General features: G+C 49.2%; 1 protein-coding gene and 1 non-coding gene across 2 annotated transcripts; both read left to right on the top strand.

The window, feature by feature from the left end:
- The first annotated feature begins 22909 nt into the window (after nt 1-22909).
- Nucleotides 22910-120621, top strand: LOC142566043 (max dimerization protein 1-like). Its single transcript, XM_075676753.1, has 6 exons — nt 22910-23186; nt 23376-23463; nt 24260-24289; nt 92126-92240; nt 103589-103772; nt 115852-120621. Exons 1-6 carry the CDS (start codon nt 23132-23134, stop codon nt 115986-115988), a joined length of 609 nt encoding a protein of 202 aa, XP_075532868.1. The 5' UTR covers nt 22910-23131; the 3' UTR covers nt 115989-120621.
- On the top strand, nt 114515-114587 carry TRNAT-CGU (transfer RNA threonine (anticodon CGU)). The gene has a single exon. It is a non-coding gene; the product is annotated as a tRNA-Thr (tRNA).
- Nucleotides 120622-121896: the final 1275 nt, after the last annotated feature.

Below are 121896 nucleotides of genomic sequence, written 5' to 3' on the forward strand. Positions count from 1 at the left end.
CGAGCATGATCGTTGGGCCCACCTGTTATTAGCACTGGCGTGTTCATAGAGCTTGATCCATTCGTCAACGTCCTCTCCCTCCAGGCCACAGTACACACCAGGGTCGCGATGTTGGGCAACCGTGATGATTGGAGCAGTCGGACAAGCCGAAGCCGTTGCAGGGGCGGTCTCGTCACCGGGAGGCATGGTGACAAGCTCGATGTACCGACCAGTCCGGAGTTCCGTGGTGAGGACGGGGATCGCTGACCTCCACTAGAATGTTGCGTGTGGAAAGACACAGATGAAAGAGGCTATTTACGGGCTATTTACACTGGAGCCAGACCGCCAGGCCGACACTCGCTCGCGCCAAGGGCACAGACCCACTTCGTCGGCCGCGTGAAATGGTTGGATTCAGGCCAGGGCTCAGTACACAAGATGTCATGCTCAGACTTAAGCATGATATCCTAGACCGATATGACTCAACTGACACCAGGGCGATCCTAGGTCTCGACCTCACCAAGGCATTTGACAACGTTAGCCATAAGGCTATCTTGGTAGGCCTCGAAGAGGTAGGTGTGGGACACAGGGTATATGCATACGTCAAAGACTTTCTGTCACAGAGGGAGGCGAATATAAAATTTCTGGATGTAAAATCCCCTCCAATCACACTTGGGAGCAAGTGAACCCCGCAAGGGTTGGTGCTCTCACCCTTCCTATTCAACATAGCGATGAGGGGTCTCCCGGCGGAACTCAATAAGATTAAATCGATTAAATTTAGCATGTACGCGGATGATATCAACATCTGGGTTAACAGTGGGAGTGACGCAGCCATCGAACTTAAACTACATATAGCGGCGAATATGGTGGAAGAGTATGCGGCCAGCAGAGGCTTGGCGTGCTCGCCACAGAAATCGGAGCTGTTAATCACTGAGCCAAAGCATCAAAGAAGACGCGCTGGAAGCAGCAGACCCATCACTGTTTTCGTAAACGGAAATGAGGTTCCCAAGGCGGAGGAAATAAGAATTCTGGGCATGCATATCCAGAGAAATGGAAGCAACCTCAGGACAATCGAAAAGCTCGAAGGATACGCGGCGCAGGTCACGGGGATCTTTAGGAGAATTTCACTCAAAGGCGGGGGCCTCAAAGAGAACCGCCTCCTCAGACTCATGCAAGCCTTCATTAACAGCCGTATAGCGTATGCCACACCGTATCTTGTGTTTAAACGAGAAGAAAAGGATAAAATAGATGCGATCATTAGGAAGAGCGTTAAGAGAGCCCTAGGGCTCCCAGACTCGACCTCGACAGACCTCCTCCTCAAAATGGGGATTCACAACACTCTAGTTGAACTCAGTGAGGCAGTATGAGTGTCTCAGTTGGAAAGATTAGGCCAGTCTAAAACAGGGAGAAAAATCATGGAATGGGTAGGAATTCAATGCGATAGGGGTGCCCCGACTGACAAGAAAGACATTCCGTTGGACGTGCGTAAACGCTTCCGAATCGCCCCCCTACCTAAAAATATGCATCCCATCTACAACAAAGAGAGGAGAGCTCACAGGTCTAAGGCTCTAGTAAATAAACTTAAAAACACACCGGCGCATAACGTAGCGTACGTGGACACCGCATGCGGCAGAGACGGGGCTGTGGTATCGACGGTGGTTGATGGCGACGGGTGCGTTAAGATAGCGTGCTCCACGTGCACGAGGGACACCTGTACAGCCGAGGAAGTTGCAGTAGCGCTCGCTTGTGCGGGTACAAAAGCGGGAGTAATATTATGTGATAACAAATTAGCTATCCGAAATTTTAACAAAGGGAGTATCTCGGAAGAAGCCCTCCACATTCTACTCAAAAACCCTTCCAGGAGGGATATAACTTTTATTTGGGTACCGGCCCACGAAGAAGTCTCAGGCAACGAAGCCGCTCACGAGCTCGCCCGAGCACTCTACCACCGGGCAACTCTAGAGCAGCCAGTTCCAGGGATAAAAGATAGCATGATCACGTACAGGGAAATTGTCGATCACTACAAAGCCGAAAGAAGAATCTTTCCGACTCCGCATCGGCCTCTCTCTCTGGAGGACGCTCGCATTTGGCGACGCCTCCAGGAAAACAATTATACTTCACCACATTGGATCTACTTAACACAGACGAGGGACTATAACGACGCCCTCTGCAAAATTTGTAAGTAAAAAGGTACGCTAGACCATATAATATGGGAGTGTGCTGGCTCCCCAGGGGCCAAGGAAAACATTGACAGTAGAGAAGCCTGGGAGGCCTTGCTCCATAGCCAGGCTGAAGACGACCAGCGTCGAGCAATCCGCCTGACCGTTGAGGCCGTGAAGACTCACCGTCCTCAACGTGCGGGGACTGCTTCGTACTCCCCCCCCTACCTACGTGTAGGTTAAGAGGCGGGCACCCCAGCTCGGTGGAACACTAAAGTTTTCAATCAATCGATCAATGCACCGTCAGCAAACGAAATCGGCACAATATTGAATGCAACCTGACTTCTTGATGTAATACGTTATTAGCAACAAATTTCTGTAATCAGCAGCACAACTGCAGGGCTTCCCGCTCAAGCAGAACAAGGGGACGCGATTTAGAAGCTGGCGCACCAGAAAATAGTATACATCCAAATTCCTGAATGGGTCGCATATATATTTATATATCATTAGTAGTAGGTCTCTCCGCATCCCCTACCGACTGTTGCATAGCTTACGTAGCATGCCAACTGATGTCACTCCTTTTTTAACTAAATGGTCAATATGGCCTAGCCAACTGAGGGCACCGTCATAGACTACACCTAAGCACTTCACCGACTCCACTTGAGGTATAGTTTCGAGACAGTAGGATAGCGATATGTTAACGGGATTATTGAGAGGAAAAACCAATATCGAGCACTTTCTAAAGTTAAGTGAAAGCCGAATCTTGTTTAACCAGGTTTCTATCGCGTACAGGTAGTTCTGTAGTCGATAATATATGGAGTGAATATCACTGTCTGATGCAAAGAAAGCAATATCGTCTGTGCATACATATGTTTGTACATCTTGATGCCGCGGACTGGAACTCATCAGAATGTTAAATAATAATGGCGAAGTGACAGCATAGGTCGGCAGTGTGGGAGAATACTCTCTCACACTCACCATAATTTTTCCAGGCCCCGCACTCATTCGCGTTCACGCTCAGCTCCACTCACACTCACAAGCGCCCACTCACGCTCACACTCACCTCCACTCGCACTCACATCCATTCACACTCACTCGCACTCACGCCTTTTAAATGAGTGCGAGTGAATGTGAGTGAGTGCATTCATGAATGAGTGTGTTACCCTCTGCCGCTCACAATTCGTGCATATTCAAGCCGAAGCTTCCGGTTTAGCACCTACTACATCTGGAGTGCGAGAAGGCAGTGTTTTGGACCCAGTTTTATTTTTAATATACATAAACGATTTGTCTTCCCGATTATACGTGATAAATTCCTTCTATTCGCTGACGATTGTTTTTCGTACCACGAAATTAATTGCAGTGATGATTACCATATACAAAATTCTACCTTTCCTTAGTGTCAGGAGTGGCAGATGACTCTAAATGCCCAAACATAAGTAATGCTAACAGTAAGTAGAAAGAAACAGATTTCTTATTTTACCTACATTATCGATGACGCACCTCTCACTTGTGTATTTCAGGGTAAATATTTAGGTGTCACTTTAACACGCGGTCTCCGATTGGAAATCCATGTTCACAACATAACCTCAAATGGAAATCAATGTATGTGCTAAGCATCAAAGCGACTCATCTTTCTGAGAAAACGCCTTCGTCTTGCGTGAGCAGATACAAATCTCCTGGCCTACAAAATACTTGTTCGCACTGCGGCCGCATTTCGATGGAGGCGAAATGCGAAAACACCGGTGTACTTTGATTTAGGTGCACGTTAAAGAACCCCAGGTGGTCGAAACTTCCGCAGTCCTCCACTACGGCGTGCCTCATAATCAGAAAGTGGTTTTGGCACGTAAAACCCCATAATTTTAAAATGCTTGTTCGACCAGTGCTGGAGTACACACCTATTGTTTGATTTACGTGCACAATAGAACTCATAAGAGGGGGTGCCGAGGATGGCTGTAAGGTTCATTTATAATAAATGCAAGTTAACGGATTCATCGACTGAATTATTAAAAAGAGCCGGTTTATTAACGCTGCAAAGTTGGGCGAAACTAGCTCGAGCAAAGGTTTTCTTTCAATTTATTCGTACTGTCAAGAAGATTGACACATCCGTACAAAATTTTTGAATTGTTCTAGGTCGACAGGCCACAAGCACTCTAGAACATCTAATGAATTCACCTTTAACTGAAATTCCTTTAAATATTCATATTTCCTTAGAACAGTTAGGGAACGGAATGAACTTAGTCCCGTTCCATTACTAACGCTCTATATTTAAATAACTTCATGACTTCGAGCGGCCGTTAACTTCAACAGCGTTCTCTCGGAGCTTGCCCCTCGTTGATCATCGAGGAGGGAACGGCACGTAGACGAGACGACGCAAAAAAACTGGTTTTATACATCACTACGGGCGAGCGAACATCAAGCAGCAGAGCACCTTAGTGTATACCAGCCATAGGTCGGCAGTGTGGGAGAATACTCACTCACACTCACTCACCTTAATTTTTCCAGGCCCCGCACTCAGTCACGCTCATGCTCACCTCCACTCCCACACACAAGCGCCCACTCATGCTCGCACTCACCTCCACTCACACTCACTCGCACTCACGCCTTTGAAATGAGTGCGAGTGAGTGGGAGTGAGTGCACTCATGAGTGACAGCTCCTTGAGGAACATTTCGTGATTGCTGATGTATGCTCGAAGATAAGCCGCTTAGAGCAGTAGAATTTCCTCCCATTTAAAAATTCACGCACCCAGTTCACAAGATAATTTGAAAACTCTAGATTTCGTAATATATCCAATAAAATTACGTATTCTACACTATAGTAGGCTTTGGAGATGTCTAGTGTCACAATAGCACATATCTGTCTTTGACTCCGGCTAATTTTATTCTACTTTGTAGAAGGGTTTGGGTGCGAGCTAGTTGGTGCCGGTCATTCATCTTAAACAGCGCCAAAAAAAAAAAGCATGGACAAGGAAGAGCACAGGACAGCGCTGGTCCTGTGCTCTTCCTTGTCCGTGATTTTTTTTTTTTTTGGCGCTGTTTAAAATGAATCTACTCTCTAAGTCCACGTGAGCATGCCAGATTGAAAATGATGATCGGAATACAATTTTGCAGAGACTAAGCATGTCTTTGTTCTTTGCAAATTTAAGCATACGGGCATATAGGATTCTTTCAATTAATTTCACAAAATGCGAGATTAGTGCGATTGATCTAATGTTAGCTATTGTACATCCTTCCCCATGATTTTTAAGAATTTGAATTATTTTAGAAATTTTCGATGCAGACGGAATCCATGAAAATCTAATTGAGTGGTTTATAATAGCTGAAAGGTCGTCAGCAGCTTCCTTAAATAAATGTTAATCATGGAAGAGGTAACCCCATCTGTGCCAGGAGCTTAATCAGGCTGTCGCTCCACGATTTCAGCAAATTCGAACATAGTAATTTCTTCAAAATCATCTGATGCACTTCGTAAGTTAGAACCCAATTCCGTAAAACTGAAGAAAATATAATTTCTAATTTCTATAGAGTCAATATTAGTTGGACGCGGAAGAACTTTCCTAATGCAGAGAAAACTGACCAACGCACGTTTATTTTTATTGTTAGATAGGAAATCAATATGCTTGCAGTCGTATTCGGCTTTGGCTTTTATAACTGTACGTTTAAAGAGGGCTCGAAAAATGTATAATCGCTCCTATTTTTGGGACTCTGATTGTGTAACAATTTATTCCAAGCGGCTTGTCTCTTTTTGTAATCACGAGCGCATTCTTCATTTCACCAAGGGCTGTATGAATTTCTGTTCAATTCAAGTTTATTTGCATCTGTACTGTACCGATGACAGGAGTACAGACAAAAAGCCAAATGAATTCGACTTGAGGGGTTCTGCACCCCCTACAGAAATGACACTGTGCACAATAAAGAGAACACAAACATACAATAATGTATAAACGAGAAAAAAAGTGAACATTAGTGAACATTGTATAACAGAAATGCATACGGGTAAAAAATCAACAATAGAATACTGCAAGAAATTATATTACAGAAAGCGAATAGTATAAAATGATACAAATAATACAGCCTTGAAATTCACATCTATAAATAATAAGTTATTTACAAGCAGAGAAAATTGGTTAAGCATTCATGGCGTCAGTGTATACCAGAGCAAAAAAAAAAAGGAATTCACGATGAGTCCATTAAATGGAGAGATAGGTGTCTATTGAGTTTCTAATGAGTTTAACAAAGATGGCAGTGCGTGGCGCATCATTTGTTGACCGTAGTTAGTGCGCGCTTTAGGAACGTATCATGTTTCTCGGTGACGTGTGTTGTAAATGTTAGAATTCATTGTCAATAGAGATAAATGCTCGAAAATTTTCGTGTTCTATTTTTTCGCAGTAGTGAAACGCTTGAGTAAAATACTACGATATATGGAGGTGACCGGTTGTAAATTAAGGGCGCTGAAAAGAGGCTGCGTATGAGCGTCATATGAAGAATTGGCAATAGCGCGCACTGCTTTCTTCTGCAATAGAAGAAGTTTTGTGATGTTAGACATCGTGGTGTTTCCCCAAAATAAATGACAGCAATTCAGATGGGACAGGAAGAGAGAGTTATAAAGCAGTTTTTTGAGGCTCAAGGGAAGAAAAAATCGAAGTTTTGTTAGTATTCCCACAACACGAGCGATTTTGTTATCAACTGAGTCTGTATAAAGATTCCAAAGTAAGTTTTCTTGAAATACGACCCCGAGGCATTTAATGGATGGCACAAAGTTGATAATCGAGGAAACCATTTGCAAATGGCCGTCAATGTGGACATTTTTGTTTTTAGGTTGAAAAAGTACCACCTTTGTCTTGTTTTTATTTATAGACAGTGAATTCAATGAACTCCATCGATTAAGTTCACTTAAAGCAGTGTTCGCAAGAGCCACAAGGGCCCTCCCTTACAAAAATTTTTATAGAAAGTCCATAGACAGTCTATAGACATTTGTCTATGAAGTCTACAGACTGTCTATAGAGATTTCTTTAGACTAGTCTATAGACAGTCTATAGACTTATGGCCATACACTTTTTATAGACTAGTCTATAAAAAGTCTGAGTCTATAGACTGTCTATAGACATTTCTTTAGACTAGTCTATAGACAGTCTATAGACTTATGGCCATACACTTTTTATAGACTAGTCTATAAAAAGTCTGAGTCTATAGACTGTCTATACACAGTCTATAGACAGTCTATAGACTTATGGCCATACTTTTTATAGACTAGTCTATAAAAAGTCTGAGTCTATAGATTGTCTATAGACTGTCTATGGACAAGTGTATAGGCTTACACTTCTACTTTTGTAGACTGAAGTCTATAGAATGTCTACAGGTGAGATTTGTCCATAGACATTTTATACACTTCAGTCTACAAAAGTAGAACTATATATACAGTTCTACTTTTGTAGACTGAAGTCTATGGAATGTCTATATACAAATGTATATAGATAGTCTATAGACATTCTATAAACTTCAGTCTACAAAAACAGAACTTTATAGTCCGATACACTTTTTTTCTATGACATTCTGCAGACATTTGTTAACAAATATGAATTTTTTTTAATCTATAGGCACTCTATATACACAGACATCTTATAGACAAGTCTACAAAGAGTGTATAAGGCCATAACTCCATAGCGGCTATCTACAAGTTAGTTTACATTTTTGTTTACATGCGGTAGCAAAAAGTTTTGAATGTATTTATGCATGTGCACCTGTTCCTTTTCATCTGCACTTATGCATTACCGTTAGTAGATTAATAATGCTTCTGAACCAGCTGTACTTTCATATATGTTGCATAAACAGAAAGAATTTATATAGTGCTGAATCATGCAGTGCGAAAAATAAAACAAATGCACCAGCAACGCATTCACCGTTTTTATTGCTGGATATAATAGATGAATTCCTTAAATTCATGTCGTATGCTATTATGGAAACAGATTAAATATTTACACTACTCCTTGGCAAGCATGGTCGCCAGGCTGGCCTTGACCTTTGTGTCATTAGTCCCAAAGGTGCTGCAGGTGTATGCTGCAAATAAGTAGATGCAGCAATATGAGGCAAAAATAACAAGTGTATATTCTTTGTGTGTTCATTAAGCAGCTTAATATATTTGCTCAAACCATCTAAGTCAATACTTAATGCGGTTTAACTATGACTAATGGCTGCTTGACAATACAAATCAGCACCTTTATACAATGTTTTATTGCATGGTATGGTGAACAATTAAACAGTCACAACTGCTGCTCGTGCCAGCAACAGTATGTTCCCTTTTATGACAAGTTCATATATGATGCATTATTGTACTTATCCCAAAATGGTCTCTATATTTATTGCTGAAACGTTACCCAGTTGGGCTGTCTGTACATTTTTTTTGGCTGGTAGTTAAGTATGCCCGTGCAGAGGGATATTTTCAGAAGACGTGACTGGAATATTCACAGTATCATGCCTAAGATTGTAATTTATTTTGCTTAATACACATTTAAATGTCTTTCTCATACTTTTAAATGAATGGGTGATTGGCCATAACTTCAACGGAAGGCAGATGGGCTGATTGTATCGATATGGTCACTTAATTTGTTACAGGTAATGAGGCCTCTTGGGCGTGCTAACAGGTTTCCAAGTTAGGTATACCACATGAGCACCCGAAATACCACACGAGCACTTTGTGTCATGGCACGACAGATATGCACCTCCTAGGAAACAGAACTGATAGTATAAGTTCGAATGAATTCTATTACAGTAAAATATTTAAGGTGCTTTGAAAGATGAAACTTTTTCTAGGCTATCGAGGTTCAGGACGTTTAGTTAACGCAAAAAAAAACACATATTGAGTAAGAAAAGCCTTGTCAGTAAGCTTGACTTTCTTTTATTTTTCTATAAATGGAACCAATTTCCTTCAATTTTTATCAGGTGAAACGTTTTAAAAATATATTTAACTCAGAGATTCTCTGGAAACTTTGTATGACATATAACAAGACAGCATACCTATGTGGCCATTTTAAAATTTCCCGATCTTTTTCCAAGCCTTCCCTGGCTGTTTTCATGAAAATTTTCTGGCAATCTATGACGCCTGCAGCTTAAGTGTAATAAAAAAATATTGTGGTTTAATGCTTGCCAAGTACTGCCAGTCCATAATATTTAGATAAAACGAACAACACGTCAGTCACTTGACATGCAGTATTAGATTCAACTGACTTGAATCCCTTGATTAAGAAAGCTGACAAGGGCTTCGGCAAGTTCGTAATTGATGGCCACACGAGTACAGCACGGAAGACACAGAGACACACGTAAAGCAAATGCAACAATGTGAGGAAAAACTATACAATGAGTTATACAATTAGTTATTTTTACGGTTCAATAGTAGTTTTCAATATAACTTGCTCTCATCACTTATGCCTCTAGTTAACTTTGTTTACCTCTGACTAAAGACTACATGGCAATATTAATCAGTACCATTATGATGTTTCGTTATACTACAGTATGATAAGCAGTTAGACAACCGTAATGGTCGCCGGTGCCAGCAACAGTACGTTAAGACAGGTTCATGTGACACACAGTGTACTTATAAAAATAAAAGAAATGCGAGAATCCCAAACGATTCTTATAATAATACTTGTTGAAACAAAGATACCCGGCTGGACTGTGCACATTTTTCAGGTGTTAATGCAATATGCCTGTGCCGAACGAACATGCTCAGCATACTGACTGCAGTTTTGAACAATCACGTTAAGATTTGCAATTTATTTCCGCTTAGAACAGTCTGCAATGTCTCTTTTCTCATACTTCGAGATGAATACATTTGCCACACTTTCAGTAGAATGCACATGAATGGGGGCGTACTGATCAGGTTACTTATCAACTAAAACATGTTACGATCTCTTAGGTGTGTTGATAAGGGTAGAACAAATGCAATGCCCACTGAATTATTTGAATAATCTGTGCGTTATCTACTTAGAAAAGACCACCATATTGATAATCTGGCTCTTTTTTCTTTTGTACAGCGCATATTGTATGCAGTCTGTCCAAGACGACGGCACTACAAGCAACAGTAATGAAAACCGGAACACTTATTACGCACGACAATGGCTTCATACCATGCACGATTAGCACAATGCGAGTCTGCGCCAGCAGCTGCCTTGTGATTAAGAGCACGTAAACTGCAGAACGCCGAAGCATCGGAAGCCGCTTAACGCTTTTCATATAGCTCGAAAGATAACTTCTGCTGCTAAATTGTTTAAAAAAGAGACAAAAAAGAAATCTTCCAACTACCGTCAAACGCAACGCCTTCAGTTTGAAACGTGTAAAGGTGTTCCCGGAGTGACTAATTTATTGTTCTCTAATTTTTTCGGCTAAGTTGCGAAGCTGCAAGTGACTAAGCTTATCGCAGGTTTCATGCTCCAAAAGCGTTTGTGGTTGCATATAAATAGATTGGGTGAATCAAGAGATTTCTACTAGATATTTCTTCAAGTCTCGTGTTTTGCTTGCTGTAACTTCCCAAAATTATTTAGATTGGTTGCCAGGAACCTTAAAAATACTGCTACTTTTAAACTATGCGAAAACGGCAGCGCACACACTGCTGATGCATGCCCCGCAAACACGGCCTTTCATCCGAGTACGCTAGCAGTTGAATCTATGCCTGTCTGTTTGAAAATTCTTGATGCTAACACAATTTCGAGATATATACGTAAAACGTGTCACGAGAATTTCACTACACATACGGTGCAGCATTCATCGCGGCCGGATCAAGCGCCACTAAATGAGATCTACCACACTGGCTGCCCAACACACACAATCCGCTTAGTGGTAGCTCAGTATCAAGTTAAAACATGGTGTACTTCCTTTTTTACGCACCTAAGCTATAATGATAAAATCAACAAGCACGAGCGATCGCTCGCCGTAAAACATTCCGTATAGTAGAAGCGAGAACAAGAGCGCGTTATCAAACCATGTCAACGACAAACCGACACTATACCCGAGTCGCCTGCGCTACATGCAGCCGGTTCGCGCTACGAAATGCGCTCACATAATCATGAGGTATTGACGCAAAACGTCTTTGATAAAGCTTACCATTCAGTGTAGTTGACGTGTGATGCCACAAAGAAGACACGCATACACATACACCAACGTTCAGGGAGACACCGCACACCGGCACAACCGTTTACGTGCCTGGCGCACTCGTTGAGACGGCGCACCGCCGCGCATGCGCAAGAGCTCCGAGCATGCGCAGGAGCTCCGCGCGGGAGGGCGTGCGCGCTCGGAGGAGTGTGAGCGCCTTTTACTCCTTCATTTTTTTCTTTGTCTCTTTCTCTCTCTCTGCGCGCCATGCGCGCCGGAACGGGTGGCTTTTCTTTTCCGTTATGCATTTTTTTCGTGGACGAAGGATATGCGCTGGCAGGTTGTATGACAAACGCTGTGGGCTATCGTATGAGACTGGAACGCTAACATGAATGCGCTGTTTGTAAAAGCCGTTACGGGGCCCTTCAGACGTTTTAGACGCATTATTGCCAGCGTCGATGAGTAATACAGCGTATTTGTAGCATATCTTCCAGCGTACCGCCAAATGTGATGCCCGCACGTATGTTAATGCTAATTTTCTGTTCCGATGATAGGTCAAAGCAATCAGTACAGCATTGAGGTACTCATATGCGTGGCTGCGCAGGCATACCGCCGGCGAAATACTGGGTGGGCTCAGAGAATTTGGCACCTATTTTAAGTGAATGAGAAACTTTGATGAGTTTATAGTGCAGGATATTAGGCAACAAAAGTCGCCCGATTTTAGTGACGCAGCCGAGATATGAAGACAATGTGAAAAGTATCCGAGAATCGGACGACACACAACGCGAACACCACATGCGCGACGTCGGTTCATGGCACATTCACAAAGTCCGCGTTGTCAGCTACAAACATTACGAGTGTCTTTGCTGTTAGCTTGATGCCTGTTTCGAATCCACTTGTATCTGAAGCTGGCGTTCATAACATATATTTTAACAATTGGATCGGCGTTTTGCTTCCGTTATTCTACTGCCGCAAAAGTGATGCGACAACTGTGAAGACTGTCTTGGGATTGCCGAGAGCGACTACGTAGATCATATGTGGTCAACAAATGCGGAGGTATACACTATGTGTATACTAAAGTCTACAAATAGGCTCTACAGCAATCTCAGCAGTATACAACTTTAGTGGCTTATATCAAATGCAGCTATGTATTATCCACCGGTACCTGCGCTTGGTTACAGCGTACACGGGTTGGGCCCAGATTAACGATGTTTGTCTATTGTTAATCTATGGACATGCAAGACCACGACAATTCAGAGGTGGTGAATTCACCACCTGGTCTGCGGGCTTTCGCCACTTATTCACCCCCTTTGCCACATCTTCACCATCTGACCTTCACCACCTGGTCTTCGCGAAGTGTACGTCCGGGAAGCAGCCAGGTTTAGGGCCTTCGGGTGCCTGGAAGACCTTGGTGACTCGGACGGTGCCTGCTCCGCCGCGATCCTCGTTCGGTGCAGCTGCACCGAACGCAGACTAGCCGTCTGCACGGTTTGCCCGCCGCGCCGGGGTTGCGGTGCCGTCGTGCATGAACCAGTGCCATATCATCGCGTTCGCAGAGGGCGGGGGGTATGGGAAATCGGAATTACTTATTATCGACTTTCTTCTATAGACATTCAATAGACCGGGAGTAGAGAAAAAGAAACACAAACCTTGTCGACTATTGTCCATAATATAGAGAGTCAACAGACAAAGTATGGACAAAAATAAATAGAAACTGTATCGGCTTTCGTCTACAGGTAGTCCATATAGAGGGGAAGTAGACAAAGAAGAAACAAACTCCTTATCGAATTTTTTCTATAGACCGTCTATAGACTGCGAGTAGACAAAAAGAAATAGCAATCTTATCGACTTTCGTCTACAGAAAGTCTATATACAAAGTATATGGACAAAAATAAATAGACACTGTATCGACGTTCGTCTAAAAGTAGTCCATAGAGGGGAAATAGACAAAAAGAAACAAACACCTTATCGACTTTTTCTATAGACCGTCTATAGACAGCGAGTAGACAAAAAGAAATAGAAAACTTATCGACTTTCGTCTATAGAAAGTCTATAGACAAAGTATGGACAAAAATAGATAGAGACTGTATCCACTTTCGTCTATAGGTAGTCCATAGAGGGGAAGTAGGCAAAAAAGACACAAACACCTTATCGACTTTTTTCTATAGACCGTCTATAGACTGCGAGTAGACAAAAAGAAATAGAAACCCTATCGACTTTCGTCTATAGAAAGTCTATAGACAAAGTATGGACAAAAATAGATAGAGACTGTATCCACTTTCGTCTGTAGGTTTTCTATAGAGGGGAAGCAGATAAAAAGGAAACAAACACCTTATCGACTTTTTTCTATAGACCGTCTATAGACTGCGAATAGACAAAAATAAATAGAAACCCTATCGACTTTCGTCTATAGAAAGTCTATAGACAAAGTATGGACAAAAATAGATAGAGACTGTGTCGACTTTCGTCTGTAGGTATTCTATAGAGGGGAAGCAGACAAAAAAGAAACAAACACCTTATCGACTTTTTTCTATAGACCGTCTATAGACTGCGAGTAGACAAAAAGAAATAGAAACCCTATCGACTTTCGTCTATAGAAAGTCTATAGACAAAGTATGGACCAAAATAGATAGAGACTGTATCCACTTTCGTCTGTAGGTATTCTATAGAGGGGAAGCAGATAAAAAGGAAACAAACACCTTATCGACTTTTTTCTATAGACCGTCTATAGACTGCGAATAGACAAAAAGAAATAGAAACCCTATCGACTTTCGTCTATAGAAAGTCTAAAGACAAAGTATAGACAAAAATAGATAGAGACTGTATCCACTTTTGTCTGTAGGTATTCTATAGAGGGGAAGCAGATAAAAAGGAAACAAACACCTTATCGACTTTTTTCTATAGACCGTCTATAGACTGCGAATGGACAAAAAGAAATAGAAACCCTATCGACTTTCGTCTATAGAAAGTCTAAAGACAAAGTATGGACAAAAATAGATAGAGGCTGTGTCGAGTTTCGTCTTTAGGTGTTCTATAGAGGGGAAGCAGACAAAAAGGAAACAAACACCTTATCGACTTTTTTCTATAGACCGTCTATAGACTGCGAATAGACAAAAAGAAATAGAAACTTTATCAACTTTCGTCTATAGACAGTCTATAGACTTTATATCAACAAAAGTCCAAATCTATAGAAAGGAAAGGTCGTCTATGAAAAGTCTATAGACTTTCTATAGACAGTCTAAAGTCATTTTTGTAAGGGCTTGCACAACCAGATGTACAGAACAGACTAGTGTCATCAGCGTATATGATCAATCGGGCATTGGTGTCAATATTCATTATGTCGTTTACGTAAAAATTAAATAACAGAGCTCCAAGAATGCTTCCTTGAGGTACACCAGAATGAATGGGTTAGTTATCGGAAATACAGTTATTTATTGAAATCCTCTGACACCTGAACTGCAGATAGCTTATGATTAAGCCAAGAAATGGGCCCCTGAAACCGTAAATTTCAAGTTTTGTTAGCAGAGTGGTGTGGTTAAATGTGTCAAAGGCCTTTGAAAAATCGATGAAAACGCCTAGTGTCACTAACTTTTGCTCAAATGCTTGTAGTATTAGTTCCTTTTGCGTTAGTAGAGCTAACTCCGTCGAGCGACCCTTTCGGAAACCGAACTGACAGTCAGTAATAATATTGTGTTTTTCGCAGAAAGCGGTCATTCTCACTGTTATTAATTTTTCTAGGCATTTTGAAAATACAGGTCAAATGGATATTGGTCTGTAGTTAGACAGGTTGTTTTTATCACCGGCTTTGAAGAGCACTGTAACCTTTCCGAGCTGCATGCGCTTGGGAATTATTCAGACGAATCTCAAATTCAGATATTTTGAGAGAACTTTCCAAAGCGGAACAGATAATCGTAGCTTTTTGCTCAGTGAACGCAACAGACAGAGATGAAAGAACATTTCGTAAGCATTCTTTAAAAATATTGTAATTAATGAAAGTTCGCACCTGATCACTCTTAATTGTTACAGGGTGTGCTACTTCAAAAATTACTGGAATATGATCACTGCTTGTCGCATACTCAACAGTCGACCAAGAAGATACGGAGAGATTCGGGCCACAGAATTTAAGATCTATTGCAGAGTAAGGTCGACCCCGCACAAACGTAGTAGATCCCGACTTCACACACGTTTGCGCATAGTCCAATGACCAGTTGCACAATCTGGTGCCGCATAAATCGGTTCTTGATCCCCGTGATATATGGTGAGAATTGAAGCCACTTGACAGTAGGATGTCCCGTCCACAAGAATTAAGAACCCTACGCAGAGTGCGTGTGTCCTGTACGCCAAAAGAAAAATATGCATTTACAATGGTAAAGGGGCAACATCCAGGGAGATTCAGATGTATCGTTAGGATCGTGTTCGTGTTCTTCCTCACATGTGCAACAACGCTGATTTGACTTGCACCCTGCACTACTATGGCCGTATCGTCATCAATTACGACATTGTAGCGGACGCAATGCCCGAGGTTCAACTCTGAACACAAGGGGCCACACTTTTAGTTCTGATGGATAGGAAGTTCCTGCGAATGTTGCAATCACCGATTCTGTTGGGACCCTCTTATTGTCTACCACTCGATTGCATCGATAAACAGCTATTACTCCAGTCCCAGACAATCTCTCTAATGTTTCTGGTGGAGGTAGATCAGCATCGACACCTCTGACCAGGGGCGTAGCCAGGAGAGGGGGGGGGCTTATGGGGCTTCAGCCCCCCCCCCCCCCGAATTGTTTTCCTGCTGTCATGCGCCGCCGACCAAACAACCCCCGCCGGCGGAAATCATGCTGGATTTTGTCTAGAATGTCCTATTCTAGCTCTAAAAGACATTTATGCGCGAACATTGCGCAATCAGGATGGATTTCGGAGCAATGCCCATGCGTCAGGAGTCACATATCGTAATGCAAGGAGCCTTATCCGAGCACAGTTTCAAGGGCGTTTGAATGGCGAGCGGGCTCATCGCAACATCTCGCATAGGGCGCGGAATCTGTGGAGCGCGTGGTTGTCAATTCCAAAACTTTATGGGTATATAGTTCTCATAAACTTTTGGTGCCAAAGGTGCATTGACATTTCCAAAGTCGTGCTTTAGATTTTCAATTCGGGAACTTAGTGGGTTTAATGTTGTTATAAACATTTGACGCCAAAGGTGCATTGACTTTTCTAAAGTAGTAGATCGGAGCATAGAATCAAAAATAGAATCAAAAATTTATTATTAGAAGTTGAGTCACAATTACAAGTACTTAGTATGCAGAAGGAAGTCCCATAGTCAAAGACTGTATCGGGACCTCCTGTACAAGAACAGTAACTGTAGTTAACATCTAAAAGCAACAACAGCATATAATAAGGAAGTATACAAGCAACAAGAAAAGAATGGTTACAGAACAAAATACATGATTGATTACAAAAAATAACAAGGTTTAGCATATCTCTGGTAGCAGCAAAATCGTGCGCGAACAAAATACCAGCAGTTTATTTACAACAACAAAAGAAAAAAAGAGGAAAAAGAAAAAGAGAAGAAAAAAGCGAACATTGACCGACTAAAGTAATCCTTGTCGTTAATCTGTCAATAAAAAATGCATTTTTAGTTCTCTTTTAAAATGTGATAAAGATCTTGTGTTTTTTATTGTGAAAGGAAGCGTGTTCCATATTGATATGGAAGAGAATTCTACAGTCTGTTTACAATAGTTAGTACGGATTCTTGGTAAAAGAAAATTGTTATTCAACGCAAATCTGGTGGTACTATGAATCATCAGGTTAGAAGGCGAAAATGGGATCGATGGTAGCTCATTATTCACAAATCTGTAGAAAAAAATACCTAGGTTGTATTTAGTGGGTCCAGATATGGTAAGAATGTTATTCTCGTGTAGTAGGGAAGTGGCATTAGAAAAACGTGGGCTGTAAGTAATTATTCTTATGGCTCGGTTCTGAACTGTCTGGAGAGTTGCAGTATGAGTATTATAGGTGTTACCCCAACATATTATGCCATAAGTAATGTGAGAGTGGTCAAAACAGTGGTAAAGTGAGAGCAATGTGGCACGTGAGAAGTAAGGGCGTGTTTTAATTAAGATGCGTATACCATAAGCTATTTTCTTTTTTATGTGAGCAATATGATTGTGATATTTCAAATTGCAATGAAGTAGAATACCAAGAAAAGATGAACATGAACTTGGAGGAAGGCGGTGAGAACCGAAAGTGATAGGTGGAATGGATGGTATGTTTCGCTTATGAGAAGAGAATACAACAAATTTAGTCTTAGTTGCATACAACCAGACAAGCCAAATCAATGCACTATCAGACAAGTTGATAAAGCACGCAGCGAGGTCCGATGAGACGGAGCGTTGTGGTAGCTCATTTGTGCCGTCATGTCACAGAAAAGAGTATTAACATTTTTTTTTCTCCTGCGCCAAAGCATCCATGTCAAGGCAGTAAAGCCAGCAAAGGTAACTAGTTCTTATTTATTTTTCCACTTTGACTTTTACTCGCGAGGATCCATTGAGCCTCTTCATTTTTTTTTTTGTTCTCGCGACCCGCGGGCTGCCGTAATCAGCCAGAGCGCATGCGTTTTTCTCGTGTTGCCCTGACCACCGCGCGGCGATCTTCGATGCGCGTTCGTTTTTCCCTGACCAAGTGTATTTTCGCCTGCCAGAGTTTTGGACGCTTTCTGGCTAGCAGACGAGAAAAAGAAACACTGCATTGACGCTTGCCGCTATCACTGCGGGTACTCGACGGATTGCAACGCGTTCGCTTGAGCACAACCTCTCCGGAAAATTTTGTCTCGCCGGTGTAGGATACCGGGCAGTATGCGTCTGTGGACCAAGCATCTCACGTTTTCTTCGATATTCCTTCGGTAGCTACATTAGGTACCCAAAGTAGGCATTCCATTGTGGCCAACATGCTTTCCTTGCGTTTTTTTTTTTTTTCATTTCCGTGCCCCCGCCCCATAAAAGAAAAAAAGACATTGTTGCGGCGCAGCAAATTGTCGCATGGTGAAAGTACGATTTTGTTCTTCTTTTGCGGAAAGTAATGGGCCATGGGATGCTTCAGTTGCCGGATACTCTTATTATATTATTGCGATAGCAATTATATGGACACTCCAGGCGCATTCCTGCCGACGCCGTCGCCCTCGCGTTCCGTATAAAGTCCAAGGGCGATAATATCGTGACCGCGCGCCACATGCTGTATGTGCGAGTGAAATCTTGGGGGAGGGGAATGGCATTGGTGAGCCGTCGATGATGGATGGCCCAGTCTTGTGTGCGCAAGGGAGAAAAGTGGGGAGGAAGCGCGCCGCCTTCCGTAGCGCGCTATACATCAAGGTGTGTGGAGGAAGGAGGGAGGGGGGCTAAGGATTCTGTTATCTGTGATTGCGCAACATGTTCATTTGCCTTGTTTGACGCATTATTTACACTGACTTTTTCTTAGATACGTAGATTTATTGGCGGCTTATACGTATATTTAAATATCTCGTCGGGAGGTTTTGTGTATACGTGCAGTGAACTTTGTTTCCAGCGTCCCTTTTTTGCCTTTTATCAAGAATATCTTCGCATTTGTATATTGCATTGCATCTTCGCCTTTGTAATGTTCGAGGGCGAGTCAAATGAAAGTGAACCAGCCAACCCCGCGCAATAATGGTTCGGTTCATTATCTGCAAGGCATGCGCGTAGCACACAGGCATCTCTCATTTACAAAAGTGACACGCAGGTGTGAGGATAAATGTTCTTTAATGCGCTCATACACTGGGGGGAACATGGTTACGTGACATAATGGATGCTTCAAAAGGTGTACAGCGTGGTGTCGTGAGGTTTTTGACAGATGAAGGTGTTTCCCAAAAAGAAATTAGTCGCCGTGTGGCTGCCGGGTACGTTGAACATTGCATTTCATTGGCCACTGGGAAGCGTTGGCGGGAGCGTTCAATGAAGGACGTGAAAGTTGCAAAGATAATCCAAGGCTGCGCCGAAGCCACCGTGCAATCACCCCGAACGCAATTGCAAAGGTTGATGAGCTGATTAGACAAGAATGGAGGATAAGCATCGATGAACTGGTAGAGCGTGTAAACATCAGACAGGGTTCGGTTCACACCATAATTCATTAACATCTCGGCTATCGGCTCTTGTGTGCGCAATGGATGCCCAATATTTTGAGCCACCACCAGAAAATGGAGAAGTTCGGCGCTGCCTTGACTCATCTGATCCTTCATCACAATGAGGGTACGACTTCTTGTCTGCAATTGTGACCGGGAATGAGTCATGGTGCCACTACTACGAGCCCGAAACACGACGGCAATGCCTACAGTGGAAACATTCGAATTGAGCACCACCAAAGAAAGCGAAGGCTGTCATTTACGCCGGAAAGGTGTTGTTGACTTTCTTTTTCGATCGTCAGGGGCCATTACTGATAGAATTTGCTAAACCTAGAAAGACTACCAATAGGTTCCGATATTGTGAAACGCCGGATCAGCTGTGTGTCGCAATCATGAACAAACGATGTGGAAAATTGATGAATGGGGTCTTCTTGCTCCACGAAAATGCCCGTCCCCGTATCGCTGATGTGGTTTATACAAAACTGGCAAAGTTCAAGTGGGAAAAGCAGCAACATCCGCCATATAGCCCAGACCTGTCGCCTTGCGACTTTCACACTTTGGAGCATTTGAAAAAAAAAAAAAAAAGCAGCTCAAGGGAACCAGATTCATGTCGGATGATGATATTAAAGAGTCAGTTGCAGACTTTTCGAAGCAGCAACCCAAGTAGTTCTATAAGACGGGAATCACTTGACTCGTTAGTGGGACAAATGTCTAAATGCTCATGGAGACTGGTTTTAAATAAAGTACCCCGTTTGTCATATATTCGCATTGGCTCACTTTCATTTCACTCGCCCTCGTATATTTTTCAGAACTCCTGCTCTCTGTATGTGCTCTCTCTTGCGACTATAACTTCGATGCAATTACTCACAATACACGACCGGGGACAGCTGTTGCTGCGCAATACATTGTAACAAAAGACAGCGTTATTGAGATTTTCCCCTGGTTGTTGCATATGCACAAAAATGTAAACAAGATACTTAAAGGACAGAGAGAGAGAGAGAGAGAGAGAGAGAGAGAGAGAGATGCAAATGAGGTAAAGGCCGGGAGGTTAACAGCTTCATTAAAATATTTGTCCTCAACTTGTTCATTTCATGGCCTTTAGAGTTTCCATATCAGCGGCATGCACTGCTTTCCTGGTTTCAAACTGATATAGTTCTAAAGTTCGTGTGATACTTTCTTTACTTATTAAATAGACAGAAAACATGGAAACATTGATATCAGTTATTTCGGGCACAATTTTTGAGACATACTAGTATATTATTTTATGAAAAAATACATATTTTACGTGTCTTGACAGTGCGTAGCATTCAAGAATTCGTTTGCAGCATCTTTGGCAATGGCAATGCAGTTATTATTAATGCGTGTGGTCTCTCGACAAATTCTATAAGGAGGAGGCCGAGCTGCAACGTCCTCCCTTCGTCAGTTTTCTTCCCTTCGTCCTTCCCTTTGTGACAGCTCGGGGAATAATAGGGGTGATGCTGTTTCGGAGAAGAGGGCAATTATGTCGACATGGGGACGCCCGCTTGAACGCTTCTCATACTTGACAGGTTGATGTCCAGGCTTATCGTAACAGCCTTTTCTTGGACAAGGCAAATGGTCTTGTCATGGGAACGTACGCCTGAATGTTTCTCACACTTGTCAGGTTGATCATAACAATATTCTCCAGTGCACTTTCATAGGTGTACGAGATTAGCACTGCGAGTGTTCGCTAACGTCGATCGTGGCGCTTAAAAGTAGTATTTTAAAAACATAGATGCCAATATAACGCACGCCTAACTGAGCTTTATATTTGTATACAGTACAATTAATGAAACATGCAAATTACTGAAAAGAAAATCAAACAGGAAGAAGCAGCGAGCGACCAAATGGTTGGAAAGGATGTAGTCGTTCAGCATCCTCTTAAATTCAAATGGCTTACCTGACTTGATATTAGATGGTAATGTGTTCCATAGCGGCAACGGATGAAATATTGACGCCCTGCTTACCATAATTAATTCATACCTTAGGCAAAATGAAATTATTGTTTAATACGAACTTAGTTACAGGGCTAGAAAAGACTGAAGTATCAGGCTGTTGCATTGAGAGTTATTTGTTGGTACAAGAAGGCACCAAGGTTGCAGTTAGTACACTTGTGCGGTGAGACCTGGAAAAGATGGTCAGGCGTGGTGGCGTTCCTAAACTGCTTCGAAGAGCCCGCGCGCGCGGCTCGTCACGTCTGCGTAGGAGCTCAAACCCTGGCGGCGAGGGACGGCGGCGGGGCCTGTGGTCCTCACATAAGCATTCACGCCGGCTATTTCGGGCGCGCGCCCGGAGGGACATTTGAAAAGCAACCTTTCCAAGGTCGGCGGCCAGGCCGCATAGAGCGCGAACCTCGACCGAGAAACAGAGCAGCGCGCGACCGGCGTAACGAGGAGCGGGCCGACTACGCGCGTAGATCGACGAGCTTCTCCCGTACAGCAGCGTCGTCCCTGTATCCAGGGCCCGAGCGCGCGGTACGTGGCGCGGGCATGACGACAAAGGCGCGCGCCTATTTGCGGAACCGCCGCCACCGATTCAGACTGCTTGGCGTCGACAGAGCGCCGCTGCCGCTCTTCCAAGGTCGCCGCCGCTGATGACGTCGGGCGCGGCCGCAGCTGTAGCGCGATAACAACATGCAACCAAGACGACAAAGCTGAGGCTGAGGCAGCGCGCGTCGGCTCGACCGAAGGCGCGGCCACGCCGCCGCCGATGAGCCGGCCGCACTGGGGTGCCCGCGATTCGGGAGGAGGCCGCCGTGTCCCTTGACGGAATGTCGTCGTGACGTTGGCCGCGGCGGTGCGTTCAACCTGGCGACTTGAACGCCTGCGTAGCAGAAGGCGCAGCCTCCATGCCACGGGCCGACAGAGACGATAATTAGCACTCGCTGTGAACGCGAGACTTTCCACTCGGGCGCATGTATAATGCACACGTCTTCTGAAGCGCCACGAGGAGTAACGAAATCAGGCGCACAGTATTTGCCTTTGTCCGAAAAGACACTGCTCCGCATCGCTATCGTTCCGCTGTCCCGTACACTTGCGTTACGGTCTCAGCGCCTGGATTATTGTCAAGGCTAATTTTGCATCATTAAAGACAGAAAAATAACTAACATGAACCAAATTTTCGAAGGCTATATCAGTGGCGTCTGGGCGAACGAGAGAGGAACTCGCAGGAGCGGAGAGCAACGTTAAAAAAACGGCGGTATAAAAAGTTTAATCACGTATGCGTTTTAAAACACGCGTTGCAATGTACCGACGATCAGCGGCGTCTGGTAGACCCCTAGACCCGCGACAGTTAAGGGCGAAGCAACGCATGGCATCGATCGAGTGGATCACACGGTTGGGAAGCCGAGGGGGATGAGCGACGCCAGAGAATTGCAGCAAGCGCCGGCACGCGGCAGCCATGGACAAGCGCAGGAGCAGCTCCTATGCGAGACAGCTGTACTTCAGCTGAGGGCGTGGAAACCACGTGGCCATGCGAGCGTGGCGCTGCCTTATAAACACAGTCGCCCATTGGCCGCTGCGCTTCGGAAATGGCTCGGCGCGTGTGCGAGCGACAAGAGCGCGTTCGGGAAAGCTCGGCAAGGTTCGGGCCCGGTCGGAGCGAATGGGTGAGCGCGTGACGTCTCGCGACGTCAGTTTGTTTGCGGGTGCGCTCGCGAGAGGGCTTCGTTCTCGCGCGTTCCAAACCGTCACGATCGCTGCGTCGGCCACGGAGGCTGCCTTCTTTTTTCGCCCATATTTCTTCGCGAGTGTGATCGCTTTGGTTTGGATTAACTATGAGCATCCACACGTTGCTGCAAGCTGCTGAATACATCGAACGGCGAGAGCGGGGTAAGTGCGTCTTGTGGAACCTAACCGATCTACTTTCTGCTCTGCTGCCGATCTCCGGAGGGCACACGTTCGCTTCCAACATGGACGCCAACCGTTTTTTGATCAGCTGATTTTGACACGGGGCGTGTGTGCCTACGAATTTGGCCTCCTGATGGTCAGAATTTTTCTTCTCTCGTTTTTTTCTTGCAGAAGCCGAGCATGGCTATGCGTCCACTATGCCGATTCCTGTCGATCTCCCGAAGAAGAAGGTGAAGGCGAAGAAGACTCAAGGGAACAGGTCAGCAGCGCTCGGCGATGTTTACCTGCTCGCCCATCTTAGAGATCGCGTGACGGAACGCGTGGCCATTGCTCCTAGCCCCCTTCGTTGCATTTGCTTGACGAGAGCGCGGTGGCATCCGCGTCCACAAGGTAGCGAATCAATAGCAGCGAGCCCGGCGCGACTGCGCTTCCGATGCTATCGGCACCTAAAATGACGCTCGCGCCCGTAGCAACACGGCCTGCGCTTATTTGCAGCGGCCGCCAGCCGGCTGCGAGTAGTTGTCGCCTGTGCTTAGGCGCCGAAAAATTGAGCGTTCGTCCCTGCTATTCGCACGGTCCTCTAACGCTATCGTAAGCCTAAATGTCATTAGACCCCGATTTCGCTAGGGTTAGCGGCTCGGCCCAAATCGCTGACGTTGAGGCCGGACCTCCAAAATGAGCGCGCGTCGTTGCGGCGAGTGGGGCGGGCGTCGAGCCCTGTTCCAGCCGCGATGCGCAGATGTGTGCTTTGAGCGCCGACGGCGCTGGTTGCTTACCGCTGGATCACATGCCGTCGTGCCAGCTGATCAGCCATTACAGCATGAGCTTGGAACGCAGTGACGTGAGTGCAGTTTGCGCTTTTAGAACGAACGGGGTTGGCGGCGGTCGTGAGGGAAACATTACGCTATTTGTTAGGCAGCACTCAATCGGCTTTGCACACTCTCCGCGTTGTGTTTTGGGAATGCAAAAGTAAAGCGTGCATGAATGGACTCTGATGTTAGCGTTTAGTTCAGAGAGCCGTACTTGTAACTCTCTTTTACATTCCTCTTTCGCAGAACCACTCATAACGAGCTGGAGAAAAACAGGTGAGACCAACTTTGTGCTCCGTGTTTGTCCTTTAGCAACCGTTATGCCCCTCACTCAAGAATTCAGTGCTACAAGTTAGCTTCAATATATGTGATTGTGATTGTATTTGCCAGAAAAGTGTTTTGTGCAATGTACTATATTTGCCGACACGAGGTTCAGTGACCTTCAATTGGCAGCTTCTCGCGTCTTTCTGACTCCTTCAAGCTTTTGGTTAAGGGTCAACTACTGCGTGTCAGTCGTGGAAAGCGCTGCCGGTTTGACATCGATTAGAGTGCACTGACGGCCGCATGTTGTTTTTATCGACTTGGAGGCTTGTTTTTATTGGCGCGCGCGTATTACGGATTCCGCTGTCGTTCCAGAGCCGCGTGTGCTCCTTCCCGTTGAATGGCCAAGTCGTGGAGGAGGGAGGGCCTCGCCGGCGGCGTCGTGCGCTTGGTTTGGCGCCAAATTTCGTGCCTCCGTGCGCGCTCGAAAGCGCCCAGCATACTAACCGATTCGGGTAGGCAGTGACCGCTCGCCACCGTAGTCGACCTTCAGGGCGAGCCTTTTGCGTCGGCGCACCGAGGCGCTTGGGGGTGGGGAAGCGCGAATGACGGTTATGTCGTGTACGGCGCGAGCCGGGAATGTTGCTCTATTTTTAAGCCCTTGCCCGCGGCGTTCGTGGGCAGTCATACGTCAGTCGAGCGTGCAGGTGTCCCGGCCTAGTGCCAGGAGCGAGCGGCCCGCGGTCGGGCGACGGCCACGCGCGTCTGACCTGGCCACTGTCGCCAAACCGTGAGGCTCTCGAGGTGCGCGTCAAGCCAGCTGTGCGCGGCTTTTGGGCCGGCGGCGCGCGAAACGCCGCGTGCTAAGCGACGGGCAAGCTCCATCGATCGCCGCCGCTCTCCCTGCGCCGGCCGCCGACGTTTCTCGCGACGCACAAATGCACTCCGCGTGCACGCAGTAACACGCTCTAGATCGATGCTATCAATTATTGCGGCATACAGGCTTTATGTCGGCTCAGCCCCGCCAGCCGCCGTTTCAAGGGCGTCCCCGCCTGTGCGTGCATGCCGATGCGCTGGCGAGAAGCCGACGGCGCGCGCTGCTTCCGCTGCAGCAACGATGGCCTGTTGTAGCAGGCCGGCGTCCTCCTGTTTGCACGTCGCAGCCGGCACGGCGATGCGTGCGGCATGTCGTCGCTGCGTTGGTGTTTGCTCCGCTGTCACTATCTCCGCCGACATTGCATTGAGACTCTGGTAAATCAGCTAAGTGAATGTTCGCAATAGCAGTGCAAAGAAAGCCACCCTGTGCCAGATGGCTGTAGATTCTCAGCACTGGTGTTTTTCTAATGCATGCCGTAAGCAGTGCCCAATGTGAGGGTCATCGAGGGCCGACGTTCCCCATCTATTGTAATGTGTTAACCTCGAGAATTGTCTGCGAAGGACTTACTTGTACTTAAACGTGTGCTTGCACGCTCGAGGCCTTGCCATATTGAGTATTATTTTCCATTTTCACATGGATGATTGCTTTCGCCGAGGACTCGTTCTTTCGTGCTTTGTAAGAATGCTTCTTCAATCTTAAGAACGTTTGAGTGGGAGTGCACGCGTATAATTTATTTATTTAGCTAGAAAATACTGCAGGCCAAGGAGTGGCCCAAGCAGGAGTAAAACTTAGTCGCATTGGCGTCTTACGCTGTTTAGGTTGCAAACGCAGCTCCGTTCGGCCGTATCCATTCTATTACCCACGTACAGAACTTGTCAGTTCTCGCCCGCGCAATGAATCCGTGTTCTCTGCATATCAACACTATCTTTTCGCGGTGCAAATTTTGAGTGGTCAGTGACCGGTCCTGCTCGATAATGCTCTTGTATACGAAACTCATTTATTGTAGCCTTCGTCAACAGACTGCGTTTGCCGGGGGCGGCTGGTTCACTTCTGCCAAGAATCAGAGCAAGGGAACACTCCTCAGGTCTTTGGCAGTACCGTGACGTCAGCCGGCACCTCTAAACAGTGCAGGTTGAGTGCGTGACTTGTGATGAAGGCAGGTCTCATCTCCTCTGTAGCGCAATCACTGGATGTCTCCCAACTCGGTCACCCGTGCAGTTTTTCCTTGGGAGCCGCTGCCTCTGTTCTTCAGCATCGTCTCGAGATGTCACGAGCTGAACGTTAAGGACGGCCACTTCGTGTTTTCGTTGCTTCACTCGACTCCCCACGCCGTGTTTCTCCATTTATCGTTTTTGCGTTGCCGGTTCATTGTTCAGCTTCGCGTGTGCTGCGCTAGTGCTGACACGTAGCTGGCGTCGTACGCGAGAAAGCCAGTGATCCGTGTGCTCGAGCACGGATCATTGCCCGTGTACCTCAGCCCAGCTGAGCAAGACGCGGGGTGAATGACATTATCAAAAGAAGCGCGTCGAATACTCGAGCACTCAATACTACTAAAGTAGAAGTACTAAACTAAGGACGAAAGCGAAGGGCAGATGAGGGGTCAATACGCTATGATCTACGCAGCTCGTGCAACACGTTCGGAAATGCATTATACCACTCGCGCTAGCTTTGTCGCTGTGTTGTCCGGCATGAAGTCGCGGTATCTGCTCACGGTCGCTGCGCATTCCGATCGGAGCGGAATGCGAAGACGCCCGTCGGCCGACACTTCGGTGCACAGGGAAGAAGCCCGGGTAGGGACATTATTAGTCCGGAGCGCTCCACTTCGACGTCACTCTCAGCCATGCGCTGCTTTGGGACGTAAATTGTGAAATGCTTAAGGTTGGGCTGACGCGTTTAACTTCGTAGCACTAAATGTGGACGAAAACTTGCGTCGCTCTTTTCTGAAAAAAAGTAGCTCAAAACTTCCACTGTTCAAAGGCTACGCCAGTGCTGACGTTTCCATAGTTTCTACCTTCTTGAAGCTCGCATGCAGCAGAGGCCGTGTTCACACACACACACACACACACACACACACACACACACACACACACACACACACACACACACACACACACACACACACACACACACACACACACACACACACACACACACACACACACACACACACACACACACACACACACACACACACACACACACAAAGGAAACGAGCTTTTCAGATGTGACGTTGGACATTGCTTAGCGAAGGTGGCCAGACAATGGTAAACTGCAGTTATTAAGGAAAAGCTTTGTGAATTTGGCTCCAGAAGTTCAACGGGCACTACAGCGTTCCTCTTATAGGCGGCCGGTACTTGGGGCAGCTGTGAGGAGGGAAAACGCGATAAGAATCGCCCAAACTCGGAATGATTCGTTTTTTCTAGGCAACACTTTTTCCGTCTAGGATTAAACGAGCGGCAACTCCTGGCTCTTATAGCGATGCCTTCCACTCGATCCCATGGCTCTGACAACTGACGAAGCGTGAAAAGGAATAACATCGGAAAAGGCATCGCTACAAAATCGCGCCACTGATCACTATACAAGAGCATTCCCTCATAATCACGTAAATTTAACCTTTTCTATAAACAGTCCGTACCCTGATAGAAATACGTTCTTCGGCAGATGTCCTTAACTAAACAGGTCGGTCATATATTGCGCGGCCAGTAGTACCGAGGAACTGCTTCACTAATGCATAGTGAACACAATTAGAAAGAATAGTTTTGCCTCATATATTGCTCATATTTTTGTAAAGAAAAAACAAAACGTAATAAGACTAGTAAGTGGTTTCGGAACCTCGGAATAGGAAATTATTCCCGTCGTGGGTGCACATCATGGAATTCTTCGGTGCATTGTTGCGGTAATGCACACATGAGATCTGCATTCTACTCCCAATTCTAGGCTGCCTCCTTAAGTGCTTACATGCACGATGATGCTTAAATAGCTGTCACAAGTGCAAGACTTGCAAAAGCAGAAAGGTGGTCTTGTGAAGGTTCCTCAAACAGATGTTTGGCAGAAGTGGTGACTTAGATAGTTACTCATGTGAACCTTCAGATGACTAGAATGCACTTGGTAAAGATGACAGATTATGCTTATGCTCACGGATATCACATAAGTGCATTCTGTGCACTTATGTATATTGCAATGTTTTCATTATGATAATTTCAAACGATTTTACTGTAACTATTAATGCCTGCAAGCACTTACTGTTATTTTCTTGCATTGCATTATTTCCTGCACCAATAGCTACGCTTGGGGAATTAATCATTTATGTTGCTGAATGTCCCAAAGATCCTGTACCTGGGCTATGAGTAAACAACACCATTGTGGAGGGCTTCAAATATTGTTTTCTTTAACATGTTCAGTTTTCAAAAACTGTCTGTCCTTACACTGACGTTTCAAACAAGATGCACCCTCATTGTATGCTTGATCCAGCCCATGCAGCGTGTTAGTTTTTTTTCTCTATGATAACGTTGTTTAACTATGGTCAGTTCGAAGACGCACTCACACGTTCACCGCACTCGTTCATGTTTTAGCTTTGATCAGGATACTTAAGTACTAAAATGCTAAAGTAATTGCTGCAATAATGCCTAGAAATTTATTAAAAGTAGCTTGTGAAAAAGAAAAGTTGCTGCCATTTAGCAATAACAAAATAGATGCTTATTGTATCATGTATTAATCATGAACATCTCTGATCGAATTCACAAAGCTTTTCGTTCGTCAGCGTTATTTGCCATTGGCCAGTTGTCTTCACTAATATGTCCCGCATCAGAACTGGCTGGAATTCTTTCTTACAAACAATTCTAGAGTAAGACATTTTTGTAAATACGGGCCCCGATGTCCTTTGGCGCCTTTATTGACTGCGCCTGGCCTGAAGCGGCAGAGCTTGTTGCCAGGCAACCTCGTACCGCGTGTTTGCAGTTGTGGGAGCTCCTCGTGCTCGCGAGTCATTCACGCCCTGGCCGCGTGATTGGCCTGCCACCTATCGCCAAGCGTTCTCATGCACGCCGCCAGCAGCTCATTTAGCCAATGTCGATGCAGTGAGCGCGCGCCGCAGCGTTTTCATTGCCGTTTACACGATGACAGTCTCGGCCAACGAAAATAGCCTTCCACTGCTGCTCGAAATCGGGGGGGGGGGGGGGGGACAAGAGTTCTTCGTTCCTACGTGCTCTTTGCCGTTGGTCGGCGACCTTCGCTAATGTGTCCATCAAGCTTGGCTAGAATTTGCTGTTACGAACAATGCTAACGTAAGAAATTGTCAAGGTGGAGTACAGTGAAAAATGAGCCTGTGTCGATCTGCAGCGCGACTGAGCCGACCGTCGGTGTTCCATTCCGGTTTCCACGTCGACGCGCCTCTTGTGACGAGCATCCGACTTCGCTCGCGCCACGCGCTGTCTCTATAGCTGGCTCTGTTCAAGTGCATCGCTTTGGCTCGGCGGGCGCCGCTACTCTTGTGTCTCCTGATGCTTGGTTGTGTGAAGCTAGAACGCACGCTTGGCGAAATGCGGCTTTACAACTATAGTGTCCCTATATGCTCCCGCATACAGGAACACTATCGACAACTAGCCGAATACGCTACCTGTGTGCTGCTCTGAAAGGGCTGCAGTGTGTGCTCCAATTGTGTCGGTGTTCCGAACAAACATCTTATTTCAACTGTCTGTTGCGGTACCGAAATCTGTTGGTATACGGAGAGCGTCGATAGGCAGATTGCGCTCGTCGTTGCTGGCCTTTTTCGCTTTAGTGCGACCGCTTCTCTATACTGTTCTGCATTCGGCCTCACGCTTGTTCATGGTCTGCTCATAAATCTTGCGTTGATGCATTTGTCGCTGAACGTGCCATCAAGCATAAGAAAGTATAAGGAATGGTTTGGGCTAGGCGTGTGAACGCCCGATAGGCCTTCGTCACGTAGCAACAACGTCATAAAATTACCTCTAACTCATCGTAAATTTAGCGCGTGGTTTGCCTGTTCCTTTATTAAGTGAATCTTGCGAAGAATACCGGAAAAGATCTTGCGCATGTGCTCACGTTTACAAGCCTTCGACCGTTGTCGAAAGGAGAACGTTAAGCCTAGTCGCATCTGCGCGAAAACTGCACCTCCGAAAGTTTTCAAGCGTGTGATATGCATTCCTAGCCGTGTGGTATCAAAGCTCATGTTGCATCGTTAAACATGGCAGAAAGGCGCTACAAAACGCCGTCTTCCGGTTGGCTGTTTACGGCTGCCAACTGCGACGTGATGAATTGCAGCGAATGTCCATGGTGGGCGACCCTCTTCAGCCGTTAAACCAATCAACGCATCCAAAATTACGAGCGTAAAGTTGCCACCTGGCAGTTACCGGCACTTTCGTCCGCCGCGTCTTTTTCAAAGCACGCTCTTATTTCCGTTTATTTACTTTTTTCTCTCTTTACGGTGTTTCGTTACAACTGTTAGTGGATAGGCGGTTAATGTCATTAAATATAATATCTCACCAGTCGGGCCTTGTTGCCGGCCTCTGTGCATTAACGATTTTTTTTGTGTGTGCGTGCGTGTGTGTGCGTGCGTGTGTGTGTGTGTGTGTGTGATTGCGTGACTAATGTCACGTGTTTGGCTGTGAGACGACAGATGCAGTTGGTACGAACTTCACGCACTGTGCGGGCTTCCACCACTGGACCGTTCTCAGCAGTGGTTGGTGCAGCGAGTAAAGCCACAATTTACCTTTTCCAGTGCTGTCCTTTAATACCACCGATGGCTATCATGAGTTGCGGTCTCCCTAACGCCGGTCAATAAGGAATCGCTTACGTAAGAAGTTTTGTGAACACGAGTCGAGATTCGCTGAATGTTTCTCACTATACGTTCCAATTGACGCTGTATAGGTCAAGTACTTTATCTAGTGTATTAGCGGTTTGCCTTTGGGACGCGTGCTGCATGGAGATGTAGATGTCGAAAGTTGTAATATTAATGTCAATGTTCCCAGAAAAGGCTGAATCTTAATTGCGCACTGTTCTGCCAGTATAAAACAGCGAAACACTTGTCGGCTTGGAACACTTCTTTTGCCAGGACTTTAGGACATAAATACGTAACACGAATGCTGTCGTGTATTTCGGTCTCAAATACTATCTTTGGCGCTGTTTTACAGCGAAGCTGTATATCGCTAGCCGATTCGTCCGTCTGTCGGTCGCCTGTACGCCGAAAACTCTTCCGGCGCAACCCCATGCGCATGCACTGAAAAGAGAGTGAAAAAGAGAGGCGCGCGATTAGCCAACACCACCTAGATAGCGCGAGGTCTGTTAATGTTTACTCCGATCCACGACGTCACGCCACCTGGCCCGAACTTTCCATTGACAAGGCTGGCGTGATGAAAGCGGTGACGTCAAAATCACTGCTGCTTACTCGGGAACATCCCCATTAGATTCTATTGCAATCGGGCCAGGTAACATGACGTCATGGATCGGAGTGAAAAGGCCTTGTGCTATCTAGTTGGTATTGGATTAGCTGCCCCAGTAGTGACGTCGCTGCTCTCCGTCGTAGCCGAGCGCGCGCGCAGTAGTTTCTCTCCGGCTCCGAAATCGGTAGGCCACGCGTCATGCGTGCTCCTTAGGAGCAGGCAACTTTCGATCAGGTATACGCCGCATGCAGAACCGGGAACGAGCTCGTCTACGCCGTGCCGATGCTGCAGCCCGGACACAGGAACAGGCTGATACAGCCGAGCGCAAGCAGCAACTGCGTACCGAGGATCCGGCAGCCTACCAAGCCGTCGTTTAATGAACCGTCAAGATTAACCCACTGATAAACACCGGGGCCGTACGTTTCAGCTTCTCTGGTTAACCATCTGTACGGAGTGCTTGGGCGGTGACTTTTTTTGGAACAAGTTCGCTGACCGACAAGCCCAACTACAGATCGCTACAATATCTCGGCCCTAACCATTGGCAAGCGCTATATTGGCCCATACTAGCGCAGAGTTTAATTTGCGGGCCGAATTGCCTTTTTGGCCGTAAGTGTTTGTTATTGACCGGGCGCCTTCGCTAACAACATGACCGACGTCCCGATTGGCTGGTATCGGCCGAACAGTTGTATAGCGCAAGAACTTTTTTCTGAAAACAGATCCGGTTGGCCCACGCTTATTTCCCAGGCTTCAAGGAAATTATGTCGCTTCACAAATCCCGCGCCCCTCAAAGCTCTATAGTGTCGACAGTTCATTGGGCTAGAAATTTGCGCAAGGGGAGGTCACGCATTCGACAGTTTTGTCTAAATGAATATCTGCGTGACTGGTTTTTACTAGGTACCAGGTATTGATTTGATGCGTTCAGACTGGGGCGGTTATCGAAGGGGAGGGGATGTTCATTCGCTCACGCACGCGCATACGCTTCTATCGGATGGCAGAGGGGACTGATGACGCGTTTCCTTTCTCGTTTGGTGTAGTCTTGATACGGGCGTTAGTATTGCTGTTGTAGAACGTTATAAAGTGTTAAGGATATCTTAGATTGTGCGCCGTAAGAACACTGGATTTAGACTAATTTTAATATATAAGCGACAGTACATTACATAATACGTAAGTGAATTTATACGGTGCGACACATTTTACGAAACTGAATAAATTACTATAGAATCGCCTATCAACTTCTCGAGACAGCAGTTTACAGGAAGATGGAGGTTTGAAGTTTGGTTAGTAGTACTTGAACACGGAACGTTGCTGAAGCCATAGTTTCGACAAGGGCGCTTGTCTTCAGTCGGGGAAGCAACTGCTTTACGTCAACTGCGTTTTATATACGCATAGTTCACTCTTTCCAACTTTCAATAGGGGAGGAGGAGGAGAATAAGCCGGTGCGGGGTGCGGGCTTGGTAATGTTAACGAAAAAGTGAGAGAGAAAAGAAACTTCGCTATGTGACAATAAGCTCGCTCGAAAGTTTACTGATGAAATTACAAACACATTCCATGACTTGGCACAGCCTACAGGTGCATCTCGGTAACTGAAGAGGGGGTTGCATAGTCTGTGTAAGCTGAATCGTTTGGTCATCCCTTTCTTGAGGAGGTCATGGTCGTTTCACTTGACATTGGTCCGTTAGTATACAGCTGCCACGTTGTCGTGTTTAGAGCGTGTTTGTATACCTTCCAGTCGAGGTGGCTGCGTCGATGGACTTTCCTTCTCAGCAAGGCAGTGCTTTACTTGCTGACCATCACCAGTGGTGCTGCCTTTTGTGTCGCGACCGTACCCACCGCTGTGAGCGATAGATAGGTCACACCAAGAGAGCCTTTGCATCTTGCCTTGAGCTGAGGCTCGCCTGGCGTAGGGCGGTATCCTTGATGGAAAGCCAGCGGCCCACGGTGGACGGCGCAAACGCACTGTTGGGCGCACCGCACCCGCGCTCGGGTGAGCATATGTGCACTATTTATGTGTTTGTGAATGGTGCAGCGGTCGTGCTAAAAGCTGGTGCACGTTACATGCTTCCCGATCCCACAATATTCGCTGCCGTGCGCGATACCGAAACAAGTGTCGGTAGGTTATTGCCATTTGCCGAGGTGGCTATTCCATATGTCGTGATTGCTCGTCTTGCTGCTCCGAGTTCGATCCGCGACCGCATGTGCCGCGTTTTGAAGGGAATGAAACGTGAAATTAAAAGTGTCTGCTAACTGGAATACGTGTTCTGATCATGTTTGTATCTACAGATGCTCTGATCCTCTCATGTGCCTGTCGGTTTTGAGACGCCAAACCATCTCGTGTGAGGAATAATACGCGCGCACACTGCAGAAACGAGGCCCGCTGCTTTGCCAGGGTGCGTCCGTTGGAGCGCGGGTTATCCGCGGCAATGAAGTGCAACCTCTGATCGCGAGCGTACAGAGAAACTGCTGGAGCCTTGCCGGGTCGCACGGGCGCATGGAAGCTGGCTTCGTGACAGATGCTCGGCGACGACTGACAGCGCAGCGTCCCAGATTCGAGAACTCGTCCCGGACCGACCTCTTGCGCAAGGCGGCGGCCGTTCTTCCTCGTGGCCCGCTTCGATGTCGGCTTCCGGGTCGTAGCGGAGAAAGTCCGCGGCAGTCTTCCCCGGCGCGAGGGCACAATAAGGGCTCGGTGTCAGACCCTCGGTCGTCGAGAGTGTTTCTCCGAGACCTGATGTCTCAACTCCCCACCCGCCTACTTCGTCTAGCGCCCTCTTCATGAGGCCAGCTGATTCGGCATATTCGACAGTGCTCTTCACATCAACAGCAGCTTCCAACTGCTCACCGCGCAGAGCACGCACAGGGAACGTGTGCACATAGCGTGTTTGACCTATGGAAGCGATGTTGCGCGCATATTTTCGTTCCATAGCCAGACCTGTTACAACAGAGCGTACAGAGTAGCCGTTCTTTCCCGGGAAAGATCGCGCGTTTCCGTCCATGCACTCGATCTAGCGAATATTTTGTCCTTGTGACTGCATGGCCTCCCTATAGGCTTAATAGATGTCTTTCTGGCGCTATTTGTTTCACGATGGCAAGAAGCAAAGCGCTAAGTTAGCGTCGACGAGAGGAGTGACATATGACGAGCACGATGCTGAGAACCAGCTCGATCCTGGACTCCAGAAAAGACATTCTTACGCAGTTACGTTATTACGTTCTTAGCAGTTCGCGACTGGTTTTAGCAGATGTGGTCGCAGACGATACACTGTTGCGACTCGCAGCAGTATATATAGTTGGGCGTAGCGCTGAGCTTTCGGAGGGATACTTAAAATACTGGTGCCAGGTTTTGCGCTCCCTGCCGAGTGCGATGTACGCGAAAGACGAGCGGTGAGCGTGCACGATTGCGTGTCGCGCGCATTCCCTTGACAGGCCCGTGACGCGCAGTGAGAAATGGCCATTCTTTCCCCGTCGGCGGTCGCTCGGCACAGCCGGGAAGAACGTGTCTCTAGTTGACCCCCCCTGTCGTTTAGCGCGCTGCTCCAATTGCTGCTGCTGCCCTTTTTGGCGCGTGTGACGAGGAAATAAATGAATAAATAAAAGCTGCGCTTCGCTACTCTGCACTTGACCCGAACTGACTTTTATTTTGCGAGGAGCGTTGACTCCCGGACGCCGCCTGCGCTGCTGTCGTTCACAGCGGGCGTTTTACGGGTACGTTGACACCTCGCAACGCGCTGCGCTTCGCGTTCGTCGTTGCTCGGAGCACTCCAACATCCCTGCGCTCCCTCCGCGCAGGTTGTGGATAATCTTGCAGTCGAGTCAGAACTGCACAATAACGCTTACCGATAAACCATACCTACTTCGACTCTGCGTCTATATATCAGGGCAGCCGTTCCTTGCTGGCTACGAATCGGTCTGAGCGGGGATGAGTAAATAGGGAAATGTTTTGTTTGCCGCTTTCTTTATGACGATCTCGCTGCAAGCCGTATTCATTAGTACGCCTCACGGTTGATTATATATATATAGCCCGAAAGGAGTTCCTACACACAATTTCGCTCTCGCCAGTCGTCGTCGAACTTGGAAGTAATGAGGGCAACCGTATGTGCCTGCCTCGACTGTCGCCGAGTTTCGGCGACAGTCGAGCGGATTTGCATATAGATGCAGCCTCCGCCACGACAGGAAACGCGGCCGCGCCTTTAGAGAGCAGTGCCGAGGTGGTAACCGGATGCCTTGCGCTATTGCGGCGCGGTCTCGGCGTATTGCAAGAAGTGCGACAAGTTATCTCGACGACAACTGTAGTCGCGTTCGGCATTGGTTTCACAAGGTTTCAAGGCACCGCTTGGCATGTAACGACCACAACCGCTGGAGAGGAGGAGGTCGCATGTGTAGTCGGAGAGTCAGTTCTGTCCTTCTACTTTTGGGCAAATTCGCATTTGTCCCCCTTTTACAAAATGTTCTGAATTTACTTCATTTACGCTTACATTTCTGACAACATATGCGAAACGTTTGAGTCTTCAGATTGCATGGTTTCTATGTTTGAATGCTAAGCTACTTCGTGATGGTTGTGCTAGCGTTTTCCTTTCGTTGCTATCCGTCTGTCGTAAACTTCTACAACAAACAACATGTATTTAAGATGTCGCTCTTCTCATAAGTCTGATTCGTGTATCAGACCCTTTGTCGTTCAGTGGTGGACATTAATTAACCGTTCCACCGGAAGGCCCAGCTTAAATTTTTGTCATTCCGGAGTTTGTAAGCGCAGCAGTGAGGCTCGTTTTGCTTCCCTTTCGTGGCGCTCTGCTTCGAACAGGTTAAATGTGACACACTAGTCCAAAGAGGACGTTAACAAAATGCGAGCATCAAAGGCCGTGCATTGAGAAGAAGCGTTTCGGTCAAGAAGTATCGGCCAGGCTGGCGGGCCATTGTTCGTCCCGACGCAGCGCTGTTTGGCGCGCCGTCACGCACACACGCCCGCTGCGAGCGAACCTGTTCCCCCTGACGTCAGCATGGCGAGCGGAGCGCGTTGCCTGCGACCGCGGCACGGCGGGGATGCGAGCCGCGCGGCTTGGCGGCCTCGCGTGGCGCGGGCGACGGGCGTCTTCTCACCGACGTGACGAGAAGCTGGTCGCGGCTGGTGCTGGCCGTATATCCCACAGTGTGCCCGAGATGAACGAGCCACCGCCGTCGTCCTCGGTTTCAGTGCCGTGCCGGCCGCCGGCGCTTCCTGCACGGCATTGTTCGGTGGCGTGGGAGGCCTCGACGACGTTGTTTGGGATCCATGAGGAGAACGCACATCGAGTGCATTTCCCTGGTTGATGCCCCCATCTATACCCATGCATGGCGACGACATTTTGTTCGAATTGTGCGACAATTTTGTTGCCATGTTGCTGCCTGTTGTTCACGGGGAGGGGGAGACTAGTCAAGCTGCCGTTATGCAGCTTTTCTCCTGCCACCCCCACCGCTTTGTGTACATCAGTGTACTTATGTGGGAGATGAAGAATAAACTTCAAAATAAAATCGACTTAGACGCACCTTATGCCGCATTTCGTCAGCATTCAAACGTTTGGGCGCCCGGTATGCGCTTGATTGAAAGCCCTTGTGCCGAAATTCATTCAAGCGTTTTTCTAATATGCTTAACGTCGGAAACAATCAATAGGTAAGAAATAACACGTTGCTAGGGTCATAAATGATACTTTTCGCGGCCGATACAGTTAGGGACACTAAAGAAAAAGAAGCTGAGTTTTAGTAAATTCGTTCTAGAATACCGAAAAAGGCACTCTTAGCCGCCCTTCTGTCTTGATAAACCAGAAAAGACGCACAAACGAGAAAGGATGCCGCGCCTTGAAGTTTGACGATTTTGACGACGTCTGCTCGGGCATGCTGGTTGATTTTCTCTCGGTAAATATCGATAACAAGGGAGCCGCAGATTGCACATAGCAAGCTTCGAGAACCGTGGCTGCACCGCAACTGCTCAAATAGGAGGGAATACATTGAAATTCCCATGACAACGCACTGACGTACCGGCGCTGGAGTTTCGGCGCGAATAATTAAAAAAAAAAACATAAATAAGAAAAGGGAACTTCAGGCTTAATTTTCTATACTGTAATCGTTATGTTTTTACTGCATAATGAACAAAAATAAGTTATGAATTACGTATTATGTAAAAATTATGTAGGGGCGTGGCCAAATATTCGAAATTTCGAGTGCGAATCGATCGGTCCCTACTATTTGGTTCGAGAATTCGCCCTTCGAAGTTGCAGAATATTTCTCTCGAATATATCAGGTACAAAAATACACTCCCGAGGGAGACAGAACGATGGAACGAGAGAGCACTGCACCGATTGATTCCACGCTGCAGGATATGTCGTGCGGCGGTTGCGCAGGGAGGACACCAGTTCATGTGTGCGCGAACGGGGCAGATAATTTCTGCTCAGTAAGTTCCGGCCATTCAACAAGACTGGCTCGCTTTTATGAAGGGGATATACGAATTCCTTCCGATTTAATGTTTGGCCAGTCTGACCATGTTTGCATACCTTGAAACAAGGCGCGATGCTGTAGAATTACTTCTATATTTCTACGAACACAACACTGTATGTACATCTAGCAGCATACTGTTCCTTTGTTTTATTATTGTCATTGCCATGGTGCCAGATAATTGAAAGTAGTTTATTATCTGCAAGCTCCTCGTTTATTCGTGCGTATAAGCGGTAATGGTGTTACATGCATGCACCAGTGTCTTAAGCCCGGTTTCTTCCTTTATTTTTTTTTTCTGCACACGGACTCCGCACAAACATCGTATTTGATGTTGCTTCGAAAAATATTGGGGAGTGGCATTTCTCAAATATTCGTATTCGATTCGGAAATTTCACTATCCGATCACCCCTATTTATCGACCTAGACTCACGTATTGTTTCTCTCCAGTGCTCCCTTGAAAGAGCTTCCGGTCCTTGGCTCATATCGTGCGGAATGCGCGCAATATTGCACACAATTTCTTAACTGGGTACTGTAGCAGGCATCGTACCCTAGAATATTTCATGCATGAAACGTTAATTTTCTCTCATATGTCCAAGATTGCGTCTAATTTTCAGCATTTCGGATGAAATACAGGTAATCGCTCCAGCGAGCGCGGTATTAAAAGTCAGTGCATTTACTGCTCACTGCGGCTTTGGTTGTAAGAAGGGTGACCTCATGTCGCTTTTGACCAGACTAGTGAATTTGAATTGGTGTCGCCATCTGTTTCCAAATGGTAAGCAAAGCCGTCAACACGAGCTGCCGCGTGCCGCCCTGCCTAGAGATGGCGACACCTCCGTCTGGGCGTACTCGTTTTAGCGGTGCCTTGTTGCGCAAACGACATTGGTGTCTTTCGGTATGGTGTGGTATGCTTTAACTCCGAAAGGGTTGGGCAATAGGACAGGCTTTACGCCCATACCTTCAGGCTCGCAATGCCTTTATTTGAAAGCGAGAGGAAGTAAAATAGAGAAGGAAAAAAAAAGGGGGGGGCGGTGATTGTCGTGTGCAAAGCGAGTATCGACGTCTTGTTTTACAACACACTCTTAAAAGTTTGCGCCCTTTGTGGCATATCTTGTCTCGCAACGATAATCGTCATCTGCCTTGCTTGCGCTTTCTTTCTTGCAAACTCCGCGCTCGCTACTTTCCTGTCGGCAATGCTATGCCACGCTCATAACGCGCATGCCATTCGTGACCGGGAAGTACCGGCTTCGCAGCGTTAAAGAAAGGAAATACGGGCAAGATAGGTGACGATTATCGTTTTGGGACAAGATAAGCCTCAAAGGGTGCAAACTTTTCTAAGAGTGCATAGGCAACAAAATGTTCGCTTGTTGCTTTGTTTTACCCCTAAACGTTACGAACGGCAAAATTAAATATTTTGTTTAATTTCTCTGATTTCCCCGGGTAAATACGCACGTCAGAGTACGCGCCAGTTTAGCGTATACAAAAGCATCACGATGAGCGTGTGGCAATGTGTATAGGTTAATTTATCTTCCGCAAGGAGAAGTTTATTAATCACTGTTTAACAGTTCACATTCTTGGCTGTATCATGATGGCCTAAATTTTCAGAGGAACAAGAAGCGCAGTGTTCAAATTTATGGAAGTTGGCCCTTCCGAAAGCATCTCAGCGCACCTGTAGGGCTGTAACTATTAGAGGGCTGTTAAGATTTAGTATTCCACTAATGTAATAGGTCCTAACAGCCATTTTTTTTTTTTGCGTTAATCTACGGTAACGCGCGCCCCTGCCCGTTCTCACGCTAATATCTGTGTGCGAATAGGGATTGAGACCGAATCGAACAGGAATAGTATGCGAATCGAATAGTGCCATAAGCGAATCGAATGTCGAATACTTTTCGAATAGTTTCCGAATAATAAACAGCCGTTATGACAATTAATAAAATACGATGTTCACATCCCACTATTACTAAAGTTGGTAACTTCCTGTCATAATAGAGATAGCACGTTATGAAACGTTATTTATTCAAAGCACAAATGGAGCATTAGGAGCAAACATGTATTTTCTTCGTATGCACGGGGCTCTTCACAGAGTGCGAATGGTCGCTGTACAACCTGTAAAGTATGGCTACTTAAGTGACCTTAACTGACTTAACTCCGCGAGTCCTCATCTATTATGCCTATTATATTCCCGCGGGGGTGTACTTTTGCTCCAATTTTATGTTTATTTGGGCGCATTTGATGTTTTGCAATACTAGAAAAGTATTCGAAAAATACTCGGGTTTACAAATAGTGAATATTCCATTCGAAGACCGAATCGAATAGGACACTATTAGATTTGTTACTCGAAAGTTCGAATATTCGCACACTCTTACACGGTGACCTCGCTGAACGATGCACCCATTGCACCTAAATTTTATTTTGATATTTTTCTTTCCTAAAAGAAGGCGCACTGCTTGACTTGACGGAATGTCGACTGTACACAGTATGTTCCTTCAAAGAGTCTGACGATCGTGTTCGTACCCATACCGAACCGCAGCGGCAATTGGCATAATTTTGTAGGCCCTTTGCCATGTGTTGTTTGTAACTTGTGCCAAAATTGTGAAAAATATGCGAGCACCACGTAGCTGGACAGACCTTGCAAGGCAATGTTGTTTGCCGTCGCTTGGAGCAAGACTATTTTTAGCACTTCACCTAATTACGTAATTAGTTACTATTAATTAATCAGCTCAGGGTTTCTCAGGATGGCCTACAATTTTTCATTGACACTAGCTCTGTACATAATATTTAATGGAGTTGATTACTGAATAACTAATTATGTAGTTACGCGAAATACAAGAGATGGTCTGACCTGTTCCAAGCAACGTTAACTTGGTTCTGTTCAGCTACGTGGCAATTGCATGTGTCTTTCATTTTTTGCGCAAGTTACGTGGGTCGCATGGTTAGGTACCTTGCGCTGAAACTTTTCACTGTTGACAGCATCGCCAGAACACAGAGCCCTAACGAGCATTGGAAGCGAAATTGGAAAGGATGCGATAAGCATTCGGCGTGACACTTCCGATCGCGTATCACAAGGCGAGTCTTCCAGATCTGAAGATGTTCAAGTGCGCATGCTCCGCGTGACTATACTCTGCATGACTGGCAATCGGAATTCGCGGCGCCAACGTTCTCCTCGAGAAAGCTCGGTGCGTCACACCGACGTCCGTGTTTGATGTCTCCTCGTAGCCATAGCGGCCGCTGTCGGTGACACTGGGGTGATTAGATAAGAACGTCGTAGCGCCCTCTTGCCTGTGCAGGTTGCTTTAGGCGGGCTGGGCAAGTGTCGTTTAGGCATTTTATCGTGGCATTTACGACTGTGAAACGTTGGTACGCAGCTGGTCCACGGTCGATCCAAATAGGTCCCGAAGCTTCGGAAGTGGCTCAGAACAAATAGTCACCGACATCAGCAAGGGTGCTTATGCGGGGAGATTTTTTGCACTTGATTTCACCCCCACTGCTCTCTGCGCGTGCGCCGCGTTGTATTCGACGACGCTGTTATGCTATTTGAGGGGTCTACGAAACGGCCGAGCTCGTCTCCGGCATCGTCTAGTGGATAGGATACCTGGCTCTAACCCAGGAGGCCCGGGTTTGATTCCCGGTATCGGAAAGATATTTTTTGCGCTTATTTTCTTTAGTATGCATCGACGGGGTGCCAGGTTCGGTTCGGTTAGGCCGATGGGGCGCGCGAAACAGACGGTCTCGCCGCTTCCACCGCAGACCTCGCGCCTCTGTCGCTATAGCAACGGCGGCGCATGCACATGGAGCAGTGGGGGTGAGATCAAGTGCAATAAACCTCTCCCGGTTATGCCAGCAGCGACTGAAGTGCCACTATGTGAGGAGGGAACAAACGCTGGCAAAGAAAGAAAGAAGCGTTTTATTTTTTATTAAAACGAAACAGTTTGATTCATTCAACGAATATAAAATTACTAATCAATTTTATATACGCGTGGCGAGGAAAGAAAAGACAACTATATTTATCGTTATCAATAAATATCTTTTTTTCAGCGCCCACTAAAAGAGACGCCGCTATCACTTGCAGTGCAATGCAGTTCTTGAAGTGCGCGAACAGGCGCGCTCGTAAAGTTCACCTCTTAGAATACGCCCCCTTCACACGTTTTGTCGTTTGGCTCGTTGACGTTCGTCTGAATTTGGTGGCGCGGGTAGCTTCATCGTTTCTTAACCTGTTCAGTCAGAAGTAGTGAGTTACGACCGTTAGATAATTTTTTTTTAGCTGTTTTCGCGAGGCTGCGCTGGCCGATGGGGCTTGGCGTCCGACGATGGGACCAGCACTCTGCACCCAAAGCTTTCGTCAGCCTCCAAAGAAGGTGTGGTCTGTGTGGGAGCGCGATTTCGACACCCACACCGCTATCATTTTGCTACATGGCTTTCAGTGCGTAAAGTTATAACGACCATTAAGTAGCAAGTATAATGGCCGAGCATATGAAAATACAGACCTTATGGCAGGTCACCAAAATAAATTTCGCGCGTTTGAGAATAAAATGTCGTCATTTCTGTTTTTAATGGATATGGCGTCACATTATTATTATTATTATTTTCCACCAGAAGTATTCCCTCGCCACACAGATGGCGCTAAGTCCCATGAATCACCGATGAAATGTCATGTTTTGAACGTATGGGCTTCTATGGAAGCTTCCCTACCAGGTATACTTACCTTGGGTGGTCTATGTGTAGCGTCATTGCAAGAGATCTGGATCCGATGACATGGCTTCGTGCTTGACGTGTATCGAAGGCCGCTTGGCCATGCTGCAAGATTTGTAGTCTCGCCACAGCTGGAGCGCAGTACCGTAGATTTAGCGTAGTACCTGTAATAGTAAACCTGGGAAAAGAAGTAAAATAGTAAATGAAGGACCGATAGCTATTGTCACGGTGTTCGCTTAAATGTAGGGCGAGAATTTGAGGTACACTGCGCATCATGTCTGCGGGATGATGTTTCCATGTCGCTTGTTTCCGGCGCCTGTGTGGCGAGCGACACGCCGTTTGAGCGGCGCCGTGTTTTCCTCCTGGGATGCGGTTGGCCGTGGCCGCTTCTTTGCAGCAATTTAGAAAGCGTGGTCGGGCGACTATTCAGGTGTCCGCGCTTCAAGGCTGTTCATAGACCCCAGCGGTGCAACCGCCTCCGCGATACGCGTTGCATCCTCAAAGACTTTCCCTACTGCTCGGTGACCCGCAAAGGGTTCCATTGGAAGCCGGCCGAGAGAGACAGCCTAACGTGACTTGCCTGCTTTGTGCAGTGAGCTTTCCCAGACGGCCGCCATCAGAGCCTGGCGGGCTTTTGCTTCTCTCAAACGTGTATTTGCTTTCATAGATTGAGGCCTACAAGCTCGAGTGCGTGCTTAGCCGTATAAATGGAGCAATACAGAGACAGCCGAGGGAAACTATCGCCTACAGGTGAGGACTAGAATGCTGATTTGAAAGTTGCATACATAATTAAATTTTCTGGCTGTATGTCTCTTCCTGCTACGTCCAATAGAAACGTGAAATGCAGACATTTCAGCATGTTCGACGCTCTTTTTATTAAAATTGCCGACGGATGTTTCCTTCTACTGTGTAGATCCGCTTGGTTATCGACTTTTGCCCCTTTTCTCCCATTACAGGTAGTATATGATGTCAGTTTAGGAATCTAAGGTATTGATGAAGAGGTCGAAGTTTGATGCGCGCGTAGTTGCGACACCATCTGCAGCAACAGTCTTGATTCATCGTGCAATCGCAGTGTGGCGCAGCTTCGTCAGCGATGGGCGTTAGCACCACTCGTAGTCTTCACAAAGGACCGCCTAGCAGGGGTGACCGGGCGGGCAGTGCTGTTGGAAGGTGACGAGAACCCAACGCGGTGCCACCAGCAGTTCTCGTCAGGAGCGTTCGATTAGAGAGTACAGTGCAGCTTGGCGCTCTTGTTCAGTTGCATCGCAGCGTGTACGCTTGGTTGACTCCTCGGTCGCCGTCGAAACGTGTGCGCCACGGGGTTACAAAGCCGAGTGCGGCCTCTCGGCGCGATGATCGGCTGCTGCGCTCAGCGGGCGGGCGGCCCGTGCTTTCTGCGACCACCACGAGCAGCACTTGTCGTTCCGCGGCGTGGGTTTCGCACGCGCCGCTGCCGGCGGGGCTCCTCGTCCTTGGCAGTGCGCATGCAAGGCCTCGCGAAGCCGGCACCCGCCAAGGCCGATCCTAATTGCGCCGAGCCCACGTCGCGGAAGCGCTCTCCTTGCTCCGCGTTCGCCGCTTCCCGCTGGCGCCACCCAACCCGCGCTCGCGGGCCTGCGTGGTGTCGTTTCGGGGGGGTTGGCCCTGCTGGTTGTACTGTGGTGCAGCCGCCAGGAATAGCTGGTGCAGGCTGGCCAAGGACGACGTTGGCCGAAGCCGTTCTTCACCGCGTCATCTGGGTGCACGACTATGGCATGTTCTCCGCCCGTTGATGCGTGTAGCGACTTCGGTCACGGGCATATGTAACCTGTCACTAGAAATACGCGCCTGTTGTACGGAAAGCTTCGGGAGTCTTCCATAAAAAACAGCATGAAGTCGACTAGGTAATGGTTCTACCGTACTAGTAGATATACGTGCGAGTTTGTCTTATCGTGGCGGATTGACGGTGTTCCAGGCATCAGGACTCTATTACTTTTCGGCCATGCAGCTGTACGGACATGCAGTTGCACCAAAGTCGCGTGTTATATGTCGGAGACGTAATTTCCTGGCAGGTTTGGTTGGCGCGTGCTGCGTTCTTCTTGGTAACTCCCACAGGCGCTTGCGCTAAGGGACGGAGCAAACATTTTGCTACGTTTTCTGGAACTTATATAAATATAAAAGGTATTGCTCATAGCTGTTTGTCTCGGACAGTTTTTTTTTTTCATTGCCTTACAACGCTTCACATCAGGGGCGGATCCAATTTAGTACACTATACGCTCAATGTTGTCAGCGCAGAAGAGATGACAGCTAAACCATGCACCGGATCCATGAATGCTGGACATCGTGTTAATGCCTGATTTAATATTTATATCGGCCAGCAGTCTCTCGAGCCGCTGCTTCGTAATCCAGTGTGGCGGAAGTTTGCGAAAAAAAAGAAAGAAAAAGTGTTTCGTGATACGGCTACACTCGTAGCCGCATGCGGGGGTCTTTTAAGGTGGGTTTACACTATGCAGACTGAATTGCCGATTCAATCCGTAGAACCGAGCGTGACGTGGCTCAAGGGCTCAGAATCACTCCGGGCATCAGGCTCACTGCAAGCTGGTTTCCCGCGGGTGTGCATCCACCTCTATATCGGCTGCCTCGGTTGGGCCATGTGCGGCTGAACGAGGTACGCGAAGAGCGCTGTCTTATCCCCTGGCAGAGCGATCTATGCGCTGCCGGGCGTGTTGTTTTCCTGCACCTATAGTTGCGCCAGGGAAGGAGAGCGAGAGAGAGAGCCTGTGTTTTGACGCTTTATCTTCTTCGCGCTTGCATGTTTCTTCTTCAGCTCGGCCTTTGGGGTTTCCGGCGATAACGATCATCGCTTGGGGAGAAGCGTCCTTTGCAGGCACAGTGCGCTATTCGGCGATGAAGGCGGCTGCTTGGAAGAGAGACCCCGTGTCGTCCCGAGGGGGACTGACTCTCCCAAGTGGCTGACCATCGCTAATGTGGCGCCGATGTAGCCGCAGCGCGCAACGGCGGCGCTCACCGAGTTTTTCTTTGCATCTGTGCACTGCGCTCGCGATAAGTACCCGTTGAATGAGGCCACGTTATCTCCTTCGTGTCGACCTTTCACCTAGGTCAGCTGGCGGGAGTGTGCGTACGGCCGTCAGCCGTGTCTACGGCCTCCGCAGTGTAGAAAAGCATAAGCACTTGCCCGATTTCCTTACTGTTCTACTTTAATCCCCACGAGTGCGTTAAAGAATGGTGCTGTATCGGTCTGTTTCATTATCTAGCCTTCATTTCTTATCCGTCGTTCCGAGTGGCCGATCCTGGCGATAACGGCGGCGTCCTAGCCAAATGCTGGAAAGGAAACATGATAGAAACACATTGTGAAAATATCTAGCGTATAAAGCGAACGAAACGATGATAGCCAAATGCCCACTGAGTAAGCCGCTCAAACCGAACCGCGCCCAAAGCAACACACGGGCTGTGACGGACACATTAGCGGAGATTAATCCCGACCACTTGGGCTTCTTTAATGCGCACCAAAACTTTCATGAATTCCACCCCATCGGAATGCGGCCAGCAGTCGAACCGGCGACCTCGTACTGTACAGCATGACGGCGTAGCCACCGCGGCGGCTATGAGCGAGCACACCGTGGGGTATGTCGTCGCGGGCTGTTTCGAAGTTGGGGTCAGCGAGCGCACGGGCGTCGCGGCGTGTCGAGGTTGGGTTGTTTCATGCGCACCGCCATTCAGCATTCAAGAAACAAGGGGGCACAAGCTCATTTACGGATGAGCTGAGAGGCAGGGCAATCGTTCCTTGCCGTTCGCGGGGAAATCCCTGCAATGCCGTAGAGTTTGCGCAGGGGTGGCGTCCTCGCTGGCGCCCCTTTCCCGGCCGTGTGGCCAACGACCGACCCCGGAGACGTGGCTCCCTCGCGGCTGGACCTGTTCTTCCGGAGGCTCCCTCGCCCCCACCGGCGGCAGCCCCATTGTTCCGGCGGCCGCCCCTTCCCAGGCCTCGCGAGGAAAACACTGGAAATGGCCGGGGCACGCCGCTGCCTGATTACACGACAGTTTATAAGAGAGGAGCGTGCGTCGTCGGCGTCCCCGAGGCGAGCGACCGGGCCAGGCGCAGGATGGATGCCGAGGAGCCCGGAGACGACGAATGCAAGGAACACTCGTCCGAGACGCGTGCGCGACGCAGCAGGGACACGTGATAGATCGGCAGCTAGTTGTCCTCTTAAAGATATCCGAAATTTGGCGTGTGAATCGGCTGGACAGTCAGCATTGGCCATCACGAAAACGAGCGCGTTATGCTTCCATTCTTGCGGGCTGAAGGGCTTGTGTAGCTTCAAAAGTAGATGCGTTATTCGTTTTTGTTTTCTTCGCTGCTTGCTCAGTGCTCTCACTCTCGCCTCAGTCGCTCTCTGCAAATCTGGTGTCAAACACGCAAGCCGCGTGCGGCCGCAGAGCGCCGCCCCCACTTGGCCTTTTTTCTCTCTACTGCGTATGTGCCACACGCCGTGTGTGCTTCCTAGTGTTTTACCATCATCAGGCCATGGACAGCGGAATCATTTCAGCGCCGGTATTCTGCAGTTATGCCATTTATTTCAAGTAAAATCTAACCGTCTAGATTTCCAAATAGAACAGTTTCGAAACGCATACATGTAAACTAAGCCTACTTGCGAACAACTGAGAGGCGTTAGAAACTATATTTTGTGCATCATGGAGACCAGGTCATGCGGCAAGACTTTCTCTGTGTCCCCTTGTCCCATTCGGCTAGGGCAACCACTCGATCTCATAATTTGTTCGGTTTGTATTGTGCTTAACGCAGCAACACATTTAGAAGATGGTGAATAATACAATTTAGTGGCAATTTAGGTAAATGCGAGAGAAATGCGTTGACATCACGTCGCACCTCAATCCATGATTTAAACCGCGTTCACCATATTGCAAAGTGTTGTTCGAAAGCTCACTCGACAGAGGTCCCGTCTCTTCGAGGAGCGAACTGCAACTGGTAGTGGTCCGCAGTAGACCACCGTCAGTTGCACTAATTATATATATATATATATATATATATATATATATATATATACTGTCAATCCCAATGGAGACTATTGCAGGAGGGCAAGACAAAACGAGAAAGAAGTACAATTCCAGATAAAGAAAGTGTCCATACGCAGATACATATACAAATTTATTAGGGGGAAGGGAGCAAAAGTCGTATCGTAAAAACATTACGAACAGACATACAGCACATGATGATCACATTCAAGAATTGCACTAGCACGTAAGAAAAGTACACAAGATTCGACAAACCTAGCGGCTTTTGCTTTGCACACCTTCCAGCTTGTTGACTGAATTGTTTTTGGCCGGGAACCGAACTAAGTTAGCATATAGGTCGAATAAAGGTACTGTAGGCTAGAAGATTTGTTTTATGGTGCAGATTGAAGTCTCCTTTCAAGGAAGAATAATCTCTTTGAGGCGGACGATGTGAAATAGTTTACGTGTGCGTCCCATCTAAAGTCATTTGAAATCACTAATCCAAGGTACTTGAGCTACTTGGCCATAGTTAGTTGCGTGTCACCATGATATAGGAAAAATTTGATACGTTTTGTTTGCGTGTTCTGCTTAGCAAGGCTGATTTTTTTACATTTAATGTCATCTGCCATTTCGCCCACGATTTTGACACTGATATTAAGGCATTGTTGAGGATAATATGATCTCAATGAAAGTTAATTTCTTTCGAAATGGCGTAATCATCGGCGAAAATCTTTGTTAGTTCTGATGGATGAGAGTAGATCATCAATAAAAACAGGATAATATTGGAGCTAAGACGCTGCCCTGCGGTACCCTTGATGTAACTTCTGTTACTTTGGGTTTTTGCTGATTTATTTTTACAAATTGTGCCCGGTTGGTTAGGTGCGCGCTGATTCAGTCTGTAATTGGTCCTTTACCTATTGCCACCTGTAATTTTTCTTCCAGTGAAGCTGTATATAGCTATCCTCCGGCGATGGTCGATGTCCGTCCGTCTACGCGTCGCGTCGACACGAAAAAGAAATTTTCATCTTCAGTTTCTCGCGAATGCTCTGTAGCTCTCAATCTAATGTAGGTATCTTGGAGAAAATCATATGAAATCGGCCGCTAAGACGACTCTATCATTACGCCGAGTTTCATTTACTTGTCTTAATTAGTTAGTTCACAGTGAAGTTGTAAGCGTACGTTACAGAATTTCTGTCTGCTGTCAATGTATACATGGCCGTCTACGGAGGAAGTATAGTTATGGAAAACGGCAGTAACTCTTGTTTTATCGAAACTATCCCGAAACGAATTATATGACAATTGGCCACTAAAACGACTCTAACATTACGCCGAGTTTCATTTACTTTTCTTAATTACGTAGTGCACAGTGAAATTGTAAATATTGTGGAATTCCCGTCTACTGTCAATACACGGGTTTCTACGGGAGGGAAATGGACAGCCCCATGTTTGTCCGCTATGATAATATACTCTAGTCCTTCCAAATTTGATTCAGCTAATTAACTAGGAAGTATGCTCAATCGCAAATTACAAACAAACGCGTTTTGTTTCCTGCACTACTTTGCGCCCCGGTCAACGAATCTCGTCGCTCGTGTGGAGGCTTGGTTTAACGGCCACCTGCGTCCTATACGCACTGTTAGCACCAGTGGGTGTTGTGTATTGGGGTTACGTCGTAATCGACTAGCCGACCTTATAATAATAATAATAATAATAATAATAATAATAATAATAATAATAATAATAATAATAATAATAATAATAATGTACATAGATGCGTCGATTGAGGTAAAACTAACCACAGCTTTGCTGTTCGTCCTTCTTCACAGAGTGGAAGCGCTGATGATTTTTTTTATTCGTTTTTGAAGTGATACCCGGTCAGATGCTTTAGAAAAGTAAAGTGAGATAAAGTCGATCTAGTTTTGTTGGGCGGTTGCTTTGAGGAAAAGGCTCAAAATACCTGCTTGGTTTATGTTAAAGTATAAACCCCATGCAAGCGATCTTGCACGCGACAGCGACAGGCGACGCGATGGAGATGGCTGTCGCGTTCGCTCGTCGCCTACAAGTTGCACCCCATGCGAGCGATGACTTCGAGCGACGTCTCCCCAGTGTTGCCGGTATGAGGGCAGCAATATAGGCGCCGAAACTAGCGTGACGCGTGCTTTATTAACTTAAGTTGATGTATTTTACTGTAAAAAGCAGCATAAAATATTTCTGAAAGTCTTGCAGTAGGTTCTTATCCTTGCACCTATAAAAATTCAATCGTTTGCTCGTTCCGTGCGACAATCGGAAGTACTGGAGTTACGTACATCCAGTTCCGGCTTTGCGCTATTGGCTAGTCGCTCATAGCACTTCCGGGCGACGAGCGACGAATTCTAGATTTGCAAAACCGAGCGACCGCGCGACAAGACCGAGCGATCTGTTCAAGCGACGGCCTGATCCGTCGCGCAAACCCGTCGCTCGTCGCTGTCGCGCACAAAATCGCGCTAATGGGGTTTAGCCTTAAGAGGTTATATGCAGTTGGCACTACGAATCTCAACATGCGGTGGGATGTCGTTGTCTGTAGTGAAAATTGAGTTGAAGTAAATATTAAATAAGTTAGCTCTGGTTCTACTTTCTTTGAAGGGCATTGCACTGTCTCCGATTTTTAGTATTGAATTAGTTCCATTATTCTTGTGGTACATCATGTGGAAAATTAGGTGACGTGAAAGAAAAGTAGTGATTTTTGGTTGCGGTTATTTTACACCTCATTGAACTGATAGCTCCCGCAAGGTTTTTTCTAGTTATAAAGTTCGGTGTTCATTTAGAAGATTTTCTGAGGCGCTTTACTTTGAGTTTACTTTTTCACCGGCCTCTTTTTCTTTGCCTTAGCTGTTTGCCATAGTTTCTTTCTTATCTTTCTGAACACGGGGAGAAAAATCACCCCTCAGGGCGAACTTTGATCCCTTTAATTTGTAACAATTTCTCAGTATTTGAACCTTGTCTCGGAAATCCAGAAGCTTTTAGTAATATAGGTCGTGTTTTATTGGCAGCAGATGTGCCCACTCTATGGATTCGTTCGAATGCTACTTCTTGTAATTCAAGCACTTTTTTTATTATGTTATTAGTAATCTTATCAGAAATGTCCCTGCCGTTTACCTTACCATCCTCAGGGATTACATACAGTATTGGATTAGATCGTCGCGAGCGGTTGTCAAGGTCGTCTAGTCTTTCTTCCACAGCTGAAAGGGATTGCTGTAATTTGTCTACAATGCTCTCGCATGAGGAAACCTTCTCGTGGAGGGCTGCTATTTCTGTTTGTCAGTTTTGATTCGATGGCAGTGAGCCGGTCATTTTCAATTTCCTTTACACCATCAGAATTTTGTTCTATGTTTATAGAGAAGGGTTATGTCAGGTCCAAGGTTAGATATTCCACGTCTCCACAATGTAACAGCAACTTCGCGACGTTAAAAGTTAAACAGCATTTCGCATAGCAGCCTTGGGCACGGCAGCACAACTACGCAAATATTGTTTGCACGAATACATTGGCCGTAGCGATTGCTCACCTGCGACGAAAACAAACGCGGGTGAGACTACTTCGTGCTAGCAGTGCTGCCGTGTCCAATATATATATATATACATACATATTCTACCACGTGACCAGCTTCCCGCACTTCGCACACGTACTTTTTTTTTTCACGTACTTTTTTTTCGTGTCTCCCTGGAGGAATATTGTTAAAAGTAAAGGAACCACAGAAGGCAAATGCCGCCAGCATCGTGGCTGTCTTGTATCACAGTGGATATCTCGATCGTCACGAGGCCGAAATAACAGAGGGTGAAAGAATGTACAAGACGAAGATGAGTACACATAACAGAAAATATCTTAATCTACTCGTACACCGCCCTTCCTACATCGAGGGGACCATACGAAGGGCGAAATTATTTTAAGCCATTTTGGTTCTTCGCGCGTTCCATTCAGCGCCCACGACCAATCAGTGCCAGTCTGTAGAAGCAGCGCGAGACACCGGGAAGCACAACACAGAAAGCTAGCACGAAAAAAAAAAAAGAGAACGGCGAGCCGCAGCATGCCTCATCGCGGCCGTGCCCAAAGGCGCGGAGTGCTACACGAGAACCGAAAGCCAGCGAGTAAAGCTTTTCGCACTTGGGCAACACGCGGTTGAAGTCTGCGATGCATCGAATGCAGCCGTGCGGCGCCGTTTGCAGGCAGAGCCTTGGCTCCGCAGAAGCTCGCCTGCAGGTGCGCACCCGACCCGTGTCGACTGAGAGGTCGCCGTCCGCGTGGCCCTGCCTGCAGCTGGGCGCCGCCGAAGGGGCCTTCTTTCTTTCTCTGCACTCCCGCATTCAGATGCACCAGTGCTTTTTCACACGGTGGCTGTTGCGTGGGAATGAGTGACAAAAAGGCAACTGAATGCCTGACAGTGTGCCTAAACCCGCCCTAACCACCAAATTGCGCAAAGATCAGCACCAATGGCTAGCACATTATTCAGCAATATGGTAATGAAAGAAGCGCACGTAATTTTTCTTATGAAATAAAAATTAGGCAGCGTTGGAAAACTGCTCGTAGAAATAAAATTGCAAAATCTTGATCGCAGCAATAGGTTCGTAAACACTTCAAAAGAACAGCAAATCAGAAAGCAGACTATGAAGTTAAATAAAACATTGCAACACTTGTGCGTGCATTCGCGCATCGCACCTATGTAACACCCTTCTGGAAAGAGAACAGATAAAAAAAAAATAACGAAAATTCTCATCTGAAGCGTGAGTAAGATAATCGTGCGTCTTTTTAAAAATCGTTACTAAAGGGAATTCTCCTACCATGCTGGTAATAACATGATGTGTATTCAGTAGCTGAGGGATCGTGGGGGGGGGGGGGGGGGGGTGTAAGTTTTTTGCCTGCCGTTATTTGTCCGGATTCTCTCACTGTAATAGGTAGTATGTCTAAAGCTATAGGTATGCTGTTTCCGAAAGTAAGCTTCACGGAATGCATCCGCGTTTGATCTCATTTGGTCGTAAATAATGGTCCCTATCTTTTTCTAGAAAATATTTTCAAACGTTCGTGTTGTGCTTGTGAAACAAGGGCTGGGAATGCGTTCGGCGTGGAACGCCTTTGATTAGGCGTAGCATTCTCTCTTGCAGTTCATGGGTATTTTATTTATTTGTTTTAATGATCGTGCCCCAAATTAACCAGCAGTAATGGATTTGCGAGTACACTAACGTATAATAAACAGGGATGCTTTGCTACCCAAAGTGGCAACAAACGCCCGATTATACCAATGGACCGTGAAGTATCTGTACGAAGTTTGTTGATGGGGAGTGACTAATTTAGCGTTTCATGGAAAGTAACGTCAAGCAACTTCGGCGCTAGGTTTGATTATCTGCGCTTCCAATGGGAACGTATAGAGACGCCGCCGTGTTTGATTCTGGCGCACGTGTACAGTAATAGAAGATAGACAATCTCGCCCAGTGTTGCGCCGTTCATGGCTGTTTGGGCGTGCGTTTACCCTTAACCAAATGTGCGACGAAAAGCGACGGTCAACGCAAGCACGAGCGGAAAATTCCTGCGCTGTTGCCTTTCGCGCTAAGCTGAAGGCCCGGTTTCTCTTCAGCATGGGACGCCGCAGTGCGTGTGGCCCGGTTGAGTGGGTGTGCGCGGCACTCGACTCTCGCCCGTCTCGGCTGGCCCCGTTGGCTCTCGCTCGCGTTCTGTCCGGCTCTTCTTCGTGCTCTCGCGCAAAAGGGGCTATGTCCACACAGACGGAGGCGCTCTCGTCGCCTAGCGAACACTACTAATGTTTCCAGCTAAGCGGCGACCGCCGCTCTTGCGGCTGCTGCCGGCGTTAATGACACCTTCGGAGCATATGCGCTGTCGGCAAACGTTTGCTCTCATAGATGACGCCGCGCATAATTGGCGCGAAAGTGCGGTGGCTAGCGAAGGCAAACGCGGGCCGCAAGGTGGACTGCAGCTCCGGCGCAGCGCATGGATATCGCGGTGCTGCTGTGCCGGTGTATGCGCGAACGCGGCAGCTATATTCGTGTGGTTGCGATTACGCGTGGCGGCCGCAGATAGGCGAACTGCCGATGGCATCGGCGCTGCCAAGGACGACAGGGCGGCACGGACGTGCCGATCGGGACCACGGCGCGCACAAACCCATCTCTGCTAATCACGCTTCGGGGCCGTCACTGCACCTGTTCGGCGTGATGGCAAGGGCGAGAGCGAATCAATATAAAAAGAAAGGAAAAGTTTTAAGTGCGTCGCGCGCGATCGCTTGTGTGAGTGGAGCAGAACAAGCGAAGCTGCCAGAGAAGGCCATACGTTCAAAACATGCCGGTTCGTCGGGCTTAGCGCGATCTTTGTGACGAGGGAACACTTCCGGCGGAAGAAAAAGTAATGTGACGTCATATTCGTTGAAAACAGAAGTGACGTCACTTTGTTCTCAAAGGCGAGAAATTTGTTTTGGTGGCAACTCTGACCATGGCATTTGTCGGAGTTGCAGCACGTTATACTGCGCCGCCTATTGGAAGGGATTCTCTTTTACATACCCTGTAATGTGAGTTGTAAAGAGTGTGTTAAAAAATATTTTGGAAAAGAGCCCGATTGGGCATGTCGCTACATGTGCCATTTTTCAGAGCGTGTCGGAATTAGCGGACGCCTTTTCTGTGGCAATGAAGGGAAAGCTACGGAGACAAAGCGCATGCAAATAATGGTCCTCTTGAAAAAAAAATAGCTCCACATTCTCATTCCCATTAGTTTAAGCTGAAGAAGAGAAAACATAACCATCGTATTTGTAACATCAAAGTAGCACAAAATGAAACACTGAGCTTTAAATTTGACGTATTTTTCTTATTTTATTTTGCACGTTTGGACAAATGAGAAACCGTTGCACGTGGAAGCTACTCTGATTCAATATTTGCTCCTAGGAACCAAACGCGCTGTCAAACGCTGTCAGTCTTCTTGGCACAGCTACACAGTACAGAAGATCCATCTCTGTATTTTTTTCCTTTCATTGCAACAGCGTTCTTAGAAACCGAGACTGCGTATAGCGGAAGCGCCGCGTGGAATTATGCACACTACACATTTCGCGTGCAATACTCCGGAGAGCTGTGCATCGGTTTGTACCCGCCTAATTACGTGCAAATAGAATTTACTTACAGTGCGTGTGGCAAGTGTCGTACACATTACAGCCTGTTGCTTGTGTGATAGCGCATTCGGTTGAGCAGAAAGCTAAACATGTTGGTTTTAACTTTGTTATGCTCGTTGCTACGTGGTCGATCACCATGTGCTTTTAATGCAGTTTATGCGTGCTTTTGAAGGAAGTGAATGAAAATTTGCTCGTCATCACGCAGTTCTTAGTGCACGTAACCATTTATTTATTACTCTCGCGACCCGCCGTGGTAGCCCAGGCTATGGCGTTCTGAGCTGCTGTGCATGAAGCTGCATTTCGATGGGGGCTAAACGCAAGAACGCTCGTGTATAGTGCCCCAGGCGGTCAAAATTGACCCGGAGCTGGTCAAAATTGACCCGGAGCTCCCCCACTACGGCGTGCCTCATAAACAGATGGTTGCTCTGGCACGTAAAACGCCAAAAATTAATTTTAATGTTTCTTTATTTCTTCGTTTTCTTGTATTTTTCTCACTGTTCGCACAAGAAGCAACGCCCACTTGAAAGCGTTCCCAATACTTCAGAGCGTCTCGGCCTCGTCCCAGCACCGAGCCAAAGCTTGCGCGCTGCAAGACGTCTGCAAAACGCGCGTATCACCTTTCCTCGGAGAGCGCCTGTATGCCCACTGTGTAGCGACAACGTAAGCTTCGGTTAACGTTAACCATTGGCATCGCAAGCGTGACCATAAGCCGTCGACTCCTGGACTGCGTGTCGGCAGCGCCGCCGAGCGAAGCAGCCCGCGGCTGCTCGCCACATGCGCGGTGCAGATGTTTCCGCGTTGTAGCTGCTGTCGATGTAGGCGTGCGATTACATGGCATCGGGTTCGTCGGTCGCCGAAAGGCTTATCTCGTTCGAGGCCGCTGCACTCTCCTGCAGCGCGATGGAGCGCCTGTCGCACGGCGCGCACATTTTCGCGGCGGCGCGCTTGTGCCCACATTCGCAACGTCTTGCAAATACTTTACCGATTTGGTCTTCCTGGTCCTTCGCCGGAGGGTTGCATGACCACATTGTTGAGCCCTTACCGGCGCAGAAATGTCGTTAACCGTCGCCGGGTGATGCAGGCGCACTGAATTCATGGTCGACTAACGCGGTGGTCTTGCATGCTGCCACTGTTGGGTTGTGGGCGCTGCTCAGAACGCATAACCTGCTGCTATCCACCGTTTCAGTGGAACGGAACCAAACATCTAGCCCCGTGGACTAAGTCGTGGTGCGTAACTGGCAGCCTGTTGCAATAGGGGGCACTCGTATGACATATACGTGGACTAGTAGTGAATAGGTCAGCGCTGGTATTCGCGAGGGTTGCAATATGGGCTTGTTGGTAACGCATCGTGAATAGGTGTACTGTAGCGCGATTAAAAGAGAGGACAAAAGACACACAGCGCTGTGTCTCGTCTTTTGCCCTGTCTTTTAATCGCGCTACCGCACACATATTCAAGCTGGTATTCAGTATCCATTACAGTAGTCTCTCTTAGGCCCCACATTCACAAAAGATCTTTTATATTACTTAAGGTGGTTGTTTGAACAAGACGATTGTCGCGGTTATAGCTATAGTAACAAAATGTCGTGCAAGTTTTCTTAAATCTGGGCCCCGATGTTTTCGAGAAGACTTGCATTACAGCGGTGTGTTGCGGAGGTCGCCTAGCTGAGCAATTTGGGGAAGATGACTGTTTCGGTTCAGCCGCTCACTGCTCGATTGACCAGCATTGCGGCTGTGCTTCGCGAATCAGTGGCGTGTCGCGATAACCTCCCAAACAGCGCGGGCAGCGTTTCTTTCTGCTTTTTTTTCCCCCTTTACGTCGGGCTTTCCGCGAACGGAGCAACGCTGCCGCATTATCTGCGAAAATGACCGTGCAGCCAGCGCATACATACGTATCTGACTGCTGTCACGGGACCACATGACGAGAGCCCGAGAATGACGGAAGAGCGAGAGACAGCAAGGCGCACATTTGCTGGCGCAAATTGTTGGCCGTGCATTATTAGCGGGAAAAGATTATTAAACGGCCACAAAATAAGAAGATACATCGGGAAACGTATCAGCTTCAAAAGTATCAATTTAGCGTGCGATCGAATGTGTGGTTTCTTTTCTTTCTTTCTTTCTTTCTTTCTTTCTTTCTTTTTTCTTTTTTCTTTTTAGAGCAAGATCATGCCGCTGGCGGGGATGGTAACTGGCGCTTTGTGCTTGCCGGTATGAAAAGGCAGCCTTTCAATCATGTTAGTCTTCACCGATTGAAAATGCGCTGAAAAGTCATGTCAGATTAAGCGTGAACATCGCGTCGTAACGAAATACTTCAGCAGCTTGCTATTAATCCGGTCGTAATGTTGGCGGAGGACATATTGTCGCCAAAGTATGGACGTAACAGCAAAGTCGCGCTCAAATTAGAATACTTTTTGCCGTTTTACGTTCTGATTATAAGGCACGTCGTATAGTGGGGGCCTTCGAACGCCTGGGGTCCTTCAACGTGTACATCCAATGCACGGTACGCGAGCGCCTCGGCCGGCATCGAACCGGCGACCTGGAGCTCAGCAGCGCGTCGCCATGCGACGGCTACCGCGCGGGCATAGCGAAATCACGCTGCTCGATCGGTGTTTCACTCAGTGTCGACCCCCGACTATCCAGCCCGGAGCGCCGTGCGACACCACTGCGGCGGTGCAGGGTCGTGAACACGCGAGGCCCACTCGCGCGTGCGCCCGCCAAGAGTGCGGGAGTCGCCGCAAACCGGGGCAGCCCGATAGGTCGGAGCGTGGAAAGCAGGCTCGTCAAGCCTTCCGGTTGCGCGGCTCCCTGCCAACGCGTGTCGTCTCGTTCCAGGGCATTTGCGCCCTCGAGGCCGAGCGCAGTTTTAGCTTTTCCGACATTTTGCAAGACGCGCCTGAAATGTTCTTCTGGAGGTTCACACTGTGCTTGGCGGCGTCGCGTTATTGATATCGTCTAACGTCACCGGCGACCTACATTTCTGGTGCAGAAAAAAGCGCGTTCCGTGCAGTGCCGCAGACAAGCGTAATTGCGACTTGTGGCCGCGATCACAGCTGCTCAAGCACTGAAAGCACGTTCGCAACCTGTATTTGTGAGCGCTTGGGAAGCACGTCGTAATGCTCCGGGGAAAAAATAAACTGACTTTTATCCAAGCCATATTGTTCGACGTTCACCGCGTCTCCTTGTACGTTGACGTGGCCAGGCTGTTGCACCTCGTTGTACAGCAGAATCACTTGTGGATGTATTATGCGTTTAACTACAGATTTCTAAGTCGCTCTGAAAACTGTGCGCCTTTAAGCTCGGAATTTAAAGGGGGTTGACCGGTAACGAAACAGTTGTACCCTCCAACTACTTCTGCACGGTTGACGAACTATGGCGTGAGGTAAGACCAGTTGTCAGATATTCTGTGCAAGCTGTATTTCGCTGTGATCGAAGCATGCACTCGTAGGCGCAAGAGAACATCGTTACTGTTTACGACAAAATACAAATCAGGCAACAGCATCCGCTTGGAGTAAGGGTGCAGTTGTTAGGAAGGTACCAGTAGGTCTTCCAGGAGGCGTTATGTGATGATTCATTGCACCGAGCGGAGTGAACGAGCAGACTCATTGCATTTTAGCGGCACACATGAAGTGTCACTGACGCGTTTTGTTCGGCAAGCGCAGGTGGTGGAGCCTACGGCAGGCTGTTGGTGCTACCACACGTAACACCGCCATTGAAAGAAAGAACTTTCTTTCGCACTCGAAAGCGTGATAAGCAGCACTCGGGAACAGTCAGTACAGCGTCGCGATCCCGAAGGAAGGGCAACGTCACAAGCTTTGCAGTACAGCGTAGCAAAAGCAAGGGTTCCCTGCCTAGCGCTGTCCTCGCCGGAAAAGAGGCGGTTAACTTTGTCGACGCCGCCGTGTGGTTCTGCCGACAGCGAAACAGGTTTGCTAGCCACTGTTTATAAACAGAGAGAAGGGGGGGGGGGGGGGGGTAGCGTGACCTGGCCGCCGACTGCGAGCTTCCTAAAGGACGCCGGCGAGGCGGCCGCCACCTGGATAGTTCGCGATCTACCTCGGCGGAGCTGATAGCGCGGCCGCGGCGTAGTCACGATAAAGCTTGTGCCTCCGTCAGGGCTCCTGCTTCCACAGAGGAGGCTGCATGATCGCACGAAACGGGACGAGTGCATGTAAATCAGCTGGCGTCTTCCAAACAGCCCACAAGGCTGCTAACCGCGTCTGTCTGTAACACTGTGCACGTGTGTACTTAGCCCCCTCACTGGCTTTATCGCTCTCAGTAAAATTATCTGGTTGGTGCCGTCATCAGACACATATATAATAAAGGAGCGCATGCGCGTCTCTGGCTGGCAGGGAAAATAAAAAAGGAAAGAAAACAATTCTGGGGTCACTCAAAAGTGAGCAGGTCCAATAGTATGTTTCAAGCGCGTGGTCCAGCTAACACGTTTCCGACAGACTCTCCTTAATACTTTGGTAGTAGTGGCCCTTCGCGTTTCTAAAACGGAGGTAATTAAATGTGCGACACAAATATTCAGGTAGTTGTGCATTGGAAAGGTAAACGGATTTGCGGAAGGTGTGACATTCATTGCGTAATACACGTGAACGCACCTCGATGGGGATCTATGTGAATTAACTTGGTCTAGAAACTTCGATATTCGTCTATAAAGTCTACCTTCAAACGTAGGAAGTGTGCACAATTGTACAGAGCGGCATAGTAACACCAACCCTGCGGACGGGTAATACTTTGTGGCACTTGCGTTGAGAAGATTTAGGCACGCTTCACGTTGGAGCTTCATTGACTATAGGCCGTATATGTCGCACAGAGTCCAGAACACCTACAGCAGCTATATCACTCCGAAATGTCGGGCTTGTCCCTCCTTTCTCCTTTCCTGCGGCGTATATCGTTCGTCGCGCTTTGCACCATTTCAAGCATAGCACTTTGAAAACGTTAACTGCGCGGTTATTCCAACAACTGCCTGTGGTTTGGTTATGAGCAGCACTCGCTTTATTTAAAGCGAACATTTATTCACCTATTCTCCCCACTTTCCGTTTTTTTTTTCTTTTTTAATTGTAGAAACATGGGAAGGTCCGGGTGCTGTTGGTTGCTCTCTTGCCGAGTATATATTTGGGCCACTGGGTGTGTCCAATTGTGTGGCGCTCACTGGGCATGGACCCCGAGGAGGGTATAAAAATAACTTGTGGAATGGAGATGGTGCCTCGAATGTGAAGCCGGATAGCCGCCATCTTAGGATGGGCACGAAAGAAACATTAGCTTATAGTGGAGAAAAGGAAGTGCTTTCTTCGCACGAGTTTAAGATGGTTAATGTTGTTGCCGTACAGATCCTACTCGACGTGGATCCTTGTGTCACTGGTTTTAGCTTGAACGTCTTGACAATTTTGTGGAAGATCATGATAGGAGTACTGATCCATGTAGAATGCATTATCCAGAAACAACGAGCGTTAATCTTCCCGTTAGCCTACGATGTACTTTAATAGAGCAAAATCCCTTTTGCCGTGAGCGTATTGCAGCTGCCCCGGCTTTTTTTCAGAGAGGAAGTGCGGGCAAGCGCTGGCGTCACCTCTGCTGGTAAGAAGCTGCGCGGGCTTGCACTCCAGAAACTTTAGATACTCCTAGAATAAACTTGGGTACACTGGATATGTGCAGCTTAGCGTGTGCTCAATTTGACAATAGGCAAGCAGTCGGCAAGAGGACCAGAGCGTGCACTGAGTGAGGAACGTTAAGCTACATACAAGCATTAAAGAAAGCTTCACTTATCACCGATTCACGCACACGCGCGGGATCTGCTGTTTTCTTTTAGCCGGCGCTATGGCGTTTTACCGATTTCGTAGTCATCGATGTTTCGCCTGATCAAAGTGGCTGGCCTGTGTGTGGCCGAAAGTACTCGTTTACTGGGGCACACTGCTCGCGCAATTTTCACTGCGCGTCGGAGTGGTGCAACCATGTCGTGCAGCTCCTAGGTGGACAGCTCTCGTCAGCTGCGCGCGCGTGCGCTTGTTTTAGCGTGGCTGCAAGCACCGGGGTGGCGGGCGGCCGTGGAGAACTGCCTACCAGGACCTCGAAAAGTCGCGGAATGCACTTGAGGAGGACGTTGACACCCGAAGCTGCGTGATAGTTGCCTGGATTGTGTTCACTTGGATTAGTTGGTACGTGACTTATTCTGACGAAACAGCACCAAGCCAGGACACGGAGGACAAGAAGCGGACACAACGAAGCGCTGAGTAGCCTGTGCTGACGTGTATACCATCGGCGTCCGTGACGTCTCTGCGAAGTGCACACCGTGGCTTTCTTGGCTCACATGCACGCGAGCTGTAGCTTGCACGGCGTTCTGGAGGACGCGTGTACTGACATCTACCATTGCAAGCAGCCCGGGTAGACTATTATGGAGATGGCTGGTCACTGTCATGAACATCATTAAATCCAGCGGCTGCAATCTGTTTCTCCGCAACGAAAGAAAGCCGAGTATCAAAGGTCGACTATGAGGCGCACAACAGTTTCTCATTTTCATTTCGCTGAAAAACAAAACTAGCAAAGCGGCCAGGAAAGCTCGGAAAGGGTGGTTTTCGTTTCGCTCGGCAGACCTCCTTGCTCCGTTGGCAGGAAGACGGCGGTTGTGACAGCTTATTTGGGTAGCTAGATTGTTCACCGTGCGGACTCGTTCTTAACTGTTTCTGCTCTTGCCACTAAGAATTATCTTCTGTGCCAATACTTTGTTTCGTTTACAAGCTGGAAGAACGCTGAAAATAAATTTTTAATGCATTCGCGGTAACGGAGCAGAGCAGTACCTCGTATACCAGCATAATTTTTGTACGTGTTAAAAAACCTTCTGAAAAAAGTGGTGTGTGTGTTCAATTTCGTGGTGAGTGAGAGCGATGGGATTTCTTATATCATTCGCGGTCGTGCCGAAAGCTTTTCAGCATCCATTTGCGTAAGCTTTTAGAGCTAGGAATCCGCGAATAAATTAGTGCTAGAGTGGCCTTGCCGCCTGTAACTTGGTGGGAAGACTTACGGTTTGTGCGGGAAAGGTATCTGATGCACCCTTAGATTCATGAGCTCATCATCATGGGCGATTCAATGGGTGCATCCATCGGCTGCGACTAAATGTCGTTTTTTTTTTTTTTCGGAGTTCGTGCTCTTCAAACTTCAGTAATAGGGGGGAGGGGGGGGACGCGTATGTGCAAGAAAGTAAGGCGCTTTCTCGTTGACCTTTATAAGGCCATTCCTTTTAGCCTGCACGGTTTGGCGACCGTTTATTAAAGCTGTCTTGTTGCATTTGCATTTAACAGGTCCTATACCATTCTTTGTTTTAGGAAAACACGCTTAACAGGCGCAGAACTTCTCGTTTATGCAGTGATCAGCAGTATACGTAGGTATTGAAAAATCTTCACAAGTCGGTCCTTGATCTGGTGAACTAGGCCGCTGCGAGCCAGTACTTGTTGCGATGCTTTGTTTCTCACTTGGTAGTCTTTAGCGGTGTTCCTGCGGGGTGGCATTGCCATCACTTTTGACGAGGAAACAGAATGATCAGGTCTGGTTTTCGATCCATGTTTCACTGATAACGTTCAGTGACGGCTTTTCTTTATCTTTTCTCGCATCGGCAGTGTGGTATGCAGTGTAAGCCATGAGCAGCAATTTGAACAGATGTCAGCGACGTGAGGTTATTGTGTATGGGGATCTAATGAGCCTGCTGCTCTTCTTGGGGCCTGAAGTTTGCTTCGGACTTTAGCTGCTTTCCTACGAGCACCGGAAGTACTTCTATTTACTTTTGTGTCGTGTACTTTCGAATGCGCAGGCAACTATCGTTTAAGTGAACAGAATAAATAAATAAGAAAACGCTGGCTTTCTGCGACCCGCGCGCTGTCTTCCGTTGCCTTTATAGCGCGGTTGGTTTCCGGTGCTCGACACCTTCCGTTGGTCTTTGTCGGCGCTGAGGGCTGTGAAAGCTTGGTCTCTGTGTTCCCCCCTCCTCCCCTGCTAAACTTTTTTTTCTTCTTCCCTGATTTCTCGGGCGACATTGTGTGTCTGTGAACGCAAGAAGAATAAAAAAAAAGTTAATAAACATAAATGGAGTGGGTGGGGCTGGAGAAGGATCCGCTGCTCTGAGGTCGGAAAAACACATTGTTGCCCCTCTGCGTACAATGTGTTGTATGTGTGCCGGGTTGCATTTCTGAGGTGCCTGCAAACGTGCGTTAAATTTTCCTTATGACACTTTTATCGTATACGCATGTTCAAGCGCCTTTATTTTGCAGTTGCTATGAGAGAAAAAAAATAAGATTAGGAAAAAACTCCGGACGAGCACCAAGTGGTAGCGCTGTGCATGGTCCGTGTGGGCTTTTGTTGCCGTTCGCTGGAGCGTCGTTCTTATATCTACAACTCGTCTCAACAGACTAAAACTCCAGCTGATCGGCCAGCGAGGCAGCCGCGTCTGAACTTCGCAATTCAACCAACTTATGATTTTAGCACATTGTCTGCGGACTTGGTGCGTTCCCAATACCGAACGAGATTGCTTCGTGTTGTCCATGCAGAACGTATGTGCTTTGTATCTTGCAAGTGCGTTGGCCGTTTCCCTTAGCTGGAAATGAATGTCGCGTGCCCCGTACGCGTCAATCATGGGCCATAACGGTCCGCGCACGCGCTCCCCGCGTAAAGCTCCCTGCTTCATTGTGAAAAACCGGCCGGCGCGTAGCGGTGCCATGCGCCCGTTGCTCCCCTCTTTTTGTGTCAGGATTCGCCGATGTGAGAACCGCTCCGCGTCACCCCGCGCGAGGGTTGAGAGCTGTTCGGCAGCGTGACGTCAGCGGAGGGGGAAAATCGATCCGCTTGGCCAGAGGACGACGTGGCTGTTCGCGATGCTCGCTCGGCTTTCAGAGTGTGCCTCCCGCTCGTCACCCTCCCCCAAAACCCCGGCGTTCGCTTTGGGCACCGCAGCGTCTGTCGGCCTGCGAGCCAGCACGGGCGGCTGGTGATTTTGTCACGCGCGACTTTCTCGCGACATGTGGCGTCCCGTTGGCGTTGATTGCCCTTTCACTAATTAGTATTCACTATGGTGCTTCTGATGTCTATCTCCGAGCGGGAAAAAAAATTGCTTGCATAGTATTCGGGACAAGTAGGACGTACAAGTGGAAGACGCGACAAGCGCTGCGCCGTCACCTTGTAGCGGCTTGTAACTGTATCTTCGGCCTCTTTTCGGTGTGGTCACGTGCAGCGTCAGCGCGTCTGTTAAGCGGTGCGATCGCTGGAGTGTAGGCAACGCCATGACGTAAAGAACTGAACAACGGGAACACGATGCATACGCAATACCGGCACGGTAACAGCGTTGCAATGACGCAGCGCGAAGTGGACGCGCTGATGCCGAGCGATACTATGGTAAGAGGCTCAGGTTCCCTGTCCACAAAGCAGCCTAATTCTGGAAGATGCCATGATCTACAAGCCCACACCTATAGACAGCTCGACCTTCTACACAAGTTCTATGTCACCATGTATCCAGCTAGCTGACCGCATGGCTTGCAATACCCCTTCCCAATACCGCGTCACGTGGGCCAGCAAATATCAGTCTTCCCTCCTTACCCTTCATCGGAGACCTGGGAAGCTGCGCTTCTCAGCTCGCACCCAGACGATCAATGGTGCCTGGTTGAGCGCACCAAGGCAGCAGCGGCCAGTACATGGAGCCCCACCCATCTTCGGGCATTTTCTCAATTTCAAGTAAAAGTTTGCATCGTCATCGGGTCATACGCCGAAAATACCGTTTGTGTTGCCGCTTTGTTTCGCACGCCATGGACTTCCCTCCGTTCCTCTGTCTCCGCTCTAGAGTTTCTTGCTATGCTTTGATCCTTCCATCATTCCTCGCGTAAGCCCGTTCACTTCTTCCCCCACAGTTGATTATAATTAAGAGGAAGCTTTAACTCGGAGGCTCCCATCTAACACGTGGCAAAGGAGAAATATTTTTTCTCGGTAACCATTGCACCAAATTTTATGAGGCTTGTTGCATTTAAAAGAAAAAAAGTTAGAATCTAGTGTCTCTTCGAAGCATTTCCTTTTTCTTTAGGCCGTTGATTCTTTAATAAAAATTGTCAAAAATCGCATATTTTCAATAAACGAAACTATCGAGGTGTAAACTCTAACTCAGCAATGAAAAACACTGTCGCAATTCTGTAAATTGCATCTAATAGCACATCCAAAGCGGACAAATTTGATCTGTTATGCATGGTTCTCAAATACACCACTATTTGTGAGTGGCACTTTTGCAAAGCCTTTGTAAACATTGTAACAACTTCACGTAATACATATCAAGCAGCAGGAGCTTAATCTGGGCGAGCTGGTGTAACATACCTGAAGAAGAAAAGCGCTAAAGAGAGGAGGACGAAAAGAAGGAACATGTACGACGGACAGGCGCTGACTTCCAACTAAATTTTATTTGAAGAAAACGGGGTTTATATACATGAAAAACGGATAGTACCACCGTGACATCAAAAACTCTCTATCGCCTCAGAAATGCAATCTCTTAGTCGGCGAGTGCCACTGACGGGCAGCTAATGCACGTGGCCTCGGCCGTAGCCATGTAAAGCGCTTCTAATATCTCCCTTTCGACTCTGTCTCCAGAACGTGCCAGAAACTTGTGTTGAATTCCAATGGCGGAGTCTGAGCAACTTTTTCTGCTCGTTTCGGAGCAAGTTTGTTCCAATGGCAGAGTGAGGGCGGGAGTAAGGTGCTCCAATGAGAGAGTCGGAGGGGATTCAGAGCGGGAGTCACTCCGTGGAGCAGAAAAAGATGCTCCGCCAAAATCGGCGGAGGGGACCGGAACTCTGCGTGACGTATTTCCTTTACCACGTTTGTCTGCTGGGAGGCGCCACCGGTCATGACTCGCGAGGAAGCAAAAGCTGCTGCACGCTTGGCGAGATATCCATTCCGCACTTTTTAAAAAAACAACAGGTGAACGGCGCTGAAGAGACAAGTGACCAGTGCGGCGGTGCTGGGAGCAAACAGCGGAAGGAAATCACAACACGCAAGGTATCCTGGGTAACTCTGTGATAGAACTTCCGCCTCCGCCTTGCTCCGGCGGCGCAGGTTCGTGTTCCACTCGCGGATCCGGAGGCGTTGCTCTGCGCCATAGTCGAGTGCTCGCTCGCGGAGTCCGTCGGCTGCTCCGACTCCGCCATTGGAATTCAACATTGGTGTCACGAAGGTCTGGACGACATTTGTGACGTTTACCATGTTCAGCCAGATGACCCCCCGCATTGTTAATTGCTGCCTAATTATGCTCTCGCGCCCTTTGATTGTAACACCGTCCCGTTTGCCCAGTAAACAGCGTGTTTCAGCTAACTTTAGCCAAAGTTTAAAAATATGCCGATGCACTCCAAGACGACGCGACCAAATCTTTGTTACTCACTTTTGTATGTAGTGTCTCACGCTATTTCTTGTATTTTGCTTAATTTGATCATTAGAGAAGATTGATTAACCAACTCCTGAAGCAACGAAGCTAAGAAAAAAAATTTCAATTAGAAAGTTGAAGACTGGTTTGCAAAACGTCCGATTAAACGGTTTCTAACTTTCTATTAGGCATTACTGTTTTCCCGCTTAGTGCAGATGCCCGGGAAAAAAAAAAAGAATGCGCGCCTGACATGCCCGCTTGCGCTTCGTGATTGCAGCGCTCCCAAACATTTCTCGCACAAACGAACATAGCACCTAGCAGGGTGTGCTGCCGCTTAAAAGGCGACAGGATAGTGACGCAGTCGTTGGCTGTGCGATTTACGGCACCGGTGTTCTTCCCTCGCGGCGGTTCATGACAGCGATAAGCAGGCACAGCGTCAGCACACCCGGCTAAATGCTATGTTCGTTTGCGCGCGGAGCGTTTGGGAGCGCTGAAATCAAGGCGCGCAAGCAAACATGTCACGTGGTGTTTCTTTTGTTGTATTTGTTTTTTGCGGGCATCTGCAGTAAGCGGAAAAACACTAATGCCTAATAGAAAGTTGGAAACTGTTTAATCGGACATTTTGCAAACCACTCTGCAACTTTCTAATTGGAATATTTTTCTTACCTTCGTTGCTTCAGAAGTTGGTTAATTAACCTTGTCTAATTATCTAATTAAGCAAAATACAAGAAATAGCGTGAGACACTACATACAAAAGTGAGCAACAAACATTTGGTCGCGTCGTCTAGTGCATCGGCATATCTTTTTAAACTCTGGCTAAAGTTAGCTGAAACACCACCCTGTGTACCTGATTGCAACCCAGGGGTATTTCATATGCATTTCTTGTGCATTGCGTGTACTGCGCTGCATAATTACAGCGCAGTATAGCACCAAACACACTAGGAACAAAAAGAAAAAAGAAGGGGGTTAGGGAAGGGAGGATAGACGTACAAAGGCGCAATGTTTACAGGCGTTCACCGCCTCTCATCGCATGACTGCAAAATATGTATTAGAACGTACACTGATGCTGTTGCATGTTTTAACCGCTGTTAGAACTTGACGCTCCTAATGCTCTTATTTCCACTCTCACTTGAGTCGTCAACTTTGTGCGCGCATGCGTTGTTGTTTCTCTTTGCGGCCACGCGTGCAGTTTGAAGCCCGACGGCGCGAGGCGGCTCTTCCGAGTATTTTAGGGAAAATGAGAAACACGACGGCCGTCCGTTCTTGGACGCAGGGACGCGACCCATTTTTTTTTTTTTTTTTTTTTCCCCGCGCGAGAAGCACTTGCGGCGGCGCGTCTGTCGAAACGGGGCCGTCAAGAAGAGCGCGCGCCCGGGGTCGGCGGCACGATGTCGTTGGCGTCCGCGCCAAAGCAAACACGTCGGCCGCTTATGTAAGACGCGGCGGTTTCGCTTTTCTGCCTCGCCGCCGCGTGACCTGGAATCGGGGCTTCGGGAGCTGCGCCAAGGCTGCGCGGCCCACGCCGGCTCTGCGCGGGAGGGGGTTGTCTTCCACCGGCGAGCGCCGGCCTCCGGAAATGAACCGGTTGGCCCTGGCCTTCCGTGGCTGCTCGCGGCGCTCGCGCTCTCTTCGAAAGCATGCCGCTTCGTAAAAGCTGCCCCAAACCGAGTACCGAATTCGAAAAGATCTTTAGGGGCAGTTCCCGATTGACCGGCGCTTTAGCTGCCGTCTGTCGTGACCGACGCTACGACGTGATTTTGTTTGCCAGCAGCCTATTCAATGGCTAATTATAGTTGGCCCGAGCGTCGTAACGCCCGCTGTGCCAGGTGTCCGTGTGGGCCTGTATTGGGTCCCTTAGTGCAGAATATGCGTCATGGTGGCGTGAAGTACGCAGCTGCTGTCACCGGCAGTGATCGCGGCCATATGCGAGGACAATCGTGTGTGCACCAAGAACAGCCGAGGCAGCGGGGCCGCTTCACCACTCCACAAACCTCGGGTGGACCGCGCCCATCTACCACCTGCCTACAAGTCATTTATACAGACTAGCCAGCATGCAGGGTGTGCACCTGCTGTTATGGGTACCAAGCATCGTGTTGACTTACCAACATGACACATCTCAGGAAGTGGACTCTCCCGAGGACAAACAGCACGGTGTTTCGTAAAGCTTGAGTTGGTCACACATGTCCACCGTATGTTCGTGTGCAATCTTGTAACCATGGTGGGGCCGGCACTCAAAGAGTGTCGTTTTGATCGACGGCTGCGTGCCCAGCCGTTCGACCATCCGCGGCGCTGTTGACGCGTGCGCACGCGGAATGCTGGAGCGGATGGCGGCTCGCATGTCATGCGCGGCGTCGTCATTGTGCTGCCCCGAAGGATTTGGCGGACGCTCATTTGGCCTTTCCTAATGGCAGTAGCCGGATCACGTGAAAGCGGCCCCAGCGGGTTGGTTGACCCGAGCCTTTGGTTATCCTCCTTTTGTCGGGAGGCTTCCGTCCGGACGACGATAAAGGTGGCCCTTTGTGGCCGCTCGCTTTTTCCGGGCCGGCCGCATTGTTTCGGCCGGAGCTCCGGCGGGAGTCCCGAGTGGGTCCACCGCTCGCGCAGGTGCCGCCAAGACGCGGGCCGCTTGATTGCGGACGCAAACGAGCGTAACCGATGGCTCGACAAAAGCCTCATTTTTCACGTCGCTGGCAACCGGTTCTGGCCCTGCAGCAGCGTGGGCAAACAGCCGCCGTCGGCCCGAGACGCGGTCCGCCGTTCGAACGCGCGCCAACGCCCCTGGGCGACGCGCAGACGTCAGCACCCGGTGCCCTATAGTCTTTGATCAATGAGAGCCCAAATATGTCCGATGTGCTTGCTTGCGTTCGCCGTAGAAGCAAGAAAACGCCTCTCACATTCCCGCTAGTGCGGTGCTCTTCACTAATGAGCAGAGCGGCTTCCTTTAACTATATATGTAAGGCTAGAGAGTCGCTGTGCAGGGAACAACATTAAATATGCGTTTTGATACGCCATCGTAGAATGTTCACCTTGAAAGCGGCTCTTAGCCCCGGTAACGATAATCACGGGGCGTCCGCGAAAAGTGTTCTGCCATTCGTCGCTCACTGTATACGTCCGCTCGTGCGATTAAATGAGAAGAGCGTCAGCAGCAAGGCTCTTCCTTGGGCACCAGCTCGCTAATGGCAGCGCGCCCCTTAGACCGGCCGCTGGATTATGCCAGCGGCTGGCGTCTCGGGGCCGCTTCTGCCAGCGCGCTTAATCCCAGCTGCAGTTATTATGGCCTTGTCATTGAACGGCGAGGACTGGGAAGGACGGCTTAGCAGAAGCCGTCTGCTTTGCAGAGGCTATAGAAGACTTGCGCGAGCGCCCCGCAACTGTCGTCGGTGGCAGCACGCCGTCATCCGTGCGTGCGTCTCGCTCGCGAGCGGCCGAGAATCTCATCAGGGCTTCGCAGGTCCGCGTCTCAACGCTGACCGCGAGCGCACTGGGCGAAGAAATGGGGTCACGCTGGCAGTGCGACTGAGTGTGTACTTTCAAGAGGTCTTTTTGTCTTGGACCATTGTCAGAATGCGCGGCGTTTTTGAAAACGTGACATCTGCAATAGTATGATGTGTAAACGAAAAGTGTACGTATGCGTACCAGATTTGGTGCACTCCTTATCACCGATAGCTTTTTGATAAAGCAGTCTCTTGAAAAAAAGAGCTCCAGGCAGCCTGAAATGCACGAGCCGCCGCGTCACGCCACGTCGAGAATACAACGTAAAGGTGTATTTCGTGGCTGCTACTTTATAGTCATCGTCAAGGCAGCTGAATTATGAGAGTTCAGTGTGGAGCTAGGTCCTTGGAAGTTGCGAAACAGGTCCCCGCTGCGCCGAGTATATAGCGATTTTAGGTTGCTTTCGCTGGCAGTTAAGCCGACAAGGACAACATTGCTTTTCAACACCGATGAAAAGTTGAAGTAGTGGAAATGAAACACCACATGCGTGGTGCGGAGTTTACAAAGATTAAGTGAAGTGCGCATGTATGGTGACACGAGAAATGTTTATGCTGCTCTAAATTTGCGTTCTGAAATTCATGGCACGGCTATTACCATGAATAGTCGATTTCATGGTGGCGCGACTGCGTCTACCGGCCGACTATCGGAACAATTGATATTTCGTTAGCCATTTTGTTAGTGGTGAGAATGGGTGCCGATCTCGTAACGCGTTTGTGGACGCAAATTGTGTACTGCCTCCGAAATCGGTCATCCCACTTTTCCCAATCAGCGAGCGGAATAAGCCACACGAAAGCCTGCCGAGCTAGGCCCAGCGTCGCGAAAAAAAAGAAACTGAACAGCGACAAGAGCCCCGAATGCAGCTTGAGAGCACAGCCGTCCCAACGAACGTAGAAAGCTGGCACCATCAGACGGTGCCGAGAACACCCGGCTTATTGAAAGCCCATGCATCGTGGAAGCACGCAGCTAAGGCGAGCCGACAGCGTGACTACGCAGAGTCTTGCGCAGCATATATGCACATATTTGAGTTTTTCAACATGCGCGGAACAAGTTCACTTATGCAAAAAGCGATTGCCAGTTGCTTCGCAAGCTATGCGAAGAAGCTTCTTCAGAGGCTTAGTTGCTAACATCGCCCCTGGGATCTAGAATCTTCAAAGTTTTAGCTGCATAGCTTTGGCGCGCTTATGAGCGTCCTGTCGGCGTCGTGGCCAGCGCTGTTCCAAGGCTACGTGCGCGCGAAGCTGTTTGGTGTTCCTCAGATGGGCGATGTTCGGGGGGCTCGTACTGCGCCGCGCTCGAAGGAATCTCATCGACGAAACCGGCGGCCACATGCCGTGTCCTAAAAATACCTCAGCGCACCCGCGCTTTAGCATTACGAGACTCGTGCACCGCGGCTGAGGACGGATTCGGGAGCCGCAAACTCGGGAGGGTTAAATATGTGACCTTTCATGTCCCAAATCGGCAGGCGACCCGCGAAACGACACCGCTGCAGGGAGAGACCCCGAATTTCGTTTGGCTCACCGCTGGGGTTCACTGAGCCCTATGCGAAAAGTGGCAGTTTGCAGACATGTTAGCTAGCCGTCAGCACAGTTTTTAGCAGAAATCGCCAGTTACCTGCGCTTATGTCTGACTACATGATGTAGGGTGCGTAGTCATTCAAAAGAAACACGAAACCGCTGTAATAGGTGCAAAACATGCTTTGCTTCTGCCAGTTCTGAATGATGTGCGCGTGGTAGTGCCTGAGAAATCTGTCCTGAGAAGTGCATGGCTGTACCCGGTGTTACCCTACAAACAAGCCGTCTGTACGGTTAATCGAGGAATTGCGCGTATTGTATGCACTGCATGAAGAAAACTGTGGCTGCGCACAGAAGTACGGCCCGAGAGTTGTAGATTTGACCGTTTCAGGTCTCGGCGAGCACTGGTGCGCCGCTGAGGCTAAGTCGCTGAAGCCCACGCCTTGGTAAAGCAGCGCCTTGTTGAGGTCGTGAGGAAGTTGTACACTGGAGTACTGCTGTTCCTCGCGCGGTATAGCCGAGATCTGGAAAGCTTACTTGCGGAGACTTGTGCGTATCTGCTGCCGAATCCTGGCAAGCGATCCCTATATTTGCTGCCCTCATGCAGACATACCAGTGTTAATCCTAAAAGTCAGCTCGTTTAGCTCAGGAGGGTCGCCTTACTTGGTGCCTGAGTGATGTGCCTAAAGTAAGGGCAGACCATCACTGGTGCAGCGGAGGCGAACGTGCCGTATGCGAACGCTACGGTCGAAGCAGCAGCGGCTCCGCGTTCCCGAGAGTGCGCGGCCCGTTTGCAAACAAGCCGGAACAGCCGACGGGCGTGGCCGTTCGCGTCGGTTACGAAAGCGGCGGACCGCGTCAACATCGCGTGATTCGGTATCGGCGTGACTGCGCGCCTTCTCTGCTTTGTAGTCGTTTGCTTGGGGACCAGGGCGGGAGGAGGAAGGGGGAGGGGGGAGGAGAGCGCGCCCTTTTGGCTCGTTTGTTTCGTCGCGCGCGTTTGTGTTCTTCGTGTGTCATCTGGCGTCGCGCCAGGCTCGCTCGCTGCGCCTCGTGCGCTCTCCCCCTGCGCGCTACAAACCGCGCGTCAACGTCACGTAGAAGCCACGTGATCGGCGTGTGAACCGCTATAGGCATCTATAGGACGCGTACCCAGGTTACATGGACTGCTGCCGCGTGCTAACGCCGCAGCCTTTATCGGCAGCAGCTCTCCCGCAGTGGAGAGGAGGGTTGCCTGGGGGCGTATAGCGTCGTGCTGTCTGCCGGCGGGGCAGGGAAACAGACTGGCCGTAACGGTGGCAATATCACGATATTACCTCCTCTCGAGTCTGCGGCGCGCGCAGCGAATCCCCTCGACAGCCCGTCTTGGATGCCTGCCACGCTGCACATGCTTCCTGGTGGAGATAGCGCCGATTGCACTGTTCTTTGCATGTGTGCGATATCTGCGTTCCGTTCTGCGAGAAGCAGAACCGCTTTTGATTACGCCGGCATGCGGCTGCTGTCGGTGGCGTCGCCGATACCGCCGGTCTCGAGTGGGCTGCATAGGCGGCTGCGCCCGCGTAACCGCGCTATAGATGCTATATTTGAAGCTCGGCGTCGATGTGTGTTTGCTGAATGCGCCTACTTGGATTTGACCGGCTCGACTGCGTGTCTCATAATGTTCCGAAAGTTCTCATCTGTCTAGTGCTCTGGCCGCTAGGCTGGCCGCCAGTACCAGCTTTGCGGCAGTGCTAGGCGTGCGAAGTGACGTCTCACATATATGATCAAAAAGAAATAAAAAAGAAGCAGTGCTGGAGAACTTCATATAGAAACGAAGCTTTCTTTGTGTGTCGCCCCTTGTTGCAAGCAAAGATGACCAACGGTTGTTAGTGTGCCGCGTGGGGAAACAAATTATACGGCTGCTGCAATGCCATCTATCTCTGCTGCGCTGTCGTGTCGGTGTGTTCAGACCACTACTGCACATCCTTCATTCGACGCGTGCCAATCCGATTCGGTACACATGGGACGGGTGTGCGAGCGGCACGCAGGCTCAGGCCAGACCCGGCGTGTACGCTCTAAGCTACAATGGAGGAAAGTTGGACTAAATGCGCTCCGTTAGACCACCGGGTAAATCATTCGCCCACGAAGAACTAACTTCGTGTCGTGCGCAAACGCTTAATTTGAAAGGGACTAACGGGAGGAGTAATAGCGCGCCTGTTGGTTCCTCTGCTACCGCAAATGTACGTACGTACACTCGCGAAAATTCGTGTCGTCAAGAAGCACAAAAAAGAAAAAAACGCCTTTGCACGACGCTCCTTCGTGTTACACGAACAATAAAAGCCCGTCACCGCGAGCGAAAAACGTTTCACAACGGCCTGCCGTCCGCTGACGTACGGCTCCGATGACAGCCGCCGATCGAGCCGGTATAGGCCGACCCGCTGGCCGCCGAAGCTGACGGCGCAGCTCGTCAGTAGAGCGCATATTTTTGCCAACATGATTAACGTTTGTACAGTTATGTCGTGCTTGAATAAATTAAACTTGTTTTATCGATGACGTGGGTGTGCGAGCAAACATTTAAGCCGGGGGAGCCGCCTCGCTGAGTTAACGTGTGATGTCCGTCTGCGAGGCGAAATGCGGTCGCCATTGCGGCTCTCGATAACGTCAGTGCTTTAGTATTGGGCACTGCTGTGCATAACAGGAGCATTTTCAGCATAACTACATTCTACTAGTTAATATTTCGTGTCGGAAACAAACTGTAGCCGATTTGTATGCCTCCATGAGCGGCATAGACGCGAACGCCTCGCCTGTGGTCTAGGGACCGGCCAATAACCGGCCCGGCTCCGTTGCAGATCTCTCGCGCAATCTGCACGCGTTGGTTGTTTGTACCTACGGCGACCAATCCAACAACACAGCATTCGTGCTCCGCGCAATGATCCCGATGTGACTTGCACAATATTTGAGGAGCCGACACAACGTCACAGAAAGCCCGAGCGGCCACTGAACGCGTATGTTGATGACGATTGTCGCGAGGTGCTGCCGACTAAGACCAGCCGCTCCGCTGACCTTAAAAGCATGTTAAGATATGTACAAAGGTACGCATACGTAGGATGAAGAATCGAACAACACAAACATTTCGAGTTTGAAATTCTGGCGTATAGGTGCTCTTTTAACGCATTTTCCATTGGAAGAGCGCACACTTTCTCGAGCGTTCTTGTGAGCAACGGAATTCCGCTATAGCACGCACCGTGCCTTGTAGACAGTGCAAGGGGAGCGCCTTTTCGTGCCGCCTAAAATCTATTCGGTCCATGGAATTTGGCGCGCCGACTAGAATTGCAGTGCCCGGCCGCCTGCGAGCGAGGGCATGCGTGATGAGCGATACGTCTCGAGGTTGTACGGACATCTTTTGCAGCGTTGCCTGATGCGACGAATATGTCGCCTTCCCATTAGCGCTGCTGTAAGAAGCTACTATTCTTTAACGAAGTGTGACCTTGAGGCATCCTTTGATTCGCCTATTGTACTGCGAACTGAGTCGAGCACTTTATGCTGCCGAAGGCGACTCCTTGTGTACCTTTTCGCGCGCTTCTGTTGATAAACGTGACGAATGGACGGAAGCATATTGAAATAGCGGTGAGCCTCGTCGGCGTGTTTTTCGTGATCGCGGTCAACTCAGCGTGCCACTTCCCCCGTGGATATCATTCGCTTTGCGTGACCGGCCGGTGGCTTGTCGCGGGTTCCGCGCCTAATTGGTGGTCGCTTTCCACCGCCTGACAAGTGGCCGGTTCGCTGATGCGATGCCCGAAAGGTTTAAGCTAGAGAACCGGTTCCACTATTTTTAAAATGCCCGCGTAAATTGGCCGTCGTCGTTGGAATAAATCGGTCTTGATAGCGCTACTACGACGATCAATCTTCTGTGCTAAGTGCGCAGACTACTAAGTCCAGAGTCCATTACTCTCTTCCCGAGAGGGTGGTGATGGCCATCATGTCACGAGCGCCACCTTGCTTACCCACGAACTGCTGCGGTTTCTCGAACAGCCCAGCGCTTCCTTGTTACAAGTAACCTTGTAGATTTCTTTTATTTATTTCGTACTGCCAGCCTGTTGTACAGGCCCTAGGCAGGAGTGGGATATACATAAAGCGCTTAACAACATAATAACATGTAGAATACAGCACATGTTTGCACAATGGCTTATACACACAAAAATAAGGGTGCCCTTAACAGGATATGATCTATATCACATAGTATATGGAATAGGACAGAGATTGTGGGAAACGTTTCGGCTCATAGATTAACGAGAGCGTGCACAAAGGTTGACCTTTGTAGAACGTTTTCAGACGGGGCGTTCCAGTCATGGATGGTTCGGGGGAAAACGACTGCTTAAATAAAGTGGTATGCTGCGAATACTCGTCTAACCTAAATGAATGTGACAAACGCGTTGGGCGCCGGCTACAAGATGTAATATATATTTTTTTATCTAGTTTTACATGCTCCCGATGAATTAACTATAACATTTTGGGCCTCTCTCGATATCGCCTTACCTCTAGGGTTTCCACGTTCGCCTCCTGTAAAAGAGCGCTGACTGACGTATGACGGCGGTAGGAATTAAAAGTAAACCTGACTGATTTCCGCTGTATCATTTCAATAATATTTATGCTTCCTTGGGTGTAAGGGTCCCAGACAGGAGTAACGTACTCTAACAATGGTCTGATGAAAGTCTTGTATGCTAGTAATTTTATATTGCAGATTTAGCCAAGGTCCTCCTCAGGTATCCGAGCTTCTTCTTGGCTTTTTTTTTTTTTTATGTGAGCTGCATGGCTATTCCACCTAAGGTCCGACGTAATTACTAAACCAAGGTATTTATATTCTGTAACAGAGGATAAGTTATGGTCATTAATGCTGTATACAAAGGGTAACGGCTTCTTTTTGCGTGTAATAATCATTGATATGTTTTTCTTAGGTTAATGCTAATTTGCCACTCTAAGCACCATGCCGCTATTGCTGATAAAGATGAATTTAGGATCGTCTGATCTGCGTCGCTGTGAATTTCATGATGAAGTACACAGTCATCTGCAAACAGCCGAGTTTTAACTGGTATATTACTCACTATATCATTGATAAAAACTAGAAAGAACAGAGGGCCCAAGACTGATCCCTGTAGGATTCCAGATTGCACATCGAATAAGTTTGATTCCGCGTCATCAACAACGACTGTCTGTCGCCTACCCGTAAGGTACGCCTCAATCCAGTGAAGTAGTTCGTCGTTTTTGAGAATAGGTTTTAACTTTGATAATAACTTTTGGTGGGACACACGGTCGAAGGCTTTCTAAAAATCTGAATACCATGTCAATTTGGTCTTGAGCGTCTAGTGCTGCCGCGATATCATGCACTCTTTCTAATAGTTGTGTTACGTTGGATTTACCACGACTGAAGCCGTGTTGTCGCGCGTCGCAGAGGCCATTACTTTCAATGAAGACTGAGATGTGCTTAAATATTATGTGTTCTATCGGTTTCGATGAAGTACAAAGTAGGGAGATAGGACGGTAAGAGGAGAGCAATGAACGGTCGTCTGACTTAAGGCTGGGAATTATTTTTGCATGTTTCCAATCACGTGGGATTTCTGCTCACTGAAGTGATTTATTATAAATAACGCAAAGATATTTGGCGCACCATTCGGCGTATCTCACCAAAAGAGCATTAGGTATTTCGTCGACGCCTGGCGACTTCTTTATATCGAGATCAAGAAGCAAGGACAGTACACCTGCTTCGTTTACGTCGAGATCACCGATGGGTGGAATATCATTTAAAACAGCTATTCGCGGTGTCTTTCCATCATTGTTCGTGAACACATAGCAAAAATACTTGTTAAGTGCATTTGCACTTTTCAGCTTATCTGTCAGTATGAAACCATCCACACGAATATCGGACACGTGGGTCTTTTTCGGCCATAAGTACCGCCAGAACTTATCCGGGGATGACAGAAGAAAGTTTTTTAAAGCAACATTTTGATAATAGTCTTTAGTTTTCGAAACACCAGTTTTAAGCTGTAGACGCAGGTTGGTTAGCTTTTCGACGTTAGCCTTTTGAGGGTCGTGCTTTATGTTGCTTTCTTACTTGCTTTAGTTTTCGCCTAAGTCGTACGAGGTCTCGTATCATCCGCGGATTCGTTTCACATACAACTTTCCGCTTTTTGGGCACAGAAGTGTCGATACAGTTGTGAACAAGTTTTTTTAAAGAAACATCACAAATTGTCAACGGACACAAAGTGAGATTCTGAAAGAGATGCAAATTCAGAAAATTTATTGTCTAAGGCATCAAGTATACGTCGACATCGCTAGCGCGCGAGAAGTCAGAAATTGAGTACTGGTTTTTAGAGGGTTTTAATCTGAAATTTAGCTCTAGTGTAAGGCATATCATTCTATGATTCGAAATTTCCTGGAATATGTCGACACTCGGATTACGATTGAGGACTTGGCTGTTTACAAGAAAGAGATCTAACGTGTTTTGTGCGCGAGTCGGTTGTTTTACCAGTTGAGTCAAAGCATGGAAAAGAACGATGCCAGTTAAAGGCTCTGCTGCCGCGCAAAGGGCATCAGGGAAATCAGTTGACCAGTCCACCGACTGGACGTTGAAATCACCAGCAAGCAAAATATTCTTGCAATGTATGCCAGTTGTACACGAAAATTCATTCAGAGCATCGAAGAATGCGTCACAATGCGGTGGGCGGTAAAAACTACCAATTATAATATGGAAGTCGTCCAAAAGCACTTTCGCGATGACCCATTCAGTGCCGGCAATATCAGGTAACCTTTGTACTTGAAAACAGTCTTGAAACACAACTGCGACAACATTTAACATTGAAACAACAATTTAATAAATAACGGACTGAAATTTACCTGACCGCTGTCGGCACTGCGTACAAAACAACTGGAGCACTGGTGGGGTCCTGCACGCCTCTGCTTGGGTATACGCCGAGGCGCTTGCATGCGCCCACTGTTTCTATAAAGCTCCTGTTGGGACTGTGGACTCATGACGAGATGCGACAGGCGTCTGCATGGTCATGTCGCGTTAGTCGTCGCATGTACTTGCCGTGGGCATGCAAGCGCGATGGTACAACGTGAGGGGACAGGGATACGTTTCAATCTCTTCAGGAAACCTACGTACACAGGGCCCTATTTGCACTTCAAATCAGTTCATCCTGCCTGCCACAAGCGATCCGTCGCCACAATTCATGCAGCTTTCCCAGCGAACCTGCAGTTGTCCTATAGCGACCTGAAAATATGACTCGGAAGCTATTAACCTCGAACTTTCGAATAACGACTATCCCATTCCATTTGTAGCTACCCGCCGTAGTGACTTAGCGACTATGGATTGCGCTGCTAAGCACGAGGTCGCGGGTTTGATTTCCGACCACGGCGGCCGCATTTCGAAATGCAAGGGCTCTTCTGTACCGTGCATTGGGTGCATGCAAGTTAAAAAAAAACCCAGGTGGTTAAAATTAGCCCGAAGCCCCCCCCCCCCCCCTCCACTATGGCGTGTCTCAGTATCAAATCGTGGTTATGGCACATAAAACTCTGCAATTTAGTTTGTTTAATTTCGTGTGTAGCTTTAGTGCAGCGTCCGCTATACCGTCCGCCAAATGTGTCCTCCGGAAACGTGCTGCGATACCGTATGCTCCTGGTACAAGCGGGACCATAGCCCGCGTCCTTGGTCCTTTTGACGTGTATGACGTGGCACATGTGCCGGCGAGAAAGCTTCGTCACGTGCTTGCGAATGTCAAAGAAAAGCTTCCAAATCTAAAGCATCAGGCCGTTGTATACAATAGTCCCTGCGTCTATAGACTGCAATCAAGTGTATATCGGTTGGCAAAACGGGAAAGCTTGCAACGCGCCTCAAGGAACGCTGTCACGATGTAAAAAAAGGCAAAAATTGTCTTCGAGCGCTATCGCCGTACATTGTGTCAAAAGGCCGTTCACTGCAGGTGTAGTGCACGCGTGATAGCCACTGAAAGAAGTCTAGCCTATATAAATTCCGGGGTTTTATGTGCCAAAACCATGATATGCTTATGAAGCGCGCCGTAGTGGGGGGCTCCCGGATAAATTTTGAGCACCTGAGGTTCTGTAACGTACGCCCAATGCACGGTGCACGGGCGTTTTTGTATTTAGCCGCCATCGAAATGCGGCCGCCGCGGCCGAGATTCGGTCTGGCGCCCTCGGGCTAGCAGCGCAACGTCATAGCCACTACGACACCACGACGGGTGAAACATAACCTCGCGTCTTCACCTCGAGTTATTACTAATTCAAGCTACTCATTCCACACTGAACCGCAATGACGGCAGTCTTCCTACCGTTGCCCGTGGCCTGCGCCGTCTATTCACACGTACATAATCGTTCTCCGATTTCCTTCCATTATATATTGTGAACAAGACACCCGTACGGGTGCCGAAACGTCTCATTATTATTTGTTGGGGGTCGGCGTTCATTTTACCTTTGATTGTGATTAATCCAGACCCGGCGAGTTTTCGTTAAACACTTCGCAAGATCTTTGGCTGTCGGGTAACATGCCCAAATTATACGTGCAACTTAGTCTTTCGCAGCCGCAGTTCTTAGGCTCCTTCCTACATCAGATCTATCGAGAGTCCGTCGGCCGCAACTGCTCGCGATGGCCGCACTGCTGTTCTGCAGAGAAGTAATAGAGTTCGCCGAATAGTGAAGAGAGTTTGTGAATTCTCGAGGGGGAAAAGAACAATAAAAAAAAAAACGAAAATATTTTTGTTAGGGAATCGAATCCTGTGCAGTATATATATATATATATATATATTTATATATATATATATATATATATATATATATATATATATATATATATATATATATATATATATATATATATATATATATATAATAAATGTCTCCGTTATCATATATTAGTTTCTCTCATCATGCATTTATATCACTTACAATAATATTCCGTCACCACAGACACTGTTCACGATGATTCTTTATCCTCAAAACGCTCTACTGTATGCGTGCAGGTCACTTTGACGCGTTCTTGTCCTGCCACTCTCGCATGGGTTCCACTGCGACTCCAAACTGGCCTTGTTTTTTTAGTCAAAGAGTTTCGTGTCTGATATTATCGTTCATACGGGGGATGACGAAGACGGCACTTCTGGCGACATGTTGGGACGTCCTGTTCACCGTTCATAGTAAAATCACGGAAAATTCTTATTAGAATCGGCACTTTGCATATATTATTCTGGCATAAAGGTTTCGGTGTCGACTATTGTTCATAGGGGCAGTTATTTCGACGAAAAAAATGCGTTCAGCGCGAACGTTTACAACGCATCATGGTTGAACGTAGCGTACACATCGGCACAGCTGTTCTAGTTTACATCACGGTATGACGGTATACCACGTCACGCGCCTGCGAAATCTGGACGCATCTCTGAGGGCTGCGTCATCAATCCGACATCAGTACGGTCAAGCAACCTGCCCAATAACTAATTAGATAACGTGTTCCCCTTCAGCTTAACCTGGCCAACAGCCAGCTAGGGAAGTCGCTTTGCTGTATGGTCGATAAGCTACTGGCGTTGGGTTCTAATAATGGAGTTTCGATGGATTGTATAGGGTATTTCAGCTAACGTCACCCAAGCCAAGCTGTTCAACGAAAAAAAAAGATTTTTAAAAAAATATGGTAGAAGATACGATTTTAAGACCTATGGTGTTCGGTTGTCGGGAACTCTGGTGGCCGAAACCGTAGGGCCTGTAATTGTACCTGGCACCGTGTCTTTGTAATATTTTTTTTTCGTTGAACAGCTTGGCTAACGTTAGCTGGAACACACGGTATATAGTGTTTCCGAAAGCGCTCGCATTGAGGCGCGGTATACATATTACAGTGGTGCTCGGACTCGGTATAGAGTCAATCCGTGCCGCGGCACCTTTATTGAATGCGGAGTCGTAAATGACACACCGGCGCTACCAAGCCAAGTGGCTTTTTGGAAGTCTGTTTTCTATCTTGCTACTTTGAACTCGTCTGTTTGGGAGAGGATTGTCGTCCGAACTGGGCCAAATGCGATCCGCCGCTGGTGGCTTGTGACCTCACTGTAGTCAGTGCGCGGAGGGCGACCGGCATATGGGGTTCAGCGATAGTCATCGCTCCGACTACTCAGGCCGCCTGCGCCTTTTGGCACCGATGACAAAAACATCTCTAGGCTAGATGTCATCAACCCCGACAGAGGATTGTGGGCACTCGAACTTCATTGTTGCTGTTCAAGTGTGCTTGCCCTATCTGTTGAGATTAAAGCAGAGGACGACAGGCGCTTCAAATGTTGCTTGTGCGATCCGTTCTCGGGTGAGTGTCACTCGAAGGGCAGTTGTTGCAAAGAGCAGCCTTACCCGCGCGCTGTTGCGTCCGCTGAGGAACGAACTCCCACGGATGCAACCAAGATGGTCTGGCAAGCTGAAACACATTTGTGATTTACAGAGTTGGTGAATTTGTTGCATGAAAATGGATGTAAATTTCACCGAACGCTTCTACAATAGAAAGTTGCGACAGTGGTGTGTAAGCAAACATTACGGAAACACATAGTGGCGGTTAATTGCATGAACTCTGCTGGCGTAGGCGTTGGCAAGGACGGAAGCTGGTGCGCTCAACGACAATGGTCGCCTGTGCTCGAGACTGCGCAGCCAGGCAGCCATAGACGAAGTGGTGCTGCGAAGTAGCTGCGTGGGTAACCACGGGGTAGCGCAGGGTCTTGCGAGAATAATTGCGGGATTCGGTGTCCCTTTGCCTCTCGTGATGCTGCACAGCCGCGGCTACGCGCGTGTCCCGGGGAACCCGGTTTTCCACGAAGCAGTTTCGGGAGGCACCACGTTTGGGAGCGGCGTGCATCACGTGACGTATGATGAAGGGTCGTGACCCCTTCCGACTGGTTCTCGTGACGGGCGCTTCTCGCGCATCACGGCGGCCGCCGGACAGCCTTTGTCCGCGCGGGGATCGAAAGCGCGATAGGCCGCCCGGCCCCCAACGCGAGCCCCTCTAGGCTGTGCGCATCCGCCGCTGCCCGCCCGCCTATCGCATTGCGTGCGATCGCGGCGCCGCCACTTCGCGGACGTCGAAGGCCTTGTCCTCGTTCCCTTCTCATCGCGAAGAGGGAAACAAAACGCCTCTCGCGGCCTGGAATTAGCACCGCGCGGCTTTGACAACCACGCCTGACGGTGCCATGTTTGCTGCTGTCCTCGGCATCCGAGGAACTTCGGATTGGTTGGTCGCTTGTTCGCGCCCAGCTGGCACTGCAGCCTCGAACAGTGGCTGCTTCGATGTCACTGTGCGCGTGTCCTTGTAGGTCTTGTTAGCGAGCGAGCACTTTAATATTGATAAAACTCACACCGTAGAATAGTGCCGTCGCACCCTTGGCGCGCCTGCATCGTTTCGTCCGCCGTTCATTGAACACTGACTGCAGGACTTTCTGCCATGATGTGCGAATCGCCCGCGGCGGCGACCCAGGCGCAGCGACACCCGAGCGGGAAGCGGCAGCATTGACCTGGGTCACTCACCCGCCGTCTCGCGTGGAATCGCGCATGTCCCCGTTGGCTTCTTCGCGGGTCCTTCGTCATGCATCACCGCCGATTCGCCGGCGGCCGCAGACGCGCCTTCCCGCGGCCCCTGGAGGAAAGACGAAACCCGCGCCACCATCGCAGCCTTTCATTTTTTTTCCTGCTTTGCGAGACGCGGTCGTGCACGCGCGCCTCAGCGGCAGGCGTCGCTGGTCCGACGAGCTCCTCCGCCGCTCCACGAAAGCAAACGCCGCGAGCGTTGCAGTGTGACGCGCTGTCAGCCGCCTTCGCTCAGCTCGAAAGCCCCTTGTCGGTGGGTTGCTTGTCGGCCGGAGCGTCGCCAGTGTTTGAATACGCCTACCACGGACGAGAGAAGAAGAAAAGCCTTGCCAAACGGCTCGATGGTTCAGTATTCGGAGAGCGGAGCGCACTCTCCCACGTGAATCGTGCACGGGAAATTCGTCTCGTCGTTACCGAATCCGATCGTGTTCGCGGCTGGTCAACCCTTTTCTCCTCGTGAAGTATTCGTATGTTTACATGCGCGTATACTAGACTTTCGGTTATTTTCTCTCAGTTCTTCTGTTTCGTTGTCGCGTTCAGTTAGGCCGCTTCAGTCATCTTTTACTAAGCCGTGAAGTAAACATATATCAGCTATTGTCTTAGTCCATTTCTGGATAGTGGCGACAATTCATGCGAAGCACACGCGCGTACGGCGAGATCCGTTCTCGTTTGACATTGCTGCTGCCAGTTTCATCCACGCATTAGATTTACACCATTTCTGTTTTCGCCGTACCATGTAAATGAAAAGTATGCTGTTTCCATTTTCCTTTTTTCTTAAAGCTGTGCATTGATGTCCTGGATAACCTAGGTTGAGCGTCCGTAACGTCGCGTGTGTTGCGCGTAACGCTCAAAACGCGCACTTCGAAGCGTTTTCGGGGACAGGATGAGCGAGATATGGAGAGGTAATGTATAGAGAAATTCGAAAGAAACTGAAGATAACATTTGCAACACTTGAAGGTGGCGGGTTGAATAGCATAGTCATAATCGCGAAAAATGGGCTTATTCAAGGTCAAGTACTGCGCGGTGAGGAGTAGCAGCGTTTCTTCAAGTCTGGTGTTTGAACTGTGTATAGTTTTTTGCTCAGTAAACGAAGTATATGCCAAGGGTGGTTTGTGTCGTTTTCTTTAGTTAAAGGGACCCTGAAACGCTTTTGACGATTTTCTACAAACGTATTGAGTCGTTAGAGTAGGTCCTTCTGATCATTAATTGACACATATAAGTGCTCCGCGTAAAGCGTGTAATTTATTATAAGGTTTTAAATATGCACATCGCTGCCGATCGCAGCGCACTGCTCGGCGGAATTTTAAGCCGCCCCTACCCATATGACCGAAATCACCCACACGACGTCAGTGGGGCGAGCTATCCGATTGGCTGACAAGGGCGCGTGATCGGTAATTTTTCCAACTTTATGGTAAACAAATGATCTTCGTAATAGTTTGAATGTTAGTTAATTTGTTTTTATCAAAAGAAAGTAACATAAAGAGAATGCACAAGAATAATTTTTCAGTACACTTAAGCACTTCCGGCACACAGCATGTGTCGTCTGCTTGTGTTACAACGTACTCCATTTTAAAGAGAGCGCCGCGGTCAGAGTCGGTCTCAGTCTTTTCGCGAGCACTATGATTCGACTTTGTTGCCTTGTGGACTGCAAACGTAGCGACTGGCAATATGTCAAGCTGCGACATCGTGTCCCTCTGCAAGGCAGCGTACGAGCGAACTGGCTGCTGCGCATCGGACTGCCGCTATCCGATCGGCGCCAGGATTTGCGCGTTTGTGGCCGTCACTTTACACCGGAAGATTACTAACGCAATAGCGTTTCCCGAGTCCGGTATTAGGGAAAACGCAAGCGCAAGGGGACAGAGTCTGGCCGCTTGACTTTGCCGTAACGGGATGAGCCATGAGATGAGCGGAAGGGCAAATGCGAATGGTCTGCACGGTGCAGCCACCTGGTGGCACAGAGCTCAACCATACACAGTAGCAGCAACGAAGTGTATTCTTCTTTGCTGCTGGTGTGTATTTTTCGCAGGAGTGTAACACGTTGTTTTTATAAATGTTTAAAATGTTTTACACTTGGTTAGAGCAATATTAGCGCTTTGTTTGGCTGGTTAAGCGCTGCACCAACAAGTGTATCGACCGCGCAGACCGATCAGGCCGCTCACGTACGTCTACGCTAAACTTCCTTCATCAGCTTGAGTTTATGCCTGCAGTCATTTGCCGAAATGACCAGCTTGCCTGTGGTTACCGGAATACAAGACACGTTCGGCGCTACGACAGAATGCTTGCAACGCACGCTGCTTCGATAGCTCTCGCTTGGGGTCGACGGCCAAGCGGCTAGCGGAGCGTTCTCGCGCGGGCGGGGGCGGGCTCCAAAACAACCGGAAGTGGACGATGTGACGTCGCATCGTGACGCTGAACCAGTGAAGGCGGAGCTTAGCCCCACTCGCTCGGCGAGCGAGTTGAGGAGGAAAAGCATGGCTAGGGAGGAGGGTAGCTTCTAATCGCTTGTAGCTCCATTAATACGTAACGCTTCACTTAAATTGTGGTGCGAATGTTCCACTTAAGCTGTATCCTACGCGTCTACAAAATTTGTCCGAACCGTTTCAGGGGCCCTTTAATTATTATTATTATTATTATTCGGCAGTGATGTCTCTCTGAGCCACAATCTCGAGTGATAAGGCGATAGTCGTAGACGCAGAGAGGTGGTCGCGTGATGGAGCGCTTGCACTCCACGTCAGCGCTGCTATGCGCAACGTAAGCAGGCAGCATTAAATTGCCAAGGAGTTGGTAAGCGCGAAGACGGAAGCGCTTGTCTTCTCTCCTTGTCCGCTGATCGTGACCTTCATCTGCCTGTCCGCTCTCGCTGCGGTTTATGCAACCTATGCACCAAAACTACCTTAATCGCATGTTTTCCTCAGTTGAAAGTGCGAGGATTACAGCATTTTTTTTTTTGGACTGTCGGTGTCTCTTTGAAAAGTACGCTAAAGAGAAACACTGAATCTGATTATGTTGATAGAGTATTCTTGAAGGACTCTCGTCAATTTCGCGGTGATAGGTTGATTACCAGAACAGAAAAATTACGCTACAGGTTTCATTTCTTTTTAATTTCGCACTGATACTCCAGGACCGTAGCATAGATTGCAAATTATATTTTCGCAGCTCGATCGTTGTGGTCCCGTAAAAGTGCTTGACGTCTCCGAAGTTCAGCTTTTTGGCTATTTTAGTATCCAAGTAGTTTATCTTTACCGAAACAGATGTAACTGAAAACAAGCAGATAGCGTCAAAGTCCGTGACATGACTGCGAGCTGGTGCGGGAACTTCAAGGCGGCTTCGCCACTCGGTCTTTAGTTCTTCCTTTTTTTTCTCCCCTTTTCTGGCTTACCGATTGTCTTCCCGCAGTAAGTCCTTTTTTTTGTTTAATAATTGTGGAAGGGTAATTTACTAGCACAGCTCAAATAACTTTTTGTCTGCAGCGTCTCTCTAAAGATTTGCGACTTATGTACTTACATGAATAAAAAGCGCACAAGAGGTTTCTTCGATTCGGTTGCACATTCTGCAATAAATATTATAGTTCAGGGAGTGCAGCACTTTCGTTCTCGACTGGACGGCCCAGCCGTCGTGCAGGCTCTCGGTAGCAGACGGCATGGCGCAGTGCTAGTTGATCCAGTGGTGCGCGAACATAAATATATCCCGCTTTGATTACAGCAGCTACTCTATCGTGCATAAGTGTGTGAGGTAAAAGTTCGATGCCTGACTTGGTTGTCAGGAAACGTTGGTGGTTGAGGCTTGCTAAGTTATCTCGACCGCGTTTTCTGACGAAAGAAAATGCTTCTACGGCCGCCATTCTGTTCCTACGACGTATGAGCTATCACGACATAGATTATTGCGATAACGATAGTGTCCGCCCTACGTGCTCATTTACCCAAAAGGCTTAAGCGCCAGCAGCAGACGACAGAGCTCGTTCGTTGCTGCACTTCTCGATTTGCAAGGGCCGCGCGAGGCGCGCCCGAGCGGCGTGAACTCATGCGGCACCGCGCACGGTACTCTCGAGAACTGGTTCACAAAGTGCGGCCAAATTGGAGAGACCTATATTGCAAACAGGAGGAGGCGAGAATGTGTGGTATAGCGGCGGTCGCGACTTCAGTTTAGGCAGATTACAACGCGACGGAGTGCGCTCGGCTGGCCTCCCGCTACGAAGTGTTGCAGCCCAGATATCATGAATTGTGACTTTTGCTCGCGAAATGGGGTGCAGAAACACGCTCGTCGAACAAACCAACAGGCCCCATGCACATCTATTGCATCCAGGAACGCGAATGTCCTCGCCAAGTTCCACCGCAGTTTTTTGCGGTAATTGGCGGACGCCGTAACTAAATGGTTGCTCAGACTTTTGTGCAATGCGCGTCGTATTTCATCTTCGCTTTGCTAGATAAATTGGGTTTCGCCAAATTGCTATGACAACTGCCTTAATTTCTTTTGAAATTGTAACTTACCGGTCGTCCTGAAAAGTCAAAGGCGCGGCGCTCGCGATCAGCCGGACGGAACAGCTGCTGGGGCGCGTATATTTCGGCGAAGCATCAGGGCGGCCATGCACGACACCCGTCGCAGACCCCCGCTGCTGTCGGTCGGTTTTTGAGTGCACGTGATTCCCTGGCAGTGCTTCCGCTCGCCGCTTCTGGAGTAATGCCCAATCGGGCCTTTAAGCTGTTGAATGAAATCGCGAAATAAAACAAACACGGACGAGACCCGTCGACATGGCGGGCGCGTTTAAAACGGCGGATGCCTGTCGCAGCAGTTCCGGTGACCAGACTGCAGTGTCGCGTGTGAGTCAGCTGCGCGCATCGCATTCCGGACAGGCCAAGGCCACCTTTGCCGCCGCGATTCTGCCGGGGCACGGCCGCGTCCGTTCGGGGACGTCATTTCCCGGCGCAGTGCATGACGTCCCTATACACACACACTTCCCCGCGTTGTTTTATGTGCTGCGTTGCGGCCGGGCGTGCTACGTGCCTGGCATGCTCAAGGAGCCGCCGGTGCTCGCGCAAGGACCGCTTCGACGGCTGCGGTTCGCGCGCGGCCCACACATGAACGTGCGCATTTTACCGATGACCTCTCTCCTGCCCCTCGCGGGCGGAGTTTGCTCACGATGCAGGGTGATGGTGCCAGCGAGCATTTGTTGCGCGCTGTCTCTGAGCAGTGTTTCCGTTAAACGCCTCTGCTTTCCTCTTGCATTATCCGAAATTCGCGTGGTGTGACGGCGTCCCTCTGACATTTTATCGGCTGGCTTCGTTAACCTGGCTTTGCTTCGGTCCCAGTTCCATGTTGGCTAGCGGCTTCGCTTATACCAAGCGTTCGGCGCCTGTGAAAGTGCCCCCAACTACCGTGCGCAGTCTCGGTAGCGAACACACTTTGGGAAGGGTATACCTTGTTAGGGCCATCTTACGGAGACATCACACCAGCGTTGCAAGCAGCGCGGGGGCCTAGAGCAGGGGAGAGAGGGGGCGGTATCCCTGCATGCGCGTAATGGTGATAGATTGCGGCAGGCTCTTCCTGACGCGTCCGTCGTCGCGCCTGAGCCGGTTTGTTGCGTGCTCGCAGATTAAGCCGTCCCTTCATTAGGCTGGATGACCGCGTGAAGGATTAATTTGATGCTCCGCCAAGCGGTGCGCAACCCCGAGACCAGGGGCCTCGAATGTCTTGAATGGTCTTGCTCTCAGGACCGCGAACGAGGCAGCCTGAAGCTAAGAAAACATCGGTCTCTTAACGCCGATATGGTTTTTTTTTAAGTGCTTCGCTGCAGCGAGTGGCGTAAATTTGCATGCAATAGCTTAACTTGTGGTCTCAATATAGCGTTTTCCGGCCTCAGTGTTTATGGGTTTCTCTTGCTCAACACTAGGTCGCGGGTGTGATTCGAGGCCGCGGTAGTCGCATTCCGCCTTCACCGCGGAATGCGCACACGCTCGTGCACTTGAATTTGGGTTCATGTTAAAGGACTCTTGTTGGTCAGAACTAATGCGGAGCCGTCTACTATACAGCGTCCATCGTAGCTTACTGTAACACCCTTTGAACCGTAAACGCATTTATTACTAATTTGTTCTTAAAGGGCATAAATTATACTACGAGTTATTGTTTATGACGTATTCAGGCTCACCGCTTATGCGCATTCACGAAGGCAAACCCGTTCTTGTGTACATCGTGAAGTTATATCGCGCCACGCTTGTGTTCACGGTATTCCCCGCGCCTCTATGTATGTTATTTCGGCACAGAACTGCCGCTGCAGTGCTGGCATTTGTTCCGTTTTTCGCCAGGCTTCTCGAATAGACCGATATGTCGTCGTGGCTATCGTAGCCGTGCCTAACCCGACGTCCAACGATGCTTTTTTGGTATATCCGGCCCTGAGACATAACCCGTGCATAACGATTTTCCTTGGTCGTTCGTTCGGCGGCAAGCGTTAATACAGGTGATGTGGAATAAGTGAAATTTATGCGAGATGACTTTTAAAAATTGCTTATGGTTGATAAAAATTAGAAATGCAAGTTCTCGCAGCCTGACATCGCACGAAATTTTTACCAATAGCTTGATATCTTTCTTTGGCCTCAGGTGTTCTACCTGCCAGTTTCCCATGCCGTTATATGCGCGTGTAATGCAGGGGGGGGGGGGGGCGTTCGTCAAGGCCAAGGGATATATACCTTCGCTATGACCAGTCGTGGAAGCGTAGCGGAGACACGAGCATTCAAAGGGCCTGTATTGTATAGGTTACAGAGGCGCTTCTCAATTTTATGTATCGCGCGTATAGCAAGCAGTTCCCGACGTTCGATGTGCGTCGCACATCGAACGTCGGGAACTGCTTGCTTGTCGGGAAATATATGCGTCGCAATGTGAGCGTGCTGGTGTAGGCCTGGATATCGGCCATTTCGATGTGGACTTGCGAACGGGTTCCGTTCTTCTAGTGGCCCCGAGCGTTGCTCTCGGTGCACGGAACCAGCGCATGCGCTTTACGAAGTCCTGGCGGCGGGGAGCGGGCGGAAAGTGCTCGTCGCGATGCCGGCGCGCTGGTCCGTGTCGCCGCTTCTCGCAAGCAGAGGGAGAAGGTCCTTGCGTGCGAATTAGTGCAGCCGCGTGCGTTCGCGTCGACGCCATTGTGCTGCCTGTGACGCCGAGGACGTTCTCTTGGCTTCCATACGCGGAACGAAACATGATTGCTAGCTAGGGTCCCCCCGGCTGCACGGAGTTTCGGTGACATCTAGGGCAGTTCAGCTCCCAGTACACAGGGTTCCGACTTTGCGATATACGGCTCACGACTTTGGCGATGCTGCGGACTAGTGCGGAAGCGAATGTGCGGTGCACGTCGTCTGCACATCACAGGGGATTTCGCGTGCCCTTGCGAACATGTCTGCGTGAGATTGCACTTGAATGTAGTGTGTTGGCACTTGGTTCGTGTAAGTCTCGGTAAATGTTCTGAAGTTCTGACTGTGTCACCGGCGCGCATACTTTCGTGGTGCACACTGGATCCAGTGTTAGTGAAAATCTAGTGAAAGTCGGCTCTCAATCTGTCGCACGGCCTTCCGATTCTGGACAATTTTTGGATGGCGGTCTCTGAGCGGGGCGGCCACAGCGGCATGGCGTGGAATGAGGACCGTTGTTGCCGACTGGCGACATCTGGCGGCACACCGAGCGAGGGGCTTTCCGTTAGGCCCAGCTGCCTGGTCCACCTGGACGGGGAGGGCGACCCTTAGTGCTCCCTCGAGGGCACCCCGGCTGCCCTTGTGATCTGCGGCGCAGATTTACCGTTACAAGCTCCCCCTCGCGCGAAGCCATTAGCGCGCGCGACGAGTGAAGGAAGCCGCTTGTGCACGTCGAGAAGGCGCGGATGGGTTTCTGGGAAAACAGACCAAGTCCCGCCTCCGTGGGGCTTCCTCCCCGCGACAAAGGAGCGGCACCGCTGCTCCCTACGGGAGGAGCGGCAGCGAGAGGTGCAGGTCACGACGCCATCGATTCCTGGCGATTGCTGTCGTGCCGCGCGCTGCAAGCTCGCGCAATAGTGAGTGGCTTTGAGCCGCCTTCAAAGGCGCGCGCGCGCTAGGTTGTGCCTCACGAGAGCTCATTTTAGTATTGCGTTCAGGAATAAGAAAGCGGGGCTCTGTGGAATCCACCACGATTGGCTGCGGTGGTCTGGGCTACCGCCGGTAGTGACCGAGCCGGTGGTTGATTGACATTCGGAAGCGGCAGCCATATCCTGTGTGCCCTTGACGCGTGCCACTTTCCTCGCGGTCTTCTCGCCTGCTGCTGGTGTAGCCCCGCTACGTTGACGCATCTCACGGGGCCCCAGACTTGCTCGTTTCTGTATAGCGCCAGCTGCTCGCTACGCGAATTCCGAAGTGGCCATTGTGATCAATCGCTGGGCTGGGGCTCGCGCGCGCGAGAGAGCAAGCACGCGACTCTTACGTGGGGTTCGGGTATGGGGGAAGGGCCTGCGCTGAGTGTGACCCCGACCAGCTGCCGAATGGGAAGCGGACGGCTGCCACCCAGGCTCTTACGCATCGTCGCTCATCGGAGTGGCGGATTAGCGACTCGAATCGCTAATCCGCGCTCCGTCGAGTGAGGAACCGGAGTTGCAGTTTTGGTGCGTGGAGTTTTCTGTGAGGCACGCTGTGGAGCGCGGTTTATGGATACTTTTGCGGATGAGCTCTCGTTCTTCACGGTTTGTAGAGCTTCAGGATAGTGTTTTCTTCATTCATTTACAGTTCAGGTTCTAATTGATGCCACGGACCGCGAAGGCCACAGGCCAAAACTAAGCCGTTTCTCCATTTACATTCCTGCTGTTCACTCGAACAGAGGAAATGTTCGGCTTGTGGGCTTAGATCGTGCTGCCTTACACGGCTATACTTCGGTGTTCGCTGTTTCGTTTGTAACACGGAAAAAAATACGTAATGAGCTTGTTCGATATGATCTCGTTGACTGCATTTTGACACTATTTTTTGCAGTGTAAACGAAACGAATGAAACTGGAACGCCTTGCTGTAGCAATATATGTTGTTCATCATTTTAAGTCCACCGCAGGACCAAGGCCACTCTCAGCAATCTCATGTTATATTATGAATATGGCAGCGCAAAACACAAGAACGAGGAAGTAAACAGGACGTGCTCGTCCTTGTGCTTTGCGCTGCCGTAGTCATAATGAATACTTACCGACTAGCCCGGTAGCACGCTCTACGATCTCCTGTTAGTCGTTTAAAGGTTAGTGCTCTCACATGCATGAGTTGTGTAGCATTTTCCTGTATGTGTGACACCGTTGCTCACGGCGGGGCTTGATTCGTTGTGTGCAGGCGGGCCCACTTGCGCAACTGCCTGGAGAAGCTCAAAGAAATGGTGCCGCTGGGACCTGAGGCGAACCGCCACACTACGCTAGGCCTGCTGAACAAGGCCAAAGTCTTCATCAAGGTGAGCTGGCTGTAGCAGCTGTGCGCTCTCGATTCCGGTCGGAGAGAGCGCTTCCCTGCTAAGGCCTTATCGCAGCGCGGCCCTGACGTCCTCTCGGTGGCTGTTGCTGGCTTACAAACGCGCTGTTTTCGAACTGTTCGCGAGGCGTATCCTTGGCTGTGTTACGCCGGCAGCGAGATGCGTATCTTGCGCGACTGGTGGGGCGTTATACGCGTGTGCACCCGGCGCGCCCGTACAGCTGAAATAGAAGTCGCTAGAGAAACTGGGTAACAGTCTTGCTTTTGGCCTGTTATAAGGCAGGCTTCAAGGAGTTGTTCATTGCGGTACGGCTCACAGAAACGCACTTATAGCGCAGCCATATTTTTACGTTATGCACTTATGCCGTTAACAGGCTCGCGAAGAAGCAGCTTATTGAAACAAGCGCTCTATGCTCCCTGCCCATTTCTTGCTGGAATGGTGCACTACTTCGTACGTGTCTTAATGAGAAGCATTCTTTGACTCATTTTAGGCACTTTGCATGGGAAGTAGGTTCCTCTCTCATGTTTCGGGCCCACTCAGTAAAATGTAATTCAAATCTCCGATGGGGGGATCGAACCGGTGCTGTACGCCACGATCGCGCTTCTCTCGTGCCAACCCGAGCTAATTCTTTGAGACGCGTGCGGCACGTCACATTGCACGAGCGAGAGCCCGCGTGCGCAGGCGCCAGTTTCCGTTCGGGGACTAGAGAACGGAACGCGCGTGTGATGCGGCGAGTCTTATTGCCGACATTCGCGTGCGCCACGTCATCGCATATCAGCGATTTGCTTGAAAAAGTGATTGTGCACGCGGCGCTTTGAGACGCCGTGTTATAGGCTGCACCTCTTTCGAGGTCGGCCCAAGTCGTAATGAAACGGGCGGTAACGTTTGTTCGCCGGAGTACAAAAGAAAAGCAGTCGTCGATCGTGCCCTCGTCGTCGTCTTGCTCCTGTCGTGACGCGCATGGTCGCGTCACACACGCGCGGTTGCTTGACGTACACAAAAGCGCTGATCCCGTCTGGTAACTCGTAACCCCAAACTGCGCTGGATAGTTATTCGCATAATATTGCTTCCCACAGTGTGGGATCTGCATAACTTTGTACCCGCCGCGGCGGCTGAGCGTCTGTGGTGTTGCGCTGCTAAGCACGAGGTCGATGCGGGCTAAATGCAGAAACGATTGTGCCCGGTGCATTGGGGGCACATTAAAGATGCCCTGTGTTGCGTTTCGCCTGCGACACGTGGTTTTGCCGGCGCGACTGCGGCGGGCGGCAGACATTTTGGCCCGATCGTCGTCGCCGCAACACTCATCGCCAGGTGTTTCCAGGCGCGTCTGCGGCGATGCGACCGCCTAGGGATCCTCCTCGCATTCCAGTCATTGTGCCCGAAACAGGCGATGCCAAAGCAGGGATCTCATTCCAGTTATTGGGCCCGAAACAGGCGATGCCAAAGCAGGGATCTCGTTCCAGTCATTGTGCCCGAAACAGGCGATGCCAAAGCAGGGATCTCATTCCAGTTATTGGGCCCGAAACAGGCGATGCCAAAGCAGGGATCTCGTTCCAGTCATTGTGCCCGAAACAGGCGATGCCAAAGCAGGGACCAGCCTCTCATTACAGTCATTGTGTCCGACCGGCAGCGCCACGACAGGGTGCTACGAGATCGTGCGCAGCGCCACGACAGAGTGCTACGAGATCGTGCGCAGCGCCACGACAGAGTGCTACGAGATCGTGCGCAGCGCCACGACAGGGTGCTACGAGATCGTGCGCAGCGCCACGACAGGGTGCTACGAGATCGTGCGCAGCGCCACGACAGTGTGCGTCACCATTAGCCCATTGTACATTCACGTGCTCGTCTTTTGAGGGGTTCCTTCTTGCCCTCAACTGCGAGAGTATAAAAACAGCTGCCCCCGGACGCCAAAAGGAGGGCTCCGATTTCTTCAGTTGAGTGAAGTGCTCTCCCGTCTCTCTACTACGGTCAAACCTGACCGCCAACTCTTTGCGATGTTAAAATAAACAAGTTGTTTCGTTGTTACCAGTCGACTCATGCTTTGCCGGGACCTTCGGATGCTTCGAGTTGTACCCCAGGCCGCCAGGCCAACGCTACCCTTGGGGCTTGCGACCCAGGTACAACCACGGGCGTCAGCGCCGAGTTCCCATCCGATCGCACCATCGTCGCGATCAAAACACCTGGTGGTCCAAATTAATCCGGAGTCCCCCACTACGGCGTGCCTCATAATCAAATTGTGGCTTTGGCACGGGAAAACCCCAGAATTCAATACTTTATTACTTCTCTGTATATGACCGGTCGACTGCCGTCCAAAGTACGTGCGCACCCACGCTTAGCACAAGTGTTTGAGCGCCAGAGCTTGCAGTCCTGCGTTACCACACATTGGTATGGTTTCCTGCGAAGGTAAAAATAGAAGGATAAGCACTACGCTGCCAGCGGAAGACGCGGGCTGCGGACAACGCTCGTAGATAGGGCGTTATCAATCATTGCGTCCGCTTCGCGGTGGATGACCGCTGCTGCTTGGCACGCGCGTGCCACTCCTCTGTCGTGACACACGCGCAGAGAGTATTGCGTCATGACGCAGTTCTCAAAGAAGATTCTGGGGTGCCACGTGCCAAAATCACTACCTAATAACTGTAATTTGGGGGGTTTTACGCACTACAACCATGACCTGATTATAAGGTACGTCGTATAGTGGGGTCTCCGGATAAATCTGGACCACCTGGGGTTCGTAACATGCACCCAATGCACGGCATGCGCGTTTTTTGCATTTCGCGCCGATCGAAATGTGACCGCCGCGGCCGGCATTTGATTCCGCGACCTCGTGCGTAGCAGCGTAATGCCAAAGCCACTAAACAACCACGGCGGGTAATCATGATCTGATTATGAGGCATGCCATAATGGGGAACTCCGGACTAAATTTTGACCGCCAGGGATCCCAATGCACGGTACACGTGCGCGCTTGTGCATTCCGCTCCCATCGGATCGAACTCGCACCCACGTGGGTAGCAGCGCAACGCCACAGCCACGGCGCCGGGTATGTCGCCGTTCTGTGTCACGCACTGTGCTGCATGCACACAATGCCGCCTTGTGCTCACACCCGAGTTACTTAGAGCCCTTATCAAAAATAAGCTCCGTGCTACGCACCAAACCCGTTACACGGCGTTTTTGAGGCTTCAAAAAAAAAAAAAAAAAGAGTGGTTCAGTGCTGCGTGTCATCCCAAAGAATGCATTTTGCGCGGCAAGGAAAGCTGTAAACGTTTGCCAGGAGGTGATGCGAAAAATCAGACAGAGGCTCCAGCCTCTGTTTCCTGAAAGTATATGCCGATGAAGTTTTCTGTATTTTGAAAATCCTCAGTGAAACACACTTTCGGGACTTCAGTGTGCGTATCCAACCTGCAACCACTTGTCGAAGTCGCGGTAACGGTTTGGTAAGACGTTCAGGTGCTCCGCCGGTGAACCTGAAGCGACTCAGTATAAGCATGGATGCCACCACGATTGCTCCCCTTTACGGCTCCTCTCGATGCGAACATTGACACTGCTTTCAAGAACAGGTGTGGGCGTATCACTGACCTCTAGCAAGTAGCGAAGAGAGCTGAGGAAAGGAACAAAGGTATCGCTCTCCGGTGAGGCGATTGTGCAAGCTTCGGCTGTCTGGAGTCGGCGACTGCAGCGTGTATAAGTGGATGGCGCAACAATCGTGACCGGAGCCTTGTTTTACAGCGGATGTACCTTGTTCATGCTACGTTACATGGAACATGGCTATTTCGCATGACGGCAAGCACCCTTTTGAAAAAATGCATACCGCAGCACGGGCTTGAACCTGGGTCTGCCTCGAGAACGGCCAGCATTTGTCTGAGAAGCTAATACCGCAACTCGTGCAGCAACGTACAAATTGGCACAGTTATATTCGTGGACAATTTTCTGTGCCGATGCAGCCGTTGCATATAGTGCCGAAATTAGTTGCTGCCTATAACGTAATGAACAAAGAAGTTCATTTTTTGCGCAGACATTGTGCACTATATTTACCTTTGCGTCTAGGCCAAACCCTAATGTGCATTCTTTGCCGAAGGCGCGATGGCCAGGCATGTCACAAGCTGTTTAAGGGAGTTCCTGTGGTATGCCGCAAGTTCCACCGCCCTGGTGAATGAACTCTCGTATTCACCATCCGGAAGCCTGTAGTGCCAGGAAGTCTGTAGCTGGAGTGGCACCGCGCAGCCGAACGACATATGACAAATGCTGTTATGTGCATAAATAGCGTACGTGCACGCAAATACGATGGCTTCATCACGGCTTCGCCACCGTTCCCGCTTTGTAAGGTGAGCTCAGAACAGATGACTGAGACGAAGCGCTTTTCATTTTTATCATCTCGTCTAGACCGAAAATTTTGAGTGGTAGAAACATTCTTATCAGGTTAGATCGCGATATTAAGCGCTCGCACGCCTTCTATTCAGGGTTGTTAGTCAGCCTCTTCGGGCCCTGGAATACTTTTATCATGGCCAAGTAGTCACAGGGGTCCAATATATCATAATGAAATTGCCAGACGAATAAAAATGGGTTGGATTGCAAATGGCCATCACTCTCATGTCATGAACGACAACTTCCTTATGTCCACGAGAAAAGTTGTGATGGGTGTATTGTGCCAGTGGTAACTTTTGTGGCCGACGCTATTAGAACAGCAAGGAAACTTGAAGAAAAGAAGGATCGCGCCGCGGGCGTTGGAGTGGTAAGTGATAGATGTAACGAGATGGGAAGTATGGGTTAGCGAGCAACGTTGCTCATATTCGCGCCGAGATGCGTAGAGCAGATGGTCTGATAGAGTAGCAGAAGGGGGGAGAGGGGGGAGGGTACCAAGGGAAGGGAAACAACGCCGTCGAGGACAGCAGAGGATTAAGCGCTGCGATAAGCTTGGGAAATGTGCAGGCAGTCTGTAGATTCAAGACTAGGGGCAATTAGAGGTAGAGGCCTTGGTCATGCAGTGGCCTCAAATAGGCTGATAATGGTGATGGAGCCTTCTGTTACGACGTGTTGGCATGTTAATAACACATCGTAAAAAAGCAAGGCATTCGAACATGAAGTGTTTATTTTTATATTTTGACCGCGAGAAGCAAAGGAGCAAATAAATTCTTTGTTGTTCTTTATTGCTTTATTTTGCTCTTTGTGATAAAGATAGGCAGATACGTCATTAAAAAAATATTAATTTTCAGTCGTGTCGGTGCTGTAGTAAGGCACAACTCGCGAGCTCCTAGTTTCCTTTTGGTGCACATTTTTGTAACGGTTTTTGTTGTTTACTGGCGGCTAAAGTATGATAAAGCATATTTCGTCAGCTAAACAAGAAAAACATCAGCTGATGTGTCCGCTTTTGTCTAAGCCACCGTAAGCGTGTAGACTGTCAGATCCATTTCTTGCCTCGTATTTCACGAAGTCCAGTCAAGGTACACCCTTGAGCAAAAGTATACGGACCAGTGGTTGCGCGATAAAGCCGTTTTTTCCCTCTGCCTGTGAACGCAACTCGAAATTGAGGACTGCAGTACAAACTGCGAACTTTTCAGTGTGCTCGTTAATTCCAGTTTATGTTTGTTAATTACGAAAAAAATTCAGTTTCTTCGGCTACCCTGTGGTCCGTATATTTTTGCTCACGGGTGTACGTGTCCCCATTAGCGCGTCGCATAGAGTTTCTTACAATTACTAGAGGGAACTCTGGCGCTACGATCGTTCAGCCACCATGGGAATGATGGTATGGTGGCTAGAAAGTTCTAGCCACCACAATGATGTGTAGTACGTGGAGTTGTCTGATCTTCGTGCTTGGGGCTTCAGACGTTCTTCTGGCTTCGTTTATTACGCTTTATGTAGGCCTAAATTGGGATAAATGACAGTGCATTTTACAATGCTGAAGGTAATACGACTCTGCACTCACGCATAATCGCTGCTAATTGCAGTGGTTCCGCTTGTCCATGCGTCCGTTGAGTAATTGTTTAAATATCGAGCTTCTGTGCTAGAGGTCCTGTGTTCGAATCCTGCCGTTGCAATATTTTAATGATGTTTAGTTAATAGTTATAACGCAGCACTTTCTTTAAAACATACTTAGCAAAGCAAAGAAGCCTTTTAAAGCCAGAAGGACGAAGGTAAGGCAAATCCATGTGCTACCCACCATTCCCATGCAGACCGAACCGCCCTGCTTGCAGCTCCCGTACAGACACAAGCGCCACAATTCCCTCTATGTAATTGTATGAATCCTCGTGGCGTGTAGTGGTAGGGCGTGACTGGCTGTCGCCGAGCTAGGCTGACCAGGCTGAATGACAATGGCTACAGCAGCTTCTGCTGTATGACGAGCAAGGCCAGACAGCATGTGTTCGGGGTTGCGGAGGGTGCGGAATCACTGGAATGCCCCGCACTTGGCGAAGCTGGCCTCCTTCCACAGCTCTCAATTGCACACCAGCATAGCGCTGCGACATACGGGCATGGGCCTAAGCTTTTCAATGCCGGCACGTTCCTGCCCCTGCCGTTTGGCGGCTCGGTGTACCGCGGCTCTATGACGATGACATGCGGCAGGGGAAGAATGCAATTGGACACATTAGTTGATCGCATGCGCCCGGTGCAAGCTCTTTCTTGCTTCTAGCGTGCATTCACCTTTTGCCAGCCATAACTACGTTACAGTGTTTCGCTGCCGGCCGTTCGAATAGTGGTAATTGAGTAGCCATCGAACATGTCATCGACCCGGGCCTCAGTCTGCACGGTGCCGTCGTCCAGAAATAAGCTTGCTCTATTTTCAACGACGTACATTGCGAAGTGTTGTTTTACTGACGGTTGCTAAGTTGGCCCTATAGCTACTATTCAGGAGCGAGAGCCGGCACTTGGGGCTTTCGAGCAAGTTTATCTTGAAAATACCTTTTTTTTTTTTTTTCAGGACTCAGAGGGACTGTTTAGCGTTGTGCAGACTCCATATTTTGTTTAAGACCCTAGTTCGAAATGGCTTCGTCCCGTTGCGCAAGCAGTGCACCGCGTGCCAGAGATTGTGTATTGCCCTTGAAGGGTTCATCACAAGGGCAATCGCCGGAAGCGGCCCGGCTTTAAAGGAGCCGCAATTTCGAAGAAGCCTGCATGTGATTCCCGTCTTTTGCCGCCGAATGTTTGAAATTTCAGAGCCGTGGCTTTAGTCTTACTATGGCGTTCAGTTTTTTCTAAGCATTTGGACAAACCGTCTTTGAGAGTTACCATACCGCATTTACACTACTCGGTAGTTCGTACCAAAAATGACCTAATAATAATAATAATAATATTTGGGGTTTTACGTGCCAAAACCACTTTCTGATTATGAGGCACGCCGTAGTGGAGGACTCCGGAAATTTCGACCACCTGGGGTTCTTTAACGTGCACCTAAATCTAAGCACACGGGTGTTTTCGCATTTCGCCCCCATCGAAATGCGGCCGCCGTGGCCGGGATTCGATCCCGCGACCTCGTGCTCAGCAGCCCAACACCATAGCCACTGAGCAACCACGGCGGGTAAAAATGACCTATGAAGTCATGCAAGATGAAAACAAAGCAGTTAACAAAGATTGTCCGGCCATATTCTGGAAAATTTTGGCGTAGCCACCGTGGTGAAAGGCGTATGAGAAGTACCGCTCGCAACATTCTGAGTCAGTGAAGCATAACGCGCCAGACACATTCTGGCGTTTCACAACTATTCTAAAAAAGAAAACATAAATATCTGTAGCACTTTGGCAATGATTATGTCACACCCGACGTTTGTGCCAGCAGATAAGTATGCAGTCGTTCATTGCAATAATGGTTGTGCGCGCTTCGGGTAAGCGCAGCGCCACAAAATGTAGCCACCGACGCTGCCGCATGTTTCAACACCCTTCCGGTGTACTATCGTGCTCAATATGACCCACGAAAGCGCGTGAAAAAGCAGTCGCGCGTTGTAGCTCATACTGAGCGCTCTATATAGTACGTACGCGTGCGCCAGTACTTAAAGGGGGTGTTGGACGTACGTTCTGTAACTGGAGGATTGTTAGCAGGAGTGGCTCTTCGTAACTACGTAGGAAAAGGCGCACATTTCGGGGGCCTGCTATATTTGAATTGTGACCGCTTGTGTGTCAGTCCGCGGCGCTGCGTGGCAGCGCAGCCGGGAAATGGTCTTTGGTGCGTCGCGTGGAGATAGCGAGAATCCGAAAGACGACGAAAACGGCGTATAACGGTCCTGCGTACAAGGGAGCGGTGCTTCCTAGGAAGCGGGTGCCTTGTAGCGGAGTTTATTCGGAAGTCGTTGCCTTGGAGTGCTGCCTTCCGCCGCCGCGGTGAAAGAACCCGCCGCCCGGAAACGATAAGACGCGCGGCTCCCCCGCAGTCCGCGGAGCGAGCACGCAGAGTCGTAAAAGCATTCTTGTTCCGAGTTTATACTTGGTCGTAAATCGCGATCCTTCAATTGAGTTTCAACACGCGCGTGCCTCGCATCGTACACAGTTGCATCTGGTGTTGATAACGGCCTTGGAGGCGGTTTGGAGCTGGACGAAAATGTGTCCGCAGCTGTGACGCCTTAGTTTTCCGATGGGCTGTTGCAAGGCGTGCGGAGCGTCCCGCGTGGCCGCAACACATTAGTTACAGAATTATGGCTAAACGGTTAGAAGTGACGCACTCACGAGATGCGTCACTCGCCGGCGCTCGCGTTGTTTTCCTCGAGAAAAGCTGCGACGTGCACGGCACCTTGAGTCGTTGAGTTTCGCTGCCATCTAGGTAAGTCGGCATTGAAGAGAATCGGGGCGCTCTAAAATGGGCCCCCCTAAATGACTGCAGAGCAGCGCCTCTTTCTAAAATTCTTCCTATCCTATGAAAGCAAGACAAAAGCACGCGGCTACTGCACCCGCAGAGCCCCTGCGAGGAAGGACAATACTGGAGGACGAGGATGCCGGCGTTGCGTGCAATGAAATCATTCTGAATTCACTGGTGTATCATCTAGCATGCTTGGCGTGTCGCGATGACAAGCTGAGATTGTGTCGTTCCGAGGGGCCCTCCGCGTCGGTCCGTCGCCGACTGCCAGATCTCGAGGACGCGCGGCCCCCTCCCCCACTGCTTCTTTCATTCGAAGGCGACTCGCGGCAGTTCGGCGATTCAACTTGCTCGGCGGACCATTGCCGAGATTACGGGGACACGCGCCCGGCGCATGTTGACTGGCGAAGCTGCTTGCGGTGGTGCGTGCGTGGACCCCGCATAAGTGTGCAGTGCAGCGTCGCGTGCAGGTCCTCGGGAGCACGCCATGGTCGGTGGCTTCTTGGGGCGAGCAAAATGCTGTGCACTGCAATGGGAACGCGATCTCCTTTTGTATGTTGTGGCATCTAAGTGCCTCCTGCTGGGTGTCACCATAAGCATCGCGGAAAAGAACACATCTTAGAATTGGACGCTTGCTCCTGCGCGATCGGAAGGGCTGTGTTCGGCAAGCGGACTCGCTGCTTGTCCCGTGTGTTCCATGTCGTACGGGATGAGTAGGGAAGTGCATTATTGCTGTACTGTGGCAGCGAGGTGTTTACGTAAGGCTCGTTTTGTTCTCGCCACTGTAAGGTTACTCAGATATTCACCAGATATTCACAGTAACGACGCACGGGACCTCGTGGTCTTGGCGTGGTTGATACGAAACGTTGCTACGTTGTGAAGCAGAGAGGGACGGTTCCGTCTCGCACTGCTGTGCGCCTCCGGCTACTACAGTGGAGGAGAAAGGGATTGACCGCGCTGTGTGCGTGCCACCCCCAGCCGCATCCATGCTAGCAAGGTCCGTGCAGGCGTTCTCGGGCGCTCCAGTTGATGGGAAGTCGACACGGAACCGGTTTGTGATCGGCGTGGGTGTGTTCAGGAGGAGGCACCGGTGCCCCTTTTCGGACCCCGTTCGCCAGGTCTTCCCCCTTTTAGCTCGTTTCTGTCAGGAGCGGCCGCTTGTGACGCGAATGTTGCCATCTCGTGGCAGGAAGCGAGGGGCCACGTGCGCCTCCGTGTTCGGGCAGCCGCTGCAGCAGCACGCTAGCAGCCGGCTTTTCGTGTACCTTATCGCGGCACGCATCTTTGCTTGTAAACCGAGCCAGCGGACTGCGTTGCGTAGTACATGCAAGGGTACGGGTATTAGCAAGGCTCGGACCACTGGGGGACGTAGTGTCCGTGTAGCCTTGAAATGTCGTGTTGTCGTGCAGCACGACCGCATCTCAACCCTGTCGCTTAGCCGACTTGTGTAAAAGGCGAGTATCTCAACACCGTCTTTGCCATGTATTAATGGAGGCTGATGTAAGTTCATGCGGACAATCACTATAGTAGGATTTTTCGCTAGCACCATCACGCGAATAATGTTAGCGGTTCGCAGCGTTAGCTCTGTGCCACCGTGAAAGGCTGTCAGGCGACTGGAGCACTTTGGTGCAAGCCAGACATGAATAAAGGCACTCTCGACCCTCTCCGGCATGTTGAGAGGGTCGTGGTTCGCAGCCATCCGGAGAACGTGTTGTCGCCGCTGGCAGGCGCCACATTTCACCCAGCCGCTATATAGCGGACGTGCCTCTGTTTCACCGACGAGAGCTGGGAAAAAAGGAGCCACTTGAGTCGCGCGTTCTCTCTCGCGCCGCGGGCGCATCGTCGGGTCTCTCGCAAACTCAGTGCGGCTGGCGCCTCCTTGAGTGCCCCGTCGTCACAAGGGAGCGTGTTCGTCGGCGCCGCCTGGTCTGCTCCGTACTTGTGGTTTGCGTCCTACCCGCCTGCGGTAGTTCAGTGGCCATGCGTACTACTGCTGGGCACGAGACCGTGGGCTCAATTACGGGCAGCGGCTTCCGCATTCTCATGGATGTAGCATGCAAGAAACGCTCGTGCACCGTGTTCCAGGTGCACGTTAAAAAAACCCTAGGTGCTCAAAACTAATCCTGAGGTGCTACCGCAGCGTCCCTTTTAGCAGTTTGCGAGTTGCTTTGGAATGGTATACCCCATAATATATATATATATATATATATATATATATATATATATATATATATATATATATATAATGTGTGTGTGTGTGTGTGCAGACATAATGTTTTGCCTTGGAAATGTCACGTGTCTTTACTGTTTTCAACCGTGCTCAGTTTTTCTTAAAGCGTTTGCTTACGTCGGCTGCACCTCATCGGAGCTGTAAACCGCTTTGGCGGTGATCGCGTCATAGTTCCGCTGTCACTTAATATGTCTGTCGCAACAAGTTTCTCGGCGTCGAACGCGTCTGTATGCAAAGTGACCCTAGACGCTGAACTTGGAACAAGCAGCCTGTAATATATTCGTGCTGCGCAGTGTCCATTGGGCTAACGATGTCGGTCTTGTGTGTGCGCAGACGCTGGAGGAGAAGGACCGCAAGAGTCAGATGGTGAAGGAGCAGCTGATGCGCGAGCAGAGGTTTCTCAAGCGGCGGCTGCACCACCTGGACGGCTGCTCCTCACCGCCCAGCCACAAGAGGCGCAGCGTGAGCGAATGCAGCTCCGGTTCATCGTCGTCGCGCTCGTCCACCTCGGAAACCGGTCAGTCAACCGCTCCTCGCAGCGAGTCCCCGATGCTCGGCCCGCGCTTCGAACCTTTCTGTCGGTTTCGCTTCAAGCTGCGCGACAGGCGGGAAATGAAGAACAAACAGGCGTGGACGCATACGATGACCACATATACTCGAGAAACGGCCTCATGGGCTCAACGATGTCGCGTCAGTCACCACGCAGAGATGCAAGTCACATCAAAACAGCAGCGTCATTCAGTTTGCTTGGCGTTCATTCTTATTTATTACTTTTTTTAGGAGTTTCCTCTATTGATTGTAAGACACAATTAGGCACATATTGTTGTCTGATAAGAGTAAACAAAGGTTGTTTGGCGCGCTTCTCGTCCCTTCAAACACCCGCCTAGCCTCCGATCTTTCGAAAAGACAACCGCATTCTCGAAATACGTCTCGCAGTTTCGGCTCCTGCACATGTTCCTTCAGGCAAAATGGATCGTGATGCGGTTCAGTTTTGACTTGTATCGTTGAGCGGTGATTCTAACATGTTACAGAGAATGCACAGATGTCTTCTATTTTGAAATAACCTCGGTCATGAGTTCACGCTCCTTTGTTTGCTTTTCTTCTCCGTCTTGCGCAATTAGTGCTAACTTGCCCAGCTGTCAGAGCCGTATTCGTGTTCTCTCCGCCTCCTGGCAGTGGTGTGCCCTCGGCATGTTAACGATTTGCGTGGCGTGATGTACCGTCGTCCGGTGTGGACTGACTGTTTACAGGTCGTGCTTGATCATTCTGGGGAGAGGCGACTGCGGATGCACATACCGCCTGCTTCTCAGCCGCGGTTTGAACGCTAAACCACCGAGCTGATAGGATAACTCGTGTTCGAGCCGTATAGTGATTCCCCATTGACAACCACATGTTTCTTTTTTTTTTGGTAATATCTGCACCAGATTACAAAGACCCCGCCGTGTGCTCTGTATTGTCGGCCACAAACGTTTACGGAACGCGAAAAACGTTGAATACCCCAAAAATGTTGGCACATAGCCAAAAGTTTGGAAAATCGATGAGTATAGTACATTTTGCGACCTACTACGCAGCTGTCCATTAAATTGGGGGCGGCATACCTTACCATTTCACATTTTTCCTGGTATACTCGTGTTCCGTAAACATTTTTATGGACGACTGTACGTGCAATATTGGGAGCCTCAGATAAGGGCGCTGGCCATTGAAGAACGTAGCGCTAAGCATTTAACCCGCTGTATACTAGGCTGTGAAAAAAAGAACTAAAAAATAAAAAAGCTTCTCGTGTTCGATTATCAAGATCTATGGTGCAGTAACACAAAACTGAATAAGCTTATATAGGAGGAAGAAGTCCAAGAAACACATACAAGCGCTGGCTATTCCTTGGAAGTTATTCGCCCAGCGAAAAGAATGGTGAATGTACACACCACATAGCGTATCCAGCGACGACACCCGACAGGAAGTCACCACAACTGCGCACATCACGCCACACCGATTATAGAAAAAGGGCCGAAAGCGATAACTCATCCTTGAAGTGGGACCGGCTGCATACTCTATACCGCAAGTTTTATCACAAGCGCTTTTTTTATCTTTCTTTTTTCCTTGTTCTTCTGTCCGCAGAGGACACTGTTGGACTCATATATATATGTATAGTTGACCCGTTTTCTGTAATCGTTGTGAGGCGATGTGTGCACTTTTTTCTTGCCATGCAATGCTGTTGCTGCTCGTGCATCTGACTGTGTGCTGCTACACATTCGTTTGGCCTTGTACGTAAGCTCTGGTCAATTTTAGCTACCCTTCTGTGTGCCCTCGTGGTTCGTGTTCGGGTCTGCCGCATCTTGTTTTAACTTGTTTATTTCAATAAGCAAGGCTATGAAGCTGTGTTTGACGAACGTGATTGTAAATTCTTAATTTAGGATATTCTTTAGGATCCTAACTAAAGGTTATTGTTTGGTGAACGTAACCGTCTGTGAAGGCCTTATTTAGAGATGTCATTGTTGCTGTCTTGCAATCACCTAACTGCCGCGTATAGCTTTATTCTCGTTGTTAGTGGTACATTTATTACAGCGAAGCTGTATATGACTAGCCGATTCGTCCGTCAGTCTGTCGCCTGTACGCCGAAAACTCCGACGCAACCCCATACGCATGCACGAGAGAGGGAGAGAGGCGCGCGATTGGCTGTACGTCGTGACGTCGTTGCTCTCCGTCGCAGCCGAGAGCGCGCCTAGCAGTTTCCCTTCGGCTTCGAAATGGGTAGGCCACGCGTCATACGTACTCCTGAGGAGTAGGCAGCTTTCGACCAGCAACGCCGCTAGCAGAACCTGGAACGGGCTCGTCTGCGCCGTGCCAATGCTGCAGCCCGGGCACAAGAGCAGGCTCGTGCAGCCGAGCGCAAGCAGCGACTACGTACCGGGGATCTGGTAGCCTACCAAGACGCTTCGTTTAATGAACCGTCGGGATTAACCCGGTGTTAAACACCGGCGCCGTATGTTTCAGCTTCACTGGTTAATCATCTGTACGGAGTGCTTAGGCGGTGATTTATTTATTTATTTATTTATTTACTTACGCTCGGCCTCTGTACACTACTGAAGGAGGACCGTCACGCGGACGGTCCTCCAAATTCCAACATGCAAGTTTTCTTTCTTTCTTCATTTTTTTTTTACCTTCTTCCGTCATACTTATTGTGCAATGCCAAATGCCCATCCCCGTGGTGGCTCAGTGGCTGTGGAGTTCCGTTGTTGAATACGAGATCGCGAGTGCAATACCCTGCCGTGGCGGACGCATTACGTCGGGGCTTGTACGCAGAGGCGCTCGTGTACAGAGCTTAAATTTCATGATGAAGGAACCCGTATGGGTATAATTAATCTGGAGCTGTCTACTATGACGTTTCTCATTGTCTTGTGTGTTGCTCTGGGACATCGAATCCAATAAATAAATAAATAAATAAATAAATAAATAAATAAATAAATAAATAAATAAATAAATCGAATGGTGGACTAATACTGCGAAACTTCATTCATTCGTTCTTCACGTTTTTGCGTTGCACCCTTTAGACCAAGGCCAGCCCAGCACCACCGTTACAGCGCATTGGTGTAGCAGTGGTTCAGGTAGAAAGGTTGCGCAGTAATCTACGTATCTTGTTTGTTCGCTGCTCTACCGGATAAGGGAAAAGAGGCGAGAGCCTTTTGTTTGCTCTAACACAAACACTCAGGCTTGCGAAATATCTCGGGCATGTGCAGGCGCAAGGGTTGAACCCTACGTGTGAGCCCGACTGCACAGACCAGTTGTTTTCTTAGGCGCTTGCAGTGACCTGTATACCTTCTGCCGTATTATTGGTCTGTTTACTGATGCGCTATGCTGCATAGCACCAGCGAAGCCTGCCACGATTGTTCGTTGAACTGTCATTCATGCAGCTTCTTCGTCGTACGCACTGCGATTGGCCGGCACTACACGCGCCGTCGTTTTTGTACGATGGGCCAGTTTGCGCAGCGAAGTGTTTTGTGTTATGCTACTCGTAGCCTATTCTGTGGACAACGCTTGCCTTGAAGCGTCTGCAAGATAAAAGTGCTCGCGCTTTCCTGCCCCTAAAGGAACTAAATGGTATTTCTCGAAACACCAACCGACCACCAAAACGTTTTACATATACGCTTTCGGATACCAAACGGAACGCGAAATGGCTTAGCTGATACATTCGACAAGCTTTCTTGATCGCAAAGGAGACTTGCAATGCTCGCACACGACTGGCGCCAACAACTCCCGTAGTGCATCCGGTCTGCGAAGCCTGTTGTGCTAAAATATTTCCAAAATACTAAAAGAAAATAAAAACCTCGGCGCAACGACGATGCCGAACGCGTTTCGCCGTGAGCATATGCGACGCTTTCATTTATTATTCATCAAGTGACGCGCCGACACTGAGCCACTTTAGCCAGACTAGAGGGGTTGAAAACCCACTTTTTCGAAATTTTCGTCGGTGAATAATCCCCAGACTAACCCTTTTTTAAAAGGCTTACAGCCACGCTATTGTGGCCATTGATGCTGCACACGAATGCAATTTTGGGAGGGTTTTTGAAAGCGACAGTGTCTGTGATCGACTATACTAAACGAAGCCTCTTGTAGCTGCAGATGTTGTTTTGTGCCGTTTGCTCGCGCAACACGAATGCTCCTAGCCGGCCGCTCTTCCAGCGGGTGTGTAATGTTTAGCGGCCGCTTTCGGTGTTGCGAATGCAGATAGAAGTAGGGCGGAACTCAAGCGCGGCCTGAAAGCCACCGCACGATATGCAAGGTCCCACGAATCTGACACACACCGCCAAACAGGTGTTCGGTCACAGGTCACAGGTCACACTCAATACACGCTTGCATTGAGTGTGACCCTGACTATGTTTGCAACGTTTCGACACGTCTAGTTTGTCGCCTGTGTCCAACGATTAAATCGAAGCCGCAAGAATACCATTTCGGCCTCACACGGTCTTACTCGTCCTCGGTTGTTTCTGCAATTCTTAAATTTCCGAGGCGCAAATGTTCCCGAGCAATAATTTGTCTCTATATGCTCCGTGTGTTCCAACATATAATCCACGGAAAGAATGCCAACGCATGAAGCCGGTGAAAACGACTCAATAAGCCCCATCAGACACAAGGCGCGATTGGTCGGAGTTCACGAGCAAAAAGTTAAGCATAGCGCTAGTTTTCCCTGCAGTTGTTTGCGTGGAGATCGCTCCAGAGACACGTACGGCTCCCATGCTTGGTCTGGCGCTCCGTCTCGTCACTTCTGTGGGCTCGCTCAGTCTCCCCTTCAATTTTTCCTTTCATCCACACTGCCAATGATTGCATTCCCTGATTGATATGACGAGATAGGCGTATCGGAATCGAGAGCCGACACTAATTGCGGTTATTCACGTATACGTACATTGATTACGGAATGGTTTACATGTTCCTTCCGTCCAGTTTAACGTGTGATGCGTAGCCTGTATCAGCAGTGACGCCATCAGAAAACGGGATCACGGACGCTTTTCCCTCACTCCAAAATCGTCGACGTTGTATTCAGTACTCGAGATCCGAGGCATGCATGCTCAACCACGACGTTAATGTGAATCATTACGGTCGCATCGCATTTTTTTAGGTACCGACTGGAAGTTAGTGCGCGATGCATTCAATGGATAGGTTACCGCGGAGGCACATTCCACAGGTTTCCGGTTTTCAGCACGTATTTCGCAGTTCTCCAGCAACCGCAGTTTGCAGATCTGAAACGAACGTACTGAAACGAATGAATTTCGTTGGCTGCACGTTTGCGCAGTGACTTACGGAAAATACAGTAATCGTCGGGATCTTGCATCCTAACGCTTCACAGTGGGCTATGAGGGATGCCGCGCAGTGATTTCCGCAGTGTTCTTTTTTGTTTCACTTGCGCCTAATTTCGAGTGAGAGAGCGTGTTTTACATTCCACCGGCATAGGGATGCGGCTGCCGAAGTCGGGAATCAGATGCGCGACTTGATGCTCGGCATTTGAAGAAAACACAGCGCTAACAAGTACGGCGGGACGAGCGCTTCTCTCACCGCTCGTTGTTTTCTCTCTTCAGGTACTCGCCCCACTGAGCGTTGTCGTGCTCAGCAGCAGAACGCCATATATCCACTAAGCCATGCACCGGAGCAGGTTGCGTGGCTGGATGTCGCTCAACCCTCTCCACGTTACGCTGCGGCTATACGCATTTTCCCAGTGTCAGCACCGTGTATCTATACAGCAGGTGCGTGTGATGGCTGTGGATGCGTCCACTGCGAGGACGAGGGCTAATCTCCTAGCGGATGAGCCTTGTGCAGCTTCACTGACTATTGAGGTTCATCGACACGGCAAAGGTTGCCGAATTTAGCGTTGAAGAAAGAGCACGAACGGGAGGGATATCATGTCGCCGTCTTCAGTGCTGTCCGTGATTTTTTGCTGACACGTGATCATCAACCTGCCCTGATTGGCCGATCCTTATAGACCGCCTGATCGGAAATGCATCCCTCGCTTCAAGGGACGATGGAGAGACGTGCAGGTCGTCGGTCGCCACTGTGCGAGCGCAGTGGTAATGAATGATTCACGAGTACCTATAAAACAATTTGCACTCTGAACCTACGCTGAGTCTCGCCGCACCTGCGTGTCCCAAGTGCGTCTCCTGAGTGCGTGGCCCCGGGCCCGCCGTGTATGGTGCGCGGAGCCGCGCTGCGGGCTCTCGCCTAGGCCACCGCAACCCGCCTCTGATCTTTCCCGTTTGCGCAGCGGCGCTATTAAAAGTTTCCGGGCGTTGTGCCATCCCCGAGCGGGAGAGCGTCGCGCTTGGCCGACTGACCTTGGCGCCGTGCACGCTCGGTTATATACGTGCTCGTCATTGCGTCCGTTCGACGAACGATATTTGGGAGGACGGCTCGGAGGACCGCGGCGCACGTTACCGCTCGATGGCACGGCGCAAAAATTACTTCCAGCACTGGCGATGGGAATGAAGAGCGCATTGCGTAAACTGCTTACTTTGGCACCTGGTGCGGATTCTAAGAAAAGGCTTGAGGGTTTTGGATACGGGCTTTGTCTTGTGTGACGGTTGCGATGGCACTGGGGTACGCGCGACAAGTTTTCATGGATTGCCGTAGGCACCCTGCGCTGTGTGATCGCGCTGACACGATATACCATATGCTTCACGTGGTTACCTGGTGCTTCTGAAGTGTGCGCACTGGCAGAAAAAAAATAAGAAAAAAAATCGCATCGTCCTAGCCCATGATTCGGGCTTCGCCGTCACCCGAAAGTGGCCAGCTTCTAAGCATCTTTGTTTCGAGAATGCTTTTCAATGAGGAAATTGTTTAGAATCGTTGGTGCGTGCATTTTGGTGCGCTACTTCTGGCCCCAAAGCCGGCCATTTGCGTTGGCAAGCGTGATATGTCGCTTGCGCGGTTTTCGCGTGCGTTTTGTATTTCTTTTCGTCGCGACGTTGTTGACCCAATGCTCATGAATCGCCGGTGGCTGGGAGCAGGGCACTTTTCCAAGTGCCGGTCGCGCTGCGATGCCGGTCGGACGCGTCAGCGCGGCGGCGGTGACAAAGCCTCCCCCTACTCGAGTTGCGCGCGGGGGCAATGCACCTCTGTCGGCTCGAGGAAAAACTCCCCGGGGCTCGGCTGTGCCGCGCGGCGGCGGGGGCGGCTGAGTCACGTCGGGGAGCCGCCTCGCGCGCACGCTGCCGTGGGCCCCGCGGCACCACGCCTACTCGGTCCGCCTCTGCGGGACCGGCTTGCGGAGATCTCGCAGTCGGAATACAAAAATTCTGTCCATGCCGCCACCAAGGTCGTCGAGCTCGTTGCCACGAAGGGCGCTGTGCGACTTTCGGATCTCGGAGAAGTGCCCAAAAATTGTTGCGAAAATTGTTGCATCGCCACCTTCCGCGAGACTGTCCGAGGCTCCGGCAGCGCATCCCATAACGTTCCCTTGTTCGTTTGTCGACAGCGTTCGCTCCCTGCGATGGCGCAAGATGAGGCTGTGCTTACAACACAAAATAGCGGCAACGGATGACACTGCAGGTTTATCATCAGGGCTGCTTGTATAGTTAACAGTAAGAGGGTTGCGGAGGCATCCGAATCGGCGGCCTGATATGCTTGTTGTGTGAGTAGGTGGTTATTTGGACACCTTGTTGAGGCATGGGTCTATACTTGCTTTGCCGTTGGGCTTAGCGCCGCAGTAGGCTAACACTTCCTTTAGCACATTCGAAATCGCGTATATGTTTTCCCATTTTTCCAACCTTTATTGTCATTTCATATTATCGGCACTAAAATTGTAATTGGCACAGTCTGTTATACTTCGAAGGCACATAGTTAAGATGTCAAGCTGTGGCTACGGTTTCGCAAGATTGGGCACGCATTGCCTGCGGAACACAGTGTTAAATAATTTATCCTGGAATCATTTACTTTTGTCATTTGTTCAGCAGCTCCTTATGATAGCCATATACCTACTACTGACGTGAGCGATAGCTAGAAGTTAAATTCATCACTGTGCTGAGATTGTGGCTCGAACTTCAAGACCGTTAACCTTTCGGGCTTATGCGATGCGCAGCTATTATATAGTGGCGTCCTGCAGCACTCTCGAAGCCAAATAAGATGAGATGGAAAGGGGTCTGCAGAAGAGTGAGCAGTGTAGCGTATCTTAACGATTGCCTCGTTATGACGTCATTCCCGTTAGTGCCGAGCGTGTCACGGTTGTGCGCTCATTGAATGTGCTGGAGCTTAGGTAGGCTGGGCCCTTGCTGTGACAGAGGGCACACCGCCGTGAAGTGACGCTCGCAGTCATCAGTGTGTATGCGACTTCTCCCACTCCCCGCTTGTTAGTGGCGTGACGATTGCGGCAGGCGACGTTTGCGAACGAAGGAGAGAGCAGAAAAGAGGCTGTTTTCGTGTGCCGTTGACGCGCCTGCTACCCTTGCAGAGGCGGTAACCGTTTGCTAAAGCATGCTAACGTCCTAGCGCCGGCGTCACTCTACGTTGATAGCACGCACTGGTATCCTGCTGCGCCGTAGGTGAACTATGATATTGCTGTATGCATGGTTCGTTTACGTGTCATCGTCGCTAACTCTAAAGAGCGTTGTGAGTGAGGCATTGAGGACTCAACTACGCAGAAAGGGTGCATTGAGAATTCACGTGTACACCCCGAGGCTCCGGAAGTTCTTCACGAAAGGGAAGTAAGCGATAGTGCTGCGTCATTTCCAGCGTGGGGAGGTGAACCAGCGTGGCATAACGCCACTTTCGCCTTCAGGGTCCGGTCGCAGCTCGGTCTCTGGTACCGTCGCGGCTGCACGCCGAAAGTGGTGGTTGTAAATAGAAAGGAACGAGTGTGCCGGTCTGCTGGGATAGACTATTAGAATCAACAGCATGCGCTAGCCATCCTAGCATAGGACCAGACGCATTTTCTCGGTACTTGTTTCAAAGAGGGAGGCTGCGCGTGACGCACTCATATAGGAGGAAAGCTTGTTTGATATCCATTGGTCCACATTGCGTTCTCGAATGCACCTACAGAGCTTCTTCGTGAGCGATTACCGCTTCCATTACGCCGCCAAACGCGTTGCAGTGCTCATTATGTTAGGACAAGGCTGATATTTATTGAATTTTTGCATCTCAGGGTTCGGTGGTGTACTCAAACGCGGATCTATTAGACAAGTTTGAAAGGACGCCAAACGAACGGACTGTCAGGTCTCGCGGCACCACAGTTCTCCGTGGGCGCTGGTCAGAGCGGAAACGTTTCCTGGTGTTGAGGGCGTGCGCAAAAGTGCTTAGTGGCGGTTTCGAGGAGGCGCTAACTTCGTGGCAACGCGATCACCTATGGCATAGCTTTGTGTGTGAATCTCCAGGGGAATTCAAGGACGCTTTTTCTCCCCATGAGGCTGCACGCGACTGCCAAGAGAGCCCATATATTTAGCTCTCGCGGCGCGCCACGCAGAAGTGGGACATCGCAGGTGGAACGACACTTTCCACCGGGTGCCCATTTATCGGGACCACTCCAGATGTTTTGCGACGAAGCGCTTCGGCACTGCGACGACGTAACATGTAAAGACGTATCGCGCTCCTCGCCTAGCCGGCCTCGTCTAGTTCGCTTGCTGCGTCCAGGACTCCGGGCTTATGAGAACAGTGGTATTAAGAGGCTGGCAGGCAGGCAAGCATAGACTCAAATGGCAACACAAATGTCGACGCCCAAGTTGTGATTGTGTTTCTAATTGTATCCGTGTTTTCACGGGGGTCTGCAGGCTTTCAGTACCATGAATCCTTCCCAACTTGCTCCTCTTTGAAGTTTTCTAAGCGTTTCAGAACTCCTGCATCTTCGCACGGTCGTCGTGATCCAGAACGAACGGAGCAGAAGTGACACTAACGTCTAGAAGGTTGACTTTGGCCTGCGAAATAGCGGAGTGGTATCTCCTTTTCTGGCGTCGATAAGCTTGCGCGCGATCTAATTAAGCAACTCGACGGTGAGCGATTCTGAGCTGTAAATTGTGACGGCACAGAACGAGCACAGAGAAAGGCACACACTGTGGGCGCGGCTCTCTGGCCAGCTTGCTTACCAGACGCCAAGTGCAGCGACCGTGTTGCGAAGGGGATTGATGGAAGAATAAGAGGCCCTGGGCGGAGATCGTTCGCCCTCCATCCGGGCCCACTCCGGTTTTGCGCCACCTTGCTGTTCGGCTAATCCGCTCTCGCCGGTGCCGTCACTCTGCGGCCGCTGAGCCCTGGACCCCAAAATGTGTGGCTAGGAGAGAGCACCTCAGTGAAAACATTGTGGGAGAAAATCCAAACCCACGCGTTCCACATGCCACACTGGCTTTGTTGGGTCCAGCCTCGCGTTAGTGGGCGTCAAGACTTTTTCGGAGACGATGAGATTGGGGTACAAAAATCACATTGACTCGTTTATGAAGTCTTTTAAGTGCACCAGTAAGCGCGTAAGCGAACTCATTTTTTTACGCGCCGCCTTCATGGCAGGATGAGCACGCAACTACAAATATTCATGTCATAAGAAGCCAACAAACAGACACCGAGGACAGCATAGGGGAAATTACTTGTACTGAATAATTGAATTAAAGAAATGGTAAATTATTGGAAATGAAAGTGGCTAAAAAACAAACTAGCCGATGGTAGGGTATACGAACCCATGTCTTTGCATTACGCGTGCGATGCGTAACGAACTTTGGGAGTGGTGGCGCTGGCTAATACTCCCAGGGTTAGTTCTAGTAGATAAACATAAATACCCCAGAAAGTGGTTGGGAAAACGGCGCCGCGGTAGCTCAATCGGTAAGAGCATCGCACGCGTAATGCGAAGACGTGGGCTCGCATCCCACCTGCGGCGAGATTTTTCATCCACTTTCATTTCCATGGACTATTTCCTTAATTAAATTAATAATACAAGTAATTTCCCCTATGCTGTCCATGGTGTCTTTGTTGGCTTTTTATGATATGACTCATAAAAATCGGGCCCCTCGGTTTCCTTTCTTCTCGTTCAAATATTCATGAATGTTGAGATCAACAGACTTGGACTTCGCCATCTTATCTTCAAGCTTCTGTGTTGTTGCATGGTCGCTTCATTAACATCGTAGACGTATGAACCAAATGCCGCACTTTTTTCTGTCCGTTGTACTCCTGCCCATTTCTTTGGTACAGAAAGGCGTTTCATTCGTAATACTTGTGTTGTTCGTTTAGAGCTGTTTTTCAGTGAAAGATAAAACCTGACGGCGAGCCGCTGCATTTGCGTTTGGCAGTATCTCACTCAGTCCTCCTCAGGGAAAAAATATCTAGCACCGAGGCCCCGATGACAGCTTACGTTTGAATTTGTGCATTATCAATAGGCAGCCAAGATTCACGAGGTGTGTAAGTCTTGCTGTTTGGGGTATGTAAAAAACTGCGTTGTTGCCCGGTATATAATGTAAAAGTTGGACAGCTTCGACAGAGTGCTAACTTGGAGGACCGTTCGGTGCTTACTTGAGCAAAGAATAAACGGTGTTTTCGAGCAGGACGACAGCTTGCGCATGTGGCGTTACCGTCTGCTTCAACTCCTCAGCATATGCTTCTGGATCAGCACATTGATGTTAGTAAAAGTGCAAAGCTCGTTCTTTTTTTTTTTTTTTTTTCACCCAGAATGCGCAAGTGCGTGATCTGTGCTGTAAGCCGTTTTTGCTGTGCTGAATTGGACATTAGGCCTGTTTGATTGGCGCCTCCAGCGAGCCGTGTTTTGTCGTGACTATTGTACGAGTCGGCTCGAGGAAAGAGTGTGTTTTATCTGCGCCAGAGTGAAGAGCCCCGTAATGAATTTGTTAGATGCTTTACCGCATGTTGTCCCTAGGAGAGCGTGCTTTCGCATCCCTTTCCCCCCACTGACAGGCCTGCTGCGTTTTGCCACCGTGCTCTGGCACCTATGTTGAAGCTGCCGTGTCTTTGGCCCTACATTTGGCCGCTACCGCTAGGGCGCCTTCTTTACCACGTGTTGTTTGATAGGCACTTTGTACGTGAGCGGTGTATTCTGTGTCGGAAAAGCGAACTGTGCTTGTCGATGCTGTCTCGCACGTGGCGCATAGCCGTTGACTGACGGCGCGCTTTGTTTGTTTGCCCCGCTGCAGATGAAGTGGACATCATGGGCTACAACAGCAACCAAAGTGACACGGACGACCACAGCAGTATCCAGAGCATGACCAGCGACGGCGGCATGGCCATTTCGACCAAGAGGCTCTGTCTAGCGGAGGAGCACACCGTCTAGGCCATCGCTGCCCTCCCCTTCATCCACACCGACGACTCCGGCCCGTTCCCCTTGGCACAAACCGACCTCCACCCCTGTGTGACCACGTTCTCGCTCTTCGCCTCTCTTTCACACCCGAGCACCATGTGACATGGAGGGTTCGCCCCCCCCCCCCAAACCTCTCCTCCTTCCTCCCACCACCACCACCAGAACGCCAGCCGCATGATGCGCACCGTGTGGACTTCAGGACCAGCGGCTGGCGCAGCGCGCTCACAACCCCGTCCCCCTCCCATGGCAAAGCCCTCGTTCGAAACCACCCTGCTATAGCGTTACAGTGAACAGAGAGATGTGTGTCCAGTAATAACGCCGGTGCAGCGGTCTGACCGAAGAGCCACCGCTGCGGAGCAAGCAATATACCGTTTCTACTGTTGAAGCCGGGGGCCTCGGTAGACAGCTAGCCACAGTTTCGCGCTTATTTCCACGATGCCTGTGCGAGAGGAGAGAGAGAATGCGTGTCGGTGGGGGTCTCGGTTACGGCTTTCTCTTTTCTTTTTCTGTCCTGTTTCTTCGCGCGCCGTTTTTGCTTGTTTTCCTTTGTTCTCTTGCTGTTCCCTCCACGCATTGCGCACACCCCTCCCACTCTGTTGCGTCCTTTCTGGCAATGCAATATGTCAGCTGAGCATCTCTGGCACATCCGAATTAAGCCTCCGTGTTGACCCACATTTTTGGATGAAAGATAGGAAAGGAAAAAAAAAAATCCATGGTTTCGAGCTGTGCTGATTTTGAGGGACGGCAGCAGTTTTCTTTCTCTCCTTTTCTGTAGTTAATACAAACTATTTATTTGCAATATTTCGTCGTGAAAGGGCATGCGTATGTATGTGCGTGTGTTTGTGTAGACTCACTCGTGCGCCTTTGTCCGAGCGGTTTTGTGTGTATGTACGTCAAATGTGTATCTGTGCAAGTCTGGCGAGGAGTCATGCTTTCCTGTTTAGTCGAAAGAAACAAAAAAAAAATGTTCATATACGGACTTCAAAATGTGAGCACCCCAGTGTTGCACACTCTCTATATTTTTATTTATTATCTTTTGCGATGGTTATTTTGGAGGGTACGCAGGTCATATGTCTTTTGCCTAATATTATATACACCCTCGTGCGTGTGACTGAGTATATATGTGTCCAAAGAGAAACAGGGTGAGAGTTGTTTATATGGTTGTGTGGACGAGGTCGATCTGGCTTCTGCACGTGGGGCTTGCAGTGGTTTTTATTTTTCCTGCACCTTCCGTCAGAGGCATCTAGCGACGATTTTATTGTACATTTTTCCTTGTTTTTATTCTCGGCCTGGGGTTAGCACATCTCGCATTTTTTTTCCCTCCATCACCATATTCATTGTATATTTTTCTGTTCTACGCGCAAACACTAGAGGGTGACTTTGGCTGACACCCCGAGAAAGTGCCGGTTGAGCGCAAAATGTTTCCTGCGATCCCCCTTCAGGGCGTATCGCGCTGTCACAACGAACATCGGTTGTTTGCTCGTAGCGTGGGCAACGTACGGCTGACGCCATTCGCTGTCAAAGCCGCATCCACTGCTGCTCTTACGATGAACCTCTGAAGTCTTCATTCGAGCCGCTCTTACGACCGTCGCAGCTGACGCCATCTCCACGCTTACATTGTGCTGTGGGCTTCAAAGGTGTCGTCGAAGATGTAGTAAATGAATGTCATCGGGCGTCTTGGTGAAGCCAGGTGCGTCCTGTGTCGTCCATTCCCTATATTTTCATCCTTGTGGTGATGCTCTTACAAGTGATGCGCAGCTTCGCGGTCGAGGAGCAGCAGTTGGCTTGAAGTTTCATTAACGATGTCTATCCCCGTGATTTTTTTTTTTTCGTATTATAAAAAAAAACAACTTGGACATCTTTTCGTTTGGCAGCGGTCGTGGTAGCAAGTCGGCGGGCTCGTTGTGCTTTTCCGGGTGTCATCCGGCGTCGCCGCTCGAGGAGACTTGTGTACCTTGCCGGTGAAAGAGCGTCATGGTCTCGCTTTCCCGCGGAAACGTCAAGAGAATGGCGGTTTGATCATTCACATGCATTTCTGGAGGCAGGTCTTGCATCCGTCGCAATGCGGGATCGTTAGGGAACAACTGCATTCTCGCGGGGTCGACTCCCGCTCGCCGCCCTGAGCGGCCATCCGAGAATCAGTATTGCAGCGCCGAAACTGCGCGTCTGCCACCCATGTACCTGGGACGCCTGGCGAGCGTCGCCGCCGCGGCGTGTATGCACCTTCCCGTTGTGCGCTTTTGCCCAATTGGATTTCGCAGTGCTGCTTTCTTTCTTTTTGTTGCCGCGCTTCGAGATGACTCCTCGCATTTTTCCCAGTGATCTTTCTCTTCCGGCGGCTTTCGGTCGCCGCAGGCCGGTGCGAGTCGCTTTGACTGGAGCGTCCTCCGAGGCAACGCTTTTCCAATTTATTTGGCCGCTGCCACCCAGCCGCACACGAGTCTTCTGCGAACAAAGTGTAGCGCACGTTCTCGTTAGGTTTTTTTGTCTCTCCGGGTGTTCGTTCTTGCTTCTTTTTATCCGTCGCACGGGCGCTTTCCCCACCCGTTGTCATCAGCGAGTCGAGGCAGACGTTTTGACAAGTGTTGCCCATCGGAAGAATATTTTGCTCTTCGGTGAAGCAGTCTAATTTTTTTTTTTTTCGGTTGACTGTTTAATTTGTTGGCGTAGTATCGAAGGGCACGTCCCAGTGAACGCTTTTTGCGCGGCGCTCGAGACATTCGGCTTGGCGTTTCGGAAAGCTCTCGCCCCCTCCGCCGTTTAGAATCCCGATGTCCTCGACAGCTTGTCTTGATGCAGAAGCGCGTGCGAACGTAACCTATGGGCATTATTCGCACCAAATCCCATACGCCGCCTCCGAGACGCCCGAACGTCCCGACGCCCAGCAGGCATTGTCAAGTGTTGCGCATCCGTCATTTCGTGCGACCCTGTGGTTTTGTTTTCGTTTTGTAGTTGTGTTGTCCCGGTTGTCAGCCGACAAGTTTCCCGTCCAAAGGAGAAAAAAAAGGTCAAAAAAAGAGGAAAAGAGAAAGGAAAGTTATATAAAAAAAACTTTTTTCGTGTGAAAGAGCAAAGACAAGCCTCTTATTCCGGTCGACCATGCGTCGGCAGGTTCTTGGACAGCCGGTTGGGAAGAACGAAAAAAAAAAAAAAAAAGAATCTCGGCCTCCCGGCCTTCAGTACAAAGTCCGCCTGCCCTCTCGCATAGTGGTGAATTTCCTCTTCGCCAGACACCCTCCTCGCAGCTACACGCGCAGCTGTGCTCTGCAGCCACAGCGGCCGTGTGATTGGCAGGCGGTCTTCTCCGCTCTGTTGTGTCGCCTCGGTTGGCGCACGGGTCGGAGCGAGCATGCGTGAGGTGCGCGCGCCGCTCCGTTCGACGACGCCTTTTCCACATTTCTTTCCATGCCGTTGAGATACTCCCGAGGAAGCGCTTTAGTGTGGCTGTCTGTGGTGTGGCGGACAGAGACGCGGATCGGGAACGGCGGTTCGTTTTCGTATCGCCATTCAGGTCTCCGTGATTCCTGCCTGTTCGCGAGCGAAGCCGGCCGAGTGCTGTGTGCCAACTGCGATGCAGCAGGCTCCAGAATCGTCTTGGACACGTTTAAGCTGTTTGTTTATTTTTTCTTCTGTTTGGTAACTGGCCCCAACGTACACCCCGTTGTGAGCAGAGGAGTGAGTAGCTTGCCCGCCGCGTAGCGTGTGTTGTGCTTGCGCGTGGTTTAGCGTGGTCTTGTGCTGTCCAAGCAGGCCCGTTGTACGAAGCCTTTGCAGGTGTGTTGCTGCTGACTTGATGCGAAGGTTTCCCTCAAGGAATGTGACTAGGAGCGAAGCCCGCTTTGCTCGCGAAGGACCTTCTTTCGAGCCTTTTTTCCTTAGCACCCAAGTTCCTTCGCGTTTTGCTACTTTTCCGACGTGGCGCTGAGCCTATTGCTGCGCTTTTATTCTTTTATCCGCTTGTCTTGGGCAAGGTCCATGTTCTTTCCCCGCTATTCTTAGGCTTGGCGATTGCTTTGCATGGTTTTTATCAATTGTCTGCTGCCATGGCTTCTCTGACATTCAAAACGAGTAGTAGTCATTTTCCAAGGATCTCGAGCACAGTTTTGCGATGTTCCTGCAACAAAACAAAGTTATGTACACACAAACTCCTTCCCTGTCCACCTCTTGCGTTTCCCCTTCCGCGCGCCCGTATGCTGTGTGTTTAGAATCTGACTGTAATAAATATGTACATAAAATGGTAATATAATATATATATACATAATATATATGTATATATATATACGTACATATATATATATATATTTATAATGAATGTCTATAGAAGCAACTGTGAGGCAAGTACAATGAAAGAACGCGAGCGTCTGTTTTTTTCTGTTTTTTTTTTAACCTGCTTTGTGATGAGCATCTCTGTGTTTTGGGTGAGCTCTCCCGACCCCACAATCACGTTGTGCACGGGCGCATGACGCCCGCCTTGGCCGCGCTTCGGGGGTCCCCCTTCTCTAAAGAGTAGTGCGTCTTTCAGAATCAACTTTCCTGTACATACTTCATGTGTCTATACGATGTTATTCTGTTTCATTTTTCCTAAAATAAAACGTTATTTCACGTACAGTGCCTCCTGCCTCTTGCTGCTTAGCCATCTCTCCCACGAGCAACGCCTGCGCAGCGTCGCTGACGTCTCGTGTCAGTCGCACGACGCTCGTTCTCGTTGCTTAGTTCCTCCCAAATTACACGCCGCGCACCGCGCCAGGTCTTACGCACATGAAGCTCGGGAGCAAACCAGGACGTTGTGCGCTTCGTGTGTCCCTTCTTCTCGCGCCCTGGCCTCTGCCTAGATCGGCCTTTCAGTGTCCTGGTCCGATGCACTCAAGTTACCTTTAGACGTTGGTGGACGTAAGGGCGCTCGTATTTTAGAGGGAAGCACGCTGTAGCAGCATCCACGAATTCGAGCTCTTAATTCGCGCGAATGGCGGACACGCTCCGCTCCGGGGCTGGAACCTGGATGCTGTCACCAGTACACGGGGACCAGGTAAGGTCTGAGGAAGTCGTCGCACGCTGGTTGACAAACGCTCGTGCACTCGCGAGCAGCGCTAAGGTTGCATATGACGTAAACGTAAGCTTGTAACTGCTAACCGAGTCGCCGGTCGTGCGGTTCATGAGTGCTATGGCGCGCTAAAAGGCCATGCAAACTCCTTTCCCGTATTTCGCAGTTTGCAGCGCACAAACTTCTTAGACGCCATCTCCCAAACTTTGACAACATTGTCATATTATCTGTGGATACTCTGTACATGATACGTAACAGGCAACGCTGAGGAGGCTAGCTCCAGACACTTTTGCATCTTTCCTAGCACGACAATTAAGCTTAGTCGCGAGTTAAAGTCGTAAATGACAAACGCTAGCGTTTGTCCTTTACAAGTCTTTAACCTGTGTCTAAGCTTGTTGCGCTAGGATAGATTCTTGTACCCATTCACTACAGAGCGAGTGCTCCGACAAATTTGTACGATCGCGCTGTTTGAGCATGCCTCTACAGTGCACCGCGTTCGTCTGCAACAAAAATGTATTCATCATCATCAGCCATTTTTGTTTCCACTGCAGGACAAAAGCTTGTCCCTGCGATCTCCAATTACCCCTGTCCTGCGTGAACCGATTCCAACTAGCGCCCGCAAATTTTCTAATTTCATCGCCCCACCTAGTCTTCTGCCGTCCTCGACTGCGCTTCCCTTCTCTTGGCACCCATTCTGTAACCCTAATAGTCCACCGGTTATCTAACCTACGAATTTCATGACCTGCCCTGCAGCATTTTTTTTCTCTTAATGTCAATTAGAATATCGGCTATACCCGTTAGCTCTCTGATCCAAACCGCTCTCTTTCTGCATCTTAACGT

This window comes from Dermacentor variabilis, unplaced genomic scaffold (genome assembly GCF_050947875.1).
Source record: "Dermacentor variabilis isolate Ectoservices unplaced genomic scaffold, ASM5094787v1 scaffold_12, whole genome shotgun sequence".
Lineage (NCBI taxonomy): Eukaryota > Metazoa > Arthropoda > Arachnida > Ixodida > Ixodidae > Dermacentor > Dermacentor variabilis.

Excerpts from the sequence above, each read along its gene's own strand:
- LOC142566043 (XM_075676753.1), top strand. The coding sequence starts at position 23,132 with ATGAGCATCCACACGTTGCTGCAAGCTGCTGAATACATCGAACGGCGA. Across the intron at positions 23,464-24,259 it reads AAGAAGACTCAAGGGAACAG|AACCACTCATAACGAGCTGG; the intron begins GTCAGCAGCGCT and ends CCTCTTTCGCAG. Across the intron at positions 24,290-92,125 it reads AACGAGCTGGAGAAAAACAG|GCGGGCCCACTTGCGCAACT; the intron begins GTGAGACCAACT and ends CGTTGTGTGCAG.